Source organism: Musca domestica, unplaced genomic scaffold (genome assembly GCF_030504385.1).
Source record: "Musca domestica strain aabys unplaced genomic scaffold, Musca_domestica.polishedcontigs.V.1.1 22, whole genome shotgun sequence".
Lineage (NCBI taxonomy): Eukaryota > Metazoa > Arthropoda > Insecta > Diptera > Muscidae > Musca > Musca domestica.
In genome coordinates this window covers 9,858,782-10,000,485 of record NW_026712262.1, presented here as the reverse complement: position 1 = coordinate 10,000,485, position 141,704 = coordinate 9,858,782, and the positions used below count along the sequence as shown (strand labels likewise).

The 141,704-nt window shown below is 36.7% G+C and overlaps 1 protein-coding gene across 1 annotated transcript; it reads left to right on the top strand.

Moving 5' to 3' along the window:
- Positions 1-22,323: 22,323 nt before the first annotated feature.
- Positions 22,324-87,073, top strand: LOC131802663 (zinc finger CCCH domain-containing protein 18). The gene is given in 10 exon segments (XM_059123052.1): positions 22,324-22,555; positions 52,630-53,316; positions 74,457-75,227; positions 85,100-85,535; positions 85,538-85,624; positions 85,683-85,760; positions 85,975-86,154; positions 86,209-86,361; positions 86,592-86,874; positions 86,922-87,073. Coding segments are annotated over 8 exon segments (2,556 nt in total). The 5' UTR covers positions 22,324-22,555; positions 52,630-52,662; the 3' UTR covers positions 86,789-86,874; positions 86,922-87,073.
- Positions 87,074-141,704: the final 54,631 nt, after the last annotated feature.

Genomic DNA, 141,704 nt, shown 5'->3' with positions numbered 1-141,704 from the left:
AAATATGAAACGATAATCGTTTGCGTATCACAAATATAATACTGAAAACGTCTTAAAATCGATAAGGAACAAATTATATAACGTGTAAACTCTTTGAATGAAGTCGTTCATAATAAAAATAGACCATACACACAACTTGTGTGTTATACAAAAAGAGAAATTTTATATAAATCATAAAAATGAACGTTACTAAATTTATATTTTTAAATTAACGCAAAAATCTTCAATATTCATAACAATAGTAATTGCGAAACAGTTATACATTCGTATTGTTCATGGGAAAAGTACTACAAGCGCAGCACTAATGTTCGCCCTCGAAGGCAATTCCCATATACGTCGTCTGTCCCTTTTTTCTATACTGGCAATGCCATATCACTGGTTCTGTTTTGATCAATATTTTCCTGCTCTCTTGCTCTCAGAGTAAGAACAACGGTTCGATGAGAAGAAGAAGAATCATCATCTATTAGTTTTTTTGGAGTTTTTAACATTGTTTTTTTTTGCCTTTGACCAAGAAGGTCGTTATAATAAAATTGTGCCAAAAGAATTGTGCGAAAGAGAAAAAAGTGAAGTTAAAAATACTTTTTGTGTGTTTGATTGTAAAGCGAGGATCGACACAGTGGTAGCAGACCGTATTTAGAAACAACTTGTTGAGGCTGCATTGGAACCCTTGCACAAGTAGGAGCATATACCCGAGTCAGAAGTGCAGGTAACCAGTCGATCAGGGAAACTGACTCCGTGGTGACCGACTGTAGCAAAGTTGTCCCGTCAACATCTGGTCCTTCTCAACCGGCAATTTGGACAAAGTAATAGAAGAAAGTACCGGCAATTTTTTGAGAAAAAAATTGGAACTGTGGTGAAGAGCGAAAACTGGATCTATTGTCGTGGTTCCGTTACATAACCTTGCTAAAAATATTCAAGGGTAGCTAAGGTTATTGACTTATTTGGTACCGTTGGAATATTTTTGGAGCCTTGCCGCTGCTTACTCTTTGGCCCTTGATTGTGTTGTTGTTTGTAACAGCACTTTGTTTATTTCATTGCCTGCCTTCTTGTGGACTATACAGCATTGTTGTTGTACTTTTTTGTGTCTCGCTGTTTGTGTGCTTGCCGTTTGCCTGTAAATCTACATAATAGGCAAAATTTCTTCGCCTGTCATAACATACAAAGCAGTGTTGTTGTGCATTGGTTGCGCGCTGTCCGTACGGTAGACGCACTGGCATTGTTTTTGTTGTTGGTGGCTCGCTGCTTGTGCGCTGTTGGTTCAGCACTTATGCGTTGGTTGCTATGCAGTGGTGCTGTTGGGCTGTTTATGATTTGGTGGCTCGCAACTTGTGCGCTGTTGGCTCTGCATAGTTGTTGCATTGTCTCTATCTAATTTGGTTGGGCTCTATTGGTGTTTTTGTCTGCCCTGACTCAAATTCATTTGCATTGATTTTTATTGCTAGTTTATGAAGAACTATATTTCTCGAAGGAGATAAGATGAAGCAAACAATAAGTGGAAAGAGTAACATTGACTCTTTGGTTATCCACCTTATTAGAACAAAACCAAAAAATATTGCTACATACACAGTGGTGTGTAACGGCGTTTAATGGAATCTATGAGATTTTGGCAAATTTAAACGTCGTAAAGTAGTGAAGGTAAAGTTTTGGAATTACCTCACACAATAAAAGAAGAGCAATTTTGTTGTTAGTGGATTTTGCCTTTTATATATTCGACACTGTGGGTCAGAAGCATCTATTTGTAATATAGAGACTTGCTCAAAAAAAAATCCCTAATTGAGAAAACATTGAAAATTCATTGTTGGAATGAACATTATTTGGGCTGTTTGGTGGCACACCATTAAATAATTTGCTCGTTTGAAACTTTACATGAAGTACAAATTAAAGTTTTTAAATCTTACTCAATTATTGGGGAATATATATAGTGAAGTTTTATCGTCGGTCTGTAAAATAACTTGCTCGTTTGGAGATTTACGGAAGACGTTACAAACATTCAAAACTCAAGGGTACGGTTGTTGAGTGCTCTTGACTGCTCAGATTGGACGTTTAATTGTAAACGTTTTTGGAACAAATTATTCGAAAATTAGAATAGAAAACATTCTCTGGAAGAGCAGTGGACATTTCCCCATCAATAATTTTTCGAGATTATCGCCTTTGAATTTTTTGCTAGCTCGATGAAAATGGCAAGTCTAGAAGACTTTTTGAATAAATGTGAGGAAATTATTTCTTTTGAAGAAAATTTAAAGGAGACTGAATCCTCAGGATTCAACGATTCTGCAATTGAAGTTGAAAAATCAGAGCTTCACAGTTTGTGGACAGAAGGGAAGGAAACCCTGAAATAGGGAGACCATAAAAACTAATAAAAAACTTGCTCATCAGAGTTAAGTTAGGTGCATTAACATCTTGGGGGAATGGAAGGAAAAAGTAAAGGTTGTACCTATAGCTCAAAATCAAAAAGTGTCTGCCTCAATTTCAGTCCCGCCGTGTGACACGGAGGTTTTTCATGGGGACTATGTGTCATGGCCCAGTTTTCGCGATTTGTTCACGGCCATTTAGATCAATAATAAAAAACTAAGCTCTGTCTAGAAACTTTACCATTTGCACAAGTGGAGAGGCAAGAGAAATAAATCGCCACATTCCGTTGACGGCCTATGGTTTCTCTATTGCTTGGGACAATTTGAGGAACCAATATGAAAATAAGAGAATTCTAATAAATACTCAGCTGCGGAATTTATTTAATCTTGCTCATTGTGGGCAAGAATCGGCATGTGGCCTAAAGAGACTGCAACGAGACGTTACTAATTGCATAGCGGTCCTTGAGTTATATAAAATTGATGTAAAGTCTTGGGACCCTATATTTGTCTATCTTTGCTCTACAAAAATGCCGAAACTTACTCTTTCTCTATGGGAGCTGTCTTTACATAATAAGACAGAAATGCCTCACTGGGATGACTTGAATAAATTTCCCACGGAAAGATTTAAAGCATTGGAAAGTGTGTCCGATATAACTTGTCCGAATGGGGTACAATTAGGACAAGGTTCTCGCCCAGAGCACAATCAATATAATCAATATGAAAAATTGAGACAGTTTAGAGTCCACCATACCAAAGTGAATGAAAATAAATTCAATTTGTGTAAGGGCACTCACCCCTTGAAATCTTGTCCGAAATTTCTAAATATGGACTTCAAAAATAGATTCAATATCATTAAGAGGGAAAATCGTTGCATTAATTGTATGGCATGGGCCATCGAGCGGTGGACTGCCGATCTCAGGGTTGCTCTAAATGTAAAACAAAGCATCATAGTCTTCTTCATAAGAATACAATTACTCAAGGTAATGATGCATACTCAACTAACACCTCAGATTTGTCTCGAATGTGAGTCCAAATAAAACTTCAGGTCCAACAACTCTATCTAATCCTCGGTCGTTCCATACCTCTGTCTCAAATAGAACAATGCTTGCCACAGCATGGGTAAACATTTTAAGGAATGTAGTTCCATACAAAGTTCGTGCGCTAATAGACCCTTGCTCGGATGACTCTTTCATTTCCTCTCGGTTGCAAAAAATGCTAAAGTTACCAACAAGCTTTGCCTCTGCGGAAATTTCTGGTTTAGGCGGTCAACATCTAACGAAATGCTCCAAAATAGCATCTATTAGAATTGGTTCGATGAAAAATATTTCTTTCACGCTAGACTTGGAGGCGTTCGTGGTCCCAGAAATAACGGGAAATAAACCCACACAGCCATTGGATAAGATTCGTATGAACGAATTACCGGATCTATATTTTGCGGATCCAACGTTTTATCGAGGTGGCCAAGTAGATGTATTGCTCGGTGGAAACATTTACCCAAAAATATCTTTGGCTCACTTTTAGCTCAAGAGACCGTGTTTGGCTGGGTATTGACTGGCCCAGCAACCAATTTGCTCTATCCGACTTCAATGAGTGTTTCCCATTGCACAAGAGTGTCAGTGCAAGACCAGCTCTGAGACCAGTTCTGAGAAATTGAAGAGGTTCCCAAGGTTTCAACTACCTCGATAGAGGAACAGAAGTGCGAGGAAATTTTTCGATCTACGACTTCCAGAGGCTCTGATGGAAGATATACCGTGAACTTGCCCTTTAAAGACGATCCTCTTTTTTCTTTTGCATCAAAGTCTAGCCGATACGTTGCTCTTACTCAATATTTGCGGAATGAGACGTCGTTACTGAGAAATCCAAAACGAAAATCTGATTATGATGAGGTGATTTTAGAATATTTGTCTCTGGGACATATGGAAAAGATAGAACACTTTGTAAACTACAAGGACTGTTTTTATTTGCGTCATCATGGCGTTTTTAAGCCTGAGAGCGTGACTACGAAACTAAGAGTAATCTTCAACGCTTCATGTGCCTCGGTTAATGGCAAAAGCTTAAACGGTGTGTTGTATGTTGGACCTTCTCTTCAAAAAGATATTATCTCTCTGATATTAAATTGGCGCTTATACAAATATGTATTTAATGCAGACATTTCTAAGATGTATCGTCAAATTTTGATCAATCCATTACATGCTAAGTACCAGCGTATTCTGTTCAGAACTTGCCCAGACAAAGAGGTTTCTGATTACCAATTGAAGACGGTAACATTTGGCGTCAATTGCGCCCCATACTTGGCTCTTAGAACTCTTAAAATTGGCGGATGACGAAGAGTATCGTTTCCCAATTGGCTCGAAAATTCTAAGAAATAATATGTATGTCGATGATGCTTTGGTAGGCGTTCATACTGTTTCGCAGGGGTTGAAAGCGAAGGAAGAATTGATAAAAATTCTTGAATCAGGTGGATTTGAGCTTTTGAAGGGTCTGGCTCGTGAAAAACTTTTAAATGAAGACTTTTTGGAGCTCGGCGACAAAAGCTCTGCTTTCGGTGGAACGCCTCGGTAGATAGTTTCTACTTTGTTATAGACAAAATTCCAGAAAGAAATTCGTATTCTAAGTGGCAAGTGTTGTCCATTATCGCAAAGATTTTCGATCCTTTGGGTTGGCTTTCCCCAATTGTAATAACTGCGAAGATTCTCATGCAGCAATTAAGCCGCATACCTTATTAAGCTGGAAGAACTTTGTCTCAACTTCCGTGGGAATTGAAGAAATTAGCATACCCAGGTGGGTAAATTACTCTGTTGACTGCAATGTTCAATTACACAGCTTCAGTGATTCGTCGAAGTCTGCTTATGCTGCAGCGTTGTATTTGAGAGTTGAAGTGGGACAAAATATTTTTTCGAATTTGCTCATTGCGAAGTCTAAAGTTGCCCCTTTGAAGAAGATGTCGCTACCACGATTAGAGCTCTGTGGCGCCTTGTTGCTTGCGGAGTTAGTAGATTCAGTTCTGCCTCAATTGGATATTCAAAAGACATCTTTGTTTGCTTGGTCAGATTTGACTATTGTACAAGCTTGGCTCAAGAAACCATCATACTCTTGGACAACGTTTGTCGCAAATAGACTTTCAATTTCCAGGAGAAAATAGGAAGTGGCTGGCATCATGTTCCTACGGATGAAAATCCGGCAGATCTGGCAACCCGGGGGCGGACTCCCTTAGAAATTACAGAGAGTGGTCTGTGGTGGCATGGACCAACCTAGCTCATATTGCCCGAAAATAGATGGCCGTCTGGTGTGGTGATATTTGAAACAATATTGGAGGCTAAACATATGAAAGTTCATTTTGCTCGATCTGCCGTGGAGGAAGATATATTTTCTTGTCTATCCACAGCAACTCATGTTGTAGGGTACATATTTCGCTTTTTCAACCGAACAGAGAATCCATTTCCCCTCGGAATATGATTGCTTCCTTAAAAATCAGAAGATTGAGTCTGGTAGCCCTCTTTTGTCACTAAACCCTTTTCTCGACAAAGGCAGCCTTATTCGAGCCAACGGAAGGTTGAGTTCTGCCTTTTAAATATCGTACGATAAAAGGTATCCAATTATTCTGGCCCATAAGAGCAGATTCTCTGCACCGTACGTTGACTTTTCCAATGTCTTACCAACCATGGTGGCATTCAGCTAACCCTGGCTACTACACGCCTGGAATGCTGGATCATAAGAGGCTGGAACTTGGTTAAAACTCGTTACCGAAATTGTACGAAGTGCGTTCTGGCACAAAAGAAACGACAAACACAGCTAATGGCTGCCCTTCCTCCAGAACGGACTACAATATCCCGAGCATTTTCCACATCTGGGGTAGATTTCGCTGGTCCGGTGGAAATAAAGAACTTTAGTGGTAGAGGCTGCCGCATTTCGAAAGGTTATATTTGTCTGTTTGTTTGCTTCGCCACCGAGGCGATCCATTTGGAACCGGTCAGCGACCTTTCAACCCCGGCGTTTATCGCCGCTCTTGCTCGATTCGTTGCCCGGCGTGGTTGTCCCCGTCATATATACTCGGACAATGGTAAGAATTTCGTGGGTGCTGGTCGCGAAATACGATCCAACCTCATGAAGATTATATCAGAAACCAGAGACGATTCTGTTACTCGATACGGGTTTCAGAAGTTAGAATGGCACTTTAATCCTGCCGCGGCTCCACATATGGGTGGCCTGTGAGAGGCAGGGGTTAAAAGTTGCAAAGTGCCCCTGAAGAAAATCTCAGGGCAGATACGACATACATTCGAGGAACTCTCCACTTTACTCGCCCGCATAGAAGCGTGCCTTAACTCTAGACCACTTACTTCCTTAACCGATGGCATAGATGACCCTAGCGCCCTTACTCCCGGGCACTTCCTCATCGGCGGTCCTTTGTTGTATCTTGCTGAGCCCGACGAAGTCGAAAATAAAACGTCCTTGTTGAACCGTTGGAGACGTATAAAGTTGATTTCTCAAGAATTTTGTAGGCGCTGGAAAATGGAGTATCTCAAGGAGCTCCATAAACGCTCTAAGTGGAAAGTGGCTCAAAACGATCTACAAGTTGATGATATTGTGGTGCTACATTCTGACTCACTTGCTCCAAACGAGTGGCGCCTGGGTGGCGTGGTAAAATTACATTTTGGACAGGACAATAGGGTTCGAGTGGTGGACTTGAAAACCCTGAACGGCGTGATAACGGGTCTTGTACACAAATTAGTACTCGTCCCGAATAAACTTTGCTCTATAGACCAGCTTACGTTATCACACTTAATGATGTCTTACTCTATGAAAATACGTCTACCCATCTTATTGTCGCCTAACCATGCATTACACTTTCTTACAGATGAGTTACAATGATGCCTTTGGGTGCCCACTTTGCCACACTCGGCACTCTTCCCGACACTGTCGCAGTTTTCTTCAGGCGAGGCCTTCAGAGAAAGACGCTATTGTCCGCAAGTATTAAGGCTGCGTAAATTGTCTTGGCCTAGGTCATCGCGTTATTACTTGCCCTTGGAATGAAGGCTGTCGGGTATGCAATTTGGCCCATCACACCTGGTTGCACCCTCTTGATGTTAACCGGGAGGTTTGGTTGCGTATGACCGCCGAAGTCATGATGCATCTCCCGGAACTGGGTGAAACACCAAGGAAAGTTCGTGTCCTTATCGACCCTCTTTACGATGAAAGCACACTCGAACTGGGCACTCCCAGCAATTTTGTGATGTACCCGAGCTCTGCCACTGTTGTGCTGACATCGACAAACAACAATGTTCGGACGTACACCGCCAAACTTAACGTCCAGCTTGAGTCCGAGTTGTTATCGCCACGTCACGCCGTCGATATGCAATGTGTAAGAAAAGTTTACCCATAGAAGGCGATAGCGGATCATTTGAAACAAAGGGAAAATATAATGTGACCTTGGGAAAATCAGACACTGATGGAATTGTCTTGGGCCTACGCATCATTGAACCAGGCATGCCGTACGTTCAAAACACCATCTTTGGCTGGTCCTTTTTCGGCGACGTTGCCCGGAAGAAGTAACTGTTTCCCAAAAATTCCTACTTACCCGATGAAAGTTATCAGTATTTGTTACAATACCATGAAGACTGAAGACCGTGGAGATGGTTTCTTATTTTTATTAATTTTTAATTTGTTTAGTTTTTTCTAATTTTCTAACATTTTATATAATGTCAAATTAATTTCATAATATACTTTAGTTGGGACCTTGTCCCAAGGGGGAGGGGGAAGATGTTCATGGGAAAAGCGCTACAAGCGCAGCACTAATGTTCGCCCTCGAAGGCAATTCCCATGTACGTCGCTCTCCCTTTTTTCTATACTGGCAATGCCATATCACTGGTTCTGTTTTGATCAATATTTTCCTGCTCTCTTGCTCTCAGAGTAAGGGTTCGATGAGAAGAAGAAGAATCATCTTCTATTAGTTTTTTTTGGAGTTTTTAACATTGTTTTTTTGCCTTTGACCAAAAGGTCGTTATAATAAAATTGTGCCAAAAGAATTGTGCGAAAGAATAAAAAGTGAAGTTAAAAATACTTTTTGTGCGTTTGATTGTAAAGCGAGGATCGACACAGTGGTAGCAGACCGTATTTAGAAACAACTTGTTGAGGCTGCATTGGAACCCTTGCACAAGTAGGAGCATATACCCGAGTCAGAAGTGCAGGTAACCAGTCGATCAAGGAAACTGACTCCGTGGTGACCGACTGTAGCAAAGTTGTCCCGTCAACACTTATGTATTATATAGTTTATGTAAATAGTAATTTTCAATTTTAATATAGAAATATAACAGTAAAATAATGAAAAAGTAAGACAAATATAAACTATGTGATAGCAAGAGTGTCACGTCTACGCAGTCTATCGTTTCCTCCGAGTAATACGAATTGGCGGGACAAACTATTTAAGTGCGCGGATAGTTTGATCAAGCTCTTTCGACAACGGTATGTTGAAGGTGCACCTAGAATAGATCCATGGTACAACAAAGAGGTAGAACAGCTTCGTAAAACTACAGAAATACAGCTATGAGGCTATGCCCGCTTCCTGTCAGAATTACTCAAAATTGTATGCAACAAGTTGTTTCAATTTTTTTTTACATTTTTCCTCCATTTAAAAATGACTTAAATGAAGCGAAAGATGAATGAAGCGCTTGGATTTTCTTTAAAAAATATGAACCAGAGTGTTCAATCCTTCATTTCCATTAAAAAATTGGTTTATATCTTCAAAGCACGCTCCAAATATTTGAAAATAATTGTTTTTAGTTTTCAAAACAATGAATACAGGGCACACTCAGAAAAAAAATGTGATAACCTGGTAGCTCTACTTTACCTTTTTATTGTACCATGGAATAGTTCGAAGAATATTCGATTGTCTTCTTTGTAGTCTATTTACGTTAGAGGCACTAGCTGTGCCCCAGATCTGTATGCCATAAGTCCAAATGGACTTTTTACAGTTTTTTTTAGTTTTATTTGCGTCCAGCTGCAATGAATCTATTCCCAAGAAATGTGTGAATATATATATTTGCTTATACTATGTCTCGGAGGGCAATATGTTGCAGATATAAGTGTATTCGCTCTAGATAGTGCAACTGTTGTAGCTTATATGTGATCGGACTTATATTCTGGCATGGGATAATGTTGAATTTTATTAGAAATTATAACCGTTGTGCTACCTCAAGTAGTTCTGCTAGAGTGTTTAGTGTACTTATGTACTTTAACGAATTATTCTAAAATAATTTCTAGAAGTGAAATAAATTTCTGATACCACTAAAATGTGTAAATTGATTGATCGAATCGACCTCGTATTTATGTTGGCTTAAGCCGTCTGCTTTCCAAAAACAGATTCAGATTTTATTTATTTTTGTTTTAAAATGATTTGCATTAGCATAGATTGATTTCACATTATTTCTATATTTTTTGGTTGGGTGAGTCATTGCTCAAAATGTTAGAATGTAAGAACTGTATATTTGGAGAAGGGAGATTGTGATTGGGAGGGATAAATTCTCTCCTCTTTTTTGTCTCAGGGAAATCAGCCGTTTTGTAATCAAATTGTGGGTTTTCTTGTATTCGATATTTTATGTGGATATATACAGCCATCCACCGTAGTTTGCAGCAGCGAACGATTAACGTACCTCTCACAAGAAGGTACTGTTAGATTCGCAATATGTGTGATAAATTATTTTAGAGAACAAATGATCTGAACACACGAAATTTTATTTGGGAAGTAAATTTTTTTCATTGACAAGAAAATACTATTTAGATGTCAATGAATGATTGTTTGATATAAAATAATATTATTTTGAATAGCTTAATATTTTATACTCCGATCAAATCAAAACTACATACATTTCAATACACAAACAATACATCCTGCAGATTAATTTCATTATTGTTTCTATACAAAAAAAAATACAAGACAAAAAACAAGTGCCGTTATCTTAATATTGTTTTTTTTCGTTTCGTACTTCGAGAAAATACAGAACGAAACGTTTCAAATAGTTTATTTTCATACGCTGGTTTGCAGTACGGTCACTGCACTTCTTGACGTCTGGATCTGTTTTCCTTTTTTTGCGGTTTTTCTATTCTTTCTCCGCGATTACAATCAATCCTAAGGTTATAACATGGATGAATTTGTCCTCTTTGCTTCAGTTGTGAATATTGATATATTAGCAGGTGATAGGTGCAGTAATTTTTCATTTCAGAATCCAGAAGACAAACTTGGTCCATTTGGGAGAGTTTGTTTACGAGATTCTTTGTTGTTTCTCCGCGAATATATAGAGTGGGAGGTTTTTGGGATTTAACCGGTTGTGTTATTTCGCGAGTCTCGTTATTAGAACCAGGAATTGAGAATGTGTTGTTGCGGCCATTATTTGCTGACTTTTAGGTTTAGCATTTGGTTCCTTGGTTGGATTCCTAGAACTGGCCTTGTGCTTCGTTACTGAGACATATCGTCCATACTTAAAAAAACTTTGTTTTACTTGGTGTTTTTTTAAGACCGCGTACTTACTTAAAGCGATAGTTTCTTGTTGTGCGTTTGAATCGTGTGATGGCACCTTTTTTGTATTTGCTTTGGGCGTTTTTACATTACTTTGTTTATTTGATATTTCTTTTGTTCCGTTCGGAATAGTCTCACCTGACAAATTGTTATTATGGAAAAAATTCTCGGCGATGCCGATTTCTAAAGGTGTAAGTAAATAAGAAGCTTGAAGTCGTGGCTTGGCATATTTTGAGACATTTCATAAAGGGATTACAGAGCCGCACTAAATTCCTGCCGTCGTTTTCCATTATAATTTAAAATTAATATGCCCAGCCATGACTTCAAGCTTCTTATGTACTTGCACCTTAATGGCCTTTGGATACGCTTTGGTGCAGTTGAACTGTAATACAATACACTGATATGTAAAATTTTCAAAATGTTTCTCCGAATATAATTAAACTTTTATAGGTTACTAGCTGGCCCGGTCCGCGTTGCCGGCCCGTACTTTTAGTCTTCAAAGCATAATAAATCACAGATCTGACTTATGTAGGCGGCACAATTTGATTATAAGTAATGACTCCATTATAATTACTCCAATTTTGATCATAAGTAATGACTTGATTATGAGTAATGACTCCATGACTAAATATAAATTAATATTCATGGCAAAAATTATAATTACCGTCGGTTTTAGATATTTTGAATAGCTTGATCTTATTTTTCAGATATAGGTTTTAATTTGAGTGTTAAATACCTACATGATAAAGAACATCTATAATAGCCCCATGTCAAAATTCAGATCAATTTTTGATATTGTAAAAAGCATTCAAATGAGCTATAATTTAAAATTTATATTTCCAACGTTTAAAATCCCGTACTGCGTGGTATTCAGTTTTGTCCACCTCATACTTGAACGCAGAATGTTGTCAGAATAGCCAAAAAAATTACTCTTTTGCTCCGATTACCGTAAGATGGGCATTAATTATTTATCATTTAAATTGTGCGGTGGAGATCCAATAAAGTTACTTTATAATTTCGTATTTTTTTCATGTTTCTGCCACAATTTACGTTATATAGACGTACATCCCAAATCTACGTTCCCAACCAATATTCTCTTGGGGGTTACAAATTCAATAGATTACAAAATTTTCTTTTCTGACCACACATTGGTTGGGAAAGTGGACTTGGGGGTATACTAATGTGGGGACTATACTTAAATAAATTCCTATGAGGATAATTATCTGTAAGATGATTTTCTACCCCAAGGTTTTTTTTACCCCAGGTAGCCTCAAGACTAAGATGCGTACTTTTCCGAAAAATAAAAATTTATAAGAAGAGGTTTTCTTCCCCCTTAGAAACAAAGATGTCAAATAAGGGCAAAAAAAATGAAAAAAGTGGCCAAGACCCCGAAAATACCTTAAATCATATGATGGTGATACCAAAACGTGATAATTTTTCGCAAAGATGGTTTCTTCTTAAATTATCAACATAAGCTAAAATTATCATGATCTGCTAAAGCGATTAAAGGTATCTTGAATGTTTAGGAAGAATTTCTATTTTGCGTTCTTTATAGTCGGTATTTGACTGATTGCAGTCCCAATGTATTTTGCATTTTGTGTTCTCATTTGACAATTTATTGTCACATGAAAGGAGCAGGTCCACTTTTTTAAATTAACCCCATAACACTTCTTCGGTCATTTTTGTTTGTTTAAATGTGTTCGCATCTTCCAGCTGAAGCACGATGTAGGTCCTGGATTACCCGTATTACGCCCTCATTTCATTTTAAATATTATTCATTCAGAATTCAAACCAATAAAAACATGTACACTTCAATATAGAAAAAAGAAAACTAATCTTCAAATGGTTCGCTGATTTTTTGCGGCAAATTTTTAAGGTCCTTACATAGTTTGTCGGTAGAATGTACTATTATGTTGAAATTCGATTCCATTGAAAAATTGTAAATTTTTCCCGATTTTAGAATTTTCATATAAAGCGATAACGGATAAAATTGTTATTTATAGATTTTATGTATTTATTGGGTATTACGAATAAATACATAAAATCTATAAATAACAGTTTTATCCGTTATGGCTTTATACTACCCAAAAAAACCTACACATCATATTAGAATTAAAAAAAACACTACAAATGTACATTCGAAAATAGTAAGTCAAAATGGAAAAAATATGCAATGTAAAACATTACTATTGTACATTTTAAAAGTCAAAATAAAAATGTTCAAATTTCACATTTTTTTTCTATATTTTTTGGTTGGGTGAGTCATTGCTCAAAATGTTAGAATGTAAGAACTGTATATTTGGAGAAGGGAGATTGTGATTGGGAGGGATAAATTCTCTCCTCTTTTTTGTCTCAGGGAAATCAGCCGTTTTGTAATCAAATTGTGGGTTTTCTTGTATTCGATATTTTATGTGGATATATACAGCCATCCACCGTAGTTTGCAGCAGCGAACGATTAACGTACCTCTCACAAGAAGGTACTGTTAGATTCGCAATATGTGTGATAAATTATTTTAGAGAACAAATGATCTGAACACACGAAATTTTATTTGGGAAGTAAATTTTTTTCATTGACAAGAAAATACTATTTAGATGTCAATGAATGATTGTTTGATATAAAATAATATTATTTTGAATAGCTTAATATTTTATACTCCGATCAAATCAAAACTACATACATTTCAATACACAAACAATACATCCTGCAGATTAATTTCATTATTGTTTCTATACAAAAAAAAAATACAAGACAAAAAACAAGTGCCGTTATCTTAATATTGTTTTTTTTCGTTTCGTACTTCGAGAAAATACAGAACGAAACGTTTCAAATAGTTTATTTTCATACGCTGGTTTGCAGTACGGTCACTGCACTTCTTGACGTCTGGATCTGTTTTCCTTTTTTTGCGGTTTTTCTATTCTTTCTCCGCGATTACAATCAATCCTAAGGTTATAACATGGATGAATTTGTCCTCTTTGCTTCAGTTGTGAATATTGATATATTAGCAGGTGATAGGTGCAGTAATTTTTCATTTCAGAATCCAGAAGACAAACTTGGTCCATTTGGGAGAGTTTGTTTACGAGATTCTTTGTTGTTTCTCCGCGAATATATAGAGTGGGAGGTTTTTGGGATTTAACCGGTTGTGTTATTTCGCGAGTCTCGTTATTAGAACCAGGAATTGAGAATGTGTTGTTGCGGCCATTATTTGCTGACTTTTAGGTTTAGCATTTGGTTCCTTGGTTGGATTCCTAGAACTGGCCTTGTGCTTCGTTACTGAGACATATCGTCCATACTTAAAAAAAACTTTGTTTTACTTGGTGTTTTTTTAAGACCGCGTACTTACTTAAAGCGATAGTTTCTTGTTGTGCGTTTGAATCGTGTGATGGCACCTTTTTTGTATTTGCTTTGGGCGTTTTTACATTACTTTGTTTATTTGATATTTCTTTTGTTCCGTTCGGAATAGTCTCACCTGACAAATTGTTATTATGGAAAAAATTCTCGGCGATGCCGATTTCTAAAGGTGTAAGTAAATAAGAAGCTTGAAGTCGTGGCTTGGCATATTTTGAGACATTTCATAAAGGGATTACAGAGCCGCACTAAATTCCTGCCGTCGTTTTCCATTATAATTTAAAATTAATATGCCCAGCCATGACTTCAAGCTTCTTATGTACTTGCACCTTAATGGCCTTTGGATACGCTTTGGTGCAGTTGAACTGTAATACAATACACTGATATGTAAAATTTTCAAAATGTTTCTCCGAATATAATTAAACTTTTATAGGTTACTAGCTGGCCCGGTCCGCGTTGCCGGCCCGTACTTTTAGTCTTCAAAGCATAATAAATCACAGATCTGACTTATGTAGGCGGCACAATTTGATTATAAGTAATGACTCCATTATAATTACTCCAATTTTGATCATAAGTAATGACTTGATTATGAGTAATGACTCCATGACTAAATATAAATTAATATTCATGGCAAAAATTATAATTACCGTCGGTTTTAGATATTTTGAATAGCTTGATCTTATTTTTCAGATATAGGTTTTAATTTGAGTGTTAAATACCTACATGATAAAGAACATCTATAATAGCCCCATGTCAAAATTCAGATCAATTTTTGATATTGTAAAAAGCATTCAAATGAGCTATAATTTAAAATTTATATTTCCAACGTTTAAAATCCCGTACTGCGTGGTATTCAGTTTTGTCCACCTCATACTTGAACGCAGAATGTTGTCAGAATAGCCAAAAAAATTACTCTTTTGCTCCGATTACCGTAAGATGGGCATTAATTATTTATCATTTAAATTGTGCGGTGGAGATCCAATAAAGTTACTTTATAATTTCGTATTTTTTTCATGTTTCTGCCACAATTTACGTTATATAGACGTACATCCCAAATCTACGTTCCCAACCAATATTCTCTTGGGGGTTACAAATTCAATAGATTACAAAATTTTCTTTTCTGACCACACATTGGTTGGGAAAGTGGACTTGGGGGTATACTAATGTGGGGACTATACTTAAATAAATTCCTATGAGGATAATTATCTGTAAGATGATTTTCTACCCCAAGGTTTTTTTTACCCCAGGTAGCCTCAAGACTAAGATGCGTACTTTTCCGAAAAATAAAAATTTATAAGAAGAGGTTTTCTTCCCCCTTAGAAACAAAGATGTCAAATAAGGGCAAAAAAAATGAAAAAAGTGGCCAAGACCCCGAAAATACCTTAAATCATATGATGGTGATACCAAAACGTGATAATTTTTCGCAAAGATGGTTTCTTCTTAAATTATCAACATAAGCTAAAATTATCATGATCTGCTAAAGCGATTAAAGGTATCTTGAATGTTTAGGAAGAATTTCTATTTTGCGTTCTTTATAGTCGGTATTTGACTGATTGCAGTCCCAATGTATTTTGCATTTTGTGTTCTCATTTGACAATTTATTGTCATATGAAAGGAGCAGGTCCACTTTTTTAAATTAACCCCATAACACTTCTTCGGTCATTTTTGTTTGTTTAAATGTGTTCGCATCTTCCAGCTGAAGCACGATGTAGGTCCTGGAGTAGAAAGCATTTAACATCGTATTACGCCCTCATTTCATTTTAAATATTATTCATTCAGAATTCAAACCAATAAAAACATGTACACTTCAATATAGAAAAAAGAAAACTAATCTTCAAATGGTTCGCTGATTTTTTGCGGCAAATTTTTAAGGTCCTTACATAGTTTGTCGGTAGAATGTACTATTATGTTGAAATTCGATTCCATTGAAAAATTGTAAATTTTTCCCGATTTTAGAATTTTCATATAAAGCGATAACGGATAAAATTGTTATTTATAGATTTTATGTATTTATTGGGTATTACGAATAAATACATAAAATCTATAAATAACAGTTTTATCCGTTATGGCTTTATACTACCCAAAAAAACCTACACATCATATTAGAATTAAAAAAAACACTACAAATGTACATTCGAAAATAGTAAGTCAAAATGGAAAAAATATGCAATGTAAAACATTACTATTGTACATTTTAAAAGTCAAAATAAAAATGTTCAAATTTCACATTTTTACGCGATTTTTTTGGATTCTATTCTTTTCTGCCAAGAGGCAATTCCGAATTTGTCTAAATCGTTAAAATCAGACCGGCGGTCTTTATGTTATAAGAGTAGTAACTAACACAACTTTCTTTTACATATAGAGAGATAGATTTAAAAGTAGGCGAGTTCCTCAGCCCCTAAATAAGTACTTAGGGTTGGATGGAAAGCCAACAGCATCTCGTGTAATAATTATCAAACCGATATCTTCACTATTTTGGCAAATATAAAGATTTTAGATAAATCGTAATAGTGGGCGTAAAAGGAGGCGTGGTTAATATTTTTTTTTTCTTTAAAAACCTAACTCGGGGTATGACGAACGTTTGTACAAAAAATTATGCAAATCGGTCCAGCCGTTTTCAACTGATTCCGTTAACAACAAACAACAATTGATTTTTATATATTTAGATTATAATAGGTTATTATAATATATGTTTTTCAATAATTTTTACAAATTTGAAAAAAATGTCATTCAAAATTGGTTTGACAGTTCATTGTCCCAGCAGCTGTGTCAATTGGTCTACCTGTATTCTTCTACCATGATAGAGTGGCATATACACTTGTTGTTGTAATAAACCGATTAATGTATTTGTTAATTTCTCCTGCTTGGGGACAAGAGGATAAAAAGAAAAATTAAGAAGAAACAGTTTTGGAAAAAGTCCATTTTTACAAGTAGAGGGGATTATTTAATCATTCTGTACGAAAGAGATTCCTGCCATTTATCAATATCATTATTGCGTGAAAGTCTAACTTCGACTAACACATTGGGACTGTACAATTGTTGGATTCCTTTAGTTTGTTGATGCCATTTACTAAATAAACATCTTTTGATGTTTGTAAGCTAGAATTCTAATTTTTGTGTTTATTACTTTGTTTTGTCCTCTCTTTCGTGCTCTCGTTTTTTTTTTTTTTTTTTGGAATAAGGAGTTTTTATTTTGCAAACTTTGATTTAAAACATCACAAGAATGTCAACCGTCAACCGACATACAGGGACATCGTTCAGGAGTGCTATATGGGCTCAGGCCACAAGTCGTACACTGGATGTATGTCACAGTGGTCTTACCTATTTTGATCTATTTATTGAGTCCAGTGAGCGCATGTCCAAATTAACTACAGAGCAGAGAACCGTGCCCTCATTTACAACTGGACTCTTAAGAGAATTCCTCAATTCGCACTGAGGTTGAATCTAAATTACCAGGCGCAGGATACTTTGACCCAGTTTCAGGTAGCAAGGGATGCGCCGAGACAACGGGGAGCTGGAGAATGGCAATCTTCGCGGTTTGGCCACAATATCACTTTTCGTCTTGAATGAAATTAAGGTAGCGATACGGCCATTTAAACAGGTTCCATCAGGTTTCATCCATCTTGAAGGTGTAAGCACCTACACCTATTATGCCTTAACCCAATCATTAAAAAGTCATACAAGCTTATTAACATTTGTAGCGTTTTTAGGCGGAGAATTTGCAACGATAAAAGAACTCTGCAATATCGTAACAGTATCGCTGAAGTATTCCCTGGTTGGCAAACCACCTTGCTAACTATTCTTCTCTATGCAGTTGGTCAAAACTGAAGCCAGAAAAAGAACAAAGCTTCCTGGCTACTGTTTCGACCAACAATTTTATTTTTCTATGAATAAACACAATGTCTCCGAGTGAAGTGCTGCTGATCCAAATCAAATATAAATAACTCCTGGGGAAATAACCGAAACCATGGTATTCTCGACCATACTACCTGGGAAACAATACTTTTTTCTTCCTTAATCTTTTTTTAATATTTGAATCTTTCATACAATTTGATGAAAATAACAATAAGTTTTCATATCTTACATACTACTGTTTTTTATAGGAGGGTTGTCAATACAATTACCCTATATTTTTTCATGTTATTTTTTCATATTATTTAATTTTTTAATAGATGTGTGTTTTGTGGGCTACAGTTATATCCGTGAATTAATTGAGTAGGTAATTCAGATTAGTTTAGATACATTTATATCTAAGTAATTCGGGGACTACAGAAATAGTCTTACGGATATAATGTTGCTTTGTTTAGATACAGTTATATCTAACCATCTCGCGGACTAAGTAATAGTCTTATCGATTACCTGTAGGAGTGTAACAGTGGGCTGCGAAAAACGTTCAATTGATCAGACAAGAGCTGAAAATAGTGAGAGAGTAAGACAAGCATAAACTATGCGATAGAAAGGGTGTCACGTCTTCGAAATCTATAATGTCTTCCGAATAATAGGAGTTGGCAGGCCAAGCTATTTGGTTGCAATGATAGTTTGCTCAAGTATTTTCGGCAAAAATTCTCCATTTCCTCTTCAGCGGTAAGCATGTTAAGGTCCTTGTGGATGTTTGCGTTTCTTATGTACCAAGGTTCACCTTTAATAGATCGAAGAATGTTCAATTGTCTTCTTTGTAGCTTACTTACGTTAGAGGCACTACCTGTGCTCAGAGCTGTATGCCATAAGTCCAAATTGGCTTTATTACAGTCTTATATAATAGGACTTTGTATTATAATTTAATAGAAGAACGTATACCAACTAACCAGTCAAGATTGGCCTTTTTTAGTTCAATTTGCGTGGATGTGTTGCTTCCATGTAAATCTTCGGTCCAGGTGCATTCCGAGATATTTTATATACTTGAGTATTGAAGATTTGTATTGTGGGGCAAAGTTCGCGTCTTATAGGAACCTTGTGTATGCTAATGAAAACAGTATCATCAGCAAACGTTATGGTAAGAGTTTCATTGGTTGTGGGCATATCGGCGGTAAACATCACGTACTGTCAAAGGCTTGGGAAATGTCTATAAATAACGCGGAACAGTATTCCATTCTAATGTTTGAGACAATGCGGTGCACTGTGGTTCTTACGGAAGCCGAATTGGTGGTTGGGGATACTATTGCTAGATGTAATATGGGGAGTTAACTTTCTTAATAATGTTGTTTCGAACAACTTTGAGAGTATAGATAGAAGACTGACGCTTATATACAATTTGACCTCCGTTGGATATTTTCTTGAAGATAGTGCAACTGTTGTAGTTTGTATGTCAAAGTTATATTTTGACATGGGGTAATGTTGAGTTTTATTAGAAATTATTTCCGCGGTGCCACTGCAAGTTCTTCCCCTAGGGTGTTTAGTGTCGTATGTACTGTAACCCTTTATTCTAAACAGATTCTACAAATAAAATGAGTTTCAGATACCAGTAAGATTTGTATGTTGAGTGATCGAATTGAGTTGGCTTAAGCCGTTTGCGTTCCAAAAACAGATTCGAATTTTATCTATGTTTGTTTTAAAACTATTTGCATTAGCATATACTGATTTCTCATAATTTGTTGCATCATGCTTTGCATGCTTGTCATGAAAGAATTCATTGTGTCGATTAGATTCTATATTTGGATTTTTATGTTTGGGTGAGTCATTTCTCAAAGTATCAGAATATAAGTATTGCATATTATGTGGAGGGAAATTGTAATTGGGAGCGGTGGTTTCTTTCCTCTTATTTAGCTCAGGGAAATCAGCTGTTTTCATATTAAATTGTGGGTTTTCCCGTGCGCGGCATTTTGCCGCATTTTTTGTGGCTAAGGTAGATTTTTTTAAGTGGATATATACAGGACAACCTCTGGAGTTTGCAGTGTGGTTTCCACCGCAATCGCTGCACTTTTTTACGTTTGGGTCAGTTTTGGGATGTGGACATTCGGATTATTTGTGGAGGTCGCCACAAGTAGAACTAGCCTTTCGCTTCGATACTAAGACATAACGGTCCTTACCTCAAGGAACTTTGTTTTGCTTGGTATTTTTTTTTCAAGAGTAGTCTCACCTGACAAATTGTTGTCATAAATAACTCTCGGCGATGCCGACTTAGAACGGCTTTGGGATTTGGCTGTAAGACACCAGATTTCGTGGCGTTTTGGCGAAGTTGAACTGAAATCTGTCGACGTCAACTTAAGGCATAGACAAATAAAGGTATAGACTAAAAAGTTTTAAAATTTACCCCTTCCGGCAGATGTCACTATTGTTGATCTTGGGCCAGTCAAGTCACTCAGGGCTAGTGAAGTCACTCGACTTCGAAAACAATTTATTCATTTTTCTGCTATTTAAGTTCTATATTTTTATATTTCACGACATAGTTGTATAATATCAATGTAAACAAAGTCACTGTTTCTTTTTTAATTGATAAATAATAATGAACCATAAAAATATTCAATATTTTGTATTTTGAGAGAATTGAGTGAGTCTACTGACCCTCTCTTACAGCATGAACGACATCTATTGAATCACTTTTTTCGAAAATAACAGATGAGACAACTTTTTAGCCTATACCTTAATTTGTCTATGCTTAAGGTATACGTTTTGCCCGTTCTCACTTACATTTCTCTCTTCCATGTGAGAGAGGGACATGCACTTGTTGTTGTTAACACTATAACAAACCTATTTGCGTACTTGTTATTTTCTCCTGCTTGGGTTGGAGAGTCAATTGTGAAAAAAAATTTTTGTGGAAAATATTTCCCTGTTTTGTTTCCAGTTTTCTGTGGAAATTCCAACTCGTGAACAAAAAGCGTACCTCGGATGAAAGAGTAAACATAATTTATATTCGTTTGAATGCATATACGCCGTTCAACATTATATCTTTCCGTCACAATTTTCTGACTTCCTAAAAACTTTTAAAATTTCATTAAATTTTTCTATTTTGAATTTTGAAGTGTCATAATTTATTTTTTTGATAAATGCCCTCATTTGTTATGGATGGCACACATTTCATCGTAGTTTTGAGAGTGATTTGAATGGAACAAAGGACGAAAATCTTTGTTCGCTCAGAAAATGCTGTGTTTGTGGGAATCAAGTAGATATTTCATAATTAATGCTAGGAACACAATTGGAGCGAACGACGAATTTCGCCCTACGCGGCGACAAAATGAGCCGCGAAAATTCGTCGTATGGAACACAATACTGACGTAATTATAAAACAGCTGATGAAGTTGTTTACTTTTTGCTCATTTGTTGACTACAATGAATTATACAAGAACACATAATTCTTTACGTTCTCTATTATAATTTCACTTATGTCCATCTTCTCTATTATAAATTCACTGATATCCATCTTCACTCAGGCGCAAGTACACAAATAAATAAACAAATTAATTATGTTTTTTTTATACGAGTAACAGATAGTAGAGTGACCATAACACATTTTAAAGTAAAAAGTAACTTTATTTACTAAAACACATAAAATTCGTACAAGTATGGCCACCTTGTACTGTTTTGTTCGCCGGTCGCCGGCGTATGAAATAGAAATAAAGCTAATTGAGTTCGCGGCGACCGACGAAATTTTCGCCGGTGCCGTGATTGTGTGCACTTCCATATACACATATGTGTTTTATTTTTGACGACGAACATACGCCGCGAAAAAATTCGTCGTTCGCTCCAATTGTGTTCCTAGCATAATGGTAAAACAACGAATAGAGAGCGAATCGGGTGCCATGTGAACTTAGCATAATATATTTCAAATGAAACTTAGGCACATCATTTATTTTTTTCAAGATTTTTAGTTTATTTTTAAAATGAAGAGAAATATAAATAATTGAGAAACGTATTGTTTTTGTTGCATTTAGTCATTGAGAAAAAGTTATACATTCTTTTTGTATCATATACTTAAATAACTAGTAATTTTAAACTTTAATATTCAATTGTCATGCAAATTATGTTCAAGTGTAAAGGCCGGGTAAAAAACTACTGGAACACAGTGCTTGTAACATGACCGAAGATTTAATTCACAATTGTTAAATATATGAAGCAGTAGTTTGGGCTTGTGCATCTATAAAAGTAAAAACTTGGTTGCATTGTTTATGAGTGAGTATACTTGCTACTGTTTTATCAACTATGCAAGCAGCCTATTGACTTCGACAATTTTCGCCAACATTTTTTGTGGAGAAAACAGGCTTGCAACTTGGAAGAATCCCTAATACAAATTTTTTGGAATAGTATCATAACATTTAATGTAAAGCAGTTGAAGATCAACATTAATCTTCAAACTTCTGCATCGTTCATCTTTTTTAAGTCTGGTGCCATAATTGCTGTAGATCTGCGAAGAAGGTAAGGCACTGTCGCAAACTTGGCTATACATACTATATATGATACACATATATGTATGCAGATATTGAATAAAATTATTTTTTACTCCTTCCCAACTGCAAAAGAATGTTAAAAAAGTGTAATCAGACAGTTATATGTATATACCGTGTTTGTTCGATATGTGAAACACATTTAAAGACAGTACAGTGGTGCATAAGAAAAAAACAAAAAGTGCGGAAAAAGTGCAACATAAAAATGTCGCGATATAAAAACAGTATATACTCTGACAATCCGAAATGTGTACATATAGTACAAAATGAAATCTAAATCGAAGGTAAGATCAAACACAATCTATCCACAGAATATTTGTCAATAAATATGTGTAAAAAGATGATTTGCAACATCACATTTGTGTATACATATGTATCTGTGTACTTGTTTGAAATACATACAAATTCGGTTAACATTCTTGAACGCCGCAGCACACATATTCAGGTAGTGTGAGCATACAACCGCTTGACTTCACTAAACTCCAAAATGGTACAACCTGACTACCATAATTTCATTAGCAGACAAAGTAATGCCCCTTAAACCCATAACTAAAGATGTAACAAATTGGATGTAAAAGCGAATATCAATCAAGTTGAGAGTTTAAACACCATAGCAGTTTAGGAAATTCCAGAATTTATTGGAACTAACGACGCTAGAATAACTAGTTAAATAGCGGCTCTGTGATTTTTTGCCCTCATTTCAATAAATAACATGCACTAGCATATGCATTTTTTCAATGGTAGGTTTTTTTACCTTGATCCCGGAATTTCGGACCGAGGACCCGAAAGTCCGGGTTTAAGACCCGGATCCATTTACCCCATATAGACAATATAGGTATCGTTTGAAAGCTTATTAGCATGATTGAAAGAACCCCACCAAGTGACAAATTGTTGGATACGTTTTTTATAAGCTTACCAACGATACCTATATTGTATATTTCGGATAAGAGGTCTTGAATTCTGACTTTCGGGTCAAAAATCTGGGGTTCGGGCCCGCCCCAAGTAAAATATTTTTCCCGAAAGAGTGTAAAAATATTTACCACTGGAAAAATTTCAATAAAATTTAATAGTTTTTACTAAACTAGAGTTAAGCCTTTTCTCTTGAGGGACGGACCCGGATTCCCTGATATTTGACTCGTGTTAGATTCGGATTTGGACAATATGGTATGATGATTGGAAAGCAAATTAAAATACCTATCCAACAAGTGGGAGTTATACGGTTCGGGAGTTATATCAAATTTATTTTTAAAAAAAATAAGTCGAAAAAAACTCCATTACGGGATCTGCGAGATTTATGTTAAGCTATACTTTATGCTCACCTCATAGTCACTTTTGTATAGAAAAGAGATTTGAATATATATATATATATATATGTGATAAAATTTGGGTAGTAGCATCCATTATTTTTGATAGCAACAGCACCCTTACGAGGCATTGAATCTGATCCTTGGGTATGCTTTTCCAGGCACCCTAAATTCTTTGGAAAGTGTTGTGTTTATTTCTTTCCAAGTCTAGCTTGATCTTCCTGTCTATGATACTCTAAAGGTTTTCTATGGAGTTTAGGTCAGATGATTGTGCCGGCCATGACAAAACATCAATTTTTGACTCCCGCAATCAATCTTTCACAAGTTTTGATGCATGTTTGGGATCATTGTCATGCTGAAACGCCCAAATAAGCCGAATATTTTCTCAGCGGAAAGGAACAACGTGATGTTCAACACATCTTTGTAGACAAACCGATCCATAACTTCCTTTATTTCATGGATAGGCCCAAGTCCATAGAAAGAAAAACAGCGCCACACCATTTTAACCCTCCGTCATGCTTCACTGTATATATATATATATATATATATATATATATATATATATATATATATATATATATATATATATATATATATATATATATATATATATACAGTGGTGGCCAAAACATATGCAACAAATATTAGTTTTTTAAGAAGTCCTCTAAAAAAAATATTTTCTAAAGGAAACAAACGGAACTTGTTATAAATTTTTTTAGCTCATTTTATTGGTTAACAGAAAATAAAATTTAATCCATACTTATAACAAAGAAAACATAGAAAATTTGTAGATATTCAATATAGTCTAATATTTGGTTGGTCAAAACATATGCAACCAATCATTGTGTTAAATTGTTTGTGCAAGAATATTAATATTTTGTAGCAAATCCTTTATTTTTAATTACAGCCTGACATCGGCGACGCATGGACGATATAAGGTTGTCAATAAAATGTTGAGGAATCGATTTCCAGGCCTCTTCCAACCTGTTGTACAAAATATTCGTATTTGTACAATTTTCACGATTGATTCTTTGATTGACGATTTCCCAAAGGTTCTCAATGGGGTTTAAATCAGGTGATTGCGGTGGCCATTGCATTACTGCAACATCATTTTGTGCTAACCACGATTTAACAACTCTTGAAGAGTGTTTGGGGTCGTTGTCGTGCTGGAATATCCATCGCAATGGCATCTCATACTCTGCATATGGTAGCATTACCGTTTCCAATATGTCTTTGTACATGTACTGATCCATTATTCCATTAATTCTATGCAATGGACCTACTCCTGCAGCAGAAAAACACCCCCACACCATTACGCTGCCTCCTCCATGTTTCACTGTCTTTGTACAGTATCGAGCTTGGAGCCGCTTATTAGGTGGTCGCCGTACATAACGCATACCATCGCTACCAAAGACGTTAAATTTGGATTCGTCGCTAAACAATACAGTTCTCCATTTCATTTCTGTCCAATGTAAATGCTCCTTTGCAAACTGCAAACGCTTTTTTTGATTACGTATGGAAATAAGAGGTTTTTTTGCTGGGCGGCGGGCTGGAAGGGAGGCATCATTTAGACGTCTGCGAATAGTCCGATCAGAAATTTGTATTGGGAGTGTTGCAGCAATTTTTGAGGATGTGATAAAAGGATCTTTTTTCACTTTTTGGATTATTAAATTGTCCGTACGATTAGTTGTTTTGCGAGGTCGACCTCCGCTGTGTTGTACCGAAACATCCGAATTCTTTTTAAAATTCGCAATAATGCGAGAAACTGAACTTTTATGCACCTTGTATTTTAGTGAAATATTTTTTTGTGACATTCCTTCGGAAAAATCGGCCACAATACGTTTTCTTAGCTCGATTCCGAACTTATCCCGCGCCATAATTAAATATCTTTTTTTTACTTTTAATCGAAATTCTACTGCTAATTTGTGCAAGGTTATCCGTGATTAATACAGTTTCAACAAATATATTATGAAAACACGTGAGAAAAAGTGGTAAAAATACCGTTATCCGTAAATGATCGAAGAGTTGCATATGTTTTGTCCATATCCATTTTTAGGTTATCGATAAACATAAAAAAAAATTGACAAAATCAAAACCAGATGTTTGTTCTGGTACATATGATCGGTGTCTAAGTTACTACAGAGGAATATAGATGTATTATTAACGTATTGCTTGGAACAAAAATTGCTTTTATGAGTCATTTTACAATATGTGATGTCCAGTTGCATATGTATTGGCCACCACTGTATATATATGTATATATATATATATATATATATGTATATATATATATATAAATAAATATATATATATATATATATATATATATATATATATGGATAGGCCCAAGTCCATAGAAAGAAAAACAGCGCCACACCATTTTAATCCTCCCTCATGCTTCACTGTACACATATATATATATATATATATATATATATATATATATATATATATATTATATATATATATATATATATATATATTTATATTATATAAATATATATAATATATATATATATATTATATAAAATCAAAAGGGGCAGCGAAGCGCACCGGGCTCAGCTAGTATATATATATATATATATATATATATATATATATATATATATATATATATATATATATATATATAGCTGAGCCCGGTGCGCTTCGCTGCCCCTTTTGATTTCATATGCATTCAAAATTTTATTTACGAATATATGTTGGTTGAAGAAAAAACAAATTTAAAAATTAAATTTGTTTTTTAACTGATTAATTAAAAAAAATATATATATTGCACTACTTTAATGCGTAAATAACCAAAACCATTAGAAAAGCAGTAACATGACATACACGAAGGGTTTGTCCTCCGGATTTATTTATTTCATAGCAAATACCAAGCGTGCAGTAAAATGCAATCTTTTGAAGTTGAGTGGCATTTCTATTGCAATTAGTGAATTCGAGATAGCAACATACTTCGCCGTAATAAGCGTATTTCAAATCAATTGTTGTTTTGTTTTTTAGTGTTAGCCTAAGGCGTTGTGGGTCAATGATTCTTATTAAAATCATATCCCAATCTGATCCGGTTTAAATATAATTTTAAAAAAATTACTTTTACACCAAATTCCGCCACACCTTTCATATTTCATTGAAATTGGTGCGTCAAACATGTGAAATCGGGCGATAACATATATATATGGGAGCTATATCCAAATCTTAACTAATTTCCAATTAATTTGTCACATTTATTATTGTAACCAAATTCCGCCACACATTTTGAATTTCATTTGTATCGGTCATATATATCATGTTTGGTGCATAACATGTATGAAATCGGCCGAAATATATATGTTAGCTATACCCAAACCTCAACTTATTTCAATATAATTTGGCAATTTTTTTTGGTGCCAGATTTTGTCTCTCTCGCTTTGGGTGCATCAAATATGTGAAATCGGCTGAGTATATGTATGGGAGCTATAATCAAATCTGAGCCTATTTGCATATAATTTGTCAAATTTATTTTTGTACCAAATTTAGCCACTCATGCCAAATTTCATTGGAATCGGAAATACGTATCGTGTTTTGTGCATCAAATATGTGAAATCGGCGGAAAATATATATGGGAGCTATATCCAAATCTGAACCGATTTTAATATAATTTCACTAATTTATTTTCTAATCAAAATCCCGTTACATATTCTAAATTTCTTTGGAATCGAACATACATATCGTGTATGGTGCATAAAATACATGAAATCGGTCGAAAATATATATGAGAGCTATATCCAAATCTGAACCGATTTTAATATAATTTGACATATGTATATTCGTTTTAATTTCCGATACACATTCCAAATTTCATTGAAATTAGAGATACATAGCGTGTTTGGTGCATCAAATACATGAAATCGGTCGAAAATATATATGGGAGCTATATCCAAATCTGAACCGATTTCAATTTAATTTGACAAATTCATTGTGGCTCCCAATTCCGTTACTTATTTTAAATTTCATTACAATTGGAAATACATATCGTGTTTGGTCCACCAAATATATGAAATCGGCCTAAAATGTATATGGGAGCTATATCCAAATCTGAACCGATTTCAATATAATTTGGGAAATCGATTTTTTTAGATAAAATCTATCACACGTTTCAAATTTCATTGAAATTGAGGAAACATAGCGTGGTTGGTGCATCAAATGCTTTAATCGGCCGAAAATATATATGGGAGCTATATCGAAATCTGAACCGATTTCAATATAATTTGACAAATTTCAAATCCCGTCACACATTCCAAATTTCATTGGAATCGAACATTCATATTGTGTTTGAGGCATCAAATGAACGAAATCGGTCGAAAATATATATATGGGAGCTATATCCAAATCTGAACCGATTACAATATAATTTGGCAAACTTATTTTTGTTCCAAATTCCGTTACGTATTCCAAATTTGGAGACTGTATCTTCAACCAATCAATAGATATGTGCATATAAAATCTAAATTTTTGGGAGGTATCTCCGATTCTTCTGCTATATTTCCAGTTCCAAGTGGAAAATCAAAAATGTATATAGCCTATGGAAATTTTGGAAAATCTATATATATATATATATATATATATATAAAATTTCTCGGAAATTACAAGGAGAATGAATGCTCTGTAAATTTTAAGAAAAATTGATTTTTTTTTAGTTTTAAATTAGGCACTTGACTCACTTTTTAAAAACTTAAAACAAAAAACCATAATTCATTTTTATATAAAAATAATGTATGGTAAAGTCAATTAACCCGATTTTGGCGTGGACAAAACAAAAGCAACTCTATTATACTTTTATATGATCGCTGGAATTTCGTTGCTTTTGCTGTTATATTTATAATTAATTTATATATTTTTTACATTTATATATTTTTGCTTCCTTCAACAACACATGATTTCCGATATTAGAAATCTTTGTCAATTACATTATGGCATGTTTTTGTTACAATTTCTACCGAATGAACTGTAATTTGACATTTAATGTTTTGAGTATTGTGAAATCAGTACCGGCATTAACTGTTTAAGAGCACGTTGAGCTTTTAAATGTTTTGATGCTTCGAAAAGTATTTTTTAATCAAAACTGAAAATGTTGGTATGGCAACCATATAACGGCATGTAAAGAAATGTGCAAAATTTCTCTTTTTTTCAATAAGAATTTTCATTTCCAAAAGGCATTCTGAAACTATTCTACACAAAATTCCATATCCACAAAATTCAATTCCATTAACAATTAATTTCAGTTTTGCAATTTTTGTAGGGACTTTTCTAAGAATTTTCTTACTTTCCAGTGCACAGTGGTCGCCGCCATTGGCCAAAATTCAAAAAATTAAAATCAGATATTCATTGTGAAATGTGTACACCTGAACTCTTAAGGGGTTAAGCTTTTTAGAAAACATTACCTCGACTTCATTCTAACGGCCCTCTTCGAGAATCGCATCAAAAAAGAGAAAATGTAGTCATTCGTTTTTTTTTTCAGTGGGATAAGTGCAAAAGTGGAGTGAAAATAGGACTGTATTACAAAATTAAATACATTTTAAAACGACAAATCTTGGCATTATTATTGAAAAGCAAGGTATTGACTTATTTTTAGTGCAGTAATTTGTGTGTTTAGTAGTTGTGTATAATATAGGAGATGTGAGTGATCTGAGTTACCTTTAAGATTAATTTTGAAAATAAAATTGGATTTCATTTCAGTTTTAATTGTTTTCCCCCCTGAATCCTCCAATGTGATTTTTCTCACGCCAATAGTAATGGTCCTACGATTCTAAAAGTGCTAATTTAACTTTCAGATTTTGTCAGATGTGTATGTTATGTCCAATATACTGAAGTGACTTCGCTGCAATTTTGTCAGTTCTATTGTGCTAGTGACATAGAATATGTTTTTGTTGTTTGGGATTGATAAGGATGTAACTGAGGGGTGTTCAATAATTTTGCAAGCATTGTCTTCTGATTGATGTCGAAAAATTTAAAGCCTTTGCACTGGAAACTGCTAAAGAGTTAACAAATATATATCCATGGCACTATCTTCCACCCACAGTTCATAAAATTTTAATACATGCACCCGACTTAAGAAATTTGTTATTGTATAGATTAGATAATTATAGGAGAAGGCCGTGGATTCTAGAAACAAAGATATAAAAAAGTTTCGACTAAATCATACCCGAAAAAAGTCTCGTGTTTCAACAAGCACAGATCTTATTAACCGTCTTCTTTTGAGCTCTGTCCCTTTTATAACGGGACAGCGAACGTTACCAAACAATAACCAGTAAAGAAAGTCTTAAAGTTGGGCGGGCCGACTTCATGATACCCTACACCACTGCATATTTAGTAGAGCCTCACATAACAAATAAAGGTTTTAATGGGCAATTTGTGAGAATTAAATCATACCAACTATGATTATAGTAATAATAAAAAGTCCAAAAGAACTAATATATGGGAGGAATATCCTCCTCTGAATCGATTTCTACTAAATTTGTCGAGACATTTGCGCCTTTTCAATTCGGGCTTGTATTATCCATTTGGTGCAGAATTATCTTGAAATCGGATAGATATATATGAGAGCTATATCTAAATCTGAACCGATCTCGATAAAATTTGACAAAGGTATTTCTGGTTTCCAGACTCAATTTTGCCGTAAGTACCAAATTTCATTCCATTTGGACTAATATTACACTTTTGGTGCACAATAAAAGGCAAATCAGACGAAGATATATATGGGAGCCATATCCAAATATTAACCGATCTCGATAAAATTTAGCAAGGGTATTTCTGAGTTATATTTGATATATTTCCCCAAATATCGTTGTTACAGTGTTCATATTACGGCTGCGGAGGACAAAATAACAAATCGGATGAACATACTTATTTCAGGTCCAATCTGGTCGTACGTGTATTCCATACTATTTGGGCTGATACAAGTTTGGTGCACAATATAAGGCAAATTGGATGAAAATATAATGGGAGCTATACCGATTATCTACAATTTCAATCGGGCCTTGGGTCAAACAAATTATTTGTGCAAAATTTAACTTTGATTTAATTTTATATTGAATTGTTATTTTATTTTGTTTACAAAAAAATCAAATTTGGAGTTTATTTATATAAAAAAATACTTATATTTTTGGAGGTATCTTTACAGGGGACCCGCTGGTAGAGGCGGGCCGTTCCAAATAATTTTCAGTAAGATAATTTTTTAACTCCTTAGAACGTAAAATGTCAAATCACATTACAATATGAATTGGGTAAATAACCCTTATTCGGGAGGTACGTTGTAAGGGGACCATGGCAAAACATGCATCGACCATATCCATTTTGTCAAATTTTTTATTTTTATCCCATCAAGGTACCACAAGTATTTTGATGATTTTAGCGACATTGTTTACCGGAATCGTTTCAAATTTGGTATTTGATGTTCGTTACGGATATTACATCCTAAGTCAAAAAATGAGCCATGTAGGTCCGCGTCTTCATATAGCCCCCATATAACAATACCCCCCGATATTCGGTATTTTGATGATTTTAGCGACATTATTCACGGGAATTGTTTCAAATTTGGTATTTGAAGTTCGTAATAGATACTGCAGCATAAAACAGAAGATGGGCCATGTAGGTCCACGTCTTCGTATAGCCCCCATATACCGTACCCCCCGATATTCGGTATTTTAATGATTTTAGCGACATTATTTACCGGGATTGTTTCAAATTTCGCATGTGAAGTTCGTATTGGATACTTCAGCCCATGCCAGAAAATTGTCTGTGCAGGTCCACGTCTTCGTATAGCCCCCATATAACGGTACCCCACATATTCGGTATTTTGATGATTATAAACAGATTTTTCTTCAAGTTTCGCATTTAAATATTGTAATAATTTATGACAAAAGTTGCCTATGCAGGTCCACGTCGTCGTATAAGCATTCGGTATTTGTAAAATTTTAGCAGAATTTTTAACGGATTTTATTTCATTATTTTTTTTTGGAAATTGCCAAATTTGTACCAAATGGTAGAGGGTATTAAAAGTTCGGCCCGGCCGAACTTACTGCTTTTTTACTTGTTTTTAATTTTTTTTTTACATAAAGATCTAAAAACGTGTGTGTGGGCAGCTCCTCTGACCCACACAGCCGTATCAATATGAATCTTTGGTTATGGTACCTTGATGGGATAAAAATAAAAAATGTGACAAAATGGATATGGTCGATGCATGTTTTGCCATGGTCCCCTTACAACGTACCTAATTCTGCACCAACTGGATAATACAAGCCCGAATTGAATTGTCTCGACAAATTTAGTAGAAATCGATTCAGAGGAGGATATTCCTCCCATATATTAGTATATATATATATATATATATATATATATATATATATATATATACAGCTTTTTAATTCCGAAGATATTGACTTTAAGGTCGAACAAAAACACACACACACTATATATATATATATATATATATATATATATATATATATATATATATATATATATATATATATATATATATATATATATATATATACATATATATATATATTATATATATACACATATATATATATATATATATATATATATATCTTTCCTAAATGTTACAATAGGAATTAATATCTCTTTGGGATTTTCTCCTATCTAACCTTCACAGCTTTTTAGTTCCGAAGATATTGACTTTAAAGTCGAACAAAAACACACACACATATATATATATATATATATATATATATATATATATATATATATATATATATATATATATATATATATATATATATATATATATATATATATATATATATATATATATATATATATATATAAATCTGATAGTGCAACCGAAAGTGTTGCAAGTGAAAACTACACATTGTCAGTGTAACGAAAAGGTCGAAGTTTTGTGTGAAAAATATTGAATTGATTGTAAAATCAAAAAAAAAAAAAATATTGTTTATTAAATACCATTGATGTGTTTCCTTATTCTTTCATATAATTATTAAAAATATTCGATCTCTTGTGTTTTACTCTAATTAAATCACTCACTTTGCATTGAAGAATCGAACCGATCATACATATCATAAATGATCGTCCAGTTAAATTAGTTCGTAAATAAATCAGTCATGTGAGCTGTTTAATTACAAAAACACAGAGCTTGGATCTATTTATGTTTACTCACAACTTTTTCGTGTCGCTTGAGCAACTCGATAAACATGTTAGATCTGACCTGCTGATTGAGTTTGATTGATCTGGTTCGCACCTTATTTAATTTTTTAGGTTTTTTTTTTTAAATCGCTCAAATATGTTGTGCTAAGGAAGTATTCCCTTTTTCTTTTCGATATCACGTTTATGTTTCGCCATTCTTGTGTTGAGTGCTCTTTTTGTAGATATACAGGGTGAGATAAAAAACTGCAACCAACTTCAGACTGCTGTCATTTCTAAACCACTCGTCCGACAGTTGTTAAAATTATTCTAGTGACAGCTCATTATATTGTTTACAAGGGTACAAAAGCATTTTGGTGAGAATTTTCCAGAGAAAAAATTTATTCGTGATGAAATTCAAGCGTGAAAGTGTGATTTCTTTATATTTGGCTGGAAAACTACAAGTGGCTATCATTAGGGCACTCCAGCATTTAAATGTGAATAAATCTTTTGTGTCTCGTTCCATCGCTCGTTACCGTGATACTGGTAGCGTAGCCCGACGTCAAGGATGTGGACGGAATAAAACAGCAACATCAGCTAAATGGTGCGAAAAGTAAAGAAGCGACTTGAACGAAACCCGCGTCGCAGAGGCCGAAAATGGATCGTGAACAGAACATATCGTATCAATCGACCGTGGCATCAGAATAAATGCCGAATATTATCGCGAAAATATTCTGGAGGGTGTATTAAAGCCTTTGGCACGCAAACATTTTGGCCACAAACCTTGGACATTCCAATAGGACTCAGCACGCGCCTCCCAAGAATGGTTACAAAATGAGGTTCCTCGCTTTATTTACAGCTCACAATGGCCACCAAAAGCTCCGGATACCAATCCGTTGGACTTTTGTGTCTGGAGTATTTTGGAAAGCAAGGTTGGCACTAACAAATACCCACCTCAAGCAAGGCCAAAATACCGCAGAGCAACATTCGGGCAACGTGTGTTGCAGTTTTTTTTTATCTAACACTGTATGTTGTTGCAACTTAAATTCGTTGTTCTTTTATCATAGGTTTTTTTGATGATTTAGCTTTACACTAGGTTTATATGCAAATTGATAATTTTATTTAGGTTTTTGCTGTTATAAAGGCCGGCGATGTATGTAAAAAATTGTTTTTTCATCTATATCTGAAGTAACATTCTAAGTTTAATTTCATGCTTTGTTTCCTCGATGAGTGATTCAATTATTTTGTCTGGAAAACAATAATTTTCTTTTAAATGTTTGTAATTGTGATGGAGTTTTTTGTACAATTGGTAGAAAATTACAGAGAATGCAATCTTACACAAAAGAGCGACCAGAAATCAAATGGAGAAAACCTTACGAAAAAAGTGTGTACAACTCACTCGCAGATATTACAACCTTGAGAAAAAAAAAATTAAAATTAAAACATGAATTAAACGGTCGAACCAATGATACAACAATTCTTAAAAAAGACGTTTTTTATTCTGCTCATATCAATACACATTTCATGTGTTTTCTCTCAGCTCCAGTGAAAATAAACAGGAAACATAGGGTACAAGTAATATAGATAATATTAACATTAGTGTGCATTTTACTAAAAACAAACTCGTTTTTATATACTTTTGAGGTCCAATACCACAATTTTGAGGATAAAAGCGACATCTTAACTCTAGCAAAGTAAAAAACTCTCCGGTTTATTTTTTTTTTTTGCTTGACCCAGATTTTCCTCACCAATACAGGCCAAAAAGCACCATTTGAACATTTATGAAAATACCATGATGGTGTTATTGAAATAAAAGATCAGGCTTTAAACAGCCAAAATGTAAATATGCCTATATCGGCTAGGTAGATCCAGTGATGTACTAGATCTATATATATATATATATATATATATATATGTGTGTGTTTTTGTTCGACTTTAAAGTCAATATCTTCGGAACTAAAAAGCTGTAAAGGTTAGATAGGAGAAAATCCCAAAGAGATATTAATTCCTATTGTAACATTTAGGAAAGAGATTTTCCTCACCAATTCAGTCCAAAAAGCACCATTTGAACATTTAAGAAAATACCATGTTGGTGTTATTGAAATAAAAGACCCAGAAGTTTTGGCCAGATATCCGAGTGTCCGGGTCCGTCCGTGAATCAGGGTACAAGATCTAGTACATCACTGGATCTACCTAGCCGATATAGGCATATTTACATTTTGGCTGTTTAAAGCCTGATCTTTTATTTCAATAACACCATCATGGTATTTTCATAAATGTTCAAATGGTGCTTTTTGGCCTGTATTGGTGAGGAAAATCTGGGTCAAGCAAAAAAAAAAATAAACCGGAGAGTTTTTTACTTTGCTAGAGTTAAGATGTCGCTTTTATCCTCAAAATTGTGGTATTGGACCTCAAAAGTATATAAAAACGAGTTTGTTTTTAGTAAAATGCACACTAATGTTAATATTTTCTATATTACATGTACCCTATGTTTCCTGTTTATTTTCACTGGAGCTGAGAGAAAACACATGAAATGTGTATTGATATGAGCAGAATAAAAAACGTCTTTTTTAAGAATTGTTGTATCATTGGTTCGACCGTTTAATTCATGTTTTAATTTTAATTTTTTTTTTCTCAAGGTTGTAATATCTGCGAGTGAGTTGTACACACTTTTTTCGTAAGGTTTTCTCCATTTGATTTCTGGTCGCTCTTTTGTGTAAGATTGCATTCTCTGTAATTTTCTACCAATTGTACAAAAAACTCCATCACAATTACAAACATTTAAAAGAAAATTATTGTTTTCCAGACAAAATAATTGAATCACTCATCGAGGAAACAAAGCATGAAATTAAACTTAGAATGTTACTTCAGATATAGATGAAAAAACAATTTTTTACATACATCGCCGGCCTTTATAACAGCAAAAACCTAAATAAAATTATCAATTTGCATATAAACCTAGTGTAAAGCTAAATCATCAAAAAACCTATGATAAAAGAACAACGAATTTAAGTTGCAACAACATACAGTGTTAGATAAAAAAAACTGCAACACACGTTGCCCGAATGTTGCTCTGCGGTATTTTGGCCTTGCTTGAGGTGGGTATTTGTTAGTGCCAACCTTGCTTTCCAAAATACTCCAGACACAAAAGTCCAACGGATTGGTATCCGGAGCTTTTGGTGGCCATTGTGAGCTGTAAATAAAGCGAGGAACCTCATTTTGTAACCATTCTTGGGAGGCGCGTGCTGAGTCCTATTGGAATGTCCAAGGTTTGTGGCCAAAATGTTTGCGTGCCAAAGGCTTTAATACACCCTCCAGAATATTTTCGCGATAATATTCGGCATTTATTCTGATGCCACGGTCGATTGATACGATATGTTCTGTTCACGATCCATTTTCGGCCACTGCGACGCGGGTTTCGTTCAAGTCGCTTCTTTACTTTTCGCACCATTTAGCTGATGTTGCTGTTTTATTCCGTCCACATCCTTGACGTCGGGCTACGCTACCAGTATCACGGTAACGAGCGATGGAACGAGACACAAAAGATTTATTCACATTTAAATGCTGGAGTGCCCTAATGATAGCCACTTGTAGTTTTCCAGCCAAATATAAAGAAATCACACTTTCACGCTTGAATTTCATCACGAATAAATTTTTTCTCTGGAAAATTCTCACCAAAATGCTTTTGTACCCTTGTAAACAATATAATGAGCTGTCACTAGAATAATTTTAACAACTGTCGGACGAGTGGTTTAGAAATGACAGCAGTCTGAAGTTGGTTGCAGTTTTTTATCTCACCCTGTATATCTACAAAAAGAGCACTCAACACAAGAATGGCGAAACATAAACGTGATATCGAAAAGAAAAAGGGAATACTTCCTTAGCACAACATATTTGAGCGATTTAAAAAAAAAAACCTAAAAAATTAAATAAGGTGCGAACCAGATCAATCAAACTCAATCAGCAGGTCAGATCTAACATGTTTATCGAGTTGCTCAAGCGACACGAAAAAGTTGTGAGTAAACATAAATAGATCCAAGCTCTGTGTTTTGTAATTAAACAGCTCACATGACTGATTTATTTACGAACTAATTTAACTGGACGATCATTTATGATATGTATGATCGGTTCGATTCTTCAATGCAAAGTGAGTGATTTAATTAGAGTAAAACACAAGAGATCGAATATTTTTAATAATTATATGAAAGAATAAGGAAACACATCAATGGTATTTAATAAACAATATTTTTTTTTTTTGATTTTACAATCAATTCAATATTTTTCACACAAAACTTCGACCTTTTCGTTACACTGACAATGTGTAGTTTTCACTTGCAACACTTTCGGTTGCACTATCAGATTTTTTTTCTATTTTAAAAGTTAAAATAAACTGATGGAACGGCTTGATTGAAGGTTGAATAAATAATGATGCTGAACAAACTCGGTTGAAAGAAGAAATCACAGTTGTGATGGCTCACCTCAATTCATGTGTTGGATCAACTCGTGTTACTGAACAAATGAAACGCTCTGAAACGCTTATGTTTAATTACGAGCCGGGATCGAGCCAACCCCCGGACCATTGTTCTGCTCCGTTAATCATAAACGCATTCACTACAGTTCCGTCTCTGTGAGATGCAACGAATGCATGGAGTGAGTACATTTCAATAGGGACTACATTGCTTAGTGCCGCGCCAATGTAGACCCCAGTGAGTCCTCATCTTCGTCGACCACGTCGTCGTCCGCAATCTCCAATTAAGGTCGCAGTGATCCAGGAAACGAAGCTAAGTATCACCTGCAAGCTTCAAAGTTGTGATGGATACAACGTATTAAGGAAGGGTCGCACCAGATGTGGGTGGAGATGGAGGATAGGAACGCTATTGTACTACTCTGTTTAATACAGACCTATCTGGCCTGAGCTTGACTCTAGTGACCCCTGCATATAATGTATGGGAGTATGGTCAAATTTGCCCCGCGTTATATACCCAATATCAGTTCACTTTCGGTGGACAATAACTGTCTGATGCTAGGAGATTTCAATGACCATCATGAATTATGGCATTCCGTCCTAGGCAACGACCAGAGGAGCATGGCGCTGGCTGACCAAATTGATAACTCTAAGTTTTGCACAGTGAATGAGGACGTACCCATCAGAATAAGGGAAGACTGCCACAGCGGAAAAAGTGGCTAGAACATCTGAATCATTGCATCATCAGTACCGGATCTAGTAAATTGTGGGCAATGGTTAAGTGCTCTCTAACTCTGGAAGAAAGGATGATCGGGCAATTGTCTCATTTAACGGCGTAGAAGTGGCATATGTGCGCGTGTTCTTTCAACCGGCAATGTATAGAACTCCCCGAGAGTGCCAGGGCTAAGAGAAGGATCCTACGCCGTATACGATCTCTCCCAGCCGTGGAGGTACCACAACAATTTACTTTGGAAGATCTTACACAAGTCATCAGAAGCGCAAAATCAACTAAAGCGCTTAGTCCTGACGGTGTCTCTATTGTGATGTTGAAGCAAATGGATAAACCAGGAGTTGAGTATCTCACCAAACTCCTCAACCAGAACAGGCTAATCCCACGGCGGTCGGATCTATGTACCGGATTGACTCGGAGGTACAAATCTCCGACCAGGGGCCGCCAACCCAGCAAATACATGTTCGTGTTCTTCCATTTTTCTGATGGAGCAACATTACCCTTATTCTCCTGGTCCGAGCCGGGATCAAGACCAACCACGGATCATAGTTCTGATCCGATTGTCGTAATCGCATCCACCACAGACCGGTCTCGGTAAGATGCAACGGATGCATGGAGTGGGTGCATTTCCGGAATTGCTCCGGCTTAAGCCGAATACAGGAGTATAGCGTTAGGGATTACATTGCTTCCTGCTGCGCCAATGTAGACCCCAGTGAGTCCACAACGTCCTCGGAGTATGATACTCCCCCGCAATCTCCACAACAGCAAGTCGTGCAGGAGTAGACGCCACATATTGCTGTTCAAGTTCTGGAGAATGCATCGTTTCTCCAATTCAACTGCGATGGTTTCCGAGGTAAGATCAACGAAATTGTGAGCTTCATGAGCCGGAAGAAAATCAAGTTCGCAGCGATCCAGAAAACGAAGCTGAGTACCAACTGCAGGCTTCAAAGTTGTGATGGATACAACGTATTGAAAAAAGGATCGCAGCAGAGGTGGAGAATTAGCTTTCCTATTGCACCACCCTGTCCAGTGGAGGCATATCTCGCCTGAGCCACAGTTCGTCGGACTTTTCCATCGTGTTCCCAGGTCTGACGAATGACTTAACGTGGCAATCAGTCATTTCGCTAGGCTCAGACCACCTCCCCCATTATTGTCGCCATCAACAGACTACACGATTTCATAGACTTTGAACGCCGAAATTTTCTTAACCATGGGAAAGCCAACTGGCAAGAAATCAGAGAATATACCAATCGCCGCTTCAGAGAACTGCCCAATCCATCTGATGTTCAGGTAGCATATAGGTGTTTCCGAGACATTGTCAAAGCTGCAATCGCTCGCTATATACCCGTTGGTCGAATACCTGAAATAAGACCAAATTTCCAGCAGAGGCAGCGGAATTAGCAAATGAGCGAGATGAGTTTCGCCGTACTAACCCTAAAAACCCCAGAGTCAGGGAATTTTCTCTCGAGGTAAACAGGTTAGTCGGTGATCATAAGCGGAAAAGTGGCTGAAGCATTGCAACATCAGTACCGGATCGAGTAAATTGTGGGCAACGGTTAAATCGTTCTCGAACCCTGGAAAAAAGGATGGTCGGACATATGTCTCATTTAACGGCGTAGAAGTGACAGATCCGAAGAGGTGCACGTGTTATTTCAACCGGCAATTCATAGAGCACACCGAGAGTGACAGGGCTAAGAGAAGAATCCTAGGTGTACGATCTCTTCCAGCCGATAAGGTACCACCACAATTTACGTTGGAAGATGTTGCACTTGCCATCAGAAGCGCAAAGTCATCCAATGCGCTTGGTCCTAACGGAATCTATATGGTGATGTTGAAGCAACTGGATGAACCAGGAGTCGGGTATCTTATCAAACTCCTCAACCCTTATAGTTCCCGATGCCTGGAAAATGGGCAGGGTGGTCCGGCTACTGAAGCCAGGCAAGAATGCCAACAAAAGTGATTCATTCAGGCCGATATCACTTTTGTCATCAGTAGCAAAGACGCTTGAGGCTTTACTCCTCCCCAGCATAAGAGAGTGTTTCCCCAGTAGCTGATCATAAACACGGAATCCGAAAATTGCACAGCACAACAACAGCTTTACACGCTGTTTCCACACATGTCCGGCCCCAACATATATATATATATTTTTATTGTTTAATTTATTGAATCTTTCATATATTTAATGAAAATAACAATAAGGTTTCATATCTTATATACTAATATTTTTATAGGGAGGTTGTCAATACAATCACCCCATATTTTATTCATGCTTTAATTATTATTGTTTTTTTTTATAATATAGATGTGTGTTATTTTGTGGGCTTGTGGATACAGTTATATCCGTGAATTGATTGAATAGGTAGTTAAGATTAGTTTAGATACAGATATATCTAAGTGAATCGCGGACTACAGAAATAGTCTTACGGATATAATGTTGCTTTATTTAGATACAGTTATATCTAATCATCCCGCGGACTACAGTAATAGTCTTTTCGATTTCTTCACAGAAGCAGCTTCCAATTTAGCATACTACTACCTGTAGAAGTATAAAAGTGGGCGACGTTCAATTGGCCAGACAAGAGCTGAAAATAATGAGAGCGTCAGACAAAAAAATAAACTATATGATAGAATGAGTGTCACGTCTGCGCAGTCTATCGTGTCCTCCGAATAGTAGGAGTTGGCGTTTATTCTAAAACAGTTTCTAGAAGTGAAATGAGTTTCAGATACCAGTAAAATGTGTATGTTGAGTGAGTGAATAAAGTTTTTGACCTCGTGTTTATGTTGGCTTAAGCCGTTTGCGTTCCAAAAACAGATTCGAATTTTATCTATTTTTGTTTTAAAACTATTTGCATAATCATAGATTGATTTCTCACAATATCTTGCATCATGCTTTGCATACTTGTCATAAAAGAATTCATGGTGACGATTAGTTTTTCGATAGATGATTCTATATTTGAATTTTTATAGTTGGGTGAGTCATTTCTCAAAGTATCAGAATATAAGTATTGCATATTCTGTGAGGGGAGATTGTAATTAGGAGCGGTGGTTTCATTCCTCTTGTTTAGCTCAGGGAACTCAGCTGTTTTGATATTAAATTGTGTAATATATGATATATGCGATCGGTTAAATGCCCACTTAGTTGATCTAACCGCTTTTCACTGCGAGGAATATGAAGATATCCTCCACTAAATCGAGGGACACACTTTTCACCACACGGACTGCGGAGATGAGGCTATCTTTAAATGTGAAGGTCGATGGAGTTGTAATTCCGGCCACCAACTACCCCAAGGTCTAGGGATCACTTTCGATAGCCATGTAGTTTACTACATGGACACCAGTCGTACGTAGAATTCAGAAACAAGAAGGCGAACATCCGTAGGTTGAAAGAAGGACTTCACCAAGGTGTGGTGATATCTCAAGAACTGTTTAACCTCCAACTTTCTGACATTTCACGCACTCCAGATGGCGTATAAATAATAACGTATGCAATAACCCAATGTTGTTAGCTTTTGCGATCGGTTAAAATATCCACCATTAAATTGACGGCCACACTTTTCACCACATGGATCAGTCAATCCCTCGTCAGCGGGTTCTACAATACCGGATTGACTCGAAACAACAACCCAATGTCACGTCCTTCTTGAGACTGGAATTAGAAGCTGAATTCGATTGAGATGAATCAGAACGGAGACAGCAGTAGGAGCTGCTACAACAGCTGTTGTTATGAAGCTGCGACAAAAAAAAATGTTTTAGCAATTTTAGAAATGCATGTAAATGCATGTAATTAAATATGAGCGCTGTCTTCTTTTAACATCTGGAAGCAACCCGGTAATATATGACGACAATACGTGTAATACGTGTTTGGCTCCAGAACACATTATGCATTCCATAGAATACAATATATTATTTTATAGTTCAACAGGAATATATACGAGGCCTGATAAAAAATAATTTTAGTTGTTTCCAATTCTCGAAACACTTCTCAAAAGCGGTTTTGGGTATGGCTAACAGCTCCTGTTTTGATTTTCTTTTTTTTTTCAGTTTAGTTAGTTTTTGAAAGGGGAAAAAGTCCGGTAAAAACGGGGGTGAGCTAAGATAACAAGCATCGATGTGTGAGCAAGGTGAAAAATCGATGGTTGGATTTTTAAGAATTCTGTGCGTTTTTGAAGAATTGGGTTTGCGCGACGCAAACGGTGCATAACTTTAAGTTAGTGTTCCTTATTTACATTACTACCATGTGGCAATTCAGAGAAAGCAATGAACAAATTCTTCACATTTGTCCAAAATTTTCAGACTTAGCTCTTCCGGACGTTATTTATTTGAATACATATTTATTTGAAGTCAACAGCTAATCGAAGTTTATTTTTGAATTTTAACTTGTTTTTTTCATCTGAATTTGTTGAATAATATCGTATAGATCGAAAATAGACATAATTTGACAATATTTGCGCATTGTCTATACATGGAAATATCAAATTATAAAATAGCATTTTTATCGCATTTCATGCGATGTGAAATTGTTGTACTCAAAAATGAATATTTTTTTTTTTTTGACAAAAAACCGAGCTAATCAGCAGCAGCCGTGCAGCTTTTTTGGTGCTTAGCTTTTTTAATGTAAGGGCTAATTTCCTTTTAGTTTCAGCCGCTCACTGCTATTTTGTGTTAGCTGACGATTTCAAGATGCAATAGCTCTATCGGCTAATTTTTTTGGAATGTGTAGCTATTTGATGGTGTAGCTCATTGAAGGGCAACCTTTTTTGCTATTGCTAATTTGGCGTTAGCATTTTAAGCCCTTTTTCTCATATTTAATTTGTTTTGGAAAACATGCACAGAATTATATTAGATTTTATTGTATCTATATCAGGGCTAGGCAAAGAGCAGTATCCCATGGGATGTCTCTGTGTTCACCAACACAATTGTAAAAAATAAATTGTTTTGAATTTTCTGTCAAAATGGTTTTGGGAGAAGATTTAGTTTTGTTCGAGCAGTTGATGAGGAAGGCGCTGTCGGATATTTTTATGAATACACTGTAAGAAATATTGGAGCACATAAATATATCTTACTAAAAATTTTAAACAAATATTTCCGAAAAAATTACAACAGTTAAAATTTTTCTAATTGAATTCTATTTGATAGAATTTTTATACGAATTCACATGTTAGGAATAGAAATTCATTTCATATTGATCGACAAATTTTTTGTCCTTTAAAATTAGTGGACCTTTTTTATCCCTTGATATCTATAAAACAAAGACCTAAAATGGTAAAGAGTAGACAAAATGCATTCTGAGCAAATGGTTTGTGTCTATACTATCTAGAATAACAGCTAATGACAGAACCATGTTAATATAAAAAAAATATTTATAAAAAAAATGACAAATAAAATTTTGAAAAATCCGAAAGTTGGGTTTTAAAATTCTTTTCCATAGACTTTCCCAATTAATTGCACATTGCCTAAGTGGTTTAAATCGCTTAACATTTCTAACTATTACGATATCATAACAACAGAGGTATTTTCACAGGATTGCCATATCTTGACTCTGTCTTGTCCCATCTTTACACTTCTATGTCTTTGTATAAAATGATATGTACGTTCTTAGTCAATTTGTCATTCCGTTTGTAATTCATAGAAATAATATTTTAGGACCCAACACAGGGTATGAGTTTTTGATCTGAGTAAAATTCTGCGGCTATTTGCGTATGTCTGTATATCAGCCTGTGGTAATCGGTATTACTTTTTAAAGGTTCAACTTAGATGGTCATCATGTTATGTCCGAAATTATCAATCACAAATTTCATCAAAAATATATAAAATTTCTGAAAATGTCATCTTATATATATTTTTGAATGTCATTTATATAATCTTATTTCTTTTGTAATGAATTATAATTGAAACAATTGTGTAAATATAGTTCCGAATTTCTACCAACGGATTCCGATTACAAATTGTAGTTAAAAACAAAGCAAACTTAAACAATAAATTATAAAAGTTGGAGTTGTTTTGAAAACAGAAAATTTAAAACAGAAAATTTAAAGATAACAAATTATTTATCACTGTGTAAAGAGAGGCAAAACACACTTGCAATATTTTGATATTTCGAAAAACACACAATCACAAAAATTTTTTGAGGTTCTCTGCCTAGCCCTGATCTATTTCTAAACCAAAATCTACATTAGAATATAAATACCTAAAATCAACACTCATTTTACTGACAGGGTATAAGAGGGCAAAACAAAATGATTGTTCCAATTTAAACCTTATATAGCAAAAAGCAGGAATTGCTTCTGTACGGATTCGATTTTATCGGAATAGAAAGCATATTGAGGGTCCCAAGGTTTTAAATATTGTCTTGATCTACAATTGCTTTGAACATATTACCTATAAACACCTTCGTTTTCATTTTCTCTCATTTTATTACAATTCGAAAATTCGAAAATTCGAAATATTTACAAGACAACTAACGTAACATCGTAAATCCCGTAGAATAATTCATATATGAAGGGCTCACAGCTATACCGAACTAAGATATTTAGAGGTAAAGTAAATGCACTGCAATTAATTTCTGGAAGGAATATTTCAGTATACTAAAAGAAAATGTAAAAATCTATATTCAAAATTAACTAATAATAAAAATTAAAAAAAAAAAAAAATATTTAAATATATTACTAAAAAAATATTCAAAACAAAAAAATCTACTTTGGTTCATTATTACTCTGAACAAAATTTGAATGTTTCACAGCTAAAGCGAACCAAGTCAAAGAAATATAATAAAGTGTTCGCTATATGACTAAATATAGTTGATGTTCCGCTTGTAATAAGCAACTGATGTTGATAGCTTTGGAAAAGGCAATGCTTTTTGAAGGTCGAAAGTACGGATATAGTGTTCATCAGATGGTACTTCTGTATTCAGTGAGTCTCGAGCTAGCTGTGCTGCTTTTAAAAGAAGTTCCAAATTAAATTTGTATTTTCATCTTCATCGAAATTTATTTTCATGTCAAGTTCATCACAAACTCGACGAAGAAAATTTCGTGCTGAATAGTTTATAATAAAAATACATTTTATTTTGCACAATCTGCAAGTTTCCAAAATGACTTGAAAAATAATTCTCTGTCAGATTCATTCACCTGGCTGTTAGATTTCATTTTGCATCCACAATCACAATTAGGTATAAATGTTTTAGCGTAAGACACTTCTGATTTGTGTATGCTTTTTCACTGTTGCAGCGAAGCTTACGCACATTGTGCTTCCACTTTGCCGGGATTATTCATCTTTTAAAAACGTTGGAAAATACTTTTAAAAATTATAAAATTACCGAATAAATTAAATATTGGGGTCTATACGAAAATGTGGACCTGCACAGACAAGATTTGTCATAGTTCATCACAATATTTAAATGGGAAACTGGAAAATATCCGGTAAATAATATCGCAAAAACATCAAAATCCTGAATACGAAATACGAGTCATCAAAATACCGATCATTTTCAATACCAAACGCCCTGTAGACCAAACACACATCTGAGTAAGATTTTATCAACCTACTTCAGTTGGTTCGGAATTTAGAGTGAATTCCACATGTTGGCGGACATCGCAAAACCGACAATGAATTTTATGCTGATCAAGAATATATATACTTGTAGAGTCTAAAATATATATTTCGTGGTGCTACACACGGAATGACCAACTTAATATGCCCTCCATACTATACCCTCCACGTACTAAGGCTGAGGGTATACATCTGTCGGCAAAACCGACTGATACTTTTTAACTTGTTTTTTTTTTTTAATATTGCTGAAAACTGAACGGCAATATACACTTGCTCACTAATAGTACTAATTCAAAGTGAAACACACTGACTTGGTTCATTTTTGCTTTGAATAAAAACGAAAAGGACAGTCGTCGACTTAGGTTTTTTACCGTTATCTTTGGAACGAAACACTTTTTGACATTGTGCTTTGCAGAGTAAATAGAGTTGCCACATGCGGGGACATTGGCACTAGTTTCGGTTTTTTTTTTATTTTTCATGACTTGGTTCGGTATAGCAGTGAGCCCTCCATATCGCATAAAGTAAAATATACGTGAAAGTATAATGACAACTGTATCTAAAGAGCAAAAAAAGCGTCTTATATGGAATCTGGAAAAGATAGGCAATTTTCGAATGAAAAATACAATAAATTAGAATTTCAAAAAAATAAAACATTTAGCATAAAAAATAGAAAAAATTATTAACAAAACATGAACAAGTGCACATTGGAATTTATCAATATTTTAATGAAAATGTGTACCTTCACAAGACAAGAACTGCCAGAATGAACATTCAAATGGCTTTGCAATGTTTTAGAGAGTTATTAACTATCGTCTTGGCTTCAATTTTTTCCCCCATATGGGATTGAAAATCTCGAAGGTTTTGATAATATCAAAAAAAAAAATTTTTTTTTCATTTTGACCATGAGAACAAAAATTTTTCTTAAGTAATATGTTCAGAGAAATTGTAGCCCAGGACAATTGCATTTGGAATTCAGTGAAAGTTTCAAATATTGCTCCAGCCTAGTGCATATACATAATTTTTATCTGGGTTAACCGTGATAATTGACCACTTACAATAAACATTCGCTAAATTTATTGTGATTGTTCAATTATTACGGTTAATCCAAGTGGAGACTTTGCCTTTTTGTCGTTGTCTGCATACAAAAATAGTTGGAACGTTTTCCGTGCCGATTCTAGTGGAATGCTTAATTTGTTGTAGTAGTTATGTAAATTCATTTCGATTTAGAAATTTAGCTACTCTGATAGGCTGTAACCCAATATCTGCTAGAGTGAATTGGATAGGTTAAGATGCAGCTATAAAGATGCATCTTGTGTCATATGCTGGACAGACGTTCCCATTTTTTATTAAGTGAACGTTCCCACGACTCACGACCAACCGAGAGGCTGACCTACCTTTTCGTAGCGATCGCGTACTCATCACGATCCGCATCATGAAATATAAAATCGAATCTACTTTATCAGCTAGTTAACAAAATAATAAAACTTGACATCTATTAGTCGTGTAAAAATAAAATTATTCTAGATTTTATAATTCCTAAACTTATACTAAAATCAACACCAGAGTAAACTGATTAAAAATCAACACATATTTTACTAAAATTAACACATATCATACTCATTGAATAATTCGTGCGGTGAAAATCGGTGTATCATAATTGATAGCATCTACTAGATATAAAAGGAACATTAATTGTAATAGATGAGATTAGGACATCTGAATCTTTCAATAACTTCAACATAATGCGTCTGCTTTTTATTGCAGGCAATCGGATTAACTTTAACCTATTAGTTTAAGAAAACAGAACGAAATCACTACTTAAGTCTTAATCTCTCAAAACAAAAAGCAGAAATTGTTTTTGCACTGATTCTATTTTATGGGAGTATATTGAATATTGAGGATCCAATACAACGGAACCATATTCTAATATAGGTCAACTACGTAAATAAATAAATGTTTTGTTATATATGGATCAGAAATTTCTTTGGCCCATCGTTTTAAAACCTAAAACACCATTTGCTTTATTTACCATTGTTATTACATGACTGTTAAATTTAAGAGAAAGATCGAACCGAACACTCTTGCATCGGAATTTTATCGTTTGCCAGTTTTTTGTACAGTGCTTAGGCTCGTGAGATATTGTAAATACTTGTACGATGATCAGAATTTTATCACTCGCGATAACTTGAAAACAATCAAATAATCGCCGTGAATAGCTGTGAGAAAGAGCATTTTCTAATCGTTCTCTGAGCCCTTGTTTCCCATAGCAACAATTATTCAAGTGAGACTACTCCAAATGAAACAATTGAAATGTCGAATAAACAAAATAATGTAAACACGCCAAACGATGAAAATTCACAACAAGAAAGTATCGCTTCAAGTTCCTTCAAGTATGGACCGTTATGTCTTGGAAACGAAGCGCAAGACCAGTTCTAGGACCCCAACCAAGGAACCAAATGCTAAAAGTCAACAAATAATGACCGCAACAATTCTCTTTTTCTTAATTCTCGGCTCAAATAACGGGGCTGACGAATTAACACATTACTCATTACTTGGTATATTGTGATAACCTGGAACACAACACAGTTGTATGGTATTTTTCACGGGTCTTTCATTTTTGTATATTTCAGGTTGATCAAAGTCCAACCGTGGTAATATGTAGTCACTTGTATTGACTTCTCCTCTTACGATTTCTACACGGCCTATGATTGCAGAATGCCCATAGGATTGACTGCGTCATTGTTTTAGTTATCCAAGTCGAAACGCACGCCTGTTTGTCTGTAGTTCTCCAGGTCGAAGCGCACGCCTGTTTGTTCCTATACGTGAAGATTTAAGCAAAACAGGGTGGCTAGGGCAGACTGAAATCTGTATCTGAATGCAACTGTGATAAACAGCGATGTAGCTCTTTCGGGTCTTTCATACGACAGGTAAAGTGATGTGAAGATGAGGAGCCTCCCAGAGTTTGTTTTAATCTCGCCACCGAGATGTTTCCTCCGCTGAAATAACTTTCATTTCCTTTTATCGACAATGCACGTCCCTACCTTATCACCATTGGAGCTGGCGTAAGAGACGTTCTGCCCACTCCCTAGCCCAGTCACCTTATTTTTGTAGATATGGGGTTCCTGGACTAGGGCTATGTTTACTTTATCTTTACTTCGGCAGCAGCCACTTTGCAGTGATACAGATTAATGTGTATCTGAATACAACTGTGATAAACAGCGATGTAGCTCTTTCGGGTCTTTCATAGGACAGGTAAAGGGAGGTGAAGAGGAGGACCCTCCCGGAGTTTGTTTTAATCTCGCCACCGAGATGTTTCCTCCGTGATTTGTGCGGGGCGGGGTCTCAGCTGATAAAGTTTTACGTATTTGACCGACCTCTTATAGGCCCTATTTGCTTTAGCCTCTTTCGGGTGAACGCCTTCGTCTGTGGTAGGGTTGTTGGCAGAGTCTTCACCAGCTCATACTTCGATGGTGTCTTGGTGATATAGGACAGAATCATTGGTATTAACCGACGGAAATTCGCAGCTGGGGTCTCAGGGAGAGTGTTCCCTACGAATTTTTGAGGCATCTCAACTCTTTCTGACTGAGTCTCAATGTTTTGGGTTTCTCTAAAAGGGCAGACAAATGTTCACTCAGCTAGTGCATACGTTCGCAGATAACGTCCATGTACGTTATAATCGCGTCCTTTCCTCCCGAGTTTAAAATCATGTCCTTTGACTGGTCCGAGGTTGTTCCAGAAGCAATTGGGTTGTTGTGATTTTTGTGTTTTTTATTTTATTTTTTCTAAATATGTTATTCAGACGTGGTGGAGACGATGGTAAGGACTTGTCAACTAAGCCTCTGAGCCGATCAGGTATCAGTCGGTACTTTGACTTCAAAACGAGGAACGCTGATGGGTAGGTTTACGTATCACCAGTAGTTAGTCTCGTCGAGACCAAGTATCACGGGCACTCGAATATTTGGTCGAGCTGTCCGCGACTACTTATTTAACTCGCAGCTACCCAATATATCTATTGGGCGTTCCATCATACACAACCTGTGGACAAGACCGATAGCAATCAGCTATGCTCTCCGAAGGAGGACAGGAAACTTAATATACGCAAAAGAATTTCATACATCAAGTCAGTCGCATAAATATCATTAAAAGAAACATGCTGATCAATTTCGAACAAGATTCTTCATCATCATCATATGTTACATTGCTCGTAACATATGAGCCACAGTTTGTTGTAGTTTAAGGTCTGTTAGCATCATTGGACCGTACCCCTTCACATAATCTAAGACAGCGTATAAAACAATATGTCGGGTGGCACTTCTTCATGCGAAATTTACGCATAAATTTCATAATAATCCTAAATTTTGCCAAGTTTTAGAATTAGAATAGTCTAATTCAAGCCATGCGATGACATGCAAATGATCGCTTTTCGGAATTCTCTGAGTTTTCCACTAAGAATTTTCAATTTTTCGTTCGAAATACCATTCCGGAACAATCCCACACAAAATTCCAGCTTTCGTTAAAACATTGCCAATACGAGTTATGCGTTATGGTTCTTAATGTTGCTTTTTTCTGTATTAGGCATATGTTGTCCTCTTATAAGGTAATTAAGACTCTTCACACTTTGAGTAAGCCGATGAGTAGCACTCAGCTATGCTTCCGCGAACGGCGGATATCTGATGGGTTGGTGAACGAATATCGGGCAACGGGTTTATCCTTCAAGTACCAACATCGTACTGTATATTCAAGTGTGGATGACCCATTTGCCAAACTAACACCTGCTTAAACATTCTGGAAACTGCCTCATTTTTTCTAAGAATATTCCTTTTGTTCAAGCTGCACTGCTTTTTTACACCACCAATATCAAAGACGTCATATCCCAACTGACCAAGTTCGTCCACGTGATAATCGTATTAAATGAAAGCTGTTGAGGCTGCGTTTGTTGTTGTTGCAGCATGAAGTGTCTTTATATTCCAGGTGCACCACATCCATAACAGACAACTGCTGATTTTCTCTGCCGAACGCTACGCACATTTGAGCTGGTATTTGCGGATGTTATTTTTGCTGTAAGTGCTGTTGTTATTTTCGCTCACTTCTTTTCTTGGGCTTCATTCACCCATCAACACTATATCCGGTTGAGCGGCAGAAATTGCAACAGGTCAGATTTTGTTTCACTCTTCTGCTTTTCTTCTTTTGTTTCCTTTTTGACATCATTAATTCTGCTTCTCTTCGTACAGACAAAATGTCTTCCAAAATATTTACGTGTCTTCGTCGTACATGTTCTCGTATGCTCGTGTTGAGCAAACCAAACACTATGTGCAATTGTATCTCTTCGCTTACTGACAATATTAATTTTCAAAAACAGTTACATTTTCTTGCAGATGAATGTGCCTTTGGGTTGTTTTTCTGCATTGCCTAAAACAGTTGTTTGAATTTGCAGTCTGAGAACTGCACCACGTAACACGTACTCGCGTAACACGTACTCGCCACTTATTGCTTTGTCGATTTCCTCGGCTTCAGTGTGTGTGTCGTTGTTCATGCAATAAAACGCCAACGTTATTCCATTTGAAAATATAATTCTTCTTCCTTTCCGATTATGAAAACAAACTTCATTAAACGAAATTGAAAAAGCTTAAAATTATATAATTTGGTCCATTGTATTGTCACATAAAAAATACGTCTTGTGAAACTTTGATTTGATCAACGTTCACGACGTGTTATAAATCATAGTTGGTTGTGATTTGCTCACTTTCTATATATTTTACTGTTGATGAAGTGCGGCATAAAAGAAAATCGAACGGGAACATATTAGTATTAGGCGAATTGTGTTTTAAGAAAAACTAAATTGTAAGATTTTCTTAATGTCTATTTTTATGAATGACTTAATTAAATCTATAATTGTTTCATGAAAGAATTTTTAGAAGATATACGCAAAAGAAAACAGCAAACGCAATTCGACAACAACCACCTAGAAATTTGTTATGGTAATGTCATATATACAAAAATGAAAACAAAACCAAAAATTTTCAATATATTGTTAAATGACAACTATTGGCCTTTTCCGGAACTGCAAGAATGTAAAAATGTTTTTCCCTATATGATATCGAAGAAAATTGCAACACTAGCAGATTCGGAAAGGTTGTGGAACAGAGCATATATTAACAAAAATTGTGTTTTTCCTATTGCGGAAAACCCACAAAACATGAAAGGAATATTGGAGTTTCGCCCCAAAATTGAATTTAAGATAGAGGGACAATATTGCTTTATCCCAAAATTATACATTTTGTTGCAAGTTAACGTGGGAAATATGCATTTCTGTTGTCTCTAAATTTTCTTTTTTTTATTATATTATTTTTTATTCAAATATACAAACTGTGTATATGTTTTGACAGAATAGGGGCACCAAGGTACCGTACCATGCATGGTTTTGTAATTTTTAAACATTGACACCCGATTTGCCGCTCGATACCTGCACTTAATTATGGATCAAAACGGGGGTTGTTCATTGATTTCTATGATCAATATGTTACTTTTTTTTATAGAATATGTGACTTTTCATGAAATGTTCAAAACTTGACACTTTCTGTTTTGGATTTATATATATTTGCGTGAACTTTTTGAAAAATTTAAATGAAGTAAGTGTTATTTTGGACATTAAAGGTAAATGTTAATTTTTTTGAGAAAAAAAGTCAAAATTTTCAACCTAATTTGTCTGATATGAAATTGCTTTTTGGCAAAAAAGTCCTACAAGTACTTAGAATTCAAATGAATGTATTTTAAGGATTCTACTTAATATCAATCATTTTAACAAAGTTAACTCTAGAAATACACTTTTAACTTCATATATACTTATTAATAATTACCAGGTACATTGGTGAAATTTCCTAGAAGCCATCGTAATGGACTCTGAGGACTCACAACCGGGATCTTCCCCAACCAATTCATCCTCAAACTCTGAACAATCGCTTCATCTTGACAACTCTGACGAAAAAAAGATAGTCAACGAATTAAACGTGTCTGCAGCAAGCCCTGCTAGTAGCTCAAGAAGTAGGCAGTCCCGACATTCGGGATCTTTGAATGGTGGGTCGCAACGGTCTAACTCAAAATCAGATTCAGATTCGTGCTCATCATCGAGTAGTGATAATGAAGACGATGAAGGAAATAAGTTTGAGAACGCTCAGACTTTAGGATCTCCCAGAGAAAGTGAAAGGGGTGTCGATAAACAATCGTCTATTTCTCCAATGAGGAGCACAAGGGGTTCGAGTACGTCTTCCAGTCCCAGTCGGAATAATAGTGAAGAACACCATAATCGTGCATCTGAAATGAATTTAAGTCATGAAGACCTTAGTGATGTAAGCGACTTAGAAAGTGAGAAGCGTGGATCACAGTACAACAACAGCAAACAATCTGTTGACGATGAAAGCACAAATGGAATGGACGATGCATCGAAAGACCAGACAAGTAAGAACTCATATGTAAACGAGGATAGTACATCGAGGTCACCTTTAATGGATTTGCGACAGAAATTGGAAATGAAGAAAAACCAGCTGAACGTATGTATACATTTTTCGTTGATTGTGTACTATTAACATAAAAAACCAAGAATTCTAAATGCAGTACAAGCTCCATAACCCAAATAATGGTTGAAAGAAACACATACGTATTGAAAATATGGCTCATCATATTAAATAAATGTTCCCATTTATATTTTTGGCATTTTACTTTTAGTAGGTTAGGTTAGAGGACGCGTAGTTGCTTAAGCAACCGCTCCTCTCATCCTAGTTAGAGTGAAAGGAAAAGAAATGGACAGAAATAAAGGTTGTTTTAGAGATAAAGAGTATCCACGATGAGTTTATCGTGCTGGAGAATTATTGATAGTCAGTATCGTCAGCCTCCCCCAGTTAGAAGTCATAGCCCTCACAGATTACAGTGATCTGTGATTAAGCCCAATTCAGAACTACCATAGATCTGATGGTGGATGAATTTAGCATTTTTAGCGCCGCTTGACTATTGACATATATAGTCACAGGGCCGTTCAGTTCAACTGTTCGATTTATCAGCAATTCTACGGCTTCACTGACAGCAAAGATTTCTGCCGGGAATACACTACAGTCTTTATTGAGTTTGAACGAATTTCCGAATAATTGACTACGTCATTGGCCAAGTTCCTTGAGTCTTAGTGTACATCTCGCTGCTTGTCCCTCTACAAATAGACTTAAGTGTTTCGAGTTGTGGAGGGTGTACAAGGCACTGAGGTGTGCTTCTAAGTGGACCTGTAATTAATAGAGATGCTACTCTTTGGACTTGGTATATGTTTTTACTGAGGGAAGCCTGCCCAGAGACTGCCACCAAACTAATCCACCATAGTCCCCAATCCCACGGCGGCCGGTTCTATGTACCGGATTGACTCGAAGGTACAAATCTCTCGTCCATATTTCTGATGTGGGAGCAACATTACCCGGAATGTTTGCTCCATTTTCTCTTTGTCCGAGCCGGCATCGAGACCAACCCCGGACCATGGTTCTGCACCGTTTGTCGTAATCGCATCCACCACAGATCGGTCTCGGTGAGATGCAACGGATACATGGAGTAGGTGCATTTTCGGAATTGTTCCGACTTAAATCGGATACAGGAGTACAGCGCAAGGGACTACATTGCTTCCTGATGCGTCAATGTAGACCCCAGTGAGTCTTCATCTTTGGCGTCCTTATCATCGTCGCAATATGAGACTCCACCGCAATCTCCTCAACAGCAATTTATGCAGCAATTGACGCCACACATTGGTGTTCAAGTTCCGGATAATGCGTCATTTCTCCAGTTCAATTGTAACGGTCTACGAGGTAAGATTAACGAAATCGTAAACTTCATGAGTCGGAAGAACATCAAGGTCGCAGTGATCCAGGAAATGAAGTTGAGTACCACCTGCAGGCTTCAAAGTTGTGATGGATACAACGTACTGAGGAAGGATCGCTCCAGGGGTGGAGGTGGATGATTAGCGTTCCTATTGCACCAATCTGTCTAGTACAGACCTATCACGCCTGAGCTTGACTCTAGTGACCCGTACATGGAATGTATGGGGGTAGCGGTCAAGTGTGGAACCGCCGAGGTAGAGGAGCTCAACGTGTACATTCCGCCGTTAAATAGCTGTGCCCCACGTTATATGCCTAGGTTAGGTTAGGTTAAGGGACGCGCGATTGCCATATGGCAACCGCTCCACTCGGAGACCTATAGGTCCATTGTGTTCATCCTAGAAAAGAGTTTTGAGAGATAGAAGAAAAAGTGATTGATAAAAAAGATGAAGATAAGGGATAGTGTAGTAGAGTGAGAATCTACGGCTGAGGAGTTTGCCGTGTCGTCTTTAGCCACTTGAGTCTTCTGGCTAGTTGAAGTATTACTACTGGGTCAGTGTTAGAAAAAGACGACAAGTCGTGTGACACTAGTTCTCCCACTAGCCTATACCTCACATTAATGAGTACTGGGCAGTGGCAGAGTAAGTGTTCGATTGTCTCGATTTCTTCTTCATCTTGACAGATCCTACAGTAGTCAATGCCGTCGCTGTCCCATTTCGATGTCATAGCCCTCACCTTACAGTGACCTGTGATGATGCCCACCACGAGTTTTAAATCAGGTTTTGACAATGACATCAGCGACCTTGTTCTCTTCTCCGAGAGCGTGGGCCAGATTCGTTTGGGGATGGTACAACCAATTTCATCCAGCCATTTTTGTTGGATCTTCTCAGAGTAGTGTTTGTGAATAACCTGCAGGAAATGGCACAGTGGTGGTTTAACCGAGTTGTCTACTTGAATTGTAGTTGATTCGGATCCTAATCTGGCCAGTTCGTCTGCAGTCTCGTTACCTGGGACGTTAAAATGTCCAGGAACCCAACAAAGCTTGATGGACAACCCAGTGTTTTCCAAGGCTTCCCTGCACTTCAAAACAGCCCTAGACTTGATTGTGAAGGAACTCAAGGCCTTCAGTGCCGCTTGACTATCGACATATATAGTCACCGGACTACTGACTTCAATGTTCCTCGTGGCCAGCAGGTCAATGGCCTTTTTGACTGCAATGATTTCCGCCTGAAAAACGCTACAGTTGTTTCCAAGCTTGTAGGATTCACGAATTTTAAGAGTATCACAGAAGACACCAGCTCCCGTTCCACACTCCATCTTTGAACCGTCGGTATAGACAGCTATGCCGCGGAAAGGTGGGTTGTTTTGAGCCCAGGCGTCTCTGTCAGGTATGTGTATGTCAGGTGGGTAGAAGCTTAGTCGTGGTGAAATATAGTCACTTGCAAAGTCTGTCTCTCCCACATTCCTTACACGCCTTAGAATCGCAGAATGTCTAAAGGGTTGACTGCGCCATTCACCTAGTTCTCTGAGTCGAAGAGCACTCCTGGATGCCTGTTCCTCCACATATAAATTCAGTGGGCCTAGACCCAGTAGAGTATCCAGTGCTGCTTGAGGCGTGCTCCTGAAGGCATCCGTTATTAATAAGGATGCGGCCCGTTGAACTTTGTTAATATGTCGTAGATAAGTTAACTTCTTCAAAGAATGTCACCATACTAGAGATCCATAGGTAAGAATGGGGCGAACGATTGACTCATACATCCATTTGATGATGTGCGGTTTGAGGCCCCAGCTCTTGCCTATAGAATTCTTGCAGGAATAGAGTGCACTTAAGCCTCTCTTAGCTCGTTCCTCGGTGTTCCTCTTCCAACTTAGTCGGTGGTCAAGGATAGTGCCAAGGTATTTGGCTTCTAGCGAAAGGTTTAAACTGACTCCATCTAGTTTCGGTGGTGTAAATGTAGGGTATTTACGTCTTTTAGTGAAAAGGACGAGCTCTGTCTTTGATGGGTTCACGCCTAGTCCATTGCGACGCGCCCACCGTGATAAGGTGACTAGAGCTCCTTGCTTTAATTATATTATTGATGACCAAAAGCCAGAGTAATGGTGATAGGACACCCCCTTGCGGAGTGCCCCTCGTGACCGATTTCCTGGCGGATATTTCCCCAATGCTCGAGTTGATAATTCTGCTGCTAAGCATGGTATCAATCCAGTCTATGAGGAGTTGGGCTACTTTAAGTTTTGATAAGGAATTATGAATGGGTTCTAGCATGACGTTGTTAAATGCTCCCTCAATATCGAGGAACGCAGCCAAGGTGAATAAGGAACCATTCATGTTCTTCTCTATATACCCTACGACATCGTGTTGCGCTGTTTCAACAGACTTACCTTTCATATAGGCATGTTGAGCATTGCTTGGGTACTAGAGATCTGATCTCTATGTCTATCAGCCTTTCCAAAGTTTTCAATAGAAAGGATGAGAGACTTATTGGTCTATAGTCCTTGGGAAGTGAGTGACTCGGTTTCCCCGCTTTGGGGATATAAGTAACTGTGACTTCTCTCCAAGCTTCAGGAATGTAGGATAGACACAGACAAGCTTTGAAAATCTCCCCCAGTATTGGGGATAATGACGCTGAGACACGCTGTATCATAGCGGGAATAATACCATCTGGTCCTGGAGATTTAAAAGGCTTGAATGTATCTATTGCCCATTTGATTTTGGGTATGCTTACTATTCTGTTAGCCAAGTTTTGTTCACTAGCCGTATGATCACGATGCACTTGATCGGTTTGCCGATTGCTTGCAGCGTCGATACAGCCTGGGAAGTGTGTGTTGGCTAGCAGGTTAAGAGTCTCTAGTCCAGAGTCAGTCCATGTGCCGTCAGTCCGTTTTATACTTCCTATGGATTTAGGATCCTTCGAAAGGACTTTACGAAATCTGGAGGCATCGTTGACACTTTCAATCGACTCCGTGAAATATACCCAAGATGTGCGCTTGGCCTTCTTGGTCTCACTGTTGTACTTGTTAAAGGATGCCTTATAGGCATCCCAGTCAGTACGTAGTTTGGTCTTGTTGGCCCTATTATAAAGTCGTCTACTGTCCCTCCTTAAGTTGACTAAATGCTTTGACCACCAAACTGGTTGACATTTCTTCCCTGGGTAGGTTAGCGAACAGACTTTTTCATAGCAATCAATCAAAGCACTCGTTATCGCATTTACGGAGTTGTCTATATCGAGGGTTGAGGTTAAGACCATGTTGTCGAAACAGTGAAGCCTGGGTGTAGCCAGCTCCGTAAATTTGTCCCAATGTGCCTTTCTTGGATTCCTATGTGGTTTTTGAGGAATACCATCTACTAAGACTTTGAAAACTATCTTCCGGTGATCTGAAAACGAGCACTCAGGAGAGACTTTCCAGTCTTGTATTAGGGATTCATCCTTGTTAGTTAGGGTGAGGTCAATGACCTGTCTTTGATTTGGAATGTTGCATCATTGCCCCTATTACAAATTTTGAGACGTTGGTATCGTTGCTACCCCATTGGAAGTGGTGTGCGTTGGCATCACAACCTATGATTAGATGCCCTTTGTCAGCCAGATCTTCGAGCAGCTCCTCTACCTCATGTCCAGGTGGGTCAGGTCGCTCGTACGGTAGATATAGAGATATGAAAATGTGAACCCTCCCGGATTTAGACTCCAATCTCGCTACCGTAACGTCTCCTCCACTGATGTTGCTAAGGAAGATAAGGTTTAAACTCTTTTTTGCAACAATACACGTCCTTACCTTATCACCATTGGAGACCGCGTAAGAGACGTACTGCCCACTCCCTAGTCCAGTTACCCTATTATTGTATATATAGGGTTCCTGAACCAGAGCTATGTCTACTTCAGCTTTCGAGAGGGATAGGAGGAGTTCTGCAGCAGCTGCTTTGCAGTGATGCAGATTAATCTGCATGATGCTAAGTAGCTGCTGTTTTCTTCCACCTAATGCAACGGCGTTAGACGGAAACGGATCCATCCAGCGCCGAAATGCAGTTTTCCCCCACGAGCTTGAAGGTATTCCTGGCCATCCGTATCCATAGATACCTTGATGACAAGGCCCCTCCCTCAGTGTTTGAACTGACAAGACGCCAGTTGTCCGTTTTGAGGTTGGGGTTCTGCTTGCCCAGTATTGTCAGGATGCGTGCCGGATCCACGGATGGTGGTGGCACCCAAGCTGTCAATACCTTACGGCAGGGGATGTCCTTTAAGGATACAGCCGCCAGATCACATCCCTGCCAGAGATCACGAAAGCCAGATACTGCGGTGACCAGGTAATCCTTAGATTCCTGGTTCTCGCAGCACATTACTTTCACGCCTTTGTAAAGGGTTGCACTGCCGAACTGCATACTTCGTGGGTCACCCTCTCCCGTGAAGACAAGCTCCCTCAGACGATCTTCGAATAGCAACCATCGACTGTCGCTGATTTTACCTTCCGGTTCAGCCTTGTCGATGATTGCTACCCGAAGATTATCCGGGTAGATGGTTTGCGAGTATTTGCTCTTCCGTCCTGTTTGGCCTGCCGTTTGTGATTTGACCTCTCCCTTGTGAACCTTATCAGGTTTAGAGCTTGAAGGGGCTGGTGGGAGAGGTTTAGTCGCGACCGGCTTGCTAGCGGACGGAGTGGAAGTTGTGGGCAAAGGCAGAGAAGACGGGCCCTTGGATGCCTTCTTGGCCTCAGGGTGTGGTTCTTCCGTAGACCGACCCCTTTTCAACGCTGGGCATGAAGAGGTATCGGCCTCCGGTGGAACTGCAGGGGCTTCGGCTATAGTGGGCTCCGGTTTCTTGGCCTTATTTTTCCCGCGCTTTTTGGCAGGTGGATTCGACCCAGCAGTGTCAGCATTAGCCGTCACCTCGTGAACAACGACCGTGGTGGTCTTGTTAGTGGCGGCGGAATTGCTGACCTCCGCAGGGCCCTCAGCAGAGGGTTGAACCACAGGTTGGTTTACCCTACTGCTGATAGCAGATTGTAGGAGAGGTAGAAGATTCTGGTTTAGAGAACAGCTCGGTAAGTGAGGGTTGTTCCGTTCGAACTTAGCAATTACCTTATCAGTTCACTTCTGGTAGGTGCTAGGGGATTGCAATGCCCATTATGAATTATGGCATTCCGACATAGGTAGTGACCAGAGAGGCATGGCGGAGGCTGAGCAAATGTATAGCTCCATGTTTTGCACAGTAAATAAGAACGCGCCCACTAGAATAAGGGGAGGCTGCCACAGTTCACCGGACATATCCATCGTGTCCCCATGACAGGGCTAAGAGAAGAATCCTACGCCGTGTACGATCCCTTCCAGCCGAGGAGGCACCACCACAATTTACGTTGGAAGATGTTGCACATGCCATTAAAAGCGCAAAGTCATCCAAAGCGCTTGGTCCTGACGGAATCTCTATGGTGATGTTAAAGCAAATTAATGAACCAGGAGTTGAGTACCTTACAAAGCCCCCCAATCTGTCGTTAGCCACCCTGGTAGTTCCCGATGCCTGGAAAATGGGTAGGGTGGTCCGCTACTGAAGCCAGGCAAGGATGCCAGCAAAAGTGATTCATACAGGCCGATATCAATTTGGTCACCAGTAGCAAAGACGCATGAGGCTTTACTCCTCCCCTGCATAAGAGAGTGTTTCCCAGTAGCTGATCATCAAAACGAATTCCGAAAATTGCACAGCACAACAACAGTTTTACACGCCATTTCCACTCATGTCAGCAAGGTCTCAAGAAGAACAGGCCAATCCCACGGCAGCGGGTTCTACGACACCGGATTGACCCGAAACAACAACACTCCAGTTTCGGCCAGCAGCTGCCAACCCAGTGTATACATGTTCGTGTTTGTTTATTTTTCTGTATTGGGAGCAGCACATCCCGGAATGCTTGCTCCGGATTCTTTTGGTCCGTGCCGGGCTTGAGCAAAACCCCGAACTATGGCTTTGTACGGTTTGCCAAAACACCATTCACCATAGATCAGTCTCGGTGCGATGTAATGGATGCAGAGGATGGGTGCATTTTAGGAATTGTTCCGGTTTAACCCGGTTGTTGTTGTTGTTGTTGTTGTAGCAGTAGTACATGTGTGTGTTTGTGTTCTGCTAATCTGGTTCCAGCTCCAGGTTTAGAAATTCGGCTACTTTAACGGGCTGTAGCCAGAGATCCTCTGGAGTGAGTTGGGTAGGTTTGGCTGAGCAATTAAAAAGGTGTAGCGTATTGTGCGGGCCTGTATCACACGCCGGGCAGGCGTCACGCACATCTTCATCAATTCGTGCCCAATACGAATTGAGGCGACTACACCATCCTGAACGTAATTGCGCCAAAACTACCCTGGTTTGTCTAGGCAGCTGACGTTCTTCGGCTGCAATGGATGGGGGGTGGACTCCGAGGACGGCATTCACTTTATAACTGCTAATAGCATCCGCGACTGCATCGGTGTGAATGCCACTCAGACCTGCCTGATAGGCTTCTTGATCTAGAGGCTCTCTCTTGTAGCGCTGGACCTCCCTCTCTAGATCATGTATGTCCTTCCTGACACGCCTGGGTGGGGGAGAGTTATCCACCATGTGATGGTTGGGATGGCTCTCACGGTAACACCCAAGCAGGTACTGCAACGAAAGCATATGATTATGCTGACGTAAGGGAAGGACTTTCGCCTCCTCATGTAGATGGTCCACTGGTGTCATGAGGAGGCACCCTGTCGCAGTTCTCAGGGCAGCGTTCTGTCAGGTCTGGATATTCTTCCACTGCGTAGCACTAGTATTCGCAGACCACACTGGAGCCGCATAGTTGACCACAGACCGACCTATCGCGTTATAAGAGGTCAACAAGGTTTCTTTGTCCGCACCCCAAGAGCTGCCGGCTAGCGCCTTGAGGACCTTGTTCCTACTTTTCATCTTGTCGCAGATAGCTGTGGCTTGCGCGGACGACTTGAACATGCTGTCGAACGTTACCCCAAGAATCTTGGGGTAGTTCGTGGTCGGTATTAAATTCCCCTCGACCTGAACATTCAGCTGTGTTCTCATCTCCGCAGACCATGTGGTAAAGAGTGTGGCCGTTGATTTCGTGGCGGATATTTTCATATTCCTCGCGTGGAAGTATGCGGCAAGCTCCGCGAGATAGGGGTTCAACCTTTCGCATATGTCATCGACCACTGGACCCGACGCCATGATCGTACAATCATCCGCATACGTTACGATCTCAATGCCGTCTGGAGGGCGAGGAATTCCGGAAAGGTAGAGGTTAAACAGTTCCGGAGATATCACCCCACCTTGGGGAACTCCCTGTTTCACTCTACGGGCTTTGGACTTCTTGTTCCGGAATTCCACGTACGACTGGCGTCCACACATATAGTTGATTATCCAACGTTTCAAACTTGGCCGGAGGGTAGTTCTCTGTACGTCCTCAAACAGTGTGGCATGATTGACCGTATCAAATGCCTTTGATAGGTCAAGGGCTACCAACACTGTTCTGTCACACGGCCTGTTCTGGTTTAGTCCTCTACTAATATGTGTGGAAATGGCGTGTAATGCTGTTGTGGTACTATGTTGTGGACGGAATCCATGCTGGTGGTTGGCAACTGCATAGCTTCCTCTAATGCTGGGGAGGAGTAAAGCCTCAAGAGTCTTTGCTACTGGCGACAAAAGCGAAATCGGCCTGTACGATTCGCCTTTACTGGCATCCTTGCCTGGCTTCAGTAGCGGGACCACCCGGCCCATTTTCCAGGTTTCGGGCACTATGTGGGTGGCTAGCGACAAATTGAGAACTTTTGTTAAGTACTCGACTCCCGGCGTATCCAGCTGCTTCAACATTACCATTGAGATTCCGTCCGGGCCCAACGCTTTGGATGACTTAGCGTTACGGATGACATTTGCAACATCACCCATCGTAAACTGTGGTGGTTCCTCCTCGGCGGGAAGAGATCTGATACGACGTAGTACTCTTCGCTTCGCCCTATCACTCTCGGGGTGCTCGACAAATTGTCGGTTAAATTTACTGATTCTAGGATCAGTAGGGTTGGTACGACGGAGATCATCACGCTCGTTTGCTAATCCCGCTGCCTCTGCTGGGAAGTTTGGTCTTATCTCGGGTATTCGACCAGCAGGTATATAGCGAGCGGCTGCAGCTCTGATGATGTTTCGGAAAATCCTTTCTGCTACCCGAACATCAGAAGGGTTGGGCAGTTCTCTGAAGCGGCGGTTGGTGAATTCTCTGAACTCTGGCCAGTGAGCTTTCCCATGGTTAAGGAAAGTGCGGCGTTCAGAGGTTATGAAATCGGGCGACCTGCTTATGGAGACGATTATCGGGAGATGGTCTGAGCCAAGAGAAATGACGGGTTGCCAAGTCACGTCATTTATCAGACCGGGTGACACTATGGTTAAATCTGGCGAACTGTGACACTCTCCTCTTATTCGGGTGGGGGCATCCTCGTTAACCGTGCAGAATGTGGAGCAGTCAATCTGCTCTGCCAGCGCTGATCCCCTCTGGTCATTACCTAGGACGGAATGCCACAACTCATGGTGGGCATTAAAATCCCCTAGTACCAGGCGGTTATTGCCTACCAATAATGGGCTAATATCAGGCAAATAACGTGGTTCACAGCTATTAATCGGCGGGATATACACATTAAGCACCTCTACCTCGGCAGTTCCACACTTGACTGCTACCCCCATACATTCCATGTATGGGTCACTAGAGACTAGCTCAAGCGAGATAGGTCTGTACTGAACAGAATGGTGTAACAGGAACGCTAATCCCCCACCTCCACTTCTGGTGCGATCCTTCCTTAGTACGTTGTAACCATAACAACGTTGTAGGCTGCAATTTTCATTCAGCTTGGTTTCCTGCACCGCTGCGATCTTAATATTCCTCCGACTCATAAATTCCACTATCTCATCTATTTTGCCTCGAAGTCCGTTGCAATTGAATTGCAAGAATGATGCACAATCCGGAGTTGGAACAGCAACATGTGGCGTTAGGTGCTGCGGTGTTGGTTGCTGTTCTGGAGACTGCGATGGAGTGCCATACTCCGACGACGTCTCTGACGAGGACGACGAAGAAGAGGACTCGCTGGGGACTACGTTACTGCAGCAAGTCGCAACATAGTCCCTTTCGCTGTAGTCTCGCAAACGCCTTAATCCGGAACAGTTCTTGAAGTGCACCCACTCTCTGCATCCATTACATCGCACCGAGACAGATCTGTGGTGGATGACGTTCTGACAAACCGAGCAGAACCAAGGTCCGGGGTTTTCCTCAATCCCGGCACGGACCAATAAAATCCGGAGCAAGCATTCCGGGATATGCTGCTCCCAATGCAGAAAAATAAACAAACACAAACATGTACATACTGGGTTGGCAGCCGCTGGCCGAAACTGGAATCTTGTTGTTTCGGGTCAATCCGGTATCGTAGAACCCACTGCCGTGGGATTGGGTTTAACCCGGTTGCGAGACTATAGCGATAGGGACTATGTTGCTTCGTGTTGTACCAACGTAGTCCCCAGTGAGTCCACGACCTCGTCGTCAACTTCCGAGTCGTCGTCGGAGTATGGAACTCCCCCGCAGTCTCCAGCAACCTTTACAAAAGCACTTAACGCCACATGTTGCTGTTCCAATTCCGGACAATGCATCATTCTTGCAGTTCAATTGCAACGGACTCCGAGGTAAAATTGATGAGATAGTGGATTTTATGAATCGGAGGAATATTAAGATCGCAGCGGTGCAGGAAACCAAGCTCAATGAAAATTGTAGCTTACAACCTTGCAATGGTTACAACGTATTGAGGAAAGATCGCGCCAGAAGTGGAGGTGGGGGATTAGCGTTCCTGTTACACCATTCTGTTCAATACAGACCTATCTCGCATGAGCTAGTCTCTATTGACCCGTACATGAAGTGTATGGGGGTAGCAGTCAAGTGTGGTACTGCCGATGTAGAGGTGCTTAATGTGTATGTTCCGCCGGTTAATAGCTGTGAACCGCGTTACTTGCCTAATATAAGCCCACTTTTGCAAGGCAATAACCGCCTGGTACTAGGGGACTTCAATGCCCACTCTGAGTTGTGGCATTCCGTCCTAGGTAATGACCAGCGGGGATCAGCGCTGGCAGAGCAGATTGACTGCTCCACATTTTGCACGGTAAACGAGGATGCCCCCACCCGAATAAGAGGAGAGTGTCACAGTTCGCCAGATTTAACCATCGTGTCACCCGGTCTGATAAATGACGTGACTTGGCAACCCGTCATTTCTCTTGGCTCAGACCATCTCCCGATAATCGTCTTCATCAGCAGATCGCCCGATTTCATAACCTCTGAACGCCGCACTAGACCATCTGAAGTATTGCAACATTGGAACCGATTTGAGTAAACTGTGGGTAACGGTAAAGTCTCCCTCGAACCCTGGAAAAAAGGATGATAGGACAGCAGTCACATTTAACGACGTAACTGTGACTGATCCGAAGAGGTGCGCTGGCTGTTTTAACCGCCAATTTGTCGAGCACCCCGAGAGTGATAGGGCGAGGCGAAGAGTACTACGTCGTATAAGAGCTCTTCCCGCCGAGGATGTACCTCCACAGTTTACGATGGGTGATGTTGCGAATGTCATCCGAAACGCTAAGTCATCTAAAGCGTTGGGCCCGGACGGAATATCAATGGTAATGTTGAAGCAACTGGATACGCCGGGAGTTGAGTATTTAACCAAAGTCCTTAACTTGTCGTTAGCCACCCACATAGTTCCCGAAGCCTGGAAAATGGGCAGGGTGGTCCCGCTACTGAAGCCTGGCAAGGATGCCAGCAAAGGCGAATCATACAGGCCAATTTCGCTTTTGTCGCCAGTAGCAAAGGCTCTCGAGGCCTTACTCCTCCCCAGTATCAGAGGAAGCTATTCAGTTGCTAACCATCAACACGGTTTTCGTCCACTACATAGCACTACAACAGCATTGCACGCCATATCCACACATATCAGTCGAGGACTCAACTAGAACAGGCCGTGTCACAGAACAGTAGTGGTGGCTCGCGACCTATCAAAGGCCTTTGATACAGTGAACCATGCCACGCTGTTCGAGGATGTTGAGAACACTATCCTCCGGCCAAGTTTGAAACGTTGGATAGTCAACTATATGTGTGGACGCCAGTCGTACGTGGAATTCCGGAATAAGAAGTCCAAGCCTCGTAGAGTGAAACAGGGAGTCCCCCAAGGTGGGGTGATATCTCCGGAACTGTTTAACCTCTACCTTTCCGGAATTCCGCGCCCTCCAGACGGCATCGAGATCGTAACTTATGCGGATGATTGTACGATCATGGCGTCGGGTCCTGTAGTTGATGACATATGTGTCAGGGTGAATAACTATCTCGCGGAGCTTGCCGCCTTCTTCCACGCGAGGAATATGAGAATATCCGCCACTAAATCGACGGCCACACTATTTACCACATGGACTGCGGAGATGAGAACACAGCTGAATGTGCAGGTCGAGGGGCATATAATTCCGACCACCAACTACCCCAAAATCATTGGGGTCACATTCGATAGCATGTTCAACTCTTCCGCGCAAGCCACAGCTATTTGCGATAAAATGAAAAGTAGGAACAAGGTCCTCAAAGCGCTAGCCGGCAGCACATGGGGTGCGGATAAGGAAACCTTGTTGACCTCTTATAATTATAGGTCGGTCTGTGGTTAGCTATGCGGCTCCAGTGTGGTCGGCGAATACAAGTGCAACGCAGTGGAAAAGTATTCCGACCTGCCAGAATGCCGACCTGAGAACTGCAACAGGGTGCCTCCTCATCACTCCGGTGGACCATTTACATGAGGAGACGAAGGTTCTTCCCTTACGTCAGCATAATCATATGCTTTCGTTGCAGTACCTGCTTGGGTCCGTCTCAATTCGTATTGGGCACGAATTGATGAGGATGTGCGGAACGCCTGCCCAGCGTGCGATACAGGCCCGCACAACACGCTGCACTTATTTAATTGCCCAGCCAAACCTACCCAACTCCGTCCAGAGGATCTATGTCTACAGCCCATAGAGGTAGCAGAATTCCTAAACCTGGACATTGAAGAAGAACCGGATTAGTCAGAAAAACAACAGAACATGTAAAACTGCTACAACAACAACAAGAACGGGCCGTGCGATAGAACAGTTATGGTGGCACTTGATCCATCAAAAGCCTTTGATACAGTCAATCATGTCACACTGTTCGAAGACACTGAGCGCACCGCCCTCCGGGCAAGTTTGAAACGTTGGATAGTAAACTACATGTGTGGACGTCAGTCGTACGTGGAATTCAGAAACAAAAAGTCGAGCATCCGTAGAGTTTAACAGGGAGTTCCCCAAAGTGGGGTGATATCTCCGGAACTGTTTAACCTCTACCTTTCTGACACTCCACGCCCTCCAGACGGCATAGAGATTATAACGTACGCAGATGATTGTACGCTCGTGGCGTCCGGACCCATTATTGATGACATTTGCGATCGGATAAATGCTTACCTTGTTGATCTTGCCGCCTTTTTCACTGCGAGGAATATGAAGATATCCAACACTAAGTCGACGGTCACACTTTTCACCACATGGACTGCGGAGATGGGGCTATCCTTGACTGTACAGGTCGATGGTGCTATAATTCCGACCACCAACTACCCCAAGGTATTAGGGGTCACATTCGATAGCCTTTTTAAGTCATCCACGCATACCACAGCTATCGGCGATAAGATTAGAAGTAGGAACAATGTCCTCAAGTATCTTGCCGGCAGTACTCTTACAACGCGATAGGCCGGTCTGTGGTAAACTTTGCGGCTCCGGTGTGGTCCGCCAACGTCAATGCTACCCAGTGGAAAAATATTCAGTCCTGCCAGAATGCCGCCCTTAGAACCGCAACAGGGTGCCTACTCATGACACCTGTCGATCACCTACACGAGGAGGCGAAGGTCTTACCGGTGCGACAGCATAACAAAATGCTGTCAATGCAATACCTGCTTGGGTGTTATAGACAAAGCCATCCGAACCACCATCTTGTGGATAGGCAACCTCCGCCCAGGCACGTTGGAAAAGACCATCATGATCTAGAGAGAGGGGTGCAGGTATAAGAGAGAGCCTTTAGATCAACAGGCCTATTAAGCGGGACTGAATAGTATTCACTCTAATGCGCTCTCAGAAGCCATTGAAGGATATTGAGTGAATACAGTGCTAGGAGACCATCCCCCTCCAGTCGCAGCTGAAGAACGAGAGCTGCGCCGACAAACCCTAGTAGATTTGGCTCAATTGCGATTCGAATGGTGCAGCCGCCTAAATTCCTACTGGGCCCGGATTAACAGCGATATGCAGAACATCTACCCAGCTTGTGGCACATGACACACTGCACCTATTTCGCTGTCCAGCCAAGCCTACTCACCTAACTCCATTCTCGTTATGGACACAACCCATACAGGTTGCATCCTTTTTGAGACTGGACTTAGAGGCAGAACCAGATTGAATGGAGTCAGAAAATGGAAACCGAACGAACACATATGTATGAGCTGCTACAACAACAAGCATAGTCCCCAGCTCTTTCCTATGGAGTTTTTGCAGGAGTAGAGTATTAAGTCTGGAATAGTTTGCAGGAATTTCCAGCAATTAGAACCACATCGTCAGTGTTAGCCACGATTTTGGTTCCGTTATGTTCCAGATTTATTAATAATTATTTATCACCAAAAGCCATAAAAGTGGGATGTACCCCTCTTGAGGAGTACCTCTTGTCACTGATTTCCTGACGGAGCACTCCCCAATGCTTGAGTTAATGATTCTACAGCTGAGCATAACATCAACCCATTCAATGAGGAGTAATATTATATCCAAGTTTAGTGTGAGAATTATGGATAGTGTCAGGTGTGACATTATTAAAGACCCCCTCTATGTCAAGTAATGCTGCCAACATGAAACAACTTCGTGTTGCGCTGTTTCAAGAGACTTGCCTTTCGTGTAGGCGTGTTGTGAGGTGCTAAACGATGTTATAGGTTGTGAATTTCTAATCTCTAAATCTATAAGTCTTTGCAGGGATTTGAAAAGAGACAGAGTCCACCTGTGGATCTCAGCCTCAATGTAACGTACACGGTAAATTTGTTCCAACGAGCCTTCCTTGGATTCCTATGGGGCTTCTTGATGAATGTCCTCTCCCAATACTTGGAATATGATCTTCCGGTTCGAAAATGAACATGCGGAGGATACTTTCCAGTTCAGTATGAGCGATTCATCCACTTTAGTTACTGCCTTACTGACCCAGCGATGAGATTGCATCCAACGATGATATTGCCTTAGCTTCTAAGCTCCGTGAACAGCTTCTCTATTACTTGGCCCGGTGGGTCGGGCTACTCGTATGGCAGGTACAAGGAGATGAAGACGAGAACCCTCACAGATTGAGTCTCCAATCTAACCGCCGTGGCGTCTCCTCCGCTGAAATTATTAAGGAAGATTAAGTTCAAGTTCTTTTTGCGGCGATGCACATTCTAACCGTATCTACCGTTCGCTCCTCAGACCAGTCGCCTTAATTTTGTAGATATGAGGCTCCTAGACCAGGGCTATGTCAACTTCAGACTTAATGAGGGATCGGGGAAGTTTAGCTGTAGCCGCTTTGCAGTGATGCGGATTAATCTGCAAAATACTAAGTAGCTGCTGCTTGCTTCCTCCTACTGCAGCCACGTTAGATGGAATCGAACCGTACCGATGTGCAGCTTCCCCCCGCAAGAATGAAGGTAATCCTGGCCAGCAATATCGATCACATTTGTGCCACAGTCCAAAGTGTCAACTAGTCTGACAATTGACGTGACTTGGCAACCTAAATTTCTCTCCATAAGCAGATCTCCTGATTTTATAACTTCTGAACGTCTCAGTTTCCTTAACCATAAGAAGGAGTACTGGCCAGAATTCAGAGAGTGCTATAAACATCCCTGCCAAAGCTTTCCGATGTTCTGGTAGCGGAAAGGTTTTTTCTGAAACATCTTCAAAGCTGCAGCCGATCGCAATAAGACCGAAATAAGACCAAATTTCGCAGCATAACTTACGTATCAGCGTGATGAACCCTGTTGTGCTAACCCCACTGATACACCATGAGTAAACTGTGGGAAAGGGTTAATTAAACCTTGGGCGTAGAGGGAAATCAGCGAAGTACTACGTCGTATTAGATATTTTCTCGCCGAGAAGTTACCACCACTGTTTACAATGGGTGATTGAAAGTGTCATCCGAAACGCTAAGTCAACCAAATCCTTGGACCCGCACGACAACTATAAATGTCTGGAACAAGAAGTCCAAACCACGTGGGGTGATATCTCCGGAATTGTTCAACCTCTACCTCTCCGGAATTCCTCGCCCTCCAGACGGCATAGATATCGTAAAGTATGCGGATATTGTGCGATCACGACGTCGGGCCCTTTTGTTGTACACATATGTGTAAGATTTAATTACAACCACGCGCAGACAAGGAATATTTTCTTATAACGCGATGTTGTGAGCCATGCAGCCCTAGTGCTGCTGGCGAATATTAGTGCTACACAGTGGAAGAATATCCAGATCGAACATAGTAGATGTTTAATTGACCTCGTACCTCTTCTTCGTCCTCACATAGTCTACAGAAGTCAGGACTACCGTTATCCCATCTTGAGGGCAGATATCTGATACCGCAATGTCAAGTCAATAGGCTTACCGCGATTTTTAGATCAGCCCTGCTAATTGATAGATGGGAGTAGGTTCTTCTTCTCGAGATTATCGGCTTGATGTCCTCAGATACCTTACAACCGGTTCCCAAGTGCCATCTTCGACAATTTTCTTTGATTAGGGAACTTGTGAAACGGCAGACATAATACCTTATAGCTTGTTCGACGGTCTCACCGATCGGTAGTTCGTCAATTCATCAGCCATTTCATTCCCATGTTACTGGTACCCCAGAAAGCTGGGGTTTTGAGGGCTGCCTGTCTATTGACATACATAGCCACTAGTGCTGTTAACCTAACCTAGGGGTTACATGAGTAATCATTTGTACAAAATATGTATCACGTCGGTCTACATTGTGATATAGTCCCCCTCAAATGAAGGTATTCGCTGATTTCAACTATTTCTTGGTCACATTTTTCAATATTACCGTTCTATGTGCGCTGTAGGACCTAGACATCCAATGTTCATCTTCTTAAAAACTACAAATACCAATTTTTAGACAAATTCGTGGAAAAATATGGGCTGTATCGTGATTTCAACAGACCGACAGACGGATCGTCGTCGCAATATGAGACTCCCTCGCAATCTCCTCAACAGCAATCTACGCAGCAGTTGACGCCACACATTGCTGTTCAGGTTCCGGATAATGCATCATTTCTCCAATTTAATTGTGATGGTAAGATCAACGAAATTGTAAGCTTTATGAGTCGGAAGAACATCAAGGTCGCAGCGATCCAGGAAACGAAGCTGAGTACCACCTGCAGGCTTCAAAGTTGTGATGGATACAACGTACTGAGGAAGGATCGCTCCAGAGGTGGAGGTGGAGGATTAGCGTTCCTATTGCACCACTCTGTCCAGTACAGACCTATCTGACCTGAGCTTGACTCTAGTGACCCCTGCATATAATGTATGGGAGTATGGTCAAATTTGGCCCGCGTTATATACCCAATATCAGTTCACTTTCGGTAGACAATAACTGTCTGATGCTAGGAGATTTCAATGACCATCATGAATTATGGAATTCCGTCCTAGGTAATGACCAGAGAGGCATGGCGCTGGCTGAGCAAATTGATAGCTCCACGTTTTGCACAGTGAATGAGGACGCGCCCACCAGAATAAGGGGAGACTGCCACAGTTCTCCGGACATATCCATCGTGTCCCCAGGTCTGACGAATGACGAAATTTGGCAATCAGTCATTTCTCTAGGCTCAGACCACCTCCTCATTATTATCGCCATCAATAGACCACCCGACTTCATTGACTCTGAACGCCGCACTTTCCTTAACCACGGGAAAGCTAATTGGCAAGAATTCAGAGAGTATACCAATCGCCGCTTCAGAGAACTGCCCAACCCATCTGGTGTTCAGGTAGCGGATAGGTGTTTCCGGGACATCATCAAAGCTGCAGCCGCTCGCTATATACCTGCTGGTCGAATACCTGAAATAAGAATAAGAAGAATTTCCCAGCAGAGGCAGCGGGATTAGCAAACGAGCGAGATGAGCTTCGCCGTACTAACCCTAATAACCCCAGAGTCAGGGAACTTACTCTGGAGGTAAACAGGTTAGTAGGTGAGCATAAGCGGCAAAAGTGGTTAGAACATCTGAAGCATTCCAACATCGGTACAGGAAAGAGTAAATTGTGGGCAACGGTTAAGTCGCTCTCGAACCCTGGGAAACAGGACGATCGGACATCTGTCTCATTCAACGGCGTAGACTTGACAGATCCGAAGAGGATTCGCGTGTTATTTTAACCTTCAGTTTGTATAGCACCCCGAGAGTGACAGGGCGAAGAGAAGGATCCTACGCCGTGTACGATCCCTTCCAGCCGAGGAGGTACCACCACAATTTACGTTGGCAGATGTTGCACAGGTCATCAGAAGCGCAAAGTCATCCAAAGCGCTTGGTCCTGACGGAATCTCAATGGTGATGTTGAAGCAACTGAATGAACCAGGAGTTGAGTATCTTACAAAGCTTTTCAATCTGTCGTTAGCCACCCTAGTAGTTCCCGATGCCTGGAAAATGGGCAGGGTGGTCCCGCTACTGAAGCCAGGCAAGGATGCCAGCAAAAAACTACATGTGTGGACGCCAGTCGTACGTGGAATTCAGAAACAAGAAGTCGAGCATCCGTAGAGTTAAACAGGGAGGTTCCCAAGGTGGGGTGATATCTCCGGTACTGTTTAACCTCTACCTTTCTGACATTCCACACCCTCCAGACGGCATAGAGATTATAACGTACGCATATGATTGTACGCTCGTGGCGTCCGGACCTATTATTGATGACATTTGCGATCGGTTAAACGCTTACCTTGTTGATCTTACCGCCTTTTTTACTGCGAGGAATATGAAGATATCCGCCACTAAGTCGACGGCCACACTTTTCACCACATGGACTGCGGAGATGGGGCTATCCTTGAATGTGCAGGTCGATGGTGCAATTATTCCGACCACCAACTACCCCAAGGTATTAGGGGTTACATTCGATAGCCTTTTTAAGTCGTCCGCACATACCACAGCTATCTGCGACTAGATTAGAAGTAGGAACAAGGTCCTCAAGTCTCTGACCGGCAGTACTTGGGGAGCTGATATGGAAACCTTGTTGACCTCTTACAACGCGATAGGCCGGTCTGTGGTAAACTATGCGGCTCCGGTGTGGTCCGCCAACATCAGTGCTGCGCAGTGGAAAAATGTGCAGTTCTGCCAGAATGCCGCCCTTAGAACCGCAACAGGGTGCCTTCTCATGACACCTGTCGATCACCTACATGAGGAGGCGAAGGTCTTACCGGTGCGACAGCATAACAAAATGCTGTCAACGCATTACCTGCTTGGGTGTTATAGACAAAGCCATCCAAATCACCATCTTGTGGATAGGCAACCTCCGCCAAGGCACGTTAGGAAAGACCTTCATGATCAAGAGAGAGAGAGAGGTACAGAGGTATAAGAGAGAGCCTCTAGATCAACAGGCCTATTAAGCGGGACTGAATAGTATTCACTCTAATGCGGTCTCAGAAGCCATTGAAGGATATTGAGTGAATACTGTGCTAGGAGACCATCCCCCTCCCATCGCAGCTGAAGAACGAGAGCTGCCCCGATAAACCCGAGTAGTCTTGGCTCAATTACGATCCGGATGGTGCAGCCGCCTAAATCCTACTGGGCCCGGATTAACGGCGATATGCAGAACATCTGCCCAGCATGTGGCACAGGCCCACATGATACGCAGCACCTATTTCGCTGCCCAGCCAAGCCTACTCACCTAACTCCAGTCTCGTTATGGACACAACCCATACAGGTTGCATCCTTTTTGAGACTAGACTTAGAGGCAGAACTGAGTCAGAAAATGGAAACCGAACGAACACGGATGTATGAGCTGCTACAACAACAACAACGGACTGAAATCGTTACATCGTTTTAGATATGCTGAGATTTTGCTGATCATGAATATATATACAAACAAATTATGCTACAAACGGAATGAAAAAGTTAATATGCCCACCTTTTCATGGTGGAGGGTATAATTAATAACTGATATAATTTCAATTAAGTCCATTTTATGTCCTTACCAACATGGTCTTCGGGTGGTATTGTTGACCATCACAAAATCTTATCCAAATTACCCCTATAGTTGCAATGGTATGCAAACTGATACAATATATACAGATTTTAGTAAAGCGTTTAATCGTGTAAGTCACTAGCTTTTATTATATAAACTAAATCTATAGGCTTCAGTAATAAATTATTGTCATGGATAGCATCCTATTTAATAGTCAGTTTGTAAAAGTATAAAGCAATATGTCAGGTGTCATAGATCCAGCACAGAATCATCTAATGTTTGTCTAGTTAAGTTCTTCATACGATATTTACGCAAACCGCATTTTATAATGAATTTCATAATAATCCGAGATTTATCAAGTTATAGAAATTTGCCAAGTTTCTAATTTACATAACATGCAAATTTTCGTGTTTTTTTTTTTTTTTTGGAATTTTCTTAGTTTTCCCACTAAGAATTTTAAATTTTTTCGTTCGAAATGACATTCTAGAACAATTTCACACAAAAATCTATCTTAAAAATAGCCTTTGTAAAAACTTTACCACTACGTATGCTTATTTTCAATCGAGTTATGTGTTAAGATTCTCAATGCTGCTTTCTTCTTCACACTTTAATTGTTTTCTACTTGATAGGATCTTGAAAAAAATATAGCTTCTAATGGAAGCGATGAAAAAAATTTGAATGGAAAAAGTGGTCTGGTTGGTGAATCATTGGAAGATTTGGTTAAAACTCATGATGACGATGCTCTTGACTTTGAAGCTGAAGAAGGAGAATGCAACGACGTTAGTAAAGATGATAATAAAACAGAAGAAAAGAACAACGATGAAACTACTTTGACACCTAAAACAAAGACTGCTGATAACGAAGAGCTTGAAGAAGGCGAAGTATCAGATGAAGATGAAAAGCGCCCGGAAGAAACTGAGCCGAAACCAGTATGCCGATTTTACACTAGAGGACAATGTACTTGGGGTATGAGTTGTCGTTTCCTTCATCCTGGTGTAACGGATAAGGGCAATTACACAATGTTCGATCTGGTCAGGCCTGTGCCATTGCTCCAGGGTGGAACTGCTGGAAGTAGGCCAGCAAGTTTCAATATGCATCCAGCTGATTACCATGATTATCGGACAGAACGTCCATCCTTACACCACAGAAGTGCCATTTCTCATGTTGGCAGTGTGTATACACCTGCGCATGAAGCTCGAACCATAACTGGAGATAGTCCCGTTGTAGTTGAAAGCGCGTGGGAACGTGGTCTACGCACAGCAAAAGAAATGATGAGAAAGGCCAATAAAAGAAAGGAACAGGACATGGATTTTGAAGACAAGAAAATGCATTTGACATTATCACCAGACGAGTTGGAAAAAGATCCTTACTATGCAAAAGACCGGCTATCTCCAGCTGAGGTAAGTCCAAATTCACAGACATTATTTTGTATATAATAAGCAGTATTAGAAACCATGCAAAACTATAGTAGTACTGTCAATCAAAGACATTTAAAGCAAAATCATGAATTACGAGCATGTAAGAAAAATATAATTCGAGGAAGAAGGTATTACGAATACTCTCAAAATTGTTTTTCTCGAGAAAATAATCACTTGCAATACTTGAGGGAGTTTGCAAAGAAATTGAAAAACTTCACACAAAATGAATTAGAGAAATCATGATAAGAGGAATAATCTCTCGAGACAAATGCTTTCCGTGGGTATAGAATCCCGAGTAGACTCAAGAAATTTCACTATCAGGAGTCGTCTTCTACTTTTACTGATGTAACAACCACCATCGCACATTGTTGCCTCACTGGACAAAAATCCAACAATGACTTCCAAATATTTTCCTATATTAACAACTTATAGATAATAGTTCAGATAAGATGAATCTGAAAGAATTTGGTTAATAAATTAAGTAACAACGACAATATGATAGTCAAGTCAATATGATATTAGTGTAAAACTAGACATTTTCTGTTATTTTGTCACTTTTTGTCTTTTTTGACAACTGTAGACAATTATTTGTGCAGAGAAATTGTAATAGCAAAGGCATTAACCAAACAGCCAGGAACAACCAGTTCTTGTCAAAATATTTGCAGACCATCAGCTAGCTAAGAACTACACCTAAGTCTGTTTTTACACGGTAGATTGGTTCCAGAAGAAGCCGTGTAAAAAAAACCGTGTAAAAAAGACGTTGATCTTATACAAAAATGGGCGATTTGTTCCTAATCTCTAAAACCTATTAAAATTAGCGAAAAACAAGAATTTTTAATTTTTTTTATTTTTTTCTTTACCAAACACGTCTTATTGCATTGACAGTTCACAAAATATTAACACGTTTCAATTGCTCTGACCAGTAAATTTTATTGTATGCACATAAAGGGAATTCCCCTAAATTAGTGCTATTCACATTTGCTTTGACCAGTAAAAATTGTTTGTACGCGCTAAAGGGGAATTCACTTAAATCTTTAAGCTAGTGTTCGCAAACTATCGATACTATCGATGGTTTCAGACTTTTTTTCTTTCATAAATACTTTTTTGTGATATGTACATACTTCGCAAAAATTAAATTTGACAAAAAAAATTAAGTACATAAAATTTCAACTCGTGCTAAATGGAATAAAATCGTGTAAAAAAATGAAAAATTTTCAATTTTCAAACCGTGTTATATCAAAACCGTGTACAAAAAGACCGTGTAAAAACAGACTTAGGTGTATATATTTTAAATATGAAGAACATCAGACCAACACTGCGGAATTTAAACCCAAATCTTTGAAAAACTATGTGTCGGATATATCCAAATCTACACCGACATTAAAGGCTCAAATACATTTTATAGTATACTTTGAGGAGCTCCTAACAACTTTCACTCATCATCATCATCAGGGATTGAACTTAAAAACAAATAAAATACATTTTAATATTTTATAAACAATTAACAAATACAAGTAATTACATTTATTATATTCTCAAAACAGTTTTATTTCCACATCACCTTACACAGATTTTCAGACTAAACCTTTTTGTGTCTTTCTATCGTGTTTTTATAATTTTGCGCACAGTGTTCTGTGTGCGATTTATAGTTCATTCTATTTTCTACATGGACATTAATTATATGAAGCAAGCAAACGTTCTAAAAACCCAGGTATATAAGTGGAGCGTTTGTAAATTTTCCCAGGTTTTTGTTCCCTATTGTCCAGTCTTTTGTATCTCACGTGTCTTATAAGTTCGTTGATCGTATTGTCAGGGAAATCGTTCATCTTTAAGATATTTTTGATTTTATTAATATTATTAGAATGAAATTTATCGTCGCTGGTATTTAGTACTCTGTGAACAAAGTTAATGGCTGTATTTATATGGATTCTCCGTGGGTGTTTGAAATGGTAATTTATTAACCTTCCTGAGAACGTTGGTTTTTGATACAAGTCTACAAATAGAAAATTGCCTTGTCTTAGTACAATGGCGTCAAAGTATGGTAGTCGGTGGTCCAATTCACATTCCATTGTGAATTATATGTTCTTGTTGTACATTTTCAGGGCCATCATGGTGTTGTCAACCAGGTCCTTCTGCACATTGCAAAATATGTTGTCGACATATTTCGTTAATATTCTTGGTTTTATGGGTAAAGTTTTCATGGTTGTATTAAGTAACTCTTCCATGACAATATCAGCGATTATAGGGGAAATAGGTGATCCCATTGACATACCTTTTAATTGTTCAAATATTTTCTTATTATATACAAAATATCTGGAGTCTTTTGTGCATATTCGTGTATTCCTGAATGATGTTCCACTTTTCTTTTATTGTGTTTATTGCCAAGTTTACAGGAATACTTGGAAATAAGGATACAACGTCAAACGATATTGGTATCTCATTGTCATTTATATATTGGTTGTTAACCCTTAATTTAAATTCAACAGCGTCTTTTATATAATATTACTATAAATTCCCTCGTTATACATTTTAAAATTGATGCAATTTATTTGTTTGTAGTTTTAAAAATTGTTTACGTATAAGAGGTGTTTACTGTATTTATTGTAAGATTGTTTTTATTTATAATGACGTGCTTTTGGAAAGGCCATTCTTTGTAAGAGTGGCACGTATTATAACTTTTATCAAATTCATTTTATTTTGGAGGGTATATTAAGTTTGTCATTCCGTTTGTAACACCTCGAAATACACATTTAAAATCCCACAAAGTATATATATTCTTGATCAGCATACAATTCCATGTCGATTTAGCGATGTCCGTCCGTCTGTGGAAAACATTCTAGCTTCCGAACGAATTGAAGTAAATTGATAAAATTTTGCTCAAATGTATGTTATGTCTGCAGGACTTTTGGTACTGAAAATGGGCCATGTAGGTTCACGTTTTGGTATAGCCCCCATATAGCGGTCCCGATATTCGGTATTTTGATGATTTTAGCGACATTATTCACTGGAATAGTTTCATATTTGGTATTTGAAGTTCGTAATGGATACTACAGCCTAAGACAGAAAATTTTCTGTGCAGGTCCACCTCTTTGTATAGCCCCCATATAACGGTACATCCCGATATTCGGTATTTTAATGATTTTATGGACATTTTTTCACCAAAATTGTTTCAAATTTGGTATTTGAAGCTTGTAATGGATATTACAGCCTAAGACAGAAAATGTTCTGTGCAGGTCCACGTCTTCGTATAGCCCCCATATAACGGTTCCTCCCGATATTCGGTATTTTGATGATTTTAGCGAATTTATTTACCGGATTTGTTTCAAATTCGGTATTTGAAGTTCACAATGGATACTACAGCCTAAGACAGAAAATTTTCTGTGCAGGTCCACGTCTTTGTATAGCCCCCATATAACGGTACATCCCGATATTCGGTATTTTAATGATTTTATGGACATTTTTTCAGCAGAATTGTTTCAAATTTGGTATTTGAAGTTCGTAGTGGATACTACAGCCTAAAACAGAAAATTGTCTGTGCAGGTCCATGTCTTCGTATAGCTCCCATATAACGGTACCTCCCGATAGTCGGTATTTTGATTTTATCGACATTGACGAATTTTGTAAGTTTCGCATTTGAATATTGTAATGGCTTATGAAAAATGTTACCTACGCAGGTTCATGTCGTCGTATATATTCGGTATTTTTAAGATTTTAACAGAATTTTTAACGGATTTTATTGTATTTGAGAATTGCCAAATTCGTTCCAAATGGTGAAGGGTATTCAAAGTTCGGCCCGGCCGAACTTACAGCTTTTTTACTTCTTATTCGTTTCTATTTTACTCGACGTTTATAGATATTTTAAAAATGTTACAATTCTTAATTTTTTTCATGAGTATCCTTTATTTCAATCTTAAAAAATAGTTTATATATAATTTTTAAATTTTTCCGATTAAATGTAAGTGTTAAAACTATTCACTGAAAACTAGTCTAGAACTTAGTGTACCAAATTTGGTCCATATATGTTCACAGTTATGTATAGTCCCGATACGTCTTCATTCGATATTACATTGAAAAATTTTGACGGAAATACTGGAGAGTTCAGAGAAAGAAATGGGAAAGGAACTTTTTTTTTATTTTTTGTATTGTTTAATTTATTGAATCTTTCATATATTGAATCTATCTTATGTACTAATATTTTTATAGGGAGGTTGTCAATACAATCACCCCATATTTTTTCATGCTTTAATTATTAATTATTGTTTTTTTATGATATAGATTTGTGTTATTTTGTGGGCTTGTGGATACAGTTATATTCGTGAATTGATTGAGTAGGTAGTTAAGATTAGTTTAGATACAGATATATCTAAGTGACGGACTACAGAAATAGTCTTACGGATATAATGTTGCTTTGTTTAGATACAGTTATATCTAATCATCCCGCGGACTACAGTAATAGTCTTATCGATTTCTTCACTAATCTTCCCGCGGACTACAGTAATAGTCTTTTCGATTTCTTCACAGAAGCAGCTTCCAATTTAGCATACTACTACCTGTAGAAGTATAACAGTGGGCGACGTTCAATTGGCCGGACAAGAGCTGAAAATAATGAGAGCGTCAGACAAAAAAATAAATTATATGATAGAAAGAGTGTCACGTCTCCGAATAGTAGGAGTTGGCGGGCCAAGTTATTTGGGTGCTCGGATAGCTTGTTTAAGTACTTGCGGCAAAGCTTCTTTATTTCTTCTTCAACAGTAAGTATATTTAGGTCCTTGTGGATGTTTGCGTTCCTTATGTACCATGGTGCATCTTTAATAGATCGAAGAATATTCGACTGTCTTCTTTGTAGTTTACTTACGTTAGAGGCACTAGCTGTTCCCCAGAGCTGTATGCCATACGTCCAAATTGGCTTTATTATAGTCTTATATAATAGGACTTTATATTCTAATTTAATAGAAGAACGTATACCAATTAACCATTCAAGATTGGCCTTTTTTAGTTTAATTTGTGTGATTTTTGCATCGATGTGTTGCTTCCATATAAGTCTTCGGTCCAGGTGCATTCCGAGATATTTTACGGTATCTTTCTGTGGAACTTGAGTATTAAAGATTTTTATCGTGGGGCAAAGTTCATGTATGCACTTGCTTGCATTTACCGATATTCTCCATTTTGTCAGCCAATTTTCGAGAAGATATACATGGTATTGTAGTTTTTCCGACGCAATCAGAGGATCCTTGTGTATGCTAATGAAGGCAGTATCATCAGCAAACGTTGAGGTTAGAGTTTCATTGGTTGTGGGCATATCGGCAGTAAATAACACGTACAGAATTGGTCCTTAGATACTACCCTGTGGGACGCCAGCCAATATATTTCTCGAATTTGAAAGAATGTCTTTCGATTTGACAACAAACGTACGATTTGACAAATAACTACAAAAAAGTTTATGAGTGTTTTTAGGTAGAGTTTCACAAATTTTGTATAGAATTCCAAGATGCCAGACTCTGTCAAACTCTTGGGAAATGTCTATAAATAGCGCCGAGCAGTATTCCTTCCTTTCGAATGCCATTCTAATGTTTGTAACTATGCGGTGCACTTGCTCAATAGTACTGTGGTTCTTACGGAAGCCGAATTGGTGGTCGGGGATAATATTGCTATTTGTAATATGGGGAGTTAACTTCCTTAGTAATGTTGTTTCGAACAGCTTTGAGAGTATAGATAGAAGACCGATGGGTCTATACGATTTTACCTGCGTTGGATCTTTTCCAGGTTTCGGAATCATTACTATTCCAGATTCTTTCCATACAGACGGGAAGTACCCTACTCGAAGAATGTTGTTAAATATAAATAACAATAGTTTAACGGTCGGTGTTGGTAGTTTCTTGAGCATGTTTGGAGTAATTCTATCTTTGCCCGGGGATTTTTTTAGTTTTATCGAGGCTATAGAACTTTCGATTTCTTTTAGAGAAAATCGTATTGGATTCGGAACAATGTCGTCAATTAAAGGTTGAACAACTGTCGATGGTCCGGGATTTGGGGTAAATACAGATTCAAGATGTTTTCTTCTGTAGATCTTGCCCAAGTCCCATTTTCTAGGCGAATTGGAGATTCGTGGGCGATAGGTCTTTTCAAGTTTTTTCTAGGTTTCGCTCTTCATTTAATCTGAGTGCTTGTTGTAAGAGTTTTTCACATTCTTTTAGTTTTTCCCGAAACCTAGGTGATTGGTGCTTCTGCCATTCTCTTCTGGCCTTCCTTTTATCAGACACGAGTTTTCGAATGGTCGATGGATTATAGGAATTATTTTCTAGTTTTGAAAATTTAGTGGGAGTGGCAACATTGACAGCGGTATTGACTATCGAAGTAAATATTTTAACTGCATTGTCAATTTCTTCTCCGGACTTTAGAGGAGTGTTAGAATTCACATGTGTACTGACATATTTTTTGTACTTCATCCAGTTTGTATATTTATTTGGTAGATAATCCGGGAAGTTGCGAATTGAACATCATTTAATGTTATTATAGTTGGGGAATGGTCTAACGACAAGTCAAACGAGGGTAGCACGGACATTTGTCCCCTCTTAATATTCTTTGTTACCGCAAAGTCAATTAAGTTAGGACATTTTTGCAGGTCTGAAGGCCAGTAAGTAGGCTGGCCAGTAGATAACACGTCCAGTTTAGCGGACGAAATGGAGTTTAAAAGCTGTCTACCTCTGGGTGTAATAAGTCTAGATCCCCAGAAGGTGTGTTTGGCATTATAATCTCCAGCTGCAATGAATCTACTACCAAGAGATGAGAAAAAGTGTGCGAATTCATCTTTGCTTATACTATGTCTCGGAGGACAATATATAGCAGATATAGCTGTATTCGTTGAAGATAGTGCAACTGTTGTAGCTTGTAGGTGGTCAAACTTATATTCTGGCATGGGGTAATGCTGAATTTTATTAGAAATTATCACCGCGGTGCCACCGCAAGCTCTCCCACTAGGGTGTTTAGTGTCGTATGTACTGTAACCGGTTATTCTAAAACAGTTTCTAGAAGTGAAATGAGTTTCAGATACCAGTAAAATGTGTATGTTGAGTGAGTGAATAAAGTTTTCGACCTCGTGTTTATGTTGGCTTAAGCCGTTTGCGTTCCAAAAACATATTCGAATTTTATCTATTTTTGTTTTAAAACTATTTGCATAATCATAGATTGATTTCTCACAATATCTTGCATCATGCTTTGCATACTTGTCATAAAAGAATTCATGGTGACGATTAGTTTTTCGATAGATGATTCTATATTTGAATTTTTATAGTTGGGTGAGTCATTTCTCAATGTATCAGAATATAAGTATTGCATATTCTGTGAGGGGAGATTGTAATTAGGAGCGGTGGTTTCATTCCTCTTGTTTAGCTCAGGGAACTCAGCTGTTTTGATATTAAATTGTAGATTTTCCCGTACCCGGTAGCTTGTAGGCTTTTTTGTGGCTAAGCTAGATTTTGTTAAGTGGATATATACAGGACATCCTCTGTAGTTTGCAGTATGATTTCCACCGCAATTGCTGCACTTTTTGACGCTTGGGTCAGTTTTGGGATGTGGACATTCCGATGATTTGTGGAGGTCACCACAAGTAACACAAACCGATAGCAATTTACAATACGTTTTGGTATGCCCATACTCTTGGCAGTTTGTACATTGAGGTTGGCCTTTTCTTTTTTGAGGTTCTTCAATTTTCACACCGCGATTACAAAGAAGCCTAAGGCTATAAATTGGATGAAATTGTCCCTTTTTCGTTAGTTGCGAAGATTCGTATGTTAGTTCTACTTTAAACATAGGTTGCGGTCCCTTTTTCGTTAGTTGCGAAGATTCGTATGTTAGTTCTACTTTAAACATAGGTTGCGGAACTTTATCTTTATTGAAAATTTTGATGATAGACTTTGTTTCGAATCCTTCTGCTGCGAGAGCATCTTTTATGTCCTGTGTGGGTGTAGAACTATGAAGCCCTTTAATGACGACGACTAGTCCTTTTGAGCTCTTGATCTGATAGGTGTAATAATTCTTCTTCTCAGAATCCAGAGCACGAACTAGGTCCTTATAATGCGACTCAGTATAAGTTTGTATTTTCGTCTCTTGGAGATTTCCTCTCTTAAGAGATACCACGTGAAAATTAGGTTTACCCAATATTTGGGAGAGTTTGTTCACAAGATTGTTTGTAGTTTCTTCGCGAAGATATAGTGGGGGAGGTTTTTGGGATCTAACCGGTTGTATCATTTCATCAGTCTCGTTATTCGAGCCGAGAATTGAGAATCTGTTGCTGCGGTCATTGATTATAGACTTTTGGGTTTTAGCTTTTGGTTCCTTGGTTGGAGTTCTAGAACTAGCCTTACGCTTTGTTACTAAGACATATCGGTCCATGCCTGGAGGAACTATGTTTTGCTTCTTGTTTTTTTTCAAGAGACGCATGCTTACTTGAAGCGATAGTTTCTTGATGTACAATCGCATCGTGTGATAGCACCTTGATAGAATTTATTTTGGGCGTGTTTACATTGTTTTGTTTATATGACATTTCTGTTGTTTCGTTGGGAGTAGTCTCACCTGGCAAGTTTTTGTCATGAAAAACTCTCGGCGATGCCGATTTAGAACGGCTTTGGGGTTTAGCTGTAAGATACCAGCTTTCGTGGCGTTTGGCGCGGTTGAGCTGAAATCTTTCGACGTCAACTTAAGGTATACGTTTTGCCCGTTCTCACTTACATTTTTCTCTTCCGTATGAGAGAGTGACATACACTTGTTGTTGTTAACACTTTAACAAACCGATTTATGTGCTTGGGGAAAAAGAGGATAAAGTAGAAAAAAACTATTTTGCAAAAATTCTTAATAAAAAGGATTTTTTAGCAGGCTTTTTTTTAGATTATATTTCCTGAGTTTATTTAGTAGCGTACTGTTTGCTTTTATATTATTTATTTTGCTTTGCTTGTGAAAAAAACACCTTTCATTAGCAACGAAAAATAAAACGCGTTCGTACTTAACGCCGGCGAATGGGAAGGAACTTTTGGTGGTAAACGTTACCATCATATTTGAATGATTAGTATTAAGAATGAATTGAATAAAAAAAGCATGAAAGAAATAGAAATCCGTAGATAAACATAGAAGTTTGCACGTTAAAAGAAGGTCAAATTTAAATAGTTCAGTACATTGTTGAATAAATAATTAAGCAAATTAATGTGGAACAGGCAAATGCAGGCACACGTACCTTCAATGAGCCTAATTCACTCCACACTCACAATCAGAACCAAATAGGGAGAACATAAAGTGTGACACTCTGCTCGGCGATTGCGATTCTCTGTTTAATTTTGAGTCACCGACAGAAATCGGTAGAATTAAAACGCTTATAATCTTGGTATATAAAGAAAATTATCGGCAAGTTAATAAATTAAGTTATTTTAAAATTGCCAATGAATGAATCGATAAAAAGGAAATACACCACGATGTTCAAAAAAAAAAAAAAAAAAAAAAAGAAAGATGAAAAATGCATTGTGAAATTTTCAAGACTAATTGTTTTCGCACAATGTACAAAACAAACAATATTAGAAATAATAAATTTCGCTAAAAATATATTTGATTAAAGTTCATCTAATTTCATAATTGCCAAATGTAGATTGTTGCTTTCCATATCGGCATGTTTAACCGAATAGTTCGTAGGTTTGGTATAGCTCAGCAAATTCTGAACACAGAAAATAGTCAAATGATCATTTATCTAAATTTTTTAATAAACGCTTTTTTATAAGTGGGTTTTTGTGAACCTTTTGACACATGTTTCCCCTAAGTGCGATGGTTTGTTTTAACCGAATTAAAAAATGTATGTATTTTTTCACTGTCAGGTCATTCGTCATCCTTTGTACCCAGAAGCTGTAAGTGATGTATATGGTCCAGGTGAGCGCTATGGTCGTGGCCCTCCAGCAGCCCATTACGATGATGTGGATCCTTATGGTCGCTCGGCACGATATAGAGAGCTTCCACCACATCGTATGCCGCAATACGAAGATGATAGGCGTTTACGTCCTACAAGAGAAGTCATAGTACAACGAGTTGAACCAGTTGGACGCGGGGATGAGTGGAATGATCCATGGATGAGGTCTAAATCTCCAGGTGGCAGAGGTTCCTCCAGAGATCGGGCCGACAAAAGAAGAAGGGATCGCCGAAGTTACAGCAGTAATTCATCGTACACAAGTTCTAGTAGTTCACAGAGCGACTCCAGTTCGGATTCCAGCCGGTCTCTTAGTTCACGCGAAAATCACCGACGACGTTATGCAAGCAATTCACAAAATCACCTACGTCGCGCAGAACAGGCGGAAGATCTTTGAGATCCCCTTCTCCGTCAACAAGAAGATCTAGGCGTACTCCAAGTAAGTTGTGTTTGAAAAACTTTACATAATTTAATTTTTACATTTGAATTGCACGCAGCAATTGATGAGCTCAAAAATGATCTAACGGAGTTGAAATCAAATTTAGTTATCGAGAAAGACCATAATTTCTTAAAAGGTATAATATTTCTTAATTATCATATTTGTTCTTTCTCTTGGTAATATAGGAGTCGAGTTTTATCGCTGTATAATTAATATTGATCTTAATTTTTATTATCGTAATTATGACATGAATGGAAAATGAAGATATTTATTAATGTCGTTGATTTAATATATTTAATATTTTTGTATTTTTAAAATTTCTTTAAAAAGAGTATTTCTTCGTTTGACAGGTTTACACCATTCACCATCTTCAAAACGGAGAACAAACTCTTCTTTGTCCCCAGTATATAACAAAGGTAATGTATATAGCCCTGTTCATAAGAAAAAACGCGCTTCACCAGTTTCAAAAAAAACTCATACTGGTCGAACAAAGGTTAGGCGTCGACACTCATCATCTTCTTCAGACTCTGGTATGTATTTCTTTAGTTCATGAAATGGGAAACTTGCATAATATATTATTTTAGAAGTTTCGTCGGACTCCACTGCTTCTGAAACGGAATCAGATTCAGGTTCATCATCTTCAGGGAGTTCTTCCCGCTCCAGGGATAATTCGCCACCCAAACGTTCGCGCCCTTCTGAAAAAACAAGTGCAAGCGGACGAAAGGTTATTAAAAAGGGTAAGATTTTTAAAGAAATGTTATAAAAAGGAGCTTATATTAAAAAACTTGAGCCATTTTTTTTGATACAAAGCAATTCAATAAATATTCTTTATTGGTAAACAAAATTATTTTCGAGCTTAAGGTGAATATTCTGTTTTGAACTCAAGATCGAAGATGGCCTTATTTAATAGCATTGTAAAAAACCCAAAAATAACGAACAAACTTTTGTATAAATTTTCTCTTCTTAGTGGAACCTCCAAAAAAAAGGTCACCAATAACTATAGAACTGAAGAAACCAGCAGCGGTAGGAGTTTCTGCACTAGCTTCTCCTGCACATTCAACCCCCTCGGAGAGAGACAATAAAAAGTCCAGACGGGAGGAACTTCTGAAGCAATTACGCGCCGTTGAGGACGCAATCGCTAAAAAAAGATCAAAACTGGCATAATGAATAGGCCGTAATATAAATATTCCAGTTTTATTGGTTCTTTTTCCATTTAAGCTACATTGACAAAATAATAAAATAAAGTTGCAGTAAGAATAACTATATTTTACAGAATGAATTTTATCACTTTTTGCAGCATCTATTTCAGGAAGAACGGAGTTAACTGTCCCGAAAGGCAACTTATAAAATTACCGTCCGCTAGTCAGTCCGTTTATACATGAATTGTTTATCTGTTCTTGTACCCATAATGTTTTTAATTTCTTGAAATATAATAATTAGTGTTCATTATTATTTTGTTATCACTTTTGGTAAGTGTGACCGAACAATAATTTTAAAAGATTTAAATACATTAATATTACAACAAATTTTTGATGGAAGCATGGATGTTAACTATTACACCCTCGAAGTTCATATATGAATATATTCTAATTAAGTTTCTTGACTATGGCTAACAACAAATAATATATAAATTACTATATCGGGCTAACCAGCAAAAATTCTAATTACATATTAAGTTACCAACTCAGTTATTAACAAGCTCATGCCACATGAAGTCAGTAGTTATTATTCGGCATATAATAGCCTGTTTTTATAAAAGAAAGGTTTTGTAACAAATAAATACGAGAGAAAACGTCAGAAAATACCTATCTTTTTCAACAGACATTGGCTATTTGTTACAAATTCAAGCTAAACTTGTATGTGTATGATGGGACATTAACACATAAGCGGTTTTAACACATCATGATGATGATGTGTCTGACATTTTTCAATTTCTTGATAAATTTTGAATTTATTGGGGTTGCTAAAGCAGCACAATTCCTAATGAAATTAAATAAGAAATTTACTGTTGTTTATATAAAAACAACGTTTGCTTAGTAGTGGAAAAAATGGTTTACAAGTGGTAAGGAAGGGAAGGGAATAGCATGGTTTCGGAAGGAGCCACCAATCGTTATCTCTTCCCTTGGTTTTTGTCTGTCGGTATGACAAAAACTTTTTTACTGGATTGACGAGATGAATGGAGTAGGAGCCGTAAAATTGAATTAAACTAAAATTCTTTTGACATTTCATCTAAATCTTACTACTGCACCTATAAACATTTTTATCTCTTTCCACTTGTTATGAATTCGTTTACGTTTACAAAACGAAATGTCTATTATTAGAACAGAGTTGGCATTTTTTTGGCGGTACTGTTGTAACAAACAAAATCGGCTTAAATGGCTACGCTTGGTGCGATGTTATGGATGCAGATAGTGGGTGAACTTAAGAAATTGCTATAAATTAAGTCAGTTGCGAGACTATGGCAAAATATATTACGTTGCGGTATGCTGCAGCAACATAGTTCCCACGGGTCGACATCTTCGAAGTCCACCGCAGTTCTTATACTGCTTTTCCAAGTCCGGATTGTGAATCGTTTTTGTAGTTCAATTACAACGAACTTCGAGGAAAAATATATGAGAAGGTGATACGGTATAACTGAAATTTAGAAAACTTAGTTCAATTAAAACTTCATCCTACAACATTGTTATATTTAGAACGTATTGAGGAAGCATCGCACCAGCAGGTGAGGCTAGGTTAGAGGATGCGCAGTTGCCCCGGTCCGCTCCACTCGGAGACCTGCTGGTTCATTGTGATCAACCTGATTAGAGTGAAAGGAAAATAAATGAAGATAGATAAAGATTATGTAGTTGATGGTTCTAAAAAGAGTAGGAAAGTGACAGAGTAAGTATTCCACAGTTTCTATATCTTCCTCGTCTTGACAAAGCCTGCAGAAGTCACTATAGTCACCCCACCTCCTCCCCCCACTTAGAAGTCATGACCTAAATATTACAGTGACCTGTGATTAAGCCAACTACAAGTTTAAGGCCAGATTTCGCTATGGAAGTTAATGATAAAGACCTCCTTTCGGAGATCAGCGGCCAAATTTTCTTGGAAGCAATATAGTCTCTTGCATTTTGCCAGTTATGCTGAAATTTTCCAGAATAATGTTTATGTATTATCCGGAAGAAGTGACACAAGATTGGCTTCACCGAGCTCTCAATCTCTAGAACAGTTGACTCGGAGGCACTTCTTGTCAATTTATCTGCAGCTTCATTGCCAGAGGTGTTACTGTGACATGGAATCCAACAAAGCTTAATGAAGGACTTCACATTTTCCAGAGCAATCCTGCACTCCAGGACTACCATCGATTTGATGGTGGATGAATTTAGCGCTTTTAGGGCCGCTTGACTATCGACATATATAGTCACCGATCCGTTCTGTTCAACTGAGAGCAAAGATTTCTGCCGGGAATACGCTACAGTCTTTATTGAGTTTGAATGAATGTCCGAATAATTGACTGCGTCATTGACCAAGTTCCTTGAGCCTCAGAGCACATCTCGCTGCTTGTTCCTCTACAAATAGTCTTAAGTGTTTCAAGTTGAGTAGGGTGTCCAAGGCACTGAGGTGTGCTTCTAAGTGGACCTGTAATTAATAGATATGCTACTCTTTGGACTTGGTCAACATTTTTACTGAAGAAAGCCTTCCCAGAGGTGCCACCAAACTAAACCACCATAGTCCCCAGATCTTTTCTATGGAGTTTTTGCAGGAGTAGAGTATTAGGTCTGAAATAGATTGCAGGAATTTCCCAGCAATTAGAACCTCATCGTCAGCGTTAGCCACGATTTTAGTTCCGTTATGTTCCAGATCCATTAATAATTATTTATCACCAAAAGCCATAGAAGTGGGGATATACCCCCCTTGAGGAGTACCTCTTGTCACTGATTTCCTGACGGCTCACTCCCCAATACTTGTGTTGATGATTCTACAGCTGAGCATGTTAACCCATTTAATGAGGAGTAATGTTATACCAAGTTTAGTGAGAGAATTATGGTTAGTGTCAGGTGTGACATTATTAAAGACTCCCTCTATGTCAAGGAATGCTGCCAACGTAAATCTATGTCTTTCCAGGGATTTCAAAAGAGACAGAGTCCACCTGTGGATCTCAGCCTCAATGCAACGTACACTTTAAATTTGTTCCAACGAACTTTCCTTGGATTCCTATGGGGTTTTTGATGAATGTCCTCTACCAATACTTTGAATATGATCTTCCGGTCCGAAAATGAACATGCGGAGGATACTACAGTTCAGTATGAGGGATTCATCCACATTAGTTACTGCCTTACTGCCCCAGCGATGACATTGCATCCAACGATGAGATTGCCTTTGCTTCCCAGCTCCGCGAACAGCTTCTCTACTACTTGGCCCGGTGGGTCGGAGTACTCGTATGGCAGGTACAAGGAGATGAAGACGAGAACCCTCACAGATTGAGTCTCCAATCTAACCGCCGTGGCGTATCCTCCGCTGAAATTATTAATTATTAAGATACACGTTCTAACCTTATCTAACGTTCGCTCCCCAGACCAGTCACCTTATTTTTGTAGATATAATGCTCCTAGACCAGGGCTATCTCAACTTCAGACTTAGTGAGGGATAGGAGAAGTTCAGCTGCAGCCGCTTTGCAGTGATGCGGATTAATCTGCAAAATACTAAGTAGCTGCTGATTGCTTCCTCCTACTGCAGCCGCGTTAGACGGAATCGAAACGTGCCGATGTGCAACTTCCCCCCACAAGAATGAAGGTAATCCTGGCCAGCAATATCGATCACATTTGTGCCACAGTCCATAGTGTCAACTAGTCTGTCAATTGCCGTGACTTGGCAATGTATAATTTCTCTCAATAAGCAGATCTCCTGATTTTATAACTTCTGAACGTCTCAGTTTCCTTAACCAAAAGAAGGCTTATTGGCCAGAATTCAGAGAGTGGAATAACCTTCGCTTTAAAGAGCTGCCAAAGCTTTTCGATGTTCTGGTAGCGGAAGGGTTTTTCCTGAAACATCGTCAAAGCTGCAGCCGATCGCAATATACCTGCTGGTAAAATTTCCGAAATAAGACCAAATTTCGCAGCAGAACGTATCAGCGTGATGAACCCCGTCGTGCCAACCCCGCTGATACACCATTGTCAGTGAATTGATTGTGGAGGTAATCTGACTGATACATCCGAAGATTTGCAATATTAGAATCGATATGAGTAAACTGTGGGAAACGATTAAATCGTCCTTAAACCTTGGGCGTACGGGGAAATAAGCGAAGTACTACGTCGTATTAGACCTTTTCTCGCCGAGAAGTTACCACCACTGTTTACAATAGGTGATTGAAAGTGTCATCCGAAACACTAAGTCAACCAAAGCATTGGATCCGCACGACAACTATAAATGTCTGGAACGAGAAGTCCAAACCACGTGGGAGAATTGTTCAACCTCCTCCAGACGGCATAGATATCGTAAGGTATGCGGATAATTATACGATCACGACGTCGGGCCCTTTTGTTGTAGACATATGTGTAAGATTCAATTGCAACCTCGCGCAGACAAGGAATCTCGCCACTGTCCAACTCATTTCGGTGTTAGACGTAGGCTTATGGGCACGGTAGAAGAATGCAGGTAGGCGTAGCTTATACGAGGCCTGACGGAGGTTTTTATCATATCCACTTTTCAACAATTTTTACACATTTAAATAATTTTTAATTTTTCGATGCGACTACCTGTGTTATTTTATTAAACTTGTGGGTTAAAATTGAAGCTAGCAGTTATTCTTTAGTTAGCCCGAAATTCTCCCTCTTTCTCGTTCTCTTTGAATTTTAGGATGAACACAATAGACAGTGCATCCTTTAACCTTATCTACCATGAAAAACGTTTAATGATTGGATTTTGACAGAATACACCAGCACCGGTGTATTCATCCATTTTTTCATTCAAACAGAACTTCATCGCAACAAAACAGAGAATTTCAAGAAAATATGATTGTCGCTTTATATGCGACAGTTGGGAGCGTTCCCTAAAAAAAATCAAAACATGGTTTTCACATGGGGATTCAATGTTATTTTGTATTTCTTCCAACGTTGACTTGCTGGTTTATATTATTTACCCGTTAATGTCTTTGCCTAGTTATACGCTCTGACGTACTCGCCTTTTTGGGCCAAAACGACTCTAACTTGGGCCAAACGCCTCTAACTTGGGGTCTACTAAAGTGTTGTGCTTTTATAGTTGAAATAAAAGTCAGTATTTGTTAATACTAAAGGTATAAAGATTTATTGAACGATGAGCGTTTACAGCTACTAATTTAAAAGAATGAGGAAGCTACAATCATCAATCGAACGAAAACAAACGAAACGATTAACGTACCCCTCTCACAAAGACACAAACTTTCAAAAAAATTTCAATCGTTTTGTACTCCAAACAAAACAAAACCACAAACATTTCAATGCCTGAGCCACACAAACAATACGATTGCCTTAATGTACTTCGGCTGTGAGTTGCCGAGCTGTATCGTTTGCGAACCAATCGCCGGCAAACGTTTGCTGATTTTTTGCTCTTTTTTATACCCTCCACCTTGGAAAGGAGGGTATATTAACTTTGTCATTCCGTTTGTAACATCCTTAAATATTCGTCTTAGACCCCATAAAGTATATATATTCATAATCAGCATAAAATTCAAAGTCGATTTAACGATGTCCGTCTGTCTGTCTGTCTGTTGAAATCACGATACAGCCCACATTATTTGACGTAGAGCGCCAAAATTTAGCAGAGCTATTTGCATTGTGTCTAGGATGGTTGGTATTGAAAATGAGATATATCGGTCCACGTTCTGGTATAGTCCCCATATAACGGTACCTCCCGATATTCGGTATTTTGATGATTTATGCCACATTTTTTCACGGATTTGTCTTTAAATTGGTATTTGTAGGTCATAACGGGTTCCTGAGCGTGTGGCAAAACATTGCATGTATAGGTCTACGTTGTGGTATAGCCCCCATATAAAGGTACCTCCCGATATTCGTTATTCGTTATAACGGTACCTCCCGATATTCGGTAATTTGATGATTTTTGTCACATTTTTTCACGGATTTGTCTGAAAATTGGTATTTGTTGATCATAATGGGTTTCAGCTTCGGTGGCGAAACATTGCATGCATGGGTCCATGTTTTGATATAGCCCCCATATAACGGTACATCCCTATATTCGGTATTTTGATGGTTTTTGCCACATTTTTTACACTGATTTTCGAGAAAATACAGAACGGAACGATTGCAAACGTTTCCAATAGTTTATTTTCGTTCGCTGGTTACAATGTAGTGAGTTAGACTCGAGTGAAAAACAGAACAAGACTGAGCAAGCTGAAATGGCGGTAGCACGGGGTCCCATTATATGGGCGTTGCCGTATAGCATGTTGTAACATGAGGTGCCATATTGAGATCATCCTTAAGATAAGAAGGTGATCTTGAAATAGGTTCGACTGGTTGTCTGCGACTTCTTATTCTTTGAGGTGTCCAGTTTGGCGAACCTGTTGGAGTTTCAAAATGTTCGTGTTTTTTAGGCAAAGCGATTTCGAATTCTTCAAGTAGTACGTCCAATGGTAGTTTTTGTCGTTGAAGTTGATCAGTATGAGCTCGTACTAGAATTTTTCTGTCCCCAACGTCGATTAGAGTGTTGTAAATGACTTTACCTTTGCGCTCGACTAATTCGCCTGTTGTCCAGTAACTTTTATATCCTATGAAGTTTGTTGCATAGACCAATTCTCCGTTGCTAAACTCTCTGTTTTTGGTACCGTGTTTGGTATTGTACTGCTGTTCCATTTTATGATTGACGTTATACTTAGGCGATTGTTGTTTCCTTAGAACGTCGAATACCGTTCTCATTTTCCTTCCGATGAAGGATTCTGCTGGAGACTTACCTTCTGGATTTGGTGTGGATCTGTAGGATTTGTTGTGGATCTGTAGACTTCTAGGAAGGTTTGGAGAGATTCCGTAGGCGTTTCTTCCCATCTGGCGATGGCTTTGCTTCGTTCTGCTGATAAGTGTCCTCTGTGAAGTTGTTGTAAGATTTGTCTCTGATATGATTTAGGAAATACTATACGATTATTGAAAAGAATGCAACGTTGAAAGATTTTCCTTGCGGTTGAAAAATTGAATAATTGACATTTTTCTTGCTTTCTTGCTTTTAAATGATACTGGGAGAACTGACATAGTTTCATTTACCTCGTCACGTATGTCTTCTTTGAATGATATTGAAGCCACTATAAGTCATCTGGTGGTTTTTCGTGATTGTTGACTAATCTTGATAATTTCGAAGTTGTAAGCCAGTAAAATAAGGGCCCATCGTTGCAAACGATTTGCTGTGTAAATTTGAACTCCTTTGAACCAAATATTGCGAGTAAGGGCTTGTGATCGGTGTGTAAAGTGAATTTTCGTTCGAATAACATTTTGTGAAACCGCTGAACAGCGAATATAAAGGCTAGGCCTTTTTTTTCTATTTGGCTGTAATTCTTTTCCGCTTGTGTAAGTGATCTGGAAATATGATGTATTGCCTTCATAGTGTTGTCTGGAAACATATGATAGATAAACGCGCCGATTCCGTGAGATGATGCATCGACTGCTACATGTATGGGCAAGTTTAGATTGTAATGCGTTAAAAGATCTGATGTCAAGATGCTCTTAAAGTCGCCGATTCCGTGAGATGATGCATCGACTGCTACATGTATGGGCAAGTTTGGATTGTAATGCGTTAAAAGATCTGATGTCAAGATGCTCTTAAAGTCGTTTAATGATTGTTGACACTGTGACGTCCACTCGAACTTGGCGTCCTTTTTTAGTAGATCGTCAAGAGGTTTACGTAGTGATCTCATGTTGTTTACAAATTTCCCGTAATGATTAATAGAGCCTAATAATGATCCTACTTCCGAGACGTTTTACGGTGTTTTAAGATTTTGAAAGGTTGCTATTTTGATTGGGTCAGGTTTGATTCCACCTTTGCTTATTATCTGTCCTATATATTTGATTTGTTTTTGAAAGAATTGAAATTTTTCAAATTTCAGGTTGAATCCGTAATCTTGAATTCTTTGCAAAAGCTTGGATTTATGTTCCGAAATAGATGGACTTGATAACATGATGTCGCCTATATATGCTTTTGCTCCTTCTATGCCTGCGCATAGCTTATCCATGATCCTTTGAAATGCTCCCGGAGCTGATTTTATACCTGGGGTTAGACGGTTCAACTTAAACAGACCCTTGTGTGTATTGATGGTGAGGAGCTCTTTACTTTCGTCGTCGACTTCGACCTGTAAATATGCGTCTGAGAGATCTAAGTGACTAAAGATTACACAGTTGTGGCAATCAGTCATGATTTCTTCCGGTGTTGGTAATGGATACTGATTAGGTTCTACTATTGAGTGTAGTCCTGTTGAATAGTCTGCACATATTCGAATTTTTCCATTACGTTTGCTCACCACTATCGGTGCTGCGTACATCAATGAATGTACCGGTGTGATTATTCCTGCGTTTTCTAATCTGAGAATTTCTGTTTCAATTTCCATTCTTGAACGAATATTTCTTTAGTGTTTGGCAATATATGTATGTTGACTTTTGTATTGCACAGACCTGGGGTACTGTTGTCAAAAACTGATTGATAATTCGTTTTCAATTCTGCTATTTCATCGACGAAGGTTATTTGATGACACCATGATGTTATTGGTTTCTGCCATATCTTTGTGAGACTTGAGCTTCTGTTTTACCAAAGAGTTTGTTGAGTTTCTCTACTGTATCCTTTGGAGCAATGTCTTCAGGTTTTGCTGGTAATACGTAGTTGGCAAATCTTTCGTGTACTTGGTTCGACATTTTTCTCCATAACAAGGCCACTTTGTCATGTTCTTCGAGTGAGCTTGCTTCTTTTTCGAAAACATGCACAAACCTGTTGCACGCTTGAAATATCAGACCGCGCTCTGGCTCGTACACAAATGCTGTTATTGACTGCTAGTGATTCCATTAGTTTAGGTTTTGCTGTGTTTTTATAGTTGAAATAAAAGTCAGTGTTTGTTAATACTAAAGGTACAAATATTTATTGAATGATGAGCGTTCACAGCTACTAATTTAACAGAATGCGGAAGTTACAATGTAGTGAGATAGACTCGAGTGACAAACAGAACAAGACTGAGCAAGCTGAAATGGCGGTAGCACGGCATCCTATTATAGGATGTTGCAACATGATATGCCATATTATTAATGTGAGTTGCCCCAACAACCAACAACCCAGTTTGTTAGATTCCATACCTTGCTGAATATTCTGTCCGGTCTGTTAATTTTGTCTAGAAATTGTTTGGTCTGGTTTTTTACAAAGTGAGGGTTAAAGGTGATGACAGATCACAATTCACATCATGACTACATAGATTTTTAGACTTGAAATAAAAGCGTGTAAGGCATCACTTCTTCTGAGCACGGCATAATTAAATCAAGGTAGAGCACTGAAACCAATCGTTTTTTTATGTAATATGTCCTATTGTACAGTGGTGGCCATATCATATGCAACTGAAATCTAACCTTTACCAAAAACCGTGAAATTTTTTTCTGAAAACAAAATTATGCAATTATTTTTTTAAATATTATTTTTTATTGCTTGTAGTTTAAGAAAAAAACATATACTCCATAGATATTCAATTCATTTATAAAAAAAAAAATAGAAAAAGATATTCAGTCTTATTATTAAGTGGCCAAAACATATGCAACTAATTACATCGAGCTCAGTAAAGTGCAAATAAAGTTAATATTTTGTTGCAAATCCGTTGTTGTCGATTACAGCCTGACATCTTCGAGGCATTGACGCTATAAGATTGTCAATGACGCTTTTTGGGATTGATTTCCAGGCATCTTCCAGCCGGCAAAATAAAACATCTAAACTTGTACAATTTTCTCGATCAATTTTTTTTGTTTACGATTTCCCACAGATTCTCTATTGGGTTTAAATCTGGGGATTGGGGTGGCCATTCCATTACCGTAACTCTATTATCGGCAAACCACGATTTGACCACCTTCGAAGCGTGTTTGGGGTCGTTGTCCTGTTGAAAGACCCACCGCAATGGCATATTATATTCTGCGTATGGGAGCATTATCCTTTGCAATATATCTTTATACATAAATCTATCCATAATACCAACAATTCTATGCAGTGGGCCAACTCCAGCACCAGAAAAACAACCCCACACCATTATATTGCCCCCTCCATGCTTGACCGTTTTTTACAGTAACGTGCTTCGAGTCGTTTTCCTTCTGGTCGCCTTACATAGCACATGTCATCGCTACCAATGATGTTAAATTTGGACTCATCACTAAATAATATAGTTCTCCATTTACTCTCTGTCCAATTTATATGAGCTTTAGCAAATTCCAAACGCTTTTTCTGGTTTCGCTTCGATATCAGTGGTTTTTTTGCAGGACGTCTTGGGCAGAGGGAGGCTTGTAAAAGTCTTCTACGGATGGTGCGAGCAGAAACTGGCAACTGAAATCTTTCCACTATCTTAGAGGAAGATAAAAATGGGTCTTTTTTCACGTGCCTGATTATTAATTTGTCCGTCCGATCGCTTGTTTTTCGACTTCGACCACCACGGTGTATAACAGAGACTTGTGATTTTTTTTGTAATTGTTAATGATGCGCGATATGGAGCTTTTATGAACGGTATATTTCTCGGCAATACATTTCTGTGATAATCCAGAAGAATACGCAGTCACAATTCGTTGTCTGAGCTCAAATCCAAATTTATCGCGTGCCATTTTTGAACAAACTCTATTTTAGCTTTGTGAAAAAACAACGCAATAAAAATGTGAAGGTAGCTTTAAATCTCTTTACGCAGTGTCTCTAGCTAATAATAAGAAGAACAATAGAACAAAGGAAATTGTAAAAATGCCGTTATTTAAACCAAATATATAAAGTTGCATATGTTTTGACCACACCAAATTTCACATTTGTCAACAAAACACCTGTGAACATAGAGATATAAACAAAAGCTGCACATTTTGATAATAATTTGAAATCGTAAGAACGTATTGACTATAATTAACCCATCTTTATATACTTCGTTGTGAAATTTACAAATTTATATAGCCTTTTAACGTAGATGAATCTTAGTTGCATATGATATGGCCACCACTGTATATGTTCCTTTCAATCATATGAAAATTGTTGCAAAATATTCATATTTTGTTGTAATCAAAATGTGTATTGTAATGCATATGTGGACAAAAATTTCACTTTTTTGTACAATAAATCTTTAAAGAAACATAGAGCCAAGGTTAAATGTAGAATGGATATATATATATATATATATATATATATATATATATATATATATATATATATATATATATATATATATATATATATATATATATATATATATATATATATATATATATATATATATATATATATATATATATATATATATATATATATATATATATATACTAGCTGGCCCGGTCCGCGTTGCCGGCCCGTACTTTTAGTCTTTAAAGCATAATAAATCACAGATCTGACTTATGTAGGCGCCACAATTTTGATTATAAGTAATGACCCCATTATAATTACTCCAATTTTGATCATAAGTAATGACTTGATTATGAGTAATGACTCCATGACTAAATATAAATTAATATTCATGACACAAAAATTATAATTACCGTCGGTTTTAGATATTTTGAATAGCTTGATCTTATTTTTCATATATAGGCTTTAATTTGAGTGTTAAATACCTACATGATAAAGAACATCTATAATAGCCCCATGTCAAAATTCAGATCAATTTTTGATATTGTAAAAAGCATTCAAATGAGCTATAATTTAAAATTTGTATTTCCAACGTTTAAAATCCCGTACTGCGTGGTATTCAGTTTTGTCCACCTCATACTTGAACGCAGAATGTTGTCAGAATAGCCAAAAAAATTACTCTTTTGCTCCGATTACCGTAAGATGGGCATTAATTATTTATCATTTAAATTGTGCGGTGGAGATCCAATAAAGTTACTTTATAATTTCGTATTTTTTTCATGTTTCTGCCACAATTTACGTTGTATAGACGTACATCCCAAATCTACGTTCCCAACCAATATTCTCTTGGGGGTTACAAATTCAATAGATTACAAAATTTTCTTTTCTGACCACACATTGGTTGGGAAAGTGGACTTGGGGGTATACTAATGTGGGGACTATACTTAAATAAATTCCTATGAGGATAATTATCTGTAAGATGATTTTCTACCCCAAGGTTTTTTTACCCCAGTTAGCCTCAAGACTAAGATGCGTACTTTTCCGAAAAATAACAATTTATAAGAAGAGGTTTTCTTCCCCCTTAGAAACAAAGATGTCAAATAAGGGCAAAAAAAAAATGAAAAAAGTGGCCAAGACCCCGAAAATACCTTAAATCATATGATGGTGATACCAAAACGTGATAATTTTTTGCAAAGATGGTTTCTTCATAAATTATCAACATAAGCTAAAATTAGTACGAAAAATATGGTTAAAATGTAGAATATACTTGAAATCGGGTTGTTCCGTTATCAGGGGTTATGACCCATATCATGATCTGCTAAAGCGATTAAAGGTATCTTGAATGTTTAGGAAGAATTTCTATTTTGCGTTCTTTATAGTCGGTATTTGACTGATTGCAGTCCCAATGTATTTTGCATTTTGTGTTCTCATTTGACAATTTATTGTCATATGAAAGGAGCAAGTCCACTTTTTTAAATTAACCCCATAACGCTTCTTCGGTCATTTTTGTTTGTTTAAATGTGTTCTTCCAGCTGAAGCACGATGTAGGTCCTGAAGTAGAAAGCATTTAACATCGTATTACGCCCTCATTTCATTTTAAATATTATTCATTCAGAATTCAAACCAATAAAAACATGTACACTTCAATATAGAAAAAAGAAAACTAATCTTCAAATGGTTCGCTGATTTTTTGCGGCAAATTTTTAAGGTCCTTACATAGTTTGTCGGTAGAATGTACTATTATTTTGAAATTCGATTTCATTGAAAAATTGTCGATTTTTCCCGATTTTAGAATTTTCATATAAAGCGACAACGGATAAAATTGTTATTTATAGATTTTATGTATTTATTGGGTATTACGAATAAATACATAAAATCTATAAATAACAGTTTTATCCGTTATGGCTTTATACTACCCAAAAAAACCTACACATCATATTAGAATTAAAAAAAAACACTACAAATGTACATTCGAAAATAGTAAGTCAAAATGGAAAAAAATATGCAATATAAAACATTACTATTGTACATTTTAAAAGTCAAAATAAAAATGTTCAAATTTCACATTTTTACGCGATTTTTTTGGATTTTATTCTTTTCTGCCAAGAGGCAATTCCGAATTTGTCTAAATCGTTAAAATCAGACCGGCGGTCTTTATGTTATAAGAGTAGTAACTAACACAACTTTCTTTTACATATAGAGAGATAGATTTAAAAGTAGGCGAGTTCCTCAGCCCCTAAATAAGTACTTAGGGTTGGATGGAAAGCCAACAGCATCTCGTGTAATAATTATCAAACCAATATCTTCACTATTTTGCCAAATATAAAGATTTTAGATAAATCGTAATAGTGGGAGTAAAAGGAGGCGTGGTTAATATTTTTTCTTTAAAAACCTAACTCGGGGTATGACGAACGTTTGTACAAAAAATTATGCAAATCGGTCCAGCCGTTTTCAACTGATTCCGTTACCAACAAACAACAATTGATTTTTATATATATACTAGCTGGCCCGGTCCGCGTTGCCGGCCCGTACTTTTAGTCTTTAAAGCATAATAAATCACAGATCTGACTTATGTAGGCGGCACAATTTGATTATAAGTAATGACTCCATTATAATTACTCCAATTTTGATCATAAGTAATGACTTGATTATGAGTAATGACTCCATGACTAAATATAAATTAATATTCATGGCAAAAATTATAATTACCGTCGGTTTTAGATATTTTGAATAGCTTGATCTTATTTTTCAGATATAGGTTTTAATTTGAGTGTTAAATACCTACATGATAAAGAACATCTATAATAGCCCCATGTCAAAATTCAGATCAATTTTTGATATTGTAAAAAGCATTCAAATGAGCTATAATTTAAAATTTGTATTTCCAACGTTTAAAATCCCGTACTGCGTGGTATTCAGTTTTGTCCACCTCATATTTGAACGCAGAATGTTGTCAGAATAGCCAAAAAATTACTCTTTTGCTCCGATTACCGTAAGATGGGCATTAATTATTTATCATTTAAATTGTGCGGTGGAGATCCAATAAAGTTACTTTATAATTTCGTATTTTTTTCATGTTTCTGCCACAATTTACGTTATATAGACGTACATCCCAAATCTACGTTCCCAACGAATATTCTCTTGGGGGTTACAAATTCAATAGATTACAAAATTTTCTTTTCTGACCACACATTGGTTGGGAAAGTGGACTTGGGGGTATACTAATGTGGGGACTATACTTAAATAAATTCCTATGAGGATAATTATCTGTAAGATGATTTTCTACCCCAAGGTTTTTTTACCCCAGTTAGCCTCAAGACTAAGATGCGTACTTTTCCGAAAAATAACAATTTATAAGAAGAGGTTTTCTTCCCCCTTAGAAACAAAGATGTCAAATAAGGGCAAAAAAAAATGAAAAAAGTGGCCAAGACCCCGAAAATACCTTAAATCATATGATGGTGATACCAAAACGTGATAATTTTTCGCAAAGATGGTTTCTTCTTAAATTATCAACATAAGCTAAAATTAGTACGAAAAATATGGTTAAAATGTAGAATATACTTGAAATCGGGTTGTTCCGTTATCAGGGGTTATGACCCATATCATGATCTGCTAAAGCGATTAAAGGTATCTTGAATGTTGCGTTCTTTATAGTCGGTATTTGACTGATTGCAGTCCCAATGTATTTTGCATTTTGTGTTCTCATTTGACAATTTATTGTCATATGAAAGGAGCAGGTCCACTTTTTTAAATTAACCCCATAACACTTCTTCGGTCATTTTTGTTTGTTTAAATGTGTTCGCATCTTCCAGCTGAAGCACGATGTAGGTCCTGGAGTAGAAAGCATTTAACATCGTATTACGCCCTCATTTCATTTTAAATATTATTCATTCAGAATTCAAACCAATAAAAACATGTACACTTCAATATAGAAAAAAGAAAACTAATCTTCAAATGGTTCGCTGATTTTTTGCGGCAAATTTTTAAGGTCCTTACATAGTTTGTCGGTAGAATGTACTATTATTTTGAAATTCGATTCCATTGAAAAATTGTCGATTTCTCCCGATTTTAGAATTTTCATATAAAGCGACAACGGATAAAATTGTTATTTATAGATTTTATGTATTTATTGGGTATTACGAATAAATACATAAAATCTATAAATAACAGTTTTATCCGTTATGGCTTTATACTACCCAAAAAAACCTACACATCATATTAGAATTAAAAAAAAACACTACAAATGTACATTCGAAAATAGTAAGTCAAAATGGAAAAAAATATGCAATATAAAACATTACTATTGTACATTTTAAAAGAGGCAATTCCGAATTTGTCTAAATCGTTAAAATCAGACCGGCGGTCTTTATGTTATAAGAGTAGTAACTAACACAACTTTCTTTTACATATAGAGAGATAGATTTAAAATTAGGCGAGTTCCTCAGCCCCTAAATAAGTACTTAGGGTTGGATGGAAAGCCAACAGCATCTCGTGTAATAATTATCAAACCGATATCTTCACTATTTTGGCAAATATAAAGATTTTAGATAAATCGTAATAGTGGGCGTAAAAGGAGGCGTGGTTAATATTTTTTTCTTTAAAAACCTAACTCGGGGTATGACGAACGTTTGTACAAAAAATTATGCAAATCGGTCCAGCCGTTTTCAACTGATTCCGTTACCAACAAACAACAATTGATTTTTATATATATAGATTGGGTATTACGAATAAATACATAAAATCTATAAATAACAGTTTTATCCGTTATGGCTTTATACTACCCAAAAAAACCTACACATCATATTAGAATTAAAAAAAACACTACAAATGTACATTCGAAAATAGTAAGTCAAAATGGAAAAAAATATGCAATATAAAACATTACTATTGTACATTTTAAAAGTCAAAATAAAAATGTTCAAATTTCACATTTTTACGCGATTTTTTTGGATTCTATTCTTTTCTGCCAAGAGGCAATTCCGAATTTGTCTAAATCGTTAAAATCAGACCGGCGGTCTTTATGTTATAAGAGTAGTAACTAACACAACTTTCTTTTACATATAGAGAGATAGATTTAAAAGTAGGCGAGTTCCTCAGCCCCTAAATAAGTACTTAGGGTTGGATGGAAAGCCAACAGCATCTCGTATAATAATTATCAAACCGATATCTTCACTATTTTGGCAAATATAAAGATTTTAGATAAATCGTAATAGTGGGCGTAAAAGGAGGCGTGATTAATATTTTTTTCTTTAAAAACCTAACTCGGGGTATGACGAACGTTTGTACAAAAAATTATGCAAATCGGTCCAGCCGTTTTCAACTGATTCCGTTACCAACAAACAACAATTGATTTTTATATATATAGATTATAGTAATGGGCCATGCTTTGGTATAAACTTTATATGCAGGTATTCACTGATTTCAACTATTTCCAGGGTCTTGGTCACATTTTTCAATTGATGTTTCCCTTATTTGACATCTTAGCTTCTAAGGGGTAGAAGACCTCTTCGCGGAAATTTTTCAATGTCAATGATTTGGAGTAGCGCCCATATAAAAGTACCTCCTAATTGTACATATTTCGATAGTCTTTATTTTGATTAAACAGTAGATGTATACTTTTTAATATACGTGCTATATTATTTAGGTTTGTGAGATTAAAACCTTTGGCTGAAAAATAAGATCAGGTTTTTTGAAACATTACAAATCGCCCGGTACGTGAATCTGTATTTACAGTTTTGCGATGTGTATTTATTTCTATTAAATCGAGTCATCATTTATGCTAAAAATTGTGCCACTTATGTGAGCCAGATCTGTGAAATACAATGCGTTAAAAACTATGCATTAAAGACTAAGACTACGGGCCGGCAACGCGGACTGGGCCATCTAGTATGTATATAGAACATTATTTTGAAAAGACATCTCGGAATATCATTCCGTAGCCTCCAGATTCCGTAGATTACTTTCAAAGGACCTCAAGTCCATTGGATGCATAAAGTGGAATGACGGTAGCTGGACTAACTCTGGTCTAGAGACACTCAACCTGTTAGCCAGTGAGTACTGCTCCGATGCGGAAAATTACTAATTGTTAGATCGGGCTAGTTAGCATCGTAGGGGGGGGGGAAACCAAGTCATGCCTATCAGTCTCTCGTCCTTTCTATTGAAAACGCTGGAGAGACTATCAGTCTCTTGTTCTTGAGATTAGATCTATGATACCCCTGACCTCGTTGAGCACAGCTTAACATGCCTATATGAAACGCAAATCTGTTGAATCAGCGCAACACGACGTCGTGGGATATGTAGAGAGGAACCTGAACAACTCGTGCTTCACTTTGGCAGCCTTTCTCGATATCGAGGGAGCCTTCAATAATGTCACACTCGAGGCAATTCACAATTCCCTAACAAAACTTAGTATACCACCACGCCTAGTTGACTGGATTGATGTTATGCTCAGCAGCAGAATCATCAACTCAAGCATCGGGGAGTGTTCTGTTACGAAAATGGTCACTAGGGACACCCCGCAAGGAGGGGTTCTGTCACCACTACTCTGGCTTTTGGTGATAAATGAAATTCTAATCGAACTGGAACATGGGTGGGACAAAGGTCGTGGCTTACGCCGATGATGCTGTATTGCTGGGAAATCCCCGCAAACTATTTCAGATCTTATGCAGGGAGCTCTAGTTAAACTCTCCAGATGGGCACGCTGCAATGAACCCATCAAAAAATGAGCTCGTACTCTTCACAAGAAACTAAACTAGAAGAACATCGACGAGCGAGCGAAGAAGGGCTTAATTGCACTTTATTCCTGCAAAAACTCCATAGGAAAAAGCTGGGACCTCAAGCCTCACAAAATGAAATGGTTAAATGAGTCTGTCGTCCGACCAATTCTAACCTATGGGGGTTTGTTTGGTGGCACTACTTAGGGAAAAGCCACGTTCAGTAAAAGCATTGATAAAGTCCAAAGAGTTGCATCACAACGAATTACAACGGAGCACACCCCAATCTGCACTAGACACCCTACTCAATTTAAAACCGTTATGCTTAGTTGTAGAGGAACAAGCTGCTAAGTGTGCCCTGCGACTCAATGAACTGGGACAATGTCGGAGTCAGCCCTTTGGATACTTCGTCATTCTCAAGTATGTCGGAAGCATAGCAAATCAGGCTATAGCTAGCGATAATATACTACCAAGGCACAGCTTTGAACTACTTGATATCCATATACCTAACAGAGACATTTGGACCCGCTACACAGCTGTCTATTTTGATGGATCAAAGATGGAAAGTGGAACGGGAGCTGGGGTCTACTGTGAAAGTCTAAATATTCAACTGTAGTGTCTTCCAGGCAGAAATCTTTGCTGTCAGGAAGGCCATAGAGCTGCTGCAAATAGAATCAATGAACTGGACGGATGGTGACTATTGGGTAAGCAAATTCTGCCGGCATCGACATCGAGCCAGCAGTCATTCTTCAGTTAGCCAGAAGACTAAAATGGCTAAAGAACACACCGTGGATGCAAACCTACTAACTTCTCTACTCTTTATTTAGATCATTACTTTTTCACTTTTCGCTATTCATTTCCTTTTTTTCTATTCTATTCTCCTATTTTCTTAATTAGGATAAACACAATGGAACAAAGGTCTCCGAGTGGAGTGGTTGTTTTTACAACAGCGCATCTTTTAACCTAACCCAGGTAGGTCTACATTGTGATATAGCCCCCCCTCAATCGATAAAGTCCCTTTCAAATTTATCAAATGTTGTTAATTTGAGATTTTGGAAAGAACAACACATTCTTTCAAATATATATAGGTACTAGCTGGCCCGGTCCGCGTTGCCGGCCCGTACTTTTAGTCTTTAAAGCATAATAAATCACAGATCTGACTTATGTAGGCGGCACAATTTGATTATAAGTAATGACTCCATTATAATTACTCCAATTTTGATCATAAGTAATGACTTGATTATGAGTAATGACTCCATGACTAAATATAAATTAATATTCATGGCAAAAATTATAATTACCGTCGGTTTTAGATATTTTGAATAGCTTGATCTTATTTTTCAGATATAGGTTTTAATTTGAGTGTTAAATACCTACATGATAAAGAACATCTATAATAGCCCCATGTCAAAATTCAGATCAATTTTTGATATTGTAAAAAGCATTCAAATGAGCTATAATTTAAAATTTGTATTTCCAACGTTTAAAATCCCGTACTGCGTGGTATTCAGTTTTGTCCACCTCATATTTGAACGCAGAATGTTGTCAGAATAGCCAAAAAAATTACTCTTTTGCTCCGATTACCGTAAGATGGGCATTAATTATTTATCATTTAAATTGTGCGGTGGAGATCCAATAAAGTTACTTTATAATTTCGTATTTTTTTCATGTTTCTGCCACAATTTACGTTATATAGACGTACATCCCAAATCTACGTTCCCAACCAATATTCTCTTGGGGGTTACAAATTCAATAGATTACAAAATTTTCTTTTCTGACCACACATTGGTTGGGAAAGTGGACTTGGGGGTATACTAATGTGGGGACTATACTTAAATAAATTCCTATGAGGATAATTATCTGTAAGATGATTTTCTACCCCAAGGTTTTTTTACCCCAGTTAGCCTCAAGACTAAGATGCGTACTTTTCCGAAAAATAACAATTTATAAGAAGAGGTTTTCTTCCCCCTTAGAAACAAAGATGTCAAATAAGGGCAAAAAAAAATGAAAAAAGTGGCCAAGACCCCGAAAATACCTTAAATCATATGATGGTGATACCAAAGCGTGATAATTTTTCGCAAAGATGGTTTCTTCTTAAATTATCAACATAAGCTAAAATTAGTACGAAAAATATGGTTAAAATGTAGAATATACTTGAAATCGGGTTGTTCCGTTATCAGGGGTTATGACCCATATCATGATCTGCTAAAGCGATTAAAGGTATCTTGAATGTTTAGGAAGAATTTCTATTTTGCGTTCTTTATAGTCGGTATTTGACTGATTGCAGTCCCAATGTATTTTGCATTTTGTGTTCTCATTTGACAATTTATTGTCATATGAAAGGAGCAGGTCCACTTTTTTAAATTAACCCCATAACACTTCTTCGGTCATTTTTGTTTGTTTAAATGTGTTCGCATCTTCCAGCTGAAGCACGATGTAGGTCCTGGAGTAGAAAGCATTTAACATCGTATTACGCCCTCATTTCATTTTAAATATTATTCATTCAGAATTCAAACCAATAAAAACATGTACACTTCAATATAGAAAAAAGAAAACTAATCTTCAAATGGTTCGCTGATTTTTTGCGGCAAATTTTTAAGGTCCTTACATAGTTTGTCGGTAGAATGTACTATTATTTTGAAATTCGATTCCATTGAAAAATTGTCGATTTCTCCCGATTTTAGAATTTTCATATAAAGCGACAACGGATAAAATTGTTATTTATAGATTTTATGTATTTATTGGGTATTACGAATAAATACATAAAATCTATAAATAACAGTTTTATCCGTTATGGCTTTATACTACCCAAAAAAACCTGCACATCATATTAGAATTAAAAAAAAACACTACAAATGTACATTCGAAAATAGTAAGTCAAAATGGAAAAAAATATGCAATATAAAACATTACTATTGTACATTTTAAAAGTCAAAATAAAAATGTTCAAATTTCACATTTTTACGCGATTTTTTTGGATTCTATTCTTTTCTGCCAAGAGGCAATTCCGAATTTGTCTAAATCGTTAAAATCAGACCGGCGGTCTTTATGTTATAAGAGTAGTAACTAACACAACTTTCTTTTACATATAGAGAGATAGATTTAAAAGTAGGCGAGTTCCTCAGCCCCTAAATAAGTACTTAGGGTTGGATGGAAAGCCAACAGCATCTCGTGTAATAATTATCAAACCGATATCTTCACTATTTTGGTAAATATAAAGATTTTAGATAAATCGTAATAGTGGGCGTAAAAGGAGGCGTGGTTAATATTTTTTCTTTAAAAACCTAACTCGGGGTTTGACGAACGTTTGTACAAAAAATTATGCAAATCGGTCCAGCCGTTTTCAACTGATTCCGTTACCAACAAACAACAATTGATTTTTATATATATAGACTAGCTGGCCCGGTCCGCGTTGCCGGCCCGTACTTTTAGTCTTTAAAGCATAATAAATCACAGATCTGACTTATGTAGGCGGCACAATTTGATTATAAGTAATGACTCCATTATAATTACTCCAATTTTGATCATAAGTAATGACTTGATTATGAGTAATGACTCCATGACTAAATATAAATTAATATTCATGGCAAAAATTATAATTACCGTCGGTTTTAGATATTTTGAATAGCTTGATCTTATTTTTCAGATATAGGTTTTAATTTGAGTGTTAAATACCTACATGATAAAGAACATCTATAATAGCCCCATGTCAAAATTCAGATCAATTTTTGATATTGTAAAAAGCATTCAAATGAGCTATAATTTAAAATTTGTATTTCCAACGTTTAAAATCCCGTACTGCGTGGTATTCAGTTTTGTCCACCTCATATTTGAACGCAGAATGTTGTCAGAATAGCCAAAAAAATTACTCTTTTGCTCCGATTACCGTAAGATGGGCATTAATTATTTATCATTTAAATTGTGCGGTGGAGATCCAATAAAGTTACTTTATAATTTCGTATTTTTTTTCATGTTTCTGCCACAATTTACGTTATATAGACGTACATCCCAAATCTACGTTCCCAACGAATATTCTCTTGGGGGTTACAAATTCAATAGATTACAAAATTTTCTTTTCTGACCACACATTGGTTGGGAAAGTGGACTTGGGGGTATACTAATGTGGGGACTATACTTAAATAAATTCCTATGAGGATAATTATCTGTAAGATGATTTTCTACCCCAAGGTTTTTTTACCCCAGTTAGCCTCAAGACTAAGATGCGTACTTTTCCGAAAAATAACAATTTATAAGAAGAGGTTTTCTTCCCCCTTAGAAACAAAGATGTCAAATAAGGGCAAAAAAAAAATGAAAAAAGTGGCCAAGACCCCGAAAATACCTTAAATCATATGATGGTGATACCAAAACGTGATAATTTTTCGCAAAGATGGTTTCTTCTTAAATTATCAACATAAGCTAAAATTAGTACGAAAAATATGGTTAAAATGTAGAATATACTTGAAATCGGGTTGTTCCGTTATCAGGGGTTATGACCCATATCATGATCTGCTAAAGCGATTAAAGGTATCTTGAATGTTGCGTTCTTTATAGTCGGTATTTGACTGATTGCAGTCCCAATGTATTTTGCATTTTGTGTTCTCATTTGACAATTTATTGTCATATGAAAGGAGCAGGTCCACTTTTTTAAATTAACCCCATAACACTTCTTCGGTCATTTTTGTTTGTTTAAATGTGTTCGCATCTTCCAGCTGAAGCACGATGTAGGTCCTGGAGTAGAAAGCATTTAACATCGTATTACGCCCTCATTTCATTTTAAATATTATTCATTCAGAATTCAAACCAATAAAAACATGTACACTTCAATATAGAAAAAAGAAAACTAATCTTCAAATGGTTCGCTGATTTTTTGCGGCAAATTTTTAAGGTCCTTACATAGTTTGTCGGTAGAATGTACTATTATTTTGAAATTCGATTCCATTGAAAAATTGTCGATTTCTCCCGATTTTAGAATTTTCATATAAAGCGACAACGGATAAAATTGTTATTTATAGATTTTATGTATTTATTGGGTATTACGAATAAATACATAAAATCTATAAATAACAGTTTTATCCGTTATGGCTTTATACTACCCAAAAAAACCTACACATCATATTAGAATTAAAAAAAAAACACTACAAATGTACATTCGAAAATAGTAAGTCAAAATGGAAAAAAATATGCAATATAAAACATTACTATTGTACATTTTAAAAGTCAAAATAAAAATGTTCAAATTTCACATTTTTACGCGATTTTTTTGGATTCTATTCTTTTCTGCCAAGAGGCAATTCCGAATTTGTCTAAATCGTTAAAATCAGACCGGCGGTCTTTATGTTATAAGAGTAGTAACTAACACAACTTTCTTTTACATATAGAGAGATAGATTTAAAAGTAGGCGAGTTCCTCAGCCCCTAAATAAGTACTTAGGGTTGGATGGAAAGCCAACAGCATCTCGTGTAATAATTATCAAACCGATATCTTCACTATTTTGGTAAATATAAAGATTTTAGATAAATCGTAATAGTGGGCGTAAAAGGAGGCGTGGTTAATATTTTTTCTTTAAAAACCTAACTCGGGGTTTGACGAACGTTTGTACAAAAAATTATGCAAATCGGTCCAGCCGTTTTCAACTGATTCCGTTACCAACAAACAACAATTGATTTTTATATATATAGACTAGCTGGCCCGGTCCGCGTTGCCGGCCCGTACTTTTAGTCTTTAAAGCATAATAAATCACAGATCTGACTTATGTAGGCGGCACAATTTGATTATAAGTAATGACTCCATTATAATTACTCCAATTTTGATCATAAGTAATGACTTGATTATGAGTAATGACTCCATGACTAAATATAAATTAATATTCATGGCAAAAATTATAATTACCGTCGGTTTTAGATATTTTGAATAGCTTGATCTTATTTTTCAGATATAGGTTTTAATTTGAGTGTTAAATACCTACATGATAAAGAACATCTATAATAGCCCCATGTCAAAATTCAGATCAATTTTTGATATTGTAAAAAGCATTCAAATGAGCTATAATTTAAAATTTGTATTTCCAACGTTTAAAATCCCGTACTGCGTGGTATTCAGTTTTGTCCACCTCATATTTGAACGCAGAATGTTGTCAGAATAGCCAAAAAAATTACTCTTTTGCTCCGATTACCGTAAGATGGGCATTAATTATTTATCATTTAAATTGTGCGGTGGAGATCCAATAAAGTTACTTTATAATTTCGTATTTTTTTCATGTTTCTGCCACAATTTACGTTATATAGACGTACATCCCAAATCTACGTTCCCAACGAATATTCTCTTGGGGGTTACAAATTCAATAGATTACAAAATTTTCTTTTCTGACCACACATTGGTTGGGAAAGTGGACTTGGGGGTATACTAATGTGGGGACTATACTTAAATAAATTCCTATGAGGATAATTATCTGTAAGATGATTTTCTACCCCAAGGTTTTTTTACCCCAGTTAGCCTCAAGACTAAGATGCGTACTTTTCCGAAAAATAACAATTTATAAGAAGAGGTTTTCTTCCCCCTTAGAAACAAAGATGTCAAATAAGGGCAAAAAAAAAATGAAAAAAGTGGCCAAGACCCCGAAAATACCTTAAATCATATGATGGTGATACCAAAACGTGATAATTTTTCGCAAAGATGGTTTCTTCTTAAATTATCAACATAAGCTAAAATTAGTACGAAAAATATGGTTAAAATGTAGAATATACTTGAAATCGGGTTGTTCCGTTATCAGGGGTTATGACCCATATCATGATCTGCTAAAGCGATTAAAGGTATCTTGAATGTTGCGTTCTTTATAGTCGGTATTTGACTGATTGCAGTCCCAATGTATTTTGCATTTTGTGTTCTCATTTGACAATTTATTGTCATATGAAAGGAGCAGGTCCACTTTTTTAAATTAACCCCATAACACTTCTTCGGTCATTTTTGTTTGTTTAAATGTGTTCGCATCTTCCAGCTGAAGCACGATGTAGGTCCTGGAGTAGAAAGCATTTAACATCGTATTACGCCCTCATTTCATTTTAAATATTATTCATTCAGAATTCAAACCAATAAAAACATGTACACTTCAATATAGAAAAAAGAAAACTAATCTTCAAATGGTTCGCTGATTTTTTGCGGCAAATTTTTAAGGTCCTTACATAGTTTGTCGGTAGAATGTACTATTATGTTGAAATTCGATTCCATTGAAAAATTGTCAATTTTTCCCGATTTTAGAATTTTCATATAAAGCGACAACGGATAAAATTGTTATTTATAGATTTTATGTATTTATTGGGTATTACGAATAAATACATAAAATCTATAAATAACAGTTTTATCCGTTATGGCTTTATACTACCCAAAAAAACCTACACATCATATTAGAATTAAAAAAAAAAACACTACAAATGTACATTCGAAAATAGTAAGTCAAAATGGAAAAAAATATGCAATATAAAACATTACTATTGTACATTTTAAAAGTCAAAATAAAAATGTTCAAATTTCACATTTTTACGCGATTTTTTTGGATTTTATTCTTTTCTGCCAAGAGGCAATTCCGAATTTGTCTAAATCGTTAAAATCAGACCGGCGGTCTTTATGTTATAAGAGTAGTAACTAACACAACTTTCTTTTACATATAGAGAGATAGATTTAAAAGTAGGCGAGTTCCTCAGCCCCTAAATAAGTACTTAGGGTTGGATGGAAAGCCAACAGCATCTCGTGTAATAATTATCAAACCAATATCTTCACTATTTTGCCAAATATAAAGATTTTAGATAAATCGTAATAGTGGGAGTAAAAGGAGGCGTGGTTAATATTTTTTCTTTAAAAACCTAACTCGGGGTATGACGAACGTTTGTACAAAAAATTATGCAAATCGGTCCAGCCGTTTTCAACTGATTCCGTTACCAACAAACAACAATTGATTTTTATATATATACTAGCTGGCCCGGTCCGCGTTGCCGGCCCGTACTTTTAGTCTTTAAAGCATAATAAATCACAGATCTGACTTATGTAGGCGGCACAATTTGATTATAAGTAATGACTCCATTATAATTACTCCAATTTTGATCATAAGTAATGACTTGATTATGAGTAATGACTCCATGACTAAATATAAATTAATATTCATGGCAAAAATTATAATTACCGTCGGTTTTAGATATTTTGAATAGCTTGATCTTATTTTTCAGATATAGGTTTTAATTTGAGTGTTAAATACCTACATGATAAAGAACATCTATAATAGCCCCATGTCAAAATTCAGATCAATTTTTGATATTGTAAAAAGCATTCAAATGAGCTATAATTTAAAATTTGTATTTCCAACGTTTAAAATCCCGTACTGCGTGGTATTCAGTTTTGTCCACCTCATATTTGAACGCAGAATGTTGTCAGAATAGCCAAAAAATTACTCTTTTGCTCCGATTACCGTAAGATGGGCATTAATTATTTATCATTTAAATTGTGCGGTGGAGATCCAATAAAGTTACTTTATAATTTCGTATTTTTTTCATGTTTCTGCCACAATTTACGTTATATAGACGTACATCCCAAATCTACGTTCCCAACGAATATTCTCTTGGGGGTTACAAATTCAATAGATTACAAAATTTTCTTTTCTGACCACACATTGGTTGGGAAAGTGGACTTGGGGGTATACTAATGTGGGGACTATACTTAAATAAATTCCTATGAGGATAATTATCTGTAAGATGATTTTCTACCCCAAGGTTTTTTTACCCCAGTTAGCCTCAAGACTAAGATGCGTACTTTTCCGAAAAATAACAATTTATAAGAAGAGGTTTTCTTCCCCCTTAGAAACAAAGATGTCAAATAAGGGCAAAAAAAAAAAATGAAAAAAGTGGCCAAGACCCCGAAAATACCTTAAATCATATGATGGTGATACCAAAACGTGATAATTTTTCGCAAAGATGGTTTCTTCTTAAATTATCAACATAAGCTAAAATTAGTACGAAAAATATGGTTAAAATGTAGAATATACTTGAAATCGGGTTGTTCCGTTATCAGGGGTTATGACCCATATCATGATCTGCTAAAGCGATTAAAGGTATCTTGAATGTTGCGTTCTTTATAGTCGGTATTTGACTGATTGCAGTCCCAATGTATTTTGCATTTTGTGTTCTCATTTGACAATTTATTGTCATATGAAAGGAGCAGGTCCACTTTTTTAAATTAACCCCATAACACTTCTTCGGTCATTTTTGTTTGTTTAAATGTGTTCGCATCTTCCAGCTGAAGCACGATGTAGGTCCTGGAGTAGAAAGCATTTAACATCGTATTACGCCCTCATTTCATTTTAAATATTATTCATTCAGAATTCAAACCAATAAAAACATGTACACTTCAATATAGAAAAAAGAAAACTAATCTTCAAATGGTTCGCTGATTTTTTGCGGCAAATTTTTAAGGTCCTTACATAGTTTGTCGGTAGAATGTACTATTATGTTGAAATTCGATTCCATTGAAAAATTGTCAATTTTTCCCGATTTTAGAATTTTCATATAAAGCGACAACGGATAAAATTGTTATTTATAGATTTTATGTATTTATTGGGTATTACGAATAAATACATAAAATCTATAAATAACAGTTTTATCCGTTATGGCTTTATACTACCCAAAAAAACCTACACATCATATTAGAATTAAAAAAAACACTACAAATGTACATTCGAAAATAGTAAGTCAAAATGGAAAAAAATATGCAATATAAAACATTACTATTGTACATTTTAAAAGTCAAAATAAAAATGTTCAAATTTCACATTTTTACGCGATTTTTTTGGATTCTATTCTTTTCTGCCAAGAGGCAATTCCGAATTTGTCTAAATCGTTAAAATCAGACCGGCGGTCTTTATGTTATAAGAGTAGTAACTAACACAACTTTCTTTTACATATAGAGAGATAGATTTAAAAGTAGGCGAGTTCCTCAGCCCCTAAATAAGTACTTAGGGTTGGATGGAAAGCCAACAGCATCTCGTATAATAATTATCAAACCGATATCTTCACTATTTTGGCAAATATAAAGATTTTAGATAAATCGTAATAGTGGGCGTAAAAGGAGGCGTGATTAATATTTTTTTCTTTAAAAACCTAACTCGGGGTATGACGAACGTTTGTACAAAAAATTATGCAAATCGGTCCAGCCGTTTTCAACTGATTCCGTTACCAACAAACAACAATTGATTTTTATATATATAGAAGATTATAGTAATGGGCCATGCTTTGGTATAAACTTTATATGCAGGTATTCACTGATTTCAACTATTTCCAGGGTCTTGGTCACATTTTTCAATTGATGTTTCCCTTATTTGACATCTTAGCTTCTAAGGGGTAGAAGACCTCTTCGCGGAAATTTTTCAATGTCAATGATTTGGAGTAGCGCCCATATAAAAGTACCTCCTAATTGTACATATTTCGATGGTCTTTATTTTGATTAAACAGTAGATGTATACTTTTTAATATACGTGCTATATTATTTAGGTTTGTGAGATTAAAACCTTTGGCTGAAAAATAAGATCAGGTTTTTTGAAACATTACAAATCGCCCGGTACGTGAATCTGTATTTACAGTTTTGCGATGTGTATTTATTTCTATTAAATCGAGTCATCATTTATGCTAAAAATTGTGCCACTTATGTGAGCCAGATCTGTGAAATACAATGCGTTAAAAACTATGCATTAAAGACTAAGACTACGGGCCGGCAACGCGGACTGGGCCATCTAGTAGGTATATAGAACATTATTTTGAAAAGACATCTCGGAATATCATTCCGTAGCCTCCAGATTCCGTAGATTACTTTCAAAGGACCTCAAGTCCATTGGATGCATAAAGTGGAATGACGGTAGCTGGACTAACTCTGGTCTAGAGACACTCAACCTGTTAGCCAGTGAGTACTGCTCCGATGCGGAAAATTACTAATTGTTAGATCGGGCTAGTTAGCATCGTAGGGGGGGGGGGAAACCAAGTCATGCCTATCAGTCTCTCGTCCTTTCTATTGAAAACGCTGGAGAGACTATCAGTCTCTTGTTCTTGAGATTAGATCTATGATACCCCTGACCTCGTTGAGCACAGCTTAACATGCCTATATGAAACGCAAATCTGTTGAATCAGCGCAACACGACGTCGTGGGATATGTAGAGAGGAACCTGAACAACTCGTGCTTCACTTTGGCAGCCTTTCTCGATATCGAGGGAGCCTTCAATAATGTCACACTCGAGGCAATTCACAATTCCCTAACAAAACTTAGTATACCACCACGCCTAGTTGACTGGATTGATGTTATGCTCAGCAGCAGAATCATCAACTCAAGCATCGGGGAGTGTTCTGTTACGAAAATGGTCACTAGGGACACCCCGCAAGGAGGGGTTCTGTCACCACTACTCTGGCTTTTGGTGATAAATGAAATTCTAATCGAACTGGAACATGGGTGGGACAAAGGTCGTGGCTTACGCCGATGATGCTGTATTGCTGGGAAATCCCCGCAAACTATTTCAGATCTTATGCAGGGAGCTCTAGTTAAACTCTCCAGATGGGCACGCTGCAATAGACTTGGCGTGAACCCATCAAAAAATGAGCTCGTACTCTTCACAAGAAACTAAACTAGAAGAACATCGACGAGCGAGCGAAGAAGGGCTTAATTGCACTTTATTCCTGCAAAAACTCCATAGGAAAAAGCTGGGACCTCAAGCCTCACAAAATGAAATGGTTAAATGAGTCTGTCGTCCGACCAATTCTAACCTATGGGGGTTTGTTTGGTGGCACTACTTAGGGAAAAGCCACGTTCAGTAAAAGCATTGATAAAGTCCAAAGAGTTGCATCACAACGAATTACAACGGAGCACACCCCAATCTGCACTAGACACCCTACTCAATTTAAAACCGTTATGCTTAGTTGTAGAGGAACAAGCTGCTAGGTGTGCCCTGTGACTCAATGAACTGGGACAATGTCGGAGTCAGCCCTTTGGATACTTCGTCATTCTCAAGTATGTCGGAAGCATAGCAAATCAGGCTATAGCTAGCGATAATATACTACCAAGGCACAGCTTTGAACTACTTGATATCCATATACCTAACAGAGACATTTGGACCCGCTACACAGCTGTCTATTTTGATGGATCAAAGATGGAAAGTGGAACGGGAGCTGGGGTCTACTGTGAAAGTCTAAATATTCAACTGTAGTGTCTTCCAGGCAGAAATCTTTGCTGTCAGGAAGGCCATAGAGCTGCTGCAAATAGAATCAATGAACTGGACGGATGGTGACTATTGGGTAAGCAAATTCTACCGGCATCGACATCGAGCCAGCAGTCATTCTTCAGTTAGCCAGAAGACTAAAATGGCTAAAGAACACACCGTGGATGCAAACCTACTAACTTCTCTACTCTTTATTTAGATCATTACTTTTTCACTTTTCGCTATTCATTTCCTTTTTTTCTATTCTATTCTCCTATTTTCTTAATTAGGATAAACACAATGGACCAAAGGTCTCCGAGTGGAGTGGTTGTTTTTACAACAGCGCATCTTTTAACCTAACCCAGGTAGGTCTACATTGTGATATAGGCCCCCTCAATCGATAAAGTCCCTTTCAAATTTATCAAATGTTGTTAATTTGAGATTTTGGAAAGAACAACACATTCTTTCAAATATATATAGGTACTAGCTGGCCCGGTCCGCTTTGCCGGCCCGTACTTTTAGTCTTTAAAGCATAATAAATCACAGATCTGACTTATGTAGGCGGCACAATTTGATTATAACTAATGACTCCATTATAATTACTCCAATTTTGATCATAAGTAATGACTTGATTATGAGTAATGACTCCATGACTAAATATAAATTAATATTCATGGCAAAAATTATAATTACCGTCGGTTTTAGATATTTTGAATAGCTTGATCTTATTTTTTAGATATAGGTTTTAATTTGAGTGTTAAATACCTACATGATAAAGAACATCTATAATAGCCCCATGTCAAAATTCAGATCAATTTTTGATATTGTAAAAAGCATTCAAATGAGCTATAATTTAAAATTTGTATTTCCAACGTTTAAAATCCCGTACTGCGTGGTATTCAGTTTTGTCCACCTCATATTTGAACGCAGAATGTTGTCAGAATAGCCAAAAAAATTACTCTTTTGCTCCGATTACCGTAAGATGGGCATTAATTATTTATCATTTAAATTGTGCGGTGGAGATCCAATAAAGTTACTTTATAATTTCGTATTTTTTTCATGTTTCTGCCACAATTTACGTTGTATAGACGTACATCCCAAATCTACGTTCCCAACCAATATTCTCTTGGGGGTTACAAATTCAATAGATTACAAAATTTTCTTTTCTGACCACACATTGGTTGGGAAAGTGGACTTGGGGGTATACTAATGTGGGGACTATACTTAAATAAATTCCTATGAGGATAATTATCTGTAAGATGATTTTCTACCCCAAGGTTTTTTTACCCCAGTTAGCCTCAAGACTAAGATGCGTACTTTTCCGAAAAATAACAATTTATAAGAAGAGGTTTTCTTCCCCCTTAGAAACAAAGATGTCAAATAAGGGCAAAAAAAAAATGAAAAAAGTGGCCAAGACCCCGAAAATACCTTAAATCATATGATGGTGATACCAAAACGTGATAATTTTTCGTAAAGATGGTTTCTTCTTAAATTATCAACATAAGCTAAAATTAGTACGAAAAATATGTTTAAAATGTAGAATATACTTGAAATCGGGTTGTTCCGTTATCAGGGGTTATGACCCATATCATGATCTGCTAAAGCGATTAAAGGTATCTTGAATGTTTAGGAAGAATTTCTATTTTGCGTTCTTTATAGTCGGTATTTGACTGATTGCAGTCCCAATGTATTTTGCATTTTGTGTTCTCATTTGACAATTTATTGTCATATGAAAGGAGCAGGTCCACTTTTTTAAATTAACCCCATAACACTTCTTCGGTCATTTTTGTTTGTTTAAATGTGTTCGCATCTTCCAGCTGAAGCACGATGTAGGTCCTGGAGTAGAAAGCATTTAACATCGTATTACGCCCTCATTTCATTTTAAATATTATTCATTCAGAATTCAAACCAATAAAAACATGTACACTTCAATATAGAAAAAAGAAAACTAATCTTCAAATGGTTCGCTGATTTTTTGCGGCAAATTTTTAAGGTCCTTACATAGTTTGTCGGTAGAATGTACTATTATTTTGAAATTCGATTCCATTGAAAAATTGTCGATTTTTCCCGATTTTAGAATTTTCATATAAAGCGACAACGGATAAAATTGTTATTTATAGATTTTATGTATTTACTAGCTGGCCCGGTCCGCGTTGCCGGCCCGTACTTTTAGTCTTTAAAGCATAATAAATCACAGATCTGACTTATGTAGGCGGCACAATTTGATTATAAGTAATGACTCCATTATAATTACTCCAATTTTGATCATAAGTAATGACTTGATTATGAGTAATGACTCCATGACTAAATATAAATTAATATTCATGGCAAAAATTATAATTACCGTCGGTTTTAGATATTTTGAATAGCTTGATCTTATTTTTCAGATATAGGTTTTAATTTGAGTGTTAAATACCTACATGATAAAGAACATCTATAATAGCCCCATGTCAAAATTCAGATCAATTTTTGATATTGTAAAAAGCATTCAAATGAGCTATAATTTAAAATTTGTATTTCCAACGTTTAAAATCCCGTACTGCGTGGTATTCAGTTTTGTCCACCTCATATTTGAACGCAGAATGTTGTCAGAATAGCCAAAAAAATTACTCTTTTGCTCCGATTACCGTAAGATGGGCATTAATTATTTATCATTTAAATTGTGCGGTGGAGATCCAATAAAGTTACTTTATAATTTCGTATTTTTTTCATGTTTCTGCCACAATTTACGTTATACAGACGTACATCCCAAATCTACGTTCCCAACGAATATTCTCTTGGGGGTTACAAATTCAATAGATTACAAAATTTTTTTTTCTGACCACACATTGGTTGGGAAAGTGGACTTGGGGGTATACTAATGTGGGGACTATACTTAAATAAATTCCTATGAGGATAATTATCTGTAAGATGATTTTCTACCCCAAGGTTTTTTTACCCCAGTTAGCCTCAAGACTAAGATGCGTACTTTTCCGAAAAATAACAATTTATAAGAAGAGGTTTTCTTCCCCCTTAGAAACAAAGATGTCAAATAAGGGCAAAAAAAAAATGAAAAAAGTGGCCAAGACCCCGAAAATACCTTAAATCATATGATGGTGATACCAAAACGTGATAATTTTTCGCAAAGATGGTTTCTTCTTAAATTATCAACATAAGCTAAAATTAGTACGAAAAATATGTTTAAAATGTAGAATATACTTGAAATCGGGTTGTTCCGTTATCAGGGGTTATGACCCATATCATGATCTGCTAAAGCGATTAAAGGTATCTTGAATGTTTAGGAAGAATTTCTATTTTGCGTTCTTTATAGTCGGTATTTGACTGATTGCAGTCCCAATGTATTTTGCATTTTGTGTTCTCATTTGACAATTTATTGTCATATGAAAGGAGCAGGTCCACTTTTTTAAATTAACCCCATAAAACTTCTTCGGTCATTTTTGTTTGTTTAAATGTGTTCGCATCTTCCAGCTGAAGCACGATGTAGGTCCTGGAGTAGAAAGCATTTAACATCGTATTACGCCCTCATTTCATTTTAAATATTATTCATTCAGAATTCAAACCAATAAAAACATGTACACTTCAATATAGAAAAAAGAAAACTAATCTTCAAATGGTTCGCTGATTTTTTGCGGCAAATTTTTAAGGTCCTTACATAGTTTGTCGGTAGAATGTACTATTATTTTGAAATTCGATTCCATTGAAAAATTGTCGATTTTTCCCGATTTTAGAATTTTCATATAAAGCGACAACGGATAAAATTGTTATTTATAGATTTTATGTATTTACTAGCTGGCCCGGTCCGCGTTGCCGGCCCGTACTTTTAGTCTTTAAAGCATAATAAATCACAGATCTGACTTATGTAGGCGGCACAATTTGATTATAAGTAATGACTCCATTATAATTACTCCAATTTTGATCATAAGTAATGACTTGATTATGAGTAATGACTCCATGACTAAATATAAATTAATATTCATGGCAAAAATTATAATTACCGTCGGTTTTAGATATTTTGAATAGCTTGATCTTATTTTTCAGATATAGGTTTTAATTTGAGTGTTAAATACCTACATGATAAAGAACATCTATAATAGCCCCATGTCAAAATTCAGATCAATTTTTGATATTGTAAAAAGCATTCAAATGAGCTATAATTTAAAATTTGTATTTCCAACGTTTAAAATCCCGTACTGCGTGGTATTCAGTTTTGTCCACCTCATACTTGCACGCAGAATGTTGTCAGAATAGCCAAAAAATTTCTCTTTTGTTCCGATTACCGTAAGATGGGCATTAATTATTTATCATTTAAATTGTGCGGTGGAGATCCAATAAAGTTACTTTATAATTTCGTATTTTTTTCATGTTTCTGCCACAATTTACGTTATATAGACGTACATCCCAAATCTACGTTCCCAACCAATATTCTCTTGGGGGTTACAAATTCAATAGATTACAAAATTTTCTTTTCTGACCACACATTGGTTGGGAAAGTGGACTTGGGGGTATACTAATGTGGGGACTATACTTAAATAAATTCCTATGAGGATAATTATCTGTAAGATGATTTTCTACCCCAAGGTTTTTTTACCCCAGGTAGCCTCAAGACTAAGATGCGTACTTTTCCGAAAAATAACAATTTATAAGAAGAGGTTTTCTTCCCCCTTAGAAACAAAGATGTCAAATAAGGGCAAAAAAAAATGAAAAAAGTGGCCAAGACCCCGAAAATACCTTAAATCATATGATGGTGATACCAAAACGTGATAATTTTTCGCAAAGATGGTTTCTTCTTAAATTATCAACATAAGCTAAAATTAGTACGAAAAATATGGTTAAAATGTAGAATATACTTGAAATCGGGTTGTTCCGTTATCAGGGGTTATGACCCATATCATGATCTGCTAAAGCGATTAAAGGTATCTTGAATGTTTAGGAAGAATTTCTATTTTGCGTTCTTTATAGTCGGTATTTGACTGATTGCAGTCCCAATGTATTTTGCATTTTGTGTTCTCATTTGACAATTTATTGTCATATGAAAGGAGCAGGTCCACTTTTTTAAATTAACCCCATAACACTTCTTCGGTCATTTTTGTTTGTTTAAATGTGTTCGCATCTTCCAGCTGAAGCACGATGTAGGTCCTGGAGTAGAAAGCATTTAACATCGTATTACGCCCTCATTTCATTTTAAATATTATTCATTCAGAATTCAAACCAATAAAACATGTACACTTCAATATAGAAAAAAGAAAACTAATCTTCAAATGGTTCGCTGATTTTTTGCGGCAAATTTTTAAGGTCCTTACATAGTTTGTCGGTAGAATGTACTATTATGTTGAAATTCGATTCCATTGAAAAATTGTCAATTTTTCCCGATTTTAGAATTTTCATATAAAGCGACAACGGATAAAATTGTTATTTATAGATTTTATGTATTTACTAGCTGGCCCGGTCCGCGTTGCCGGCCCGTACTTTTAGTCTTTAAAGCATAATAAATCACAGATCTGACTTATGTAGGCGGCACAATTTGATTATAAGTAATGACTCCATTATAATTACTCCAATTTTGATCATAAGTAATGACTTGATTATGAGTAATGACTCCATGACTAAATATAAATTAATATTCATGGCAAAAATTATAATTACCGTCGGTTTTAGATATTTTGAATAGCTTGATCTTATTTTTCAGATATAGGTTTTAATTTGAGTGTTAAATACCTACATGATAAAGAACATCTATAATAGCCCCATGTCAAAATTCAGATCAATTTTTGATATTGTAAAAAGCATTCAAATGAGCTATAATTTAAAATTTGTATTTCCAACGTTTAAAATCCCGTACTGCGTGGTATTCAGTTTTGTCCACCTCATATTTGAACGCAGAATGTTGTCAGAATAGCCAAAAAAAATACTCTTTTGCTCCGATTACCGTAAGATGGGCATTAATTATTTATCATTTAAATTGTGCGGTGGAGATCCAATAAAGTTACTTTATAATTTCGTATTTTTTTCATGTTTCTGCCACAATTTACGTTATATAGACGTACATCCCAAATCTACGTTCCCAACGAATATTCTCTTGGGGGTTACAAATTCAATAGATTACAAAATTTTCTTTTCTGACCACACATTGGTTGGGAAAGTGGACTTGGGGGTATACTAATGTGGGGACTATACTTAAATAAATTCCTATGAGGATAATTATCTGTAAGATGATTTTCTACCCCAAGGTTTTTTTACCCCAGTTAGCCTCAAGACTAAGATGCGTACTTTTCCGAAAAATAACAATTTATAAGAAGAGGTTTTCTTCCCCCTTAGAAACAAAGATGTCAAATAAGGGCAAAAAAAAATGAAAAAAGTGGCCAAGACCCCGAAAATACCTTAAATCATATGATGGTGATACCAAAACGTGATAATTTTTCGCAAAGATGGTTTCTTCTTAAATTATCAACATAAGCTAAAATTAGTACGAAAAATATGGTTAAAATGTAGAATATACTTGAAATCGGGTTGTTCCGTTATCAGGGGTTATGACCCATATCATGATCTGCTAAAGCGATTAAAGGTATCTTGAATGTTTAGGAAGAATTTCTATTTTGCGTTCTTTATAGTCGGTATTTGACTGATTGCAGTCCCAATGTATTTTGCATTTTGTGTTCTCATTTGACAATTTATTGTCATATGAAAGGAGCAGGTCCACTTTTTTAAATTAACCCCATAACACTTCTTCGGTCATTTTTGTTTGTTTAAATGTGTTCGCATCTTCCAGCTGAAGCACGATGTAGGTCCTGGAGTAGAAAGCATTTAACATCGTATTACGCCCTCATTTCATTTTAAATATTATTCATTCAGAATTCAAACCAATAAAAACATGTACACTTCAATATAGAAAAAAGAAAACTAATCTTCAAATGGTTCGCTGATTTTTTGCGGCAAATTTTTAAGGTCCTTACATAGTTTGTCGGTAGAATGTACTATTATGTTGAAATTCGATTCCATTGAAAAATTGTCAATTTTTCCCGATTTTAGAATTTTCATATAAAGCGACAACGGATAAAATTGTTATTTATAGATTTTATGTATTTATTGGGTATTACGAATAAATACATAAAATCTATAAATAACAGTTTTATCCGTTATGGTTTTATACTACCCAAAAAAACCTACACATCATATTAGAATTAAAAAAAACACTACAAATGTACATTCGAAAATAGTAAGTCAAAATGGAAAAAATATGCAATGTAAAACATTACTATTGTACATTTTAAAAGTCAAAATAAAAATGTTCAAATTTCACATTTTTACGCGATTTTTTTGGATTCTATTCTTTTCTGCCAAGAGGCAATTCCGAATTTGTCTAAATCGTTAAAATCAGACCGGCGGTCTTTATGTTATAAGAGTAGTAACTAACACAACTTTCTTTCGTATTTCGTATTTTTTTCATGTTTCTGCCACAATTTACGTTATATAGACGTACATCCCAAATCTACGTTCCCAACGAATATTCTCTTGGGGGTTACAAATTCAATAGATTACAAAATTTTCTTTTCTGACCACACATTGGTTGGGAAAGTGGACTTGGGGGTATACTAATGTGGGGACTATACTTAAATAAATTCCTATGAGGATAATTATCTGTAAGATGATTTTCTACCCCAAGGTTTTTTTACCCCAGTTAGCCTCAAGACTAAGATGCGTACTTTTCCGAAAAATAACAATTTATAAGAAGAGGTTTTCTTCCCCCTTAGAAACAAAGATGTCAAATAAGGGCAAAAAAAAATGAAAAAAGTGGCCAAGACCCCGAAAATACCTTAAATCATATGATGGTGATACCAAAACGTGATAATTTTTCGCAAAGATGGTTTCTTCTTAAATTATCAACATAAGCTAAAATTAGTACGAAAAATATGGTTAAAATGTAGAATATACTTGAAATCGGGTTGTTCCGTTATCAGGGGTTATGACCCATATCATGATCTGCTAAAGCGATTAAAGGTATCTTGAATGTTTAGGAAGAATTTCTATTTTGCGTTCTTTATAGTCGGTATTTGACTGATTGCAGTCCCAATGTATTTTGCATTTTGTGTTCTCATTTGACAATTTATTGTCATATGAAAGGAGCAGGTCCACTTTTTTAAATTAACCCCATAACACTTCTTCGGTCATTTTTGTTTGTTTAAATGTGTTCGCATCTTCCAGCTGAAGCACGATGTAGGTCCTGGAGTAGAAAGCATTTAACATCGTATTACGCCCTCATTTCATTTTAAATATTATTCATTCAGAATTCAAACCAATAAAAACATGTACACTTCAATATAGAAAAAAGAAAACTAATCTTCAAATGGTTCGCTGATTTTTTGCGGCAAATTTTTAAGGTCCTTACATAGTTTGTCGGTAGAATGTACTATTATGTTGAAATTCGATTCCATTGAAAAATTGTCAATTTTTCCCGATTTTAGAATTTTCATATAAAGCGACAACGGATAAAATTGTTATTTATAGATTTTATGTATTTATTGGGTATTACGAATAAATACATAAAATCTATAAATAACAGTTTTATCCGTTATGGTTTTATACTACCCAAAAAAACCTACACATCATATTAGAATTAAAAAAAACACTACAAATGTACATTCGAAAATAGTAAGTCAAAATGGAAAAAATATGCAATGTAAAACATTACTATTGTACATTTTAAAAGTCAAAATAAAAATGTTCAAATTTCACATTTTTACGCGATTTTTTTGGATTCTATTCTTTTCTGCCAAGAGGCAATTCCGAATTTGTCTAAATCGTTAAAATCAGACCGGCGGTCTTTATGTTATAAGAGTAGTAACTAACACAACTTTCTTTTACATATAGAGAGATAGATTTAAAATTAGGCGAGTTCCTCAGCCCCTAAATAAGTACTTAGGGTTGGATGGAAAGCCAACAGCATCTCGTGTAATAATTATCAAACCGATATCTTCACTATTTTGGCAAATATAAAGATTTTAGATAAATCGTAATAGTGGGCGTAAAAGGAGGCGTGGTTAATATTTTTTTCTTTAAAAACCTAACTCGGGGTATGACGAACGTTTGTACAAAAAATTATGCAAATCGGTCCAGCCGTTTTCAACTGATTCCGTTACCAACAAACAACAATTGATTTTTATATATATAGATTGGGTATTACGAATAAATACATAAAATCTATAAATAACAGTTTTATCCGTTATGGCTTTATACTACCCAAAAAAACCTACACATCATATTAGAATTAAAAAAAACACTACAAATGTACATTCGAAAATAGTAAGTCAAAATGGAAAAAAATATGCAATATAAAACATTACTATTGTACATTTTAAAAGTCAAAATAAAAATGTTCAAATTTCACATTTTTACGCGATTTTTTTGGATTCTATTCTTTTCTGCCAAGAGGCAATTCCGAATTTGTCTAAATCGTTAAAATCAGACCGGCGGTCTTTATGTTATAAGAGTAGTAACTAACACAACTTTCTTTTACATATAGAGAGATAGATTTAAAAGTAGGCGAGTTCCTCAGCCCCTAAATAAGTACTTAGGGTTGGATGGAAAGCCAACAGCATCTCGTGTAATAATTATCAAACCGATATCTTCACGTTTTTGGCAAATATAAAGATTTTAGATAAATCGTAATAGTGGGCGTAAAAGGAGGCGTGATTAATATTTTTTTCTTTAAAAACCTAACTCGGGGTATGACGAACGTTTGTACAAAAAATTATGCAAATCGGTCCAGCCGTTTTCAACTGATTCCGTTACCAACAAACAACAATTGATTTTTATATATATAGATTATAGTAATGGGCCATGCTTTGGTATAAACTTTATATGCAGGTATTCACTGATTTCAACTATTTCCAGGGTCTTGGTCACATTTTTCAATTGATGTTTCCCTTATTTGACATCTTAGCTTCTAAAGGGTAGAAGACCTCTTCGCGGAAATTTTTCAATGTCAATGATTTGGAGTAGCGCCCATATAAAAGTACCTCCTAATTGTACATATTTCGATGGTCTTTATTTTGATTAAACAGTAGATGTATACTTTTTAATATACGTGCTATATTATTTAGGTTTGTGAGATTAAAACCTTTGGCTGAAAAATAAGATCAGGTTTTTTGAAACATTACAAATCGCCCGGTACGTGAATCTGTATTTACAGTTTTGCGATGTGTATTTATTTCTATTAAATCGAGTCATCATTTATGCTAAAAATTGTGCCACTTATGTGAGCCAGATCTGTGAAATACAATGCGTTAAAAACTATGCATTAAAGACTAAGACTACGGGCCGGCAACGCGGACTGGGCCATCTAGTAGGTATATAGAACATTATTTTGAAAAGACATCTCGGAATATCATTCCGTTTTCGCATTTTGTTTTTCCTTTTTTTAAATCAATGCAACAAGTTGTTTTGCTAATTTGATATGAAACATGTTGCTAATTTGATATGAATTATTATCTAACAAATGCAACAAGTACTTTATTATCAAATAAACAAAACTTGTTGCATTAAACAAAAAAATGCGAAAATTAAATGAAAGGTCAACATTTCATTTTAAAATTATGTTCTATACATGGTAGAATTAAGAAGGTAATATCATGCAATCATATGTTTACAATTTTTCAAAATAATTCCTTTGACATCTCATTGTAAAATTGTATATATATATATATATATATATATATATATATATATATATATATATATATATATATATATATATATATATATATATATATATATGTATATATATATATATATGTATATATATATATATCTATATCTATATATATAAAAATCAATTGTTGTTTGTTGGTAACGGAATCAGTTGAAAACGGCTGGACCGATTTGCATAATTTTTTGTACAAACGTTCGTCATACCCCGAGTTAGGTTTTTAAAGAAAAAAATATTAATCACGCCTCCTTTTACGCCCACTATTACGATTTATCTAAAATCTTTATATTTGCCAAAAACGTGAAGATATCGGTTTGATAATTATTACACGAGATGCTGTTGGCTTTCCATCCAACCCTAAGTACTTATTTAGGGGCTGAGGAACTCGCCTACTTTTAAATCTATCTCTCTATATGTAAAAGAAAGTTGTGTTAGTTACTACTCTTATAACATAAAGACCGCCGGTCTGATTTTAACGATTTAGACAAATTCGGAATTGCCTCTTGGCAGAAAAGAATAGAATCCAAAAAAATCGCGTAAAAATGTGAAATTTGAACATTTTTATTTTGACTTTTAAAATGTACAATAGTAATGTTTTATATTGCATATTTTTTTCCATTTTGACTTACTATTTTCGAATGTACATTTGTAGTGTTTTTTTTAATTCTAATATGATGTGTAGGTTTTTTTGGGTAGTATAAAGCCATAACGGATAAAACTGTTATTTATAGATTTTATGTATTTATTCGTAATACCCAATCTATATATATAAAAATCAATTGTTGTTTGTTGGTAACGGAATCAGTTGAAAACGGCTGGACCGATTTGCATAATTTTTTGTACAAACGTTCGTCATACCCCGAGTTAGGTTTTTAAAGAAAAAAATATTAACCACGCCTCCTTTTACGCCCACTATTACGATTTATCTAAAATCTTTATATTTGCCAAAATTTTGCATCAAATACTTGAAATCGGCTGAAAATATATATATGGGAGCTATATGCAAATCTAATTTCAATAAAATTTGGCAAACTTATTTTTGTTTCGAATTTCGTTACATATTCCAAATTTCATTAAAATTAGAGCTACATACCGTGTTTGGTGCATCAAATATACGAAATCGGCAGAAAATGTATATGGGAGCTATATCCAAATAAATTTTTTAGACAAATTCCGTCGCACATTCCAAATTTCATTGAAATTTGGGGTACATAGTGTGTTTGATATATTAAATACATGAAATCGACCTTAAATATATGTGGGTGCTATATCCAAATCTGAACCGAGTTCAATATAATTTGGCAAATTTATTTTTGTTCCGAATTCCGTTACAAATTCTAAATTTGGAGACTGTATGTGTAATCAATTAATTGATATGTGCATATAAAATCTATTTTTTTTGGAGGTACCTCCTTTTCTGATGCTATCTCCAGTTCAACTGAAATATTAAAAATAAAATATAAATAGCCTATGTTACTTTCAAGCGATGATGTAGTATATTTGGACATTTTCAGGAAAATCTGTTCAGCGGTTTTCGAGTCCATAAGTGGATTTGATCAGAAAAGTAATTTGTCAAATTATATTGAAATCGGTTCAGATTGTGGTATAGCTCTCATATATATTTTTCGGCCTATTTCATATATTAGATACGTATGTCAGATTACATTAAATCTGCCAAATTATATTGAAATCGGTTCAGATTTGGGTATAGCTCTTCAATATATTTTTCCTCAATATCATATATTTGATGTAAAAGCACGATATGTACGTCCGATTCCAATAAAATTCTGAATAATTGATGGAATTTTGAAAATAAATTTGGAAATTATATTGAAATCGGTAAAGATTTGGAGATAGCTCTTATATATTTTTTTTTCGATCGAATATGTGCAGATATGTGCCTATAAAATCTAAATTTTTGGGAGGTGCCTCCGATTCTGATGCCATATCATACATATCTCCAGTTCCAAGTGGAATTTCAAAAATTTTCTAGAATATTTATCTATCTTCTATATATATAAAAATCAATTGTTGTTTGTTGGTAACGGAATCAGTTGAAAACGGCTGGACCGATTTGCATAATTTTTTGTACAAACGTTCGTCATACCCCGAGTTAGGTTTTTAAAGAAAAAAATATTAACCACGCCTCCTTTTACGCCCACTATTACGATTTATCTAAAATCTTTATATTTGCCAAAATAGTGAAGATATCGGTTTGATAATTATTACACGAGATGCTGTTGGCTTTCCATCCAACCCTAAGTACTTATTTAGGGGCTGAGGAACTCGCCTACTTTTAAATCTATCTCTCTATATGTAAAAGAAAGTTGTGTTAGTTACTACTCTTATAACATAAAGACCGCCGGTCTAATTTTAACGATTTAGACAAATTCGGAATTGCCTCTTGGCAGAAAAGAATAAAATCCAAAAAAATCGCATAAAAATGTGAAATTTGAACATTTTTATTTTGACTTTTAAAATGTACAATAGTAATGTTTTATATTGCATATTTTTTTCCATTTTGACTTACTATTTTCGAATGTACATTTGTAGTGTTTTTTTTAATTCTAATATGATGTGTAGGTTTTTTTGGGTAGTATAAAGCCATAACGGATAAAACTGTTATTTATAGATTTTATGTATTTATTCGTAATACCCAATAAATACATAAAATCTATAAATAACAATTTTATCCGTTGTCGCTTTATATGAAAATTCTAAAATCGGGAAAAATCGACAATTTTTCAATGGAATCGAATTTCAAAATAATAGTACATTCTACCGACAAACTATGTAAGGACCTTAAAAATTTGCCGCAAAAAATCAGCGAACCATTTGAAGATTAGTTTTCTTTTTTCTATATTGAAGTGTACATGTTTTTATTGGTTTGAATTCTGAATGAATAATATTTAAAATGAAATGAGGGCGTAATACGATGTTAAATGCTTTCTACTTCAGGACCTACATCGTGCTTCAGCTGGAAGATGCGAACACATTTAAACAAACAAAAATGACCGAAGAAGCGTTATGGGGTTAATTTAAAAAAGTGGACCTGCTCCTTTCATATGACAATAAATTGTCAAATGAGAACACAAAATGCAAAATACATTGGGACTGCAATCAGTCAAATACCGACTATAAAGAACGCAAAATAGAAATTCTTCCTAAACATTCAAGATACCTTTAATCGCTTTAGCAGATCATGATATGGGTCATAACCCCTGATAACGGAACAACCCGATTTCAAGTATATTCTACATTTTAACCATATTTTTCGTACTAATTTTAGCTTATGTTGATAATTTAAGAAGAAACCATCTTTGCAAAAAATTATCACGTTTTGGTATCACCATCATATGATTTAAGGTATTTTCGGGGTCTTGGCCACTTTTTTCATTTTTTTGCCCTTATTTGACATCTTTGTTTCTAAGGGGGAAGAAAACCTCTTCTTATAAATTTTTATTTTTCGGAAAAGTACGCATCTTAGTCTTGAGGCTATCTGGGGTAAAAAAACCTTGGGGTAGAAAATCATCTTACAGATAATTATCCTCATAGGAATTTATTTAAGTATAGTCCCACATTAGTATACCCCCAAGTCCACTTTCCCAACCAATGTGTGGTCAGAAAAGAAAATTTTGTAATCTATTGAATTTGTAACCCCCAAGAGAATATTGGTTGGGAACGTAGATTTGGGATGTACGTCTATATAACGTAAATTGTGGCAGAAACATGAAAAATATACGAAATTATAAAGTAACTTTATTGGATCTCCACCGCACAATTTAAATGATAAATAATTAATGCCCATCTTACGGTAATCGGAGCAAAAGAGTAATTTTTTGGCTATTCTGACAACATTCTGCGTTCAAGTATGAGGTGGACAAAACTGAATACCACGCAGTACGGGATTTTAAACGTTGGAAATACAAATTTTAAATTATAGCTCATTTGAATGCTTTTTACAATATCAAAGATTGATCTGAATTTTGACATGGGGCTATTATAGATGTTCTTTATCATGTAGGTATTTAACACTCAAATTAAAGCCTATATCTGAAAAATAAGATCAAGCTATTCAAAATATCTAAAACCGACGGTAATTATAATTTTTGCCATGAATATTAATTTATATTTAGTCATGGAGTCATTACTCATAATCAAGTCATTACTTATGATCAAAATTGGAGTAATTATAATGGGGTCATTACTTATAATCAAAATTGTGCCGCCTACATAAGTCAGATCTGTGATTTATTATGCTTTAAAGACTAAAAGTACGGGCCGGCAACGCGGACCGGGCCAGCTAGTTTAATATATTTTTTGAATATTTAGGGATATAACAAACGGAATGACAAAGTAAATATACCCTCCTTTCCAAGGTGGAGGTGCCAATGGAATTATCCTGATCCAAGGATATTTCCAGAAGTGACCATATACCTCGCAATTGGCCAGAACTTTGTAATGCCAATGGATAGTACGCTTTGTAAGCTTTCCGTTGATACCAATATTGTACCGGCAGAATTGTCTTAGAAGGTATAGTTCGTTGTAAACTTGCCCTGCCACATAATATTGTGGTGCGAGTTAATGGGTGTCTGTAGCCCTCCAATCTTTGGAACAGTTATTAATTAGGATTATATGATGCATTTTGTTAGCCTTTTTATATGAAAAGTAATTAAAAATCAATAATTTTAAGGCAAAAACGATTTTTATATAGCTCTGTTAACGTTAACTTAGCTCTGTAATCTTCTATGTTAAATTTGTGGTGTGTGTCTTTGCTAGTTAAATTCGGAATTTATTGTAACGGACCTGTTAGACTTATCGGTCGATAAGACTTGGGTATTGCATAGCTTGCCTTCCCAGGTTTGGGTATAAAAACTGCCCTTGATTCCTGCCAGGCTTTATGGGTATACGCAAACTTGAAAATTCCGGCTAAGTTGGACGAAATAAGGTCCACTTCCTTTTGGAGCAGAGCCGGGAAGACCATATCTGGTCCTGCTGCCTTAAACGGTTTGAAACTTTTGATGGCTTCCTTTACCATCGATTCATCAATTTTAGGTGCTTTCTCAGTCGCAATCCTTCTATCTTGCGATATATCCACGTGTGTCGTGATGCTCGACGAGAAGTGTGTACTCATTAGAAGCCCTAAGATCTCTTCTATTGTTTCCATCTTGTTACCCATATCATCCACCATTGTCTCGGCTAGTGTATGGGTTTTTGAAATAAACTTTCTTATTTTTGAAACATTATTCATGCTATCAACCTCTTCGCAGAGTTTCGTTTAGCTGTTCTTACTATTTTGTTTTATTCTCTCAATTTTTCGCTGCCCTAGCCTCTCTTTTACTAGTCTCCCATATTTCATCCAGTCAGTCTTGGATTTGTTGCGGAAACGTATTGGGCTGAATCTCGTTTGTAAGATTTCCTGAACAAAAAGTAATGTCTAACACCTCCTCCCTAATTTTGTTTACAAAGGTCGCTTAATTCCCAATGTTTTATTTTTTATACCCTCCACCATACTATGGAGAAATATTCATGTCAGACCCAACAAAGTATATATATTCTTGATCAGCGTAAAATTCTAAGACGATTTAGCCATGTCTGTCTGTCCGTCTGTCTGTCTATCTGTTGTAATCACGCTATCTTTCGAACAAGTTGAGATGGAAGGCTAAAATTTTGCACGCATATATTTTTTCCCAGTAGGCAGGTTAAGTTCGTAAATGGGCCATGTAGGTCCAATTTATCATATAGCCCCCATATAACGGTACCTCCCGATATTCGGTATTTTGATGATTTTAGCGACATTATTCACCGGAATTATTTCAAATTTGGCATTTGAAGTTTGCAATGGATGCTACAGCCTAAGACAGAAAATTATCTGTGCAGGTCCACGTCTTCCTGTAGCCCCCATATAACGGTACCCCCCGATATTCGGTTTTTTGATGATTTTAGCGACATTGTTTACCGGAATCGTTTCAAATTTGGTATTTGAAGTTCGTAATGGATACTACATCCTAAATCAAAAAATGAGCCATGTAGGTCCACGTCTTCATATAGCCCCCATATAAGGGTACCCCCCGATATTCGGTATTTTGATGATTTTAGCGACATTGTTTACCGGAATTGTTTCAAATTTGGTATTTGAAGTTCGTAATGGATACTTCATCCAAAGTCAAAGAATGAGCCATGTAGGTCCACGTCTTCATATAGCCCCCATATAACGGTACCCCCACCCCCCGATATTCGGTATTTTAATGGTTTTAGCGACGTTATTTACAGGGATTGTTTCAAATTTCGTTTGTGAAGTTCGTAATGGATACTTCAGCCCATGCCAGAAAATTGTCTGTGCAGGTCCACGTCTTCGTATAGCCCCCATATAACGGTACCCCCCATATTCGGTATTTTGACGATTTTAGCTACATTATAAACAGATTTTTCTTCAAGTTTCGCATTTAAATATTGTAATAATTTATGACAAAAGTTGCCTATGCAGGCCCACGTCGTCGTATAAGCATTCGGTATTTTTAAGATTTTAACAGAATTTTTAACGGGTTTTATTTTTTGGAAATTGCCAAATTTGTACCAAATGGTGGAGGGTATTAAAAGTTCGGCCCGGCCGAACTTACAGCTTTTTTACTTGTTTTACTTTAAATTCCGAATATCCGGAGGTACAGTAACATGGAATATAAACTAAAACGTGGACTAATATTGTAAATTAGACACCTACTTAACCTGCCTACAGGATTAGAAATTTTTGATTTTTGAAAATCAGCCAGAAACATTGCAAAAACTACCAACGTATCCAGAAAAAGTCATAGTTTGATGCTGTTAATGGGCTGGTGGCATCATTGGACCATATTTCATCAAACATGTTGGGAATCGTAACCTATTTTTTGCACAAAATACAAGAGATTGACTTCAATAACATATGATTTTAACAAGACGGTGCCACATAGCCCGCGTTACAATGGAGTTATTGCGAGTCCGTTTCGATGAACATTTTAATTCACGTTCGAGACCGGTCAATTGGTCGCCTAAAACTCGTGTGTATAAGTACTGTTGTCAGTATTCAGTCGAGACTAGCCCTCCATAGTTCGGACTATGGGGTGTACGCTCTCCCTACGTTATGGGGAGGTAGCCCCCTCGGTCGGTAGGGGCGGGTGTGAGTGGCGTGGGAACGTTCGACAAAAAAATAATTCCTTTCATTCTTTTGTTTTTATCAATAATGCTTGAATTATAAATTGCATTTAGATTTTCCCCTGCATTAAATTAAATTCAATTAAAACAAAAACATTAAAGCGGCCGTTATTTATTATTAAAAAGCTGCACAAGATTGACCCTAATAGAAACTTGGACGACACGAAGAAACTAAATGAACAAATCAGAAAAGTTCTAGAGGAACGGTTGATCGTCGGACAACAACAGCAACATCAACAACAACTGAGCGATAATCTTACCACCGATTTTTCAAACATCATCTTTAATTCAGACTTCTTCTATGAGATATCTGTCCAAATTATTTAGATTTTTTTCGAAAAATCTAAAAGAGAATTCGATCTCATAAGCCCAGATATATACTCACATCAATGTGTAGACCGTAACCTTCCAGCATCATAATAAGAAGATGGACCATTGAAAGAACATCTAAATTGGAACAAAAAAAAAAGATAGTTAGTATTCCAAAATACAATTAATTAGGGCTAATTTACGATAAAAGAACAATCAGCTATAACCACATATTAAAAGCAGCGATACAGAAAAAGAAAAATGGGAAGTACCCACTAGTTTCAAAGATAATCAGAATAGCAACTATCGTAATAGACCTAACACTACTTACAATAGCAATGACGAATAAATATATTTTTCATAGATTATGATCATCTTCCAATACAAAATTTAAAACGATTCCACTCTATAATATCGCTAAGATCATCAAAATACCGAACATAAAACGTGGACCTACATAAGTAATTTTTTGTCTTCAAATACGAAATTTTAAACCAAAATAACGAATACGTTATATGGGGGCTATACGAAGACATAGACCCGCATAAGTATTTTTTTTAATAGACTGTAGCACCCATTACGAGCTCTAAATACCAAATTTGAAACAATTCCGGTCAATTCCGGTTGTAGTACCCATTTAGATCTTCAAATTAGAAATTTGAAACAATTCCGGTAAAAAATGTCGCTAAAATCATCAAAATACGGAATATTAGGAGGCACCTTTATATGGGGGCTATATGAGAACGTTGACCAACATGATCCATTTACGACGTTGACCTGCCTACTGTCAAAATACACATTTGTGCTGAATTTTAGCCTTATATCTCAATTCGTTCGAATGATACTTTATTACAAAAGACAGATGGACATCGCTAAATCGACTTAGAATTTTAAGCTGATCAAGAATTTATATATTTTGTTGGATCTGATATGAATATTCCGAGGAGTTACAAACGGAAATCAAAGTTAATATAATACCCCCCATAGTGTGGTGGAAAGTATAAAAATTATTATCCCTATGCCTAACCTAACAAGGTTATAGTCGTGCCTGGCCGACCATGTGATACCCTACAATACTACAATATATTGAAAGCCCCCTTGTGTTAAAATCGAATTTGGAAGAGTTCGCTTTTGAAATTATGTCATACAGTCCTGCCCCGATGTTACCCTTAGCTTTTTGACCCAATATTTATGCCCTCCCTCGTGCTGTCAGGTATTCAAAACTATTTCACGCGGAAGTTGTTGTCCCTTTTTACAGCTAAATACAATCTAATAATTCAAACATCTAAGTAATACAAAATGATAGACTTCTTCACTGTCCTTAACTCTTTTCACATACAAAATTGCGTGTCGATTGGTTTTCAATCAGGATTTTTTTCTGTTTTTTCTGTTTCTCCAAAAACAATAGGCTTCTATTCTGACCAAAACCCTAAATCCATTTTCAATTTCGTGAGGATTGGGCCATAATCCATATATAGTTTCCGATGTCGGGGACCAATATTTCGAGGTGGAGGGTATAACTTGCAACATCAATAGATGTGGTTTCCTTAGGTTCTTGATTGCGACATATATTCCTAGCCAAAATGCTATATGGACATTTAAACTCAGCAAATTGAATAATTATTATTTTCGAGGGAACTACCTTCCAAAGAATCTTGTCATATAATTCGCATGCTATCAGCAAGCGAGATTCTCACTACACACAATCGGCACCATGAAAAATTATGTGTGACGAGGACGTTGCTTTGCTACTGATAAGGACGGCGTTTAGACCTCTAGCCTTCAGCAGTTGTTGAGTGATGGTTGTTGGATGTTGGTTATAGAGTGTCACAAGTTCGTCTTATCCGCCATAAGCGGAACATGAAAGTACAATGCAAAATCACCCATTCGATTCTATTTGGTAAATTGGAATAAGGGAAACAAAATATAAAACACGTGGGTTATCCCAATTCCAAGATGAAGTTTCTACTCTGTTGATGATTTGTTCATTTGAACTTCTATTTCATTTAATTTTGTTCTTAGTGAGAAAAGTTGGTAACACAAAGACAACATTTTTTCACGATGGATAAGACAACGCCGAATAAAATTGTGACCTCATTTATGAGTAAGATGAAAAATCCCATACATGAGAATTTTAAATTGGTGGTTTCTATTTTATTTCGTGACGTGGTTGGATGTTGTCACAATCACTTTTAAGTTTATTTTATATAACAGAGTTTGGCTTGCTTGTTTGGGATACCATAGTATTTTGTTGTTGCAAAATCGACAGGCGAAATCCCATTATTGTTGTTTTTATAAAAACAACGTTTGTTTATGAGTGGAGAACGATGGTAATGTTTACCAGGGGTAAGGCAGGGAATACCTAGGTTTCGGAAAGAGCCACCAATCCTCATCAGTTCCCTTGTTTCTTGTCTGGGATATTCTCCCCAGAAGTTATTTAAAAAAATAACTTCTATGACAAAAAACATTTTTTTTACCCAAGTGACGAGATCGTAAGCTCAATAGAAGAGGAACAAAAGAATTACATAAAACTAAAATTCTTTTGGAAAATCTTCTAAATCTTACAACCGCACTTATAAACATTTACATCTTTCTCCACTTTGTTATGCTTTCGTTCAACCTGAACGAAGTAACATAACCATGTAAGTTTGTTTTGTCTGTTACAACAAAAACCCCTACGTCGACCGTGCCTGTGTCTATTAATAGAACAGAGTTTGGCTTGCTTGTTTGGGATACCATAGTATTTTGTTGTTGCAAAATCGTCAGGCGAAATCCCATTATTGTTGTTTTTATAAAAACAACGTTTGTTTATGAGTGGAGAACGATGGTAATGTTTACCAGGGGGTAAGGCAGGGAATACCTAGGTTTCGGAAAGAGCCACCAATCCTCATCAGTTCCCTTGTTTCTTGTCTGGGATATTCTCCCCAGAAGTTATTTAAAAAAATAACTTCTATGACAAAAAACATTTTTTTACCCAAGTGACGAGATCGTAAGCTCAATAGAAGAGGAACAAAAGAATTACATAAAACTAAAATTCTTTTGGAAAATCTTCTAAATCTTACAACCGCACTTATAAACATTTACATCTTTCTCCACTTTGTTATGCTTTCGTTCAACCTGAACGAAGTAACATAACCATGTAAGTTTGTTTTGTCTGTTACAACAAAAACCCCTACGTCGACCGTGCCTGTGTCTATTAATAGAACAGAGTTTGGCTTGCTTGTTTGGGATACCATAGTATTTTGTTGTTGCAAAATCGTCAGGCGAAATCCCATTATTGTTGTTTTTATAAAAACAACGTTTGTTTATGAGTGGAGAACGATGGTAATGTTTACCAGGGGGTAAGGCAGGGAATACCTAGGTTTCGGAAAGAGCCACCAATCCTCATCAGTTCCCTTGTTTCTTGTCTGGGATATTCTCCCCAGAAGTTATTTAAAAAAATAACTTCTATGACAAAAAACATTTTTTTTTTTTTTTTTTTTTTATATTTTACAATTCCTTAACCAATTTTTGTTGTCATGGCAATTTATTATCGATGATAGTGGTATTAAATATAGTGAGGACTAAATAAAAGAATTTTGTTTACCGCTGTTACCATTTGTATTTTTAAAATTAGGTTGTAATTGTTTTTGCACAGGAAATAAATACAAATATCACGAAATTGTAAGAAATTGGTTTTATTTTTGTGGTTATTTTTTTCAATGTTATTAACTTGAAAAAAATATATCCCCATTAGCAACAAGGCAAAGTATGATGAGGAGGAATTATTCTTTCGTTCAACTCAGCATCCACCTACCAAACATTTCTTCTTAAAGGTACATTAAGGGTTGGGGCATACTACTGACTCTGTGCTGATTGACCAATTAATTCAGCAAGTTGTAGTAAAAGAACTAAATAAAATGACAAGAACACGTGGTACAACTTTTGTGGAGCGAATAGTTGGCAAAAGTATTGAAAAATAATAAACAAAAATTAAATCGTCCGTTGCAGTTTTTGAACTCGGGATGTTGGAATGGTAGGCGAGCGCACTTGCTCTGAGCCATGCACAAGGGACAATTGTGGCGGCTTAATTGGAATCGAAAAAAGTATCAAAGGATTCGCCAAATTTCTTCTATTAAAATTCTGCCCTGAGGGATTTGATTCTATACAGAAACCCGTCTATATATAAAAGAAAGTTATGTTTGTTACTACGCTTACCGTTGATCTGATTTTAAAGATTCAGACAAATTCGGAATTGTCTCTTGGCAGAAAAATAAATCCAAAAAATTCCTTAAAAATGTGAAATTTGAATTTTTTTTTACTTTTGAAATGTATTAGTGTTTTATATGGCATGATTTTTTTCTTTTCGACTTACTATTTTCGAATGTACATTTGTGGTGTTTTTTTTTTTAAATTCTAATATGCTGTCTAGTCTTTTTGGGTTCTCCCCAAGCAGCAACAGTGGAATAATACGAATACAGGGTGAGATAAAACAACTGCAACTTCTGTAGGCCATTGTGCGCTGGAAATTAAGCGAGGACCCTCATTCTGCAACCATTCTTGGGTAGCGCGTGCTGAGTGCGATGGTGCTGACTCCTGTTGGAATGTCCAAGGTCTGCGGCAATAATGTTTGCGTGCCCAAGGCTATAATACACCCTCCAGAATATTTTCGCGATAATATTCGGCATTTATTCTGATGCCTCCGTCGATTAATTCGAGCGGAGAGCGACCATCAGCTGTTATGGCGGCCCGAACCACCACCCCCCAAAAGAGCTAAAGAGTTGCTTTGCTTGGCCGAAAGTGGTGAACTACCGAATTTGGGTTTCTCCGATGAGAAAACATTCGTTGTCCAGCAGTTTGTAAACAAACATAATGATCGTGCCAAAGAGGTCAGCTGAAAATGTGCACCTTCGGTTGGCCACCAGAACTCAAGCGCCGGCCATGGTGACGGTGTGGGCCACCATAACAGCCAATGGTCGCTCTCCGCTCGTATTATCTATATATATAACAGAGAGTTGTGTTAGTTACTACGCTTATAACTCAAGAACCGCTGGTCTGATTTTAACGATTCAGACAAATTCGGAATTGTCTCTTGCCGAAAAAGGAAAATATCAAAAAAAAAAAATCGAGCAAAAATGATAGATTTGAAATTTTCCATTTTGACTTTTGGAATGTACAATAGTAATGTTTTATTTTGCATGATTTGTTTCCATTTTGACTTACTATTTTTAAATGTACATTTGTAGTGTTTTTTTTTTTTTTTTTTTTCTTTTTGAATTCTAATATGATGTGTAGTATTTTTCGGGTAGTATAAATCGACAACGGACAAAATTTTGTTTATAGATTTTATGTATTTATTGGGTAAGTGGAAATATACATGTTATTCAGAAGAGGATAACATATGAAAAAACTATGACGTGTTCAAACGATTTTTTACAATTTGATTAACTTTATTGACGATTTTTTGAGAATGGAAATTGTGGGCGGTTTACATTGAATTTTAGTACCTAATTTTGTAGTGGCGAACTGAACAGATGATGTTGAAATAATTTAACGAGGTCACACCTAAGCGAAAGAATAATTACAATTTTAAAATCTGTAAGAAATAACGGAAATAACAAGACAAAAATTTTCAATGGAATCGAATGATAGCCCAGTCTATTGGCTAACTTCGTAAGGATCTTAAACATTTGCTGTAACAAATCCGCGAACAAGTTCAAGAATCATGTACGTTTTTTCAATGAGAACAAATAAATGATGGTTACTACGCCTTTAAGTCTAGAACGGCTGGCCTGATTTTGACAATTCACACTACTTCGGAATGGTCTCTGCGCCTGCAAAGGATAAAATCCAAAATATAGCGTAAAAAATACGCCAATAAAAAATGTTTGAATTTTTTTGTGATGTATATATTTTTTAATTTTTCATAATTTTAAATATTGCATTATTTTTTTTTTTCTATTTGACATGCTTTGTTGAAGTTTAATTTCATTTTTTTTTGAATTCTGAATTTAATATAAACAAGTAAAAAAGCTGTAAGTTCGGCCGGGCCGAACTTAGAATACCCTCCACCATTTGGTACAAATTTAACAATTTTCAAAAAAAAAAAAAAAAATTCCCTTATAAATCTGTTAAAATCTTGAAAACACCTAATGTAGCCGTATATTAGAGTCTATACGACGATGTGGACCTGCATAGGCAACTTTTGTCACAAGCTATTACAATATTCAAATGCGAAACTTGAAAGAAAATCTGTTTATAATGCACAGGCAATTTTCTGTCATAGGCTGTAATATCGAACTTCACGATAAATAATGTCGTTTATTGTTAATTAATTAATTGGTAATTATTAATTGTTTTTGAAAAATATTGTCGCTAAAATCATCAAAATACCGAATATCGGGGGGTACCGTTATATGGGGGCTATATGAAGACGTAGACCTGCACGGACAATTTTACGTCATAGGCTGAAGTATTCATTAAGAACCTCAAATGCGAAAGTTGAAACAATTCCGGTAAATAATGCCGCTAAAATCATCAAAATACCGAATATCGGGAGGTACCGTTATATGGGGGCTATACGAAGACGTGGACCTACATGGCTCATTTTTTGTCTTAGGATGTAGTATTCATTACGAACTTCAAATACTAAAACTGAAACAATTCCGGCAAATAATGTCGCTA